Below are 144,179 nucleotides of genomic sequence, written 5' to 3' on the forward strand. Positions count from 1 at the left end.
AAACTGCAGAGGTGTCTCACTGCTGTCCATTGCAGGCAAAATTTTTGCCTGCATCCTCTTGAAAAGACTTGCCACAGTCTTGGAAAGGAATCTCCCAGAGGAACAGTGCATCTTTCAGCCAAAATGGAGTACAGTGGACATTTGCCGTGAGACAAGTTCAAGAAAAGGGCATGGAGCAGAACAAGCCTCTTTACTCTGTCTTCATTGACCTGACAAAGGCATTTGACACTGTAAACAGGGAGGCTCTCTGGATCATCCTGAGTCATTACGGACTCTCAACAAAATTTGTAAAAATGATTCAGATGCTCCATGATTGAATGACAGAACAGATCTGCTGCAGTGGTGATATAGCAGCTGCATTTGCCATTTCTAATGGGGCGAAGCAGGGTTGTGCACTAGTCTCAGTCTTGTTCAATCTGTTCTTCTCTTCACTTGTCACATGGTATGCAAGGTCAGGAGGAGGGAGTGTATATCAGGTACCGATTGGGTGGCTATGTCTTTGATCTTCACCGCTTGAACACATTGAAGAAACCCTTTTTGCTGATGACTGTGCGCTTTTGGCACACAAAGATAGTAATCTACAGTTAATGCTGAACAAATTCTCAGACGCTGCTACGCTCTTTGGCCTGGCCATCAACCTGAACAAGACTGAAGTACTCCGTCAGACACCAACACCATAGAACCAAAAATACTGTTGATGACACCCAGCAGACAAATATAAACAGCTTTCATGTTCTTGGGAAGCATCATCATGAATGAATGGTCTTTGGATAAAGAAATTGACTCCAGGATCAGCAAGGCCAGCCAGACTCTGGGGAGACTGCGTACCAGAGTGCTCAATCAACACAACATCCACATCTCCACAAAGCTGAAAATCTAAGAGCTGTGGTCATCCCTTCTCTCCTATATGGATGTGATACCTGGACTCTGTACCAACATCACATCAAGCAACTGGGGAAATTCCACATGCATGCCATCCATTCCATCCTTGGCATCCATTGGCAAGACTTTGTCTCCAACCTTGAGGTCTTGGGTCACGTGAAGTCCACTGGCATTGAGTCCCTGATCATCAGAGCCCAGTGGGTAGGACATGTTATCAGCATGGATGACCACCTTATTCTTCACCAGCTGCTCTATAGTCAATTGAAGAACAGAAGGAGACCTCAAGGTTGTCCACGCAACTGCTATAAAGATGCTGTGAAGGAAACCCTACGCTCCTGTGGCATCCAGCCAAGAGAATGAGAAGCTATGGCTGCTGAAATATCCCTGATGGCGAGCCCTGTGCATGAAGCCTACACCAGTTTCGAAGACAGGTGCTAGAAAAAAACTGGTGGAAGTCTGTGAAAGGCATCACAGAGCAGCAGCCGCAGTTATTACAACAATGGACTTCCAGTGTCTCCATTGAGTTAGGCTTTGCGCTTCCAGACTGGGACTGAAAAGTCACCTTCGTGTCCACAGATGAACTGCACAACAACGTGCCTTCTTCGAACTGAAAGACTACCAGTACTGGTGATTTTGCATCTGACTTCAATAGTCTCCTTTCCATCCTATTTAAAAAAGAAGTCTCAATTTTTCTAATGCTGGATTCTGAAAATGCTTTCTTGAGTGTGAATTTCTGGAAAATTTATGCTAGATAAAAAGTACAGACTATAAAAGACAAAATTAAAGCAAAATGTATTTGAATTTACCTGGTAATTATACAAATAATTTAAAAATTGCAAAATTTCTTCCTAATGCCACACCTGTTTTTTGAAAAGATAGGTAATCTTTTGAAAATACTCAAGGACAGTAGAGTTAGAGATTGCAGTATTCCTGCAGAACTGTGATGGCTGAAAATGATGTCCAATAGAAAGCAACAAAAAATTTAATGAAATGAAAAGAGAAAATGTTGGAAATGCTCATCAGGTTCAGGCAGCAATTGGAGAAAGAGAACTAGAATTAATGTTTCGGGCTGAAGTGTCTTAGATGTTATATATGGTTATATAAGCATTCATACCCACAACAGAGCAGGAGGGGTCGTTGGTTTAGTCATTGACCAATGGTCACCTGTAATGGTTTACATAGTGCAAGGGTGGCCAAATTTGCTTTACGTAAAAGCCACATGCAATAAACTTCAGACGTTTGAAAGCTGCAAGACATGAAAAACAAATGCATACATGATTTTAGTCTTACATGCATATTTTGTTACAAAACTTTTATACAATATTAAGAAATACATGTACATAATAATATTTATTCATGCATGCAGCTTTTAAACAGCTAATTTGCATTAGTTTCAATAATCAAAAAGTATACATATACATACCAAATATTTTCAAAAACCTTACTGATTTTCTGTGGAAATCTCTGCCCAAGGAAGCAGTAGAGGTTGCCTCATTAAATATATTTAAGATACAGTGAGATAAATTTTGCATCATTGGATAACCCAACTCTGGCATGCACTGCGTACTCTGCTCCTCTGCAGGAGCACTTCCTCCTCCTTGTTAAACAACCCAGGCTATAACCATCCCAGCACTCCCTGGTCCGGCTGCAGGGACTTGAAGTGCTCTAGGGTGGCTTTGGGAGCATTGGTGTCTCCTTCAGCCAACATATTTCCAAGGGCCACACATGGCACGTCAAAGAGTCACATTTGGCTTGCGGGCTGTGGTTTGGCCAGGAGTCGACCAGAGGGGCTTGTGCTCATTGTGTAACTATTTTGCATCCACTAATGTGAAGGTTTAATCTCATGATTTTTCAAATTTATATTCCTAATTCAACATTTTTCTACTGTCTTCTAAAATCAAATAAATCCTCAAATTGTTGTCAAAATATATCTGTAACATTGCTGTTGGGTATGAAATAGTGATCTGTTTCTCTTTCTACAGATGCTACTTGATCTGCTAGGGGTTTCTAGGTTCTCGTTTTTAATCCAGATGTACAGATTGTGCAGTGTTTTGATTTTCAAAGAATTTAAGAGAATTGGGATACTTCCAAATCATATAAATAAAATGAAATCTGACATAATTTGCATTACATGCTAGGTTTCCATCACTCCCTGTGAAGAATGCTGAACTGTATAGTAAAATGAATGCTGATTCATTATCCCAGTGATGCTATTGAAATTGAAAATTTATATGGAGAATATCATGATCTAACCAATGTCTTGATTCTGAGTATTGTGAATGTGCCGCTGTAAAGTTAATATTAAGTCTGGAATGCAAGCTCTGGTGTGAATTTAGAGCCATGGGATTTCAGCAAGTTTTGCTTAAGTGCCAATGTCTAACTTTTAACAGTACTTCATTGACCAGAAGGAGCTTTGGGATTGTCTGAGTTTATGAAAGGAGCTCTGTAACCATAATTCCCTCCTTCCATCTTTTAATTTCATTTCCTTTTCTTCCTGTTGAAAGATGAGTTAAAAATATCAAATCTTAAAAGCCAGCCTATTAATCCTGCAAATGTGATTGAAAGTTTACCTCATGAGAGTCTGTCACAGTAATAATTCATATCACTTACCTTGGCATATCCAGAGTCCTGGGAGAGTTGTCAATCATTATTGGTTAAAAACTAAGCAAAGTGATCATACAGTATTATCATTTAAAATATATCTTTTTTTAAAAATCAACGACTCTTTCCAAACGGCTCCAATGTTTTATGAGGCTCTTGTTATCAGAGTTATTGATTACCATTGAAGTAGAATAACTTAGATTCAAATCATCAGGGAGTCTGTAAGCCTTGATGCTTACATTAACTGAAATTAATGAAAATTACTGCTGAGTGTAAATGCTTACTGGGGTTTCAGGAGAAACTTGCTGACTAAATCAAACTTTCCTTGGTTGGAGGTCAAGTCTTCCCATAGAGAACAATTTCAAACCCTGCAGTTTTTCAGACTCCTTGACAGGACCTACTTATGAAAGACAGTTAATTAGGCAGCAAACCTTCATTAGACTTTCTGCCACAGAGAGAAAAATATAATGGGAGTAGGATGAGCAGATTGAGTTTTGACATTTACTACCATTTTGATTTTCCACACTCTGAAATGGGGGAAAAGGGAAAGTAAAGCATTTGTCCAATAGATTGCACCCCTGAGAAACAACTATTTTCTTGTGAAATTGTGATTATCTTGAGCCTTTGTTTGGGTGATTGCCTTTGTGATTCTTGAAGTTAACTTTGCTTCTATTCATTCCTTACACCAAGGAATCACTAAGTGGTGTTGTTTGATGCTCCAGTGTTGAGAAAGCCAAGCACACATTGTCACTGGATTCAGTATTCAGAGCTCTGTAAATTGGATGCAATTTCTAAACAACAGGAATAAATTTTCTTTGAGGAGAAAGATAATGAGGAACACCAGGAATCCTTAATGATCAGTATAATAAAAGTGGATGCCATCCATTCCAATGAGTTTGTAGACCAAGGAGATTATTCCTTTATTCTACCCCCACCCCCAGCTCCCACCCCACAGTGTTTATGAAGGTTGTAACTTCCTACAGAACCATTAACATAGTTACTGGTGTAGAACATCTTTTTATTGGATGCAAAAGTTTGTCAATGGTGGTAAAAATGACAATAGTCTTGAAAATTTATAGTGTCAAAAAGTGATACAGTGTATAAACAAGCCCTGTGGCCCATTGCTGTGTTTGGGAAAGTATCATGCTTGGTGGGTTTACAGAGAGATGAGTCTGGTCATAAGTGTTGCAATCAAAGGAAACTTTATTGAACACACGAAAGACAAACAGGGGAAGACGTCAAATGATACTTAATTACTCTACTACTAAACAACTATATAGACATTCACATTGGACCCAGGTTGGTCTCTGTTACCACTGGCCACCTATCTTCTACATGGTATGAGACATAAACAATACAGTGCAAGCAGGCACATCGGGCACAAAGGACTTCAATAGTGGTGGCTGCTTTCCCTACCACTTTCCTGCATGTGGACACACTTCACAGACAGGGACTTTCAAATACACTCTCGATTTCCTGTACCAACGGGAGTGCAGCTCTCTACAAGCACTGATCTATTGCAGTACTATGGCTCAACTCAGTGTAGTGCATACATTACCCGCAACTCCTCTAGTGATGCCCACAGGTGTGGTGGGCAATGAGCGATGTCCAGAACTTGGACCAGGAGGCAGAGAGGAAGAAATGTGTCATGCCTCGATGTTTATACTTTTCTGAGCTGGGTGTCTGACCACTGATGACACTGAATCATTTAAAAAAGCCAACAGCGTGGTGCGCACTAATGGGTGGCCAGAGTCCAATCTTGATTGGTAGGTGATGCAACTTCCAAATAGGTTTCAGACAGGGAGATCATGATATCCTCCACAATCCACAGTGTTGCAGACAGAGAGAACATATGTTCCTCCACAGTCCACATATAACATCCCACCCCTCAGAAGTCACATCACTCACCAATCACTATAAACATAATGCAAAATCTAAGTAAAATGTAGAATCATAAAAAAATGTCTAAAACAACACAAATCAAGTAAATTGATACATATACATAAGTGCCTTCCATATGATGGACATGGTACATTATCAAACTCAATGACAACGCCTCACCAGCTCTCCCTCCCCCCCCACCTATCCCCGACCAAACAGGATCGATGGATCCTAATGGAGCAGGGTGCTGTGGGAACTGCTCCCTAGTGTGAAAGGAAAGAGAAAAAAAATTGACTGTTTACTGACTCGCATGCCTGGTTTCTCTGGCTTGGCTGGCATATGTGTGCACCTTTACCACCAATGTCTGTGAGCAGGAAATGCAGGGTCATCCATAAGGTACTAAAGCCTTCTCTTGGCTAGCACATCCCATGCCTTGGCTTCATATTTTGGTGCTCCCTATGGAACAGAACTGAGATGCTCATTGCTGTGCTCTCCCATGGTGAGGCAGGGGACATGCGGCAGGCATTTATCCAGGATGTACCGTATTCTCATGGGAGCACATCATTTTTTTGTGCTGTTGTCTGACACCAAAATGCCATTCCTGCTTGGTTCTCTGTCATGTTAGCCAGGAGGAGTCAGGACTGTAAATTGGCCATATTAGTAGGTTTTATGTCAAGGTTCCTGAAACACCATGCATATCAGAATTAATATCTGCTATGGGAGGGACTGGAGGGACATTGTCATTACCAAGTGGTTTTTCCTCAAAAGACAAAGGAGGAAAAACCCAACACCCAACCCCAACCAACCAATTTTCCCTTGCAACCGCTGCAACCGTGTCTGCCTGTCCCGCATCGGACTTGTCAGCCACAAACGAGCCTGCAGCTGACGTGGACTTTACCCCTCCATAAATCTTCGTCCGCGAAGCCAAGCCAAAGAAGACACAATAATTTGCAGTTATCTATTGCCATACTCTATGTGCTGTTTTTCTTGTGGAATGGTCAGAATGGACTATTGAAGGGGACACAGTGGGTCTGATCACCCCTTCATTGAGGAGAGCTTTAATTGCTTCCAAGCACCCGATTCTGGTGGGGGAAGACTGGTGGTTGGTGGGGATGACAAGGGGCTGCCCTGATGACAATGGTTGCCTGGGTGACCCCAATTGTCAATTTTCCCTTGCTGGTTCGCAGTGACTGCCCCTTGAATGCACTTGGTGGAGGCTGCTATCAGGACTGGGATGGGATGGGGAGGCTTGCCGCTGATGTAGCCCCCTAACCCCTCTATACTAACTACCGTCCTTCTCCACCCTTTGGGATTCCTGGGGATTACTGTGTTCTGCACTGGTGGCGACCAGTGCCATCCAGCATTGCGTGATTCCTTTTTCTCAGCAGGATAAATGGCATCAGGCCACTTGGGTGGGATAGGACCGCTGAGCTGATCTACCTGGTATGCTGGTTTGCATCCTATGGGACAGGAATGGAATTGTTCCACGCAGCATGGTGTGTCTAGGTAATTTTATGTTCTTGTTGATAATTTCCTGTTGCACCAAGGAGATAGCCTCTGCCCTGAGAGCATTGGGGTGTGCCTCAGCTGAGCGAGGAGCAGAAGAGTGCTTGTTGGGTGGAGTGGGGAGTGCGGGTTTTTATGTTTCTTTTTGTCTGCAGTACTCCTTGTGAACACGGTGGGGGTAGAATGCCATGTATGCAGGCATAGACAATGTTGATATGTTTTAGGGAATAGTATATGTCCCTGCAGGACAAGGGGAATGCAATCTAACCATTCTTGCCATCACTGTGTCTTATTTCCACATGGCGAACCTGTGTGGGTACCCCCTGGGTAGGTGCTCCCTGTTTCAAATATTCTAGCCCCTCCAGAAGGGCAATGGCTTCCTGGATGGTATTGCGGTTGCCAGTCCCATCAAGGGTAAGCCCACTGCTCTGAGGTCGGGGCATACAGTGCTGTCCATCAGGTGGGACAGGTAAATACAGTGGAGGGGGGGGCTCATCCTATAGTCAGAGTAGACATGTAGTTAAATGTTTGCCCAACCACTGGCGGTATCTCTCTGCCAGCCCAGCCAACTCCTTGAAGGAGTATTCCTGAGTCTCTATGATTTTGCACCAGCCCCTCGCCCGTCTGTTCAGACTTTCTACATTCTCAGCAATTTCCCCACTGTGGGAGTCCTTGTGGCAGATCTTGGACTACGTGGTTACCCGCCGGCTTATGTAATCAGACTCACCCTCCTCAAAGTCATCATCGTCCAGCCATACATCCCCATCTCCTGATCACACATCACTCTCTTCCTCCCGCATGATGATTTTTCTGATTTTTACAGGATCAAATTGCCATCCAGATCAGTGGGTTGCCTGAGGCTTCATGCTTTGACTAGCTGGCAGGCAGCTTCAGTATACCTGGGCTCCAGCCTGCTGATATGCGCCCTGGCAGTGTCCAGTTCCTCTTGCGGGGACCCACAATGGAGTTTTAGTGATTCAATCAGTTCATCCTTTGGTGCTCTGATTACTTAAATCTGACGTGGTACCCCACTGGCTCTTAAGTAGAGATATCAGTAACCATAGGGCTACCTCATGACTCGCCCTGGCTGTGGGAAACCTTGATTCCTCCAAGAGGGAGACCACATGGTTCTCCATCTTCTCTCCATAGGGGTTCAGTCTGTCGATCCAGTTGACCAGCATGGATGACTTGACAGGCAAGTCACTAAATGGATGAACCACTGGCGGTTGTCGGATCACCCAGGGATTTTATATTTCTACCCCAAGGTTCCCTAACTGGTGGGTCACCTCTGGCTGCCCCTGTTGGTGAGCATGTGCCAGACAAGACACCCACACACACACTTATTAGCACAATTTCCCACGTGGTTAGTTTTCCGCGTGTGTCCAGCTGAAAATCTTTGAACCCTGCTCCCAGTGCCAATTGTGTTTGGGAAATATCAGGTTCGGTGGGTTCATAGACAGATGAGTCTGGACACAAGTGTTGCAATCAAAGGAAACTTTATTGAACACACGGGAGACAAACAGGGGAAAACATCAAATGATAATTACTCTACTACTAAATAACTATATAGATACATCAGACCCAGGAGAGACTCCGATACCAATGGCCGCCTATTTTTTACATGGTACGAGCCACATCAGGCACAAGGGACCCTGATACTGGTGGCTGCTTACCCTAGCACTCTCCTGCACATGTACACCCTTCACAGACAGGGACTTTCAAGCACACTCCTGATTCTCTGCAAACACTGATCTATTGCAGTACTATGGCTCAACTCAGTGTAGTGCACACGTTACCCACTGACTCCTTCAGTGATTTCCACAGTAGTGACCTGGCGTGGAACAATATCTGGGACTTGGACCAAGATGCAGAGGGAAGGAAATTTGCTATGCATTGATGTTTATAGTGTTCTGAGCGGGGCGTCTGGTCAATGATGACAATGAATCAATTAAATGAGCCAATGGTAAGGTGTGCACTAACTGGCAAGTGATTCAACTTCCCAATAGGTTTCAGACATGGTAGTCAAGTGTGGATGTGTGTCTTTAGATATTCAAAAGGAATTTGACAAGTTGCTGTACATGAGACTACTTAACTAGATAAGAGCTCATGGTATAACAGGAAACTTGCTAGCGTGGGTAGAGCATTGACTGAAGCAAAGAGTTGGAATACAAGGATCATATTCTGATTGATTGCCAGTTGTTAGTAGTGTTCCACAGGAGTCAGTGTTGGGGCTGCTTCTTTTTATGTTGTATATTAATGAATTGGATTATAGAATGAATAGCTTTATGGTCGAGCTTGCAGATGAAACAAAGGTAGGTGGAGGGCCAGGAAGCAGGAAGGCAGCAGAAGATCTTAGAGAGTCTAGGACAATGGGCAGAGAAGTGGAAAATGAAATATAATGCCAGAAAGTGTATGGTTATGCACTTTGGTAGAGAGAAAAAAAATGAGCAGACTATTTTCAAAAGGGGAGAAAATTGAAAATTCCCAGATGCAAAGAGACCTGGGAGTCCTTGTGCAGGATAGCCTGAAGGTAAACTTACAGATTGAGATTGTGGTGTGGAAGGCAAATGCAATGGTAGCATTTATGTCTAGAGGAATAGAATATAAGAGTACAGATGTGACGTTGAGGCTTTATAAGCACTGGTGAGACCTCATGTGGAGTATTTTGGGTAGTTTTGGGCTCCTCATTTAAAAAAGGATGTGCTGACATGTGTGAAAGTTCATAGGTTATTCAGTAGGTTGATTTCAGGAATGAAAAGGTTATCAGTTATCAAATGAGGAGGATCTGACAATTCTTGGCTTGTATTCATTGGAATTTAGGAGAATGAGGGGATCTAATTGAAACATTTTGAATGTTGAAAGCCATGGACAGAATAGATGTTGAAAGGTTGTTTCCGATGGTGGGAGAGTTTAGGACAAGAGGGTACAATTTCAGAATTAAAGGGTGCCCACTTAAAACAGAGATGTTTAGGAATTTCTTCTGCCAGAGTGTGGTAAATCTGTGAAATTTGTTGTCACAGTTGTGTAGGTTAGGTCATTGGGTGTACTTAAGACTGAGCTTGATAGGTTCTTATTTATCCAGGGCATCAACATTATGGGGAGAACCCCAGGCAGTGGGCCTGAGTGGGAAAATGGCTCAGATCATGATTGAATGGCAGAGCAGTCTTGATGGGCAGAATAGTCTATTTCTGATCCTATGTCTGATGGTCCTATGGACTGAGTTTTATTGTGTCCTGTGCATCCTGTGAATTTGCATTGTGTCAGGGCAATGTGTTTGGGTGGCTGCTTGGAAAAAATAGTTGACCTTTTTTTCACTTTTGGTCAATAAGTGATGTGCTAATTCATCACAATTATGCAAAATTAGAGCGCTATAATTTCCTGCTTCTCTTGCTCATGTCGTGTGACAATTTTACAGCAAGGGTATCAATAATGACAGTTGTTTGTTGCATTATTATGCAGATTGAAAGGGATTTCATATAAAGTAAATGCCTATCACCAATCCCTCTCAATGATAGTGATGCCCTCAGGTTGATAGTTCAAGACAACCTTAGCCAACAAACTTTGGGTTTGGACAGCAAATTATCAGCAACTTTCTAGTAATGAAAGATGCAGCCAATAAAAAAAATGGCGCCAATGATCATCGGGAATTTTCTGTGGGCTATAGGAACTCCTACTATGTTTCCTTTCAAATATTCACCTTCCATCCTGCTTTCTCTGCAATTGGCAGCATGCAGTCTTCTTCTAGAGGAGAAGCTGCTGAACCTCATTAACCATCTTCAGATCTCCCAGGGGACGGCCGAGTCAGGAATGGGCCAGCTGGAATGAAGAGCCCTTAAAGGGCCATGCCACCACCAAGGTCAAGGCTGGAAACATGGCGTGAGGCCTGGGATCCAAACCAGGCAGAAGCTCAGGGAACGGAGACCTGCCTTATCATCTGTACTATGGTGAGTGTCCAATCATTGGAAACTAGAGTCAACAACCTGAGGGTAAGGCTGCTTTATCAAAGATAGATGAGACAAACTTGAATTGTGAAATCTGGCTAACAGAGAATTAGAGGATAAGAGGGTTTCACCATTTTTAGATGATTGGAATTTGTATTCTGGCAAAGAGAGAGAGGGGTTGGTGTGTGTCAGCTAGTGCATGTGTTATGGGCCCAGAGGACCCCAAAACCCAGCAGCAATAGAAATTCACCAAGACAAATGGTTACTTAAGCAAAAGTTACTTTTAATTTTCTTTAAACAAAAACAAGATCAAACCTTAAATTATTACTATTAATTTAACAACTTATCTTAACCCCCTTCTAATTCTAAGCGCACGTGTATATAATGTGTATATGTTTAGAAAAGTTCTTTGATTCACAGTCCAATTTCACTTCTCACTCCTCCAAGTTCACCATTATCAGGCAATTCTTATACTGTGCATAGAATTTAACATTTAAGAACTTTCACCAAGCTCTGATGCTTAAAGGTAATTGGTTACCACTCAGGAAGATACCTGTTGGTTTCAGAGAGAGATTTGTTGCTCATTGGACAGCCAAGACTGATACCCTCTGATCAGTCACTTCAGTATTTTGCCAAAGAAACTTGCCCCATCAGGGTTTTCCAAATGATAACCTCTTCTTCCAGGTCACCACAGAGTTGCACTTGTTTCCCTTATTTCAGGTGAAATGCTCCAGCCAGCCATTTCCTCTTGTAAGAACCACAAGGGTTTTCAACAGGCTGAACTCAGAACTCACAACCCATCTTCAAAATGGGGTTTAAACAAAGTGTCAGTTTGCCATGAGTGCAGAAACCAGTTCTCTCTCTCTCTCTTTTAGAGAAAACCTCTTTGGTCTCTTTTCTCTCTCTGCTTGCAAAACCACATGACCTTCTCAGAACAGCAAACTGCAACCGGACAGATTGCGGCACCGAACCCAAACGTCTGAGCCCGTTCATCTGTTGCTTTAAAACAATAATCCATTGCTCCACAGCATGTCCAATTAACACCTACTTGGGAAGTCTCTTGATCTCTTGAGATCGGATTCTTTTATTTGCATCTCCTTATGAAAACCTTTAGCAAAGCAGTTTTGATTGTTTTTACACAGGCCCTGGGCCCGGAATGTCTGGTTTGAGCAAAGCTCTTGTATTTTAAAGTGAAGTGTTTGTGTTTGTTGTGACCTACATGAAACCCCTACAATCTATCTCCTCCAAAAACATATCTATACATAATATACCTCCTTCTTCACTTGGCTCTGATAGCTCAGTTGTAGAGCACTGGCCTTATAAACCAGGTGTTGCAAGTTCATTCCTCATTTCTATGAGGGGTACTGGCCAAATTGGTGACTCTATCTTCTTTATGGTAGACAGTTAAAAAATTTCATATGTGTTACATTCCAAATGTAGTATTACGTGACAATAATGGAACTTTTACCTTTAGAGAAAATATTGATCAAATGCAGACCATTATATCTATGCCAAGAGTTCTCATCAGTGATTCTCACTAGAGTTTATATCCCTCCTGATGCTGATTACAAACAGGCACTTGCAGAGCTGCATGATGCAAACAAGAAATGACCCCCAGCACACTACAATTCATAGTTGGGGATTTAAAATCCAGTCAAATAATCACCAGCACATGACATGCTGTTATAGAAGCCCCAGCACATTTGATCACTCCTACACCATGATAAGGAAGGCCTGCCCTTCTTTCCCGCGACAGGATTTTGTAAAGTTGGATCACCTGCTGTGTTCCTTCTGCCTCATACAGATGGAGCCTAAAAAGAGAGGCTCCAGAGATCAGTACAGCCAGAAGGTGATCACAGGAGGCTGGAGAACAGTTACAGAACTGCATTGAATCAGCAGATTAAGCAGTGTCCAAGAACTCATCTGAAGATCTGAATGATTAAACCAGGGTCATTACAGACTGTATCAAAACAGTTGTGGATAAGTGTGTCTCCACCAAATCGTTCAGGGTTTTACCCAGCCAGAAACCCTGAATGAACAATTAAATCTGGAACCTGCTGAGATCCAGTTCACAGGCATTTAATTCTGGAGATCCAGGACAATATACAAGAAGCAGGAATGATCTGCAGAAAACCATTGCCCAGGTGATGTGGAAAACCTGGATGAGAATAGAAACAATGAAGCTGATAGCTGTGGCAGGGCTTAAATAACAGAACCTGCTACAAAACCAAATCTGGTGCAATAGGAGACAACAAAGCTTCACCAAGATGAATCACTCTTTCTACATCTGATTTGACTACTAGAACAAGGAAAACTGCTGCGCACCCCCACATGACCTAATGATCCTCAACTGTCGGTATCTGAAGGTGACGTGCGGGCTGCCTGTAGGAGAGTGAATCCATGGAAAGCATCCAGTCTGGATGAGTACCTGGCCAAGTACTGAAAACCTGCGCTGATTACCTGGCCAATGCTTTCATGGATATCTTCAACATTTCAATCTGACAGGGCGTGGTACCCATCTGTTTCAAACAGGCCTCAATTGTACCAGTGTAGTAACCTGCTCAAATGAATATCAACCAGAGGCACTCACATCCATGTGGTGAAGTGTTTTCAGAGGCTCGTGTTAAAGCATATCAGCTCTTGTCTGAGCAGCGACATGGATCCATTCCAATCTGCAACAGGTGTTCAGCAGATACCATCTCCCTAGCTCTACGCAAAGCTCTGCAACATCTGGACAGCAAAGACGCATAAATAAGGACATTTTTTTATTGTCTACAGTTCAGCATTCAACCCCATCATCCCCTCAAAACTGATCAGCACACTCCAAGATCCTGGACTTCAATAGCCAACTGTGTAATTGGATCCTAGATTTTCTCACCTCCAGACCCAAGCAGTGCTGATTGGCAAGAACATCTCCTCCACCATCTCCATCAGCATTAGGGGACCTCAGGGCTGTATACTTAGCCCCCTGCTCTACTCCCTTTACACCTATGAATGCATGGCTTGGAACAACAACACCATTTACAAATTTGTTGATGATGCCATAGTTGCAGGCTCTATAAAAATGGCGATGAGTCAATGTACAGGAGGAAGATTGAAAACTTGGCTGAATGGTGTACTACCAACAACCTCTCCCTCAATATCACCAGAGAAAAGGAGCTGATTGGAGACTTTAGAAAGGGTAAAATAGAGGTATACAATCTAGAGATCATTGGGGGATTGGAGGTGGAGAAGATGAGCAAATTTAAATTCCATGTAATAACTATTTCAGAGGACCTTTCCTGGACACAACATACTAATGTCATTGCAGGTCAGCGTCTCAACTGCCTCAGGAGTTTGCAGAGATTCAGAAAAGCTTGGCAAACTTCTACAGATGTGTAGTGCAAATTGTGGTGACTGGCTGTGTCATGGCCTTGTATGGGGGGGGGGACACCAATAACTCTGAGTACCTGCAAAAGGTACTGGACAAATCCCAGTACATCACAGGCAGAATTCTACCCACCTTTGTGAAAACCTATATGGAACACTGCTGTTAGAGACCATCAAGGATCTATACCACCCAGGATGTGCTCAGTTTTCACTGTTGCATCAGGAGAGAAGTATAGGTGCCACAAGAGTTCAGGAACTGTTGCTATATTTCAACCATCAGATTCCAAAACAACAGACTTAATCAGAGATTCATTTAAGGACTTGCACTTTGAACATTACTTTTACTGAATATTTATTTTCTGTATTTGCACAGTCAGTTTGTTTGTATTTCTTTCTTTGTTTATATTTCTCTCTCTTGCATATGTATCTTTTCTTGAATACAGTTTTCACCAAAGATAAGTAGAAATTCTGCCTGGCCCATGGAGTAATGTCATGTATGCACTCTGACAATAAATCTGAACTTAATTGCATTGGGAAGTATTTTTTGTTCACATAAATATCCAAAGATCAGATCTGAAATACATCTTTCATCTTTTAGGGAAAGGAGGCTTATAGTCCTTCAAATAAAAAGAGAACCAAATGCCTATTATAATGAAGTCAAGATTTAATCAACAATTCCAAATTTGCTGACTTCCTCTTCATTATTAGCTATTAATTAATTTGTCTTTTCTTCCTATTCAGCCTAAAACATGTGAACCAAACATTTGTGTTGTACAGGGTGCTAGGTTAGTGAAGTTGGAGGTTGGCAGTGGACCGATAAATCATTTACAACCTATTAATTAGGATAGAGTTTCCTTCTTTCCAGCATGGAAGAGGTTGAATGGATGTAGCCACATTGCCACAATGATGAGATAATTTGCAGCCATTTCTTACATGAGACCATTCAATGTGTGCTGAAGTAAAGAATGATACGAGGATCCTCTTTGACCAGTTTTCAGTCTTGAAGGAACAGTAAATCCAACCTTTCTGAACTTTAAAAATGTTCGACTTTGTGATTTACAATTGGACCTCTTAACCAAATGACTTTAAAGATAAAAAGTAAAGGTTCCATTATTGTCTCCATAATACAACATTTAGAATGTAACATACATGAACTTTGTCTACTGTTAGGAAGACAGAGATTGCCACTTTGTCTAGCGCTCCTCACGGAAATGAGGCTGCGGCAAGGAACAAAGTCACGATCCCTGGTTTACAAGACCAGTGCTCTAACCACTGAGCTATCAGAGCCTCTGTTGAAGTTGTGTGCCATTCCATCTGTAAATACCACTCAATATTCTTCCCAATCTTATGATAACTATACTTTAAGTTCATTTATACCATTCCACACAAATATGCCCCCAGATTAGCTGCACATGATGTGTATAAGTATTCCTTTGAATGTCATTCTGGGGATACTTTACATTCCTTACTGAATTGTCCATTGTTGAAACTTGTAGGAAGTATAGTTGACTTTCTTACATAATAACTAGAAAATTTCTTTGTTCAAAATTTTTCATGTCATATAGATCTTTCCCAGATGTGTAAATTTTTCTCATTGATAAATATATGTATGGGTCCAAATTTATTAGTTTAAATTATTCTTCATCATTCAGAAGTTACTGCTTCTTGATATAGCACAAACCCATCCATTATTCTTACCTATTATTTGTCCAAAATTGTATGTTAGTTTGAGAGTCTTTATTTTGCCATTTGTCTTGAGAAGGATAACTCCATAAATTCTCTTTTGTAAAAATCATTTAGATTGCTACATCTGGGTGTTCTTTAATTCTGTTATAGCTCCTATGCTGTTCAAATGGACTTTTTCAATCTTTATCCTGTCTACTGTATAAAAGGCTTCTTTCCTATGTGACTGAGATTTATGTTTGTGAATCATTTATTTTGAATATTGGACCCCTGGGATTTGGATCACTGGACTCTTCGGAGGAGGGTATGTCTTTTCTGCCCCATTCATCATTTCTTCTCAATTAATTCAGCTCAACAATACTCTACTCTGCCTCACTCTCTAATTTAATATTCTATCTCAGTATTTACACACTTCTGATCAGATTTGGGCAGCTGCTTGACTAATAAGCTGGTGGCTGGTGATAATCAATTCTTTTGCAAGCAAAGTAACAAATTAGAGATGTTAGTAAGTAATTCTAAAGTTTAATTCCAAACAGTTGACTGAAGGCATTCCTGTACCACCTCCATCTATGCTAACAACATCATCCTTTTCAAAAACAAAAATTTACATTTACAGTGAGGACATTCAGCTCATTGATTTTATACTAGCTCTCAGGGCAATCCTATTTAGCCAATTTCTCCAATTGTTTTCAGATAGTCAACCCTTTTTCATCTACCACCCCTCTGATGCTACATGCAATTTACAGTAAGCAGTTAACCTACCCATCCACAAGTCTTTGGGATGTAGGAAGTAATGAACATCTTGTGGAAGATCCATATGGTCATAGGGAGAATGTGTGATTGCATGGCCCTTACTCTTATCTGTGCCAGGATTCCATCTGCTGATGTTTTCAGAATCACGGGGAGTTGAAAATTACAGTAACGTCCGATATTGACCGACCATTGCCATTCTTCTCTCACTGTGCTCTTGCTATCCTTTTTGCTGCCTCTGTGTCCTTTATAACTGGCCCTTTTATGGCACTGCATTTTGCTATAGTTACGTTGTGTTTACTTCAAAGTAGCAGAAAATCGACAGGAGGGTTTTGATCTCATACCTTCCACAAATTCAGTAAATAAATTTGATTCTTGGCAACAAGCTTTATCCCGCCACATTTTCTGTAAGTCAAGAAAAGTCACCGGTGAATTTCTGGGGGGGGGGGGTGTGGGGGGAATGGGGGGAAGGAATAATTTCAAAATAGGCATTGTCAATTTATCTGATCAATTAGGAAAGAATCTTCAAACATTTTGCCTTCATTCATATTTCAATGTGAGACTATTTCAGAACTGGTATTCCTAAAATTAAGGATTCAGCATTGGAAACAGAAAGCTTCAGTGATACTTGCAGAGCAAAGAATTCTAAAACTTTTTACCTATCTACTTTACACAAAGGGATAATTGAAACATAATTTTGCATCTGAGCAAGCATCTAATTCAACCAAGGAAATAATCATTTATAATGCAACAGATCAGACAGTGCATGCAGTACTGCCTGCCTCATGCATTCCATACATTTACTGCATGATTATATTTCTTTTGCATTATATTTTATACTTCCAGTTTCAAAATTCATGCATGAATTTTAGTCTTTTATCCAGACTGGCATCCAATGATGAAGTAACCCATGCTAGTCTACAACAGATATACCTTTTAGGATACTGTAGGGGGTGGGGGGGTGGGGTAGGGTAAGCAATGGTGATCAGGTCTCTGGCATGGAGTCTGGTCCTGTGGCTAAGAAGGGAAAGGAGGAGAAGAGGCAAGCTCTAGTGATAGGCAATACCATAGTTATGGGACAGATAAGAGGTTCTGTGGAAGAGACCAAGTCTCCCGGATGGTATGTTCTCTCGCTGGTACCAGGGTCCGATATATCTCGGATTTAATTCACGGCATTCTCAGGAGGGAGGGTGAGCAGCCAGATGTCGTGGTCCATATAGGGACCAATGACATGGGAAAGTGAGGAGGTCTTGCAAGGAGACTTCATGGAGTTATGTGCTAGGTTGAAGGACAGTAGTGATCTCAGAATTGCTACCCATGACACATTCTAGTGAGGTTAGAAATAGGAGGATAATGCAGCCTAATACATGGCTAATGACATTGTGCAGGAGGGAGAGGTTCAAGTTTCTGGATCATTGGGCTCTCTTCCAGGGAAGGTGGGACCTTATCTGACAGGACAATTTGCATCTGAACTGGAAGGGGATTAATATCCTTGCAGGAAGGTTTGCTAGTGCTGCTCCAGTGGGTTTAAACTAGATTTGGGAACCAGAGTGCCAGAGCGTATAGAGGAGTGGAGGATGGAAAAGATGATGTGAAAATTACAGGCACCGTTAAAGTCAATGGGTTTTATGAGGTGAAAATTTTACAAAGTGCATCTATTTCGATGCAAGGGGTATTGTAGGAAAGGCAGATGAGCTTAGAGCGTGGATTGGCATGCGGAATTATGACATTGTGGCCATTAGTGAAACTTGGTTGCAGGAGGGATGGAACTGGCAGGTCAATGTTCTGGGCTTTTGTTGATTTTGACATGATAGAATAGGGAGTTGGGAGGAATTAAAGGGGTAGGAGTGGCATTTCTAATCAGGAAAAATATCACAGCTTGCTCAGGCAGGACAGACCAGTGGGCTCATCTGCTGAGGATATATGGGTGGAGTTGAGGAACGGCAAAGGAATGACCACACTCATGAGGTTGTATTATGTACCACCCAATATTCAATGAGAATTGGAGGAGCAAATCTGTAGAGAGATAGCAGACCACTGCAGGAAATATAAGGTTGTCATTGTAGGGGATTTTAATTTTTTTCACATAATGACTGGGACTCCCATACTGTAAAAGAGCCTCTTGGTTTGGAGTTTGTCAAATATATTCAGGAATGTTTTCTAAAACAATATATGAAGGTACCAACTAGAGAGAGGGCAATACTGCGTCTCCTGTTAGGGAACAAGACTGGACAGGTGACATGAGTATCTATAGGGGAACATTTTTGGTCCAGTGATCATAATGGCATTAGTTTCAAGTTAATTATGGAGAAAGATAGGTCTGGTCCTTGAGTTGAGATTGTAATTGGAGAAAGACCAATTTTGAGGAAATGAGAAAGGATCTAAAATGCATGGATTGGGATAAGTTGTTTTAAGGCAAGGATGTGTGAGGTTAGTGGAGGACCTTCAAAGTTGACATTTTGAGAGTACAGAGTTTGTATCTTCCTGTCAGGATTAAAGGCAAGGTTAGCAGGCATAGGGAGAAATTGGTTTTCAAGGAATATTGTGGGGGATGGGGGGGGGGAATGGATCTGATTCAGAAGAAAAGAGAGGTGTATCACATTTATAGGCAATGCAAGAAAAACCTCAAGAAAGAAATCAGGAAGGCAAAAAAAAAAAGAGATTGGTTTTGCAGACAATGTGAAGGAAAATCCTAGGGACTTAGAGAGGCATATTAAGAGCAAAATAATAGCAAGTGATAAAATTGGTCCCCATGAAGATCAAAGTGGTTGGGTTTGCATGGATCCAAAAGAGATGGGGAGATTTTTTATATTTTTCTTTCATCAGTATTCCCTTAGGAAAAGGGAACAGAGTTGTGGAAAGTAGGGAAAACCAGCAGTGAGGTCATGGAACCTATACAGATTAAAGAGGAGGAGGTGTTTGCTGTCTTAAAGCAAATAAGGGTGGATAAATACCCAGGGCCTGACAAGATATTGCTTGGACCTTGAGGGAGGCTTGTGTAGAAATTGTCGGCATATTGGAAGGTAGCTCATTTTGTTCCATTGTTTCAAAAAGGTTCCAAAAGTAACCCTGGAAATTATAGGCTGATGAGCCTGACATCAGTAGTAGGTAAATTATAGCAAGGTGTTCTAAGAGATCGAATATTAGGGATAGTCAACATGGCTTTATGTGTGGTAGGTCATGTTTTCCAATCTTGTAGAGATTTCTTAGCAGGAAAATTGATGAAGGAAAGTCTGTAGATGTTGTCTACATGGACTTAAATAAATCCTTTAACAAGATCCCACATGGGAGGATAGAAAGGAAGGTTCATACTCTAGGTATTCATGGTGAAGTAGTGAACAGGATTTGACAATGGCTGTACAGGAGAAGCCAGAGAATAGTGGTAGATGATTACTTCTCAGACTGGAGGCCTGTGACCAGTGGTGTGCCTCTGGGATCAGTGCTGGGGCTATTATTGTTTGTCATCTACATCAATGATCTGGATGATAATGTGGTAAATTGGATCAGCAAGTTTGCAGATGACACTAAGATTGGAGGTGCTGTGGACAGTGAAGAACTATTTCAAAGCTTGCAGAAGGATCTGGACTGGATAGAAAAGTAGGATGAAAAATAGCAGATGGAATTTAATGCAGACAAGTGTGAGGTGTTGCATTTTGGAAGGACAAACTAAGAAAGGACATACACGATAAATGGTAGGGCATTGAGGAGAGCGGTAGAACAGAGGGATCTGGGAATACAGATTCATATAATACTCTGAAAGTGGCATCACAGGTGGATAGGGTTGTAAAGAGAGCTTTTGGCATCTCGGCCTTTGTAAATCAAAGTATTGAGTATAGGAGGAGGGATGTTGTGGTCAAGCTGTATTAGGCATGGGTGAAGCCAAATTTGGAGTATTGTGTACAGGTTTGGTCACCTTATGACAGGAAAGATATCAATAAGACAAAAAGAGTGCAAAGAAGATTAACTAGGATGCTGCCCGGACTTCAGGAACTGAGATACAGGAAAAGGTTAAACAGGTTAGGGCTTTATTCCCTGGAGTGTAGAAGAATGAGGGGAAATTTGATAGAGGTATTTAAAATTATGAGGGGGATAGACAGAGTAAATGTAGATAGGCTTTTTCCACTGAGGAAAGGTGAAATACAAACCAGAGGACATGGATTAAGAGTGAAGAGGGGGAACGTAATGGGCAATTTCTTTAGACAGAGAGTGGTGGGAGTGGGGAATGAGCTGCCAGCTGAGGTGGTGAATGTGGGCTCATTTTTAACATTTAATAAGATTTTGGACAGGTACATGGATGGGAAATGTGTGGAGGGGTATGGACTGGGTACAGTTTACTGGGATGAGTAAAAAAAATGGTTTGGCACAGGTTAAAAGGGCCAAAGGAGTCTGTTTCTGTGTTTTAATGTTCTATGGTTCTAACAACATCTGAATTACATCCACAATGAGGATGGCAAGTTGTGCCCTACATTTGTGCTACCTAAATAATGACTTTTTGATGAAGAGAAGGTTTATCCATCTTTTCTTGGATTCCAGTAGTGACTCTAAGATGATTAAACCTGACATCTATGTGGTTAAGAGCTTTTCTTTTTATTTGTCAGTGCAAACATACCTGTATTAAAGCTCTCAACACTGAAATAGATTTTGGGTTACACCACATGTTCCCAAAGCCAGGCATAAAGAACAGAATCCAGCATTATTTATTGGGATCAATTTTGCCAAATATCACAATAAAGGTCCATCTTTGGTCCCATCTGAAAAAATGTTCTGGCTTGAATTGAGCACAGTTAGCATTGCTTTAGCGCAATGCTGTTGTAGTGCCAGTGACCCAGGTTTGAATCCCACGCTGTCTATAAGGAGTTTGTCTGTTCTCCCTGTGTCTGTTTGAGTTTCCCCCAGGTTCTCTGGTTTCCTCCCACCCTCCAAATTGTACAGGATTTGGAGATTAATTGGGGTATTTGGGTGGCACAGGCTTGAGGGTTGAAATGGCCTGTTACCGTGCTGTATACCAAAATAAAACAAAATAATACCAGATGGCTATTCATGCCTCAGCCAATATGACACGATAATTTTGGTGTGAATAATACTAAAATTTTATTCTGAAATGAGCATGATGATATGATGAGCATTTTTTTTGTTGCCTGAGAGCTCTCAGATTAATGTTGCTGTAAAAAATAACATGATTTCTATGACCTCTTCCATTTGATGACATTTCTTTATCTTTGGGTTGGCATGAAACAAGTATTTTTCCATCAAGTGTTTCTTCAGTTATTTCAGGATTACATTCAGCGTTAGACCTTTACCTCAGCATTCTATTTTTTGGTTAGAAGATTTTACCTTTCAAGTATATTCATAGAGTCCCTCATAACATGCAGTTTATTTAACATTTTTTTAGCTAATCTAACTGCTATCCAGTTTCCCAATTTTGTAATTTACCTTATTAGTGCTATTGATATTACCAATATTGGTGCATATTCAACATGGTAGTTGTATGACATGTGAATGTATTTGGACCTAAGAACTTGAGGAGGTGTTAAGCCCATGTTCTGCAAAGACATCATCTCAACTCATCTTTCTTGGATTTTGATATTGAGAAATGCATATAAGTAATCCAATATGACAAGAGATGGAATCAACAATGGGATAAGCATGGTCACCACAATACATTGCCAATGACATATTAAATCCCATTAACGTGTGGGGCTGCATTGATATCTGAAAGTTAATGTGATTTATATAGACATGATATAGAAATGGAAATCATTCTCCAGTTAATCGCGTGTGCAGGTACACAATGTCCTGCCACCTTGTCTTGATAAAGGGTTCCTGTCTGAAAACCCACTGATGCTGCTCAACCCACTGAGTATTTCCAGCAGATTGCGTTTTGCTCCAAATTCCAGCATCTGTGCTCTCTTGTGTATCCAACTGCATTATAAATGGCACATTCAAGGATGCTCATCTTTACAGATACCTATAGATTCTGGGTTGTTATTGATAACAGTTAGAAATGTTGGAGTGCCCTTATAAATAAATGTTATCCTTTGATTATCCCTATATTTTCTTTTCCAAAACTGGGGCTTTATGTTTGGTCTGTTTTGGAGTCAGAATCATTTCAATACATCAAACAGAGGAGGAAATAAACATTCTTCCACTTTAACTTTTAACTTTATTCATTTTTTCTTGCCATTAATTCTTAATTTCTTAATTTTCTTTTTCCAATTGTATTGTTGCAATTTAATTTATTTAAAATATATCAATATGTTTTACTTGATCATAACTATTTCAAAATTTATTAGCTCTGTGTCATTGCCTTGAAGATGCAGGCAGTGTCTCTCTCTCTCTCTCTCTCTCTCTCTCTCTCTCTCTGTCTGTCTCTCTCTCTCTCTCTCTCTGTCTCTGTCTCTGTCTCTCTCTCTCTCTCTCTCTCTCTCTGTCTCTCTCTCTCTCTCTCTCTCTCTCTCTGTCTCTGTCTCTCTCTCTCTCTCTCTCTCCCCCCCCCCACCCTAGCCACATTAACCGTTTTTAGATGAGCTGTTGTTATGTATCTTTAAATGTGTGAGATTTATTTTTCATTGAAAACTCACCAGTCTAGCCAGCTTATGTTCAACCAGAGATTGAGCTGGCTCAACCATACAAACACAGTGCCTTCAAGAGTAAAACCAAAGCTGAGTGGTTTGTGATCTGCTCTTCTGAGTTCGCCACAATTTTTCAATCAGAGTCCAATTGAATTTCTAGGATCTGCTCAGATGAGGCAAGGAGGTAGATACCCGATGGGATGGATTGGAAGTTGGATTGCTCAGTGATGTGCAGTACACAAAGGTGTTGGAGAAACTCTCTCTCTATGACATGCTAAGAACACAATATCACAAAGAATAGGAGCAGAAATACCCTTAAACCTGCCCTCAAACCTGACCATGTATGAATATGCTCATGACATATATGGAGCAAGAAACAACATTTTCACCATTTTAATTTCAAATTTTGAGTGCCTTTACAGAAGTACGGTTACATCAATCTGTGCATGGATGCTCCACATCCAAAAAGAACTTGGCAGTACATATATCACATACTTCTGACCCATCATTGCATGTCAATGTCGGATATTTTGCCTTTTTATTGAACTTTCAGGCCCCAGTTTGAAGGAATTCAGGGATGTGGAATGACTCATTCTTTTCATTCTCTCACTGTGATTCAGCCACTGCTCTGGGCTTGCTGTAACAGTGCCAAAATGAGGGACTTGTTCCCTAAGGGTGATCACAGGCCTCGTGTTATCCTGTGACACATCGCAACATGGCACCGTGCCACTTTAATTTATATTTTTAAATTTTTGTCTGAGTTTCGAAGAGACAATTAGCATACTCTGCAATCCTTGTGTTCCAATTGTTTAATTTCAGACAGTAATTGAACAGCTGCTGATGAACACTTCTTTTTCCTTTGAGATAAGGAAGCTATTATCCTGTCATGAAAGCAACCACTCACTGCCTTATCTGATATGTGTCCTGACACATCAGGTGTAGCACTTAACATTAAACAAGTCCTCATTGCATTCTCTGAACATTTTAACAGTAGTAACGGTAATAGTTCATTAAGACCCCGTGTAAAACTTCATTTCCAAGTATTTTCGAACTGAAACATGAGATCCATAAACCACATGCTCATTAGGAAACATTTAAATGAAAAGGCCTGAATTCCTGTCCCTTGCTTCAAAATGAATAATGATCAAATGTAATATTCTCAAGGTACAGCAGACATATCAATAAAGGGGAAGGCCCAGTAAAGCCACCAAATAGAACAAAAATATGAGGCTACTGTGTAAACTGCAAAACATTGCTTAGCTATTGCTATTTTACAAATATTGAGCTGCTTTTATTTTACTTTTCTTAGTCCTACTTTAAAAGAACCTACCAAGCAGCCAGAGGAGTCGATTTCTTGGACTACTTTCAAATTAAAACCAATCTGTACCATTCAGTATCTGGCAGAAACTTTTGATTATAAAAACATTTACAGCCCTTATCAGAATATCAGCATGGTGGGAGCACTGAAAAGGCAAATTAGCGAATTACTGTATTAAAAAATTAATGAATTTATCATCATATATATTGTACAAGGTACATACAGGTGCTCCCCTATTTACGAAGCTCCGACTTGCGATTTTTCAAAGTTAGGAAGGTACAATAATGTGACTGTCGTTATTTACTTTTATTCTCATTAAAGAAAACGTCGTTGATTTTTCAAATAAACGTTAATAATTCCTCTAAGATGAATTCTTTGTAGTTTCCTTGGTCAATCACTTCTTTTAGTTCCGTCAGAAAATTTGAAGGGACTGATACAGTGCTGACAAGAGAGACTCGGGGAGAGGGATCAGTGTGGGTAGGATATAGCACTCTCGGGGGAGAGCAGGGCAGTGGGATCAGTGTGGGGAAGATACAGCACTGATGGGGGAGAGCAGGGCAGTGGGATCAGTGTGGGGAAGATACAGCGCTGATGGGGGAGAGCAGGGCAGTGGGATCAGTGTGGGGCCTGATATAGCACTGTCGGGAGAGAGCAGGGCAGTGGGATCATTGTGGGGAGGATACAGCGCTGTCGGGAGAGCAGGGGAGTGGGATCAGTGTGGGGCTTCATACAGTGCTGATGGGAGAGGACAGGGCAGTGGGATACAGCACTGTTGGTGTTATATATGGAACACCTGTATTCCTTTTGGACATAATTTTTTTGGACTTATGATGGGTTTGTTGGAACACAGCCCCATTGTAGGTGGAGGAGCACTTGTACATACTAAAACTTGCTGCAGTTGAACATGTGCATTGTAAAAAAAAAACCCAACAAAAACATAACTACAAAATTATACTTAACTTAATTAAAAAGAGACACTAAATACATTAAAAACACAATAGATATTCATATCAAATCGTCTTTTATGCTCTCTATCTGTCTTTGACTTGTTCTTAAAAGGAAATTATGAGAGAAAAGTGACATTTGCTGATTTGGCTGAAATGATGTCAGAGTTTTATGAAATTTGCCAGACAAGATATTAACCTGTCAACTGAATAACTGCATCACACACACTAATGATTTGTGATAGAAGATTATCTATTAACATCGTCTAAACTGTGAAGAGTCAAATGAAGTGGAAAACCAAATACAATAAAAACAGATGAGAAAATTATATAGAGATGCGTATTTATTTAATAATGTGTCAACTATTAACTCTTATTAAATGAACTGCTTCTATTTATTCAATCTTTTTCATGTGTTTATTGCTTTGCATAATAATCCAACTCTATGCAGATGTTCACCTGCAGTTACACCATGCTGCCCAATTTTCTCCCGGAAGGACTGAAATAATCATTGTCTTTTCGACTTCTGGCGGTTTAGCTTGACAGCCGTAAATCACTCTGCTCAGCACTTTGAAGAGCAACATTTTCACTGGAGACCACTGAGTTAGAAAATAGGAGACCTCTTCCCCAATGTATCCTTTCCAATCATTTGGAACCAAGCCATGTGACCCACCTCATTCAATTCGACAGAAAAAAAAACCGAGAAGAGTTAGTTGTAGTTGAATGCAAAAATAGTTTGCATTAATTAAGTTTTGGAGGAATTATGAACTTCAAACATCTTTGATCAAGTCTAGAATAAACTAATTGGTTTGCATCATCATTCACGCTTTCTGAAAAACTGAATAGATCAGATTATTTCTATACAAAATAACCTACATCAAATGTAAGAATATAAATGATTGGTGAATGAGATGAATGCTTATTTTGTCACTAGATTACAATCCATTGTAAATCTTCCACTCTGAAATATGCCTTTTTACTAAAAGAATATTTTCTCTTCCAAACCAAGGGTAATAGGAAGTTAAGGATCAGTGAGAATCTTTGAATGTTGAGAGTACTGATTTATTTTAAGAATAGGCATGTCAACAGCTGCCTTTGCTGTGTTCATCATTGTTAGTTTTGGTGGAGAAACAGAAAACCAGATTGATCCAAGGCCATCCAGGGAACATCGTGGGGGAAGATCTCATCAATCATTCCCTTTTTGGAATGCCTCCATGGAAGAGCCCACACCAGCGATCAAGAAAATTAAATAAAAAAGAAAATTAACCTTGTGTTATGACATAGACTAGCAGCAATAGAAATTCACCAAGACAATGGTATCAACAAAACAATATATTTTACTAATAACTATTAATAATATAAAATCTTATTTAACTCTAAACTTAACCCCCAACTATGTGAAAATGTATGTGTGTGTGAACTAATACAGTTCAGGCATTATTCTAAAAAGCCAGTTTCAAAGTTCATTCTTATAAGTATTTTGTGTTGAAACTCAGAGTCTTTAAACTGTTGTTCAAAAGTAAATATGAAGTAGTTTGAGACACCAAGTCATCAGACTTCTCAAAGCTCACAAATTCTGGACGAGTTGCTTTCAGAGAAATGTTTCTTCATGTGAGGGATTTCACAATTCCCCTCACTTGGGTAGAGGTTATGGAACTTGTGATTTCTGTTTTCACAAACCCAGTTAAGGGTTAAATGAAAATAATAATCAGAATGGTATTGCTCCAGCTGCAAAAATGATCTTGCTTTCTGTTACTCAATATGGGTTATTCAACAGTGACTATTACAATAGCCACAGCAGTACTGCTCTCTCCCTCTCTTGACAAAGAAAAGCAGTCTTAGTGGCCACTCCAATTCTGTGTCCCTCCTCTGACAAGGAGAACACAACAACAGTCCTTCTCATAGAATGTTACTGCAATTCTGACTTCAGATGAAAACTGTTTCACTAATTCAAAGATATTTCTTGAAGTGTAGTAATCACGTGAAATGACATCACCACTGGCTTTTTTTGAAGTTTAATTTCTTCAGAAATCACTTCATTTTCCAAAAGCGCGACTCATGGCAAATGGTTTGCTGCTTGTCTGTACAGGCCATCAAGCAAATGCTGTTTGTTTACACAGGTGTCTATTTGAAACATTCACTGTTTCAAACTTTCAATGGAATAATCAACTCTGCTTTTATGACTGATCCAGCTCCAGCCACAGCGTTTCTTCAAAATGGTGTTTTGTGTGTGTTTTCCCTGTACAAAGTAAGCTTACTAAAAATATAATATTTTATAACCTAAAGATTAATAATAAAAGCCCATAACGCAGGAGTTGACAGCCACTTTAGAGAAAATTCTGAAATGTGAGAAAGTTCCACCTGTAATTTTGCAGTTAAAAGAGGAACCAGTTAGGAGTACAAATCTTCCTCGAGTTTTGAGGAGTAAAAAGCATCAGCAAATATTGGTAACCGGTCATTTCGAATCTTGAGCAAATGCTCTCTGCGCTAAAGTGTAGCAGTTGGTGAGAAGCAGACATCTGAATCGATGTGCTGACATCGCTATGCATCTCTGAGCTTTTACAGTTTCAGCCTTTGCTAAAGAATGAAATGGCGAAGGTTTCCAAGAATCTCTGTAGAACATCTCTTATTAGAAACTCACGTGTTTCAATTTTGCTAGATTTTCCGATTAGTTTTGGTCTATCTAGTAAAACTAAGAAAAAAATAGTAAATGATTGATTTTCCTCTTCAGCACAAGGAGTAAAGCAACCTGCACATGTTATCCATCTTTTAACAGCCATTTTGATCACACTCTGCTGAGACAAATTTATTTTTCTTGAAATTTTCAATGCTTTTTTTGGTGAAATGTTGAATTTAAATAAAGGGATCATCAACCTATCTATCTAGGGACCTACTTGTAACCATTGAGTTTATCTGGAGATACACACAAACATCAGCAAAACTTTTACTTTGTTTAGGAGATAGTTAGTCAAACTAATATTAATTGCTCATCTCTAATTATCCTCAAAATGGTAGCCTTAAATTTTTGCAGTCTGACCTAAAGGTATTAAAGGTTATGGAGAGAAGGCGGGGACAGGGTACTGAACTTTAAGATCAGCCATGATCTTGTTGAATGGCGGAGCAGGCTCGAAGGGTCGAATGACCTACTCCTGCTCCTATCTTCTATGTTTCTATGTTTCTCTATGTACACAGAACCTGCCTTTCCTGACCACTCTGGATATACTCCTCTTCATCCCATCATTAAAGATAGTGGCAATTCCAAGAGGAACATATGAGAAAGTCATTAAGAAATCCACTAAAAAAGAATGTTTTGGTGATGTGTCAACATTGTGGATTGCAATTGATCATCTAGAGAACAATCCTTTCACCTGGATGATGCTACACAAAGCATGTCAAAAGTTAAACATAATAAGTAAAATAGCATCAAAATATATAATGCCTTAACAAGGCAAATTGTCTTAAGCTGATTCACAGGGATGTTGAAAGAAAAAAGTAATGACAGCCTCATTGGGAGTTATTAGAGCAGAGGACCAAATAAAGTCATGCACCACCTAACGTCCGTACGGGCAATGTCCAACCACAGATACTTCTGTGGTCCCATAAGGTTCAGAAATCTCGATTAGAGAACGGGACGTACCGGACATAACTGGACATAAATGAATATATAGCTTCCCACCTACAACAGGTGAATCTTGTATACAAAACGATTGCACTGCCAGGCATATTATGGTACAGCACATATAGATCCTATAATACATGTTTTGATAGTGGTAAGAAACACCTCTGTTACTGGCTTATGTATTTTCTGTCCTGTACTTCCTATCATTTTAATATGAACTTTCCCTCCTTACAAATAAAAAGTTTACTATATTAGAGAGTATGCTTTGACTCACAGGTAGCAGCATTCAGTCTTGTGAATCACATGTCTTGACTGTTGTAGCTTTGCTAAGTATATCAAATGGTGTTCGCACAACGTCCAAATCGCATAACATCCCATTTCACAGACCGTATCATGGACATTAAGCGACACAAATGTATTTAGTCAATGTGACAGATTTTAAAAGCCATTTTAAAAGAGGGAAGAGAGTAGAGAGGGGAACAGATTTAAGGAATGAATTTCTGATTTTAGAGCTTTGGAGCTAAATGTACAGGACACAGGTTGTTACTCTAGAGCCATTAAGCTTGGGTTGTTCACATTTCCAGCATCATTTATCATTGACCCAGTAAGAGCCAGTGAGAGCTTGTAAAGGGAGTAGGTTGTTAAATGCCACACTCCAGTTAATAATTAATATAGACAGTTCATGCATCACATACCTCATTGCCTTGCTTTGATGGAAATAAAAATTGGGAGAGATATCAAAATGGACTGCCTCAATAATATCACTTATTTGAATTACAAATCAATCCAAATTGAAAAAGAGAGCAGCATATTGTTTCTTATTTCAACAATCAGAATCAGAATTTATTGTCATGAAAAAAAATCATGAAATTTGGTGTTTGCGGCGGGATCACAGTGCAAGCATTTATATTATAACCATCTTACAACACAATTAGAAATAAAGATGAAGAGCAGTACTCAAAAAGTAAGGCAGTGTCTTTGGTTCAATGATTATTCAGGAATCTGATGGCAGCAGGGAAGAACCTTCCTTGTGCCATTGAGTACTTGTCTTTAGGCTCCTGTAGCTTTTTCCCGATGATAGTAGAGTGAAGAGGGCATTGCCTGGGTTGTGGGAGTCTTTGAGGATAGAGGCTGCTTTGTTAAGATACCGCCTCATGTAGACATCCTTGATATCATGGTGCCTGTGATGTCGCAGGTCAAGTTAACAACCCTCTGGAATTTATTCTTGTCCTGAGAGATGGTGCCTCCATAGTAGACAGTGATGCAATCAGCCAGAATGTTCTCCACGGTACACCTGTAGAAGTTTTTAAGTCCAATGATTCATTAATATTAGTACATGGAATATGTACGTATATATTATGGCAAGGTAAACTAAGAGTAAGAAGGGGAAAGCTTAAGAGATGGTTCTTTGATAGAGCAGTATGGTTGGTATAGCAGGCTGGCATGGTTGGTGAAGCTGATGGCGCAATGCCATTACAGTGCCAATGATTTGGATGGGGGTTCGAATCCCACGCTCTCTGTGAGGAGTTTGTATGTTCTCCCCTTGTCTGCATGGGTTTTCTCTGGGAGCTCCAGTTTCCTCCCACCACTCAAAGTGTACTGGGGGCTTGTAGATTAATTGGGTGGCACAGGCTCGAGGACCAAAATGGCCTGTAACCATGCTGTATATCTAAATTTAAATTTTAAGAAATTAAAAATTTGTGTCCTTGCTTCTGGAGAAACAGCTACTTTGTATTGAAGCTGAGAGTTGTTTCATTCATGTCTCTGTTGCTAAATGGAATGGCTGCAAAGTTTGATCCAATGCAGTAAGCTTTGACTATTATCATTTGGAAGCTTACAAAATAAAAAAATTTCATGGTGAAGTTATGATACAATGAACCAGGATATCAATTCTTTTAACTAGAACTTTGCATGAAGACACAGGAGAGATGGCGGATGCTGGAATCTGAAGCAACAAACAATTTGCCAGAGAGACTCAGATGCCACAGAGCAACATCTGTGGTGGAAAAGGATTGGTCAATGCTACGCGCCGGGATGTATCTTGATGAAGGGCTATGCCTTGAAGCATTATGAATACTTTTTCTCTCACTGCTGTTGCCAGAATCCACCAAGTTCGTCCAGCAGATTGATTTTTTTTGGACTTATTATGATCCCAGAATTCCCTCTGTTAAATCACAAAAGGAAATATGGGTGTTTCAATGCATTGTTCAGATGTAAAATTGGCAATGAAGAACCTTGACTTCGAATTGATGAAAGGGAAAATAGTACTATTTTCCAAATTGACTGCATTCCATTAATGTCCATGCATTGAATCTTCTCCTTTAGGAAGTTATTTACTTTCTTCAACCCTGGTGAGAGCATAAAGATGAAAGCACAGACCTTGAAGAGATCAACCAAAATTGTGTTTGCCAAAGATCAAGACATGATTAAACCTCAAAGCACCATTTCCCCAGACAAGAGGAGAATAACTATGTATATATTTAAACACACACACACACACACACACACACACACACACACACACACACACACACACACACACACACACACACCTCCATAAAGTTTGTGACATTATTACTTTTTTCCTTCATTTGACCCTGTGCTCCACAGTTCTACATTTGTAATCAATAATTTACATGATTAAAGTGAATATTGCAGATTTTATTCAAGGTTATTTGCATATATTTTGATTTGACCATATAGCAATTACAGCACTTTTTATACTTAGTTCCCCTATTTCAGAGCACCATAATATTTGGGACATTTGGCTTTACAGGGATGTTTGTGATTACTCAGCTATGTTTAATTGTTTCATTGGTGCAGGTATAAGAGATTTAGGCCTGCTTCTAAGCTTTTGATTACCTTTGGCGTCTGTAGTTGCCATTTTTCATTATGAGGATAAGAGTTGTTCTTGTGGCGGCGCACATCCTCATAGCGAACCGGCCCTGCTTGTATCACCACGTGACGGGGCAGCCATGGGGAAATGGCATTGCTAGAGGTTTCTCTCGGACCCCAGCATCCCTTCCAGCGCGCACCCTGGTCAGCGATTATGACATCACACTGCACCAGGTGCCCTTAAAGGGGCGCGCTGAATTTGAATAAAAACAGTCGCTAACGACCTTCGGTGTGGCAGCAATGATTTCTTTCAGCTCCTGCAAGCGCACAGTGGTGACCCCGATGGGCCCAGAAGTCTATATGGACCCAGCAAACGATTGTCGCAGCCAAGGTGCATGCAGTAGCCCTTAAACTTCCCCCCTTCTGGCCCCATCGCCCACTGACGTGGTTTGGGCAGGTGGAGGCACAATTTCACCTCCGCAACATCGAAGCTGACGCCACAAAATTTTACCATGTCATGGGTGTGCTGGACCAGGACACGGCGGTGAGGGTGGACGACATCATTCACCGGCCACCAGCAGTGGACAAGTATACTGCCCTCAAAAATCCACTCCTGGGGAAGTTTGGCCTCACCCCCCGGCAGCGTGCTTCCAGGCTCTTACACCTGGATGGGTTAGGGGATCACCACCCCTCAGCCCTCATGGACGAAATACTGGCCCTGGCAGAGGATCGTGAACTGTATTTCCTCTTCTGCCAGATATTCCTTGAACAGATGCCAGAGATATCTGGCTCCATCTGTCCGAAGAGGACTTTTCTGATCCCCGTAAGCCCGAAGCCTGGGCAGATACAAAACAGGAGAACGAGGCAGTCCCCAGCCAAGTCTTCAAGCCAGGGCCCTGCCATCCACTGGATACCCCCAAGCAAAAGCCAGATGAAACCCAGTTAACATGGTGCTTTTATTACCAGCGCTGGGGAGTGAAAGCCCGCAAGTGCTGCCAGCCCTGTGACTTCCAGGGAAATGCCCAGGCCAAACGCTGTTGATGGCTGTAATGGTTGGCCACATGGGCCGTTGGTTCCTGGTGGACACAGGGTCCAAGCTGAGCGCCCTCCCCCCTACAGCACTGGAAACACTCACCCGGACCCCCGGTCCAACCCTACGGGCTGCCAATGGTTCAGCAATCAAGACCTATGGCACCCGTAGGGCACAGATTGGGGATCTGTGAGGTTTATCCTGGCCTTGGTGGGCACCGCGCTGCATGGGACTGACATCCCAAGGGATCACTGGTGATCACTGCTGGTGGATTTGAGGGCCAGGAGGCTGCTCAACGTCCACACTTTTTGCTTGGTGCACCTGGGCACAGCGGACGATGAGAAACACAAAATCGCCATGGTAGCCACCGCCACAGACCAGTTCGTTGAGATCCTCAGTGAGTTCCTTACCATCCTGGAGCCACGCATCAAAGTCCCCACGCCATGGAGTTTTCCATCACATCTCCACAAAAGGCCCCCCGTCTGCACCCCAGAACTAGGTGGCTGCCACTGGAGAAGCTAAAACAGGCAAAGGAGGAATTCTCCAGGCTCCAGGTGCTGGGCATCGTTTGGCAGTTGGACAACGCTTGGGCGGCACCACTGCACATGGTCCCGAAGTCATCAGGGGGTTGGAGGCCGTGCGGAGACTAAAGATGGCTAAACGACGCCATGACTCCAGACAGGTACCTGGTCCCCCATATCCAGGACTTCATGGCGAACTTCCACGGTGTGTGGTTCTTTTCAAAAGTTGATCTGCTGCGTAGATACCACCAGATCCTGGTCCACTCTGATGACGTTGGAAAGACTGCCATTATCACCCCTTTCGGCTTGTTTGAATTTCTCCAGATGCCATTCAGGTTGAAGAATGCAGCCCAGATGTCCCAGTGCCTCATGGACGCAGTGGGTAGGAATTTTGATTTTGTCTTTATCTACCTAGATGACATCCCAGTAGCCAGCCGCAGCCATGAAGAGCACAAGGCCCATCTCCGTATCCTGTTCGCCCGGCTGGCAGAATTCAGCCTCATGGTTAACAAGGCCAAATACCAGTTTTGGAAAAAATCATTGCAGTTCCTGGGACACACCATCTCAGCGTCTGGGGCAGCTCCGGCACCGGAGAAAGTGGCAGCCGTCCAGCATTTTCCCAAACCCTCCTCCCTCAAGGACCTGCAGGAATTCGTGGGAATGGTAAATTTTTACTAGAGATTTATCCCCAACGCTGCTTGCATTATGCGCCCTCTTTTTGCGCTGATTGTGATGAAAGAGAAGACCCTGGCTTGGTTGGAGGAAGCGGATGAGGCCTTCACTGCAACGAAACAGGCTCTCGCAGAGGCGACTTTATTGGTGCATCCGCTCCCGGAAGCACACATAGGTTCCGTCACGGCGGTCGGGGGAGTACTAGAACAGTGGCTGGATGGGTAGTGGCACCCGCTGGCCTTTTTTGCTAAGCAGTTGCGGTCATCGCAGCTTAAATACAGTGCATTTGACCGGGAGCTCCTGGCGCTATACCTGGCCATCCGCCACTTCCGATACTTCTTGGAGGGCAGGACTTTCACTGTTTTTACCAATCACAAGCCCCTCACCCAAGCACTGGTTATGGCCAAGAACCCATGGTCAGCCAGGCAATAGCGTGCCCAAATTCACAACAGACATCCGACACAAGGCGGGCAAGGACAATGTGATCGCAGATGCACTTTCTTGCCCACCCATCAACACGTTAGCTCCCGGCCTTGACTACGCGCAACTAGCACAGGCCTAGCAGCACGATGCCGAAATGCAAGCTTTCTGGACCGCCATCTCAAGTCTCCAGCTTGAGGATATCCAGCTTCCTGACTCCACCTAGCCTCTGCTCTGTGACACCTGCATCGGATCACCACGCCAGGTAATCCCACAGGAGTGGAGGGCAAGGGTCATCAGCTTTATCCATGATCTCACCCACCCCTCAGTAAAAACTACCCTGCGTATGGTGGCGCAGCGATTTGTCTGGCATGGCCTCAAGAAGGAGGTAGCAGCGCTAATCCGCCACTGCATCAGGTGCCAGATGTCTAAAGTCCACAGCCACACGCAGGCCCCTGTTCAACATTTTGACTCAGCAACGTGGAGGTTCCACCATATCCACATGCATATCGTGGGCCCCTTGCCGGTGTCCAGGGAGTCGCGGTACCTGTTTACCATAGTGGACAGAGCAACCAGGTGGCCAGAAGCCATCCCAGTCCATGAGGCGTCAGCAGAGACGTGTGCTAAAGACCTGGTCAGCCAGTGGATTGCTCGTTTCGGTGTGCCAGCGCACATCATGAGTGTCAGAGGCGCCCAATTTACCTATGTACTATGGTCACACCTGGAAAGGCTTTTAGGTGTAATGCTGCACCACACCATGGCCTACCACCCACAGTCTAAAGGGTTGGTAGATAGGTTCAACCGACACCTTAAGTCCGCTCTAATGGCAAGACTTTCCGACCCCGACTGGGTGGACGAGTTGCCCTGGGTTCTCCTTGGGATTAGGACGGTGCCCAAGGAGGACCTGCAAGCTTTGTCAGCAGAAATGTTTTATGGCGCGCCACTCTCCCTGCCAGGTGAATTCTTCAGCCCGGAATCCAAGACGATGCAAGGTGAGTGGCTCGCGGACCTCCGTAAATGACTGCCCCATTGCACCACAGCACCCGACCATCCCATCGACTGAAAGATCTGGATGTGGTGCTATTTGTGGTTTGACTGGAGAGGACCACAGAGGGCCCTGCTGCAGTGCCCATACAAAGGGCCGTACGAGGTTCCCTGGCGGTCGGTTGGGACTTTTACTTTAGATGTAGGGGGAAGGGAAGGACTGTTTACTGTGGACTGCTTAAAGGCTGCTCATTTGGACCCAAGCACCGAGGTCTGCTGCCAAAGCAACAGGACGTGCAGCTGGTTCTGGGGGTGGGGGTTGTGTGGTGGCGCACATCCTTATGGCGAACCAGCTCCACTTGTATTGCCACATGGTGGGGAAGCCATGGGGAAATGGCGTTGTCAGAGGTTTCTCTCTGATTCCAGCATCCCTTCGAGTGCACTCCCTGGGCAGCGATTAAGACGTCACAATGCACCAGGCGATTGAGCTCATGTTGCCCTTTTTTTCAAACTTTATTTAAAGATAAAAAAACATAACATACAGTATAGTATTAACCAAAATATGATTTTACAAAGATATATGTAAAAAAACCTAAACAAAATAAATAATAAAAAAAAATTAAAATAATAAAAAAAAAACCACCAAAAAAACCCACCCCACCCTCCCATCCCTTCAGCCAGCTCCCTTAAGGGGTGCAAAAAATAAGATTATATATATATATACATAAAAAGAAAATATCAAAAATGTTAATAACATTTCAAAGTATATATAAATGCATATATTTCAAATATGGAGACAATTTACTAACAAAAGAAGAATAATTATCATTAAATTATAGGTAATTTTTTCCATGACAATATATACTTTCAATTCATTGTGGCAGCGTAATATATTAATCTCAGCATCATCTTTCCAAGTACTAGCAATACATTTACGTGCTACTGATAACACCAAATGTACAAAAGCAATTTGAATTTTATCTAATCCCATTCCCCTTAATGAATGCAAATTTCTCAACAAAAAAAAATCATTTAATCTAATGGTAATATAAAATTACATAATTTTTCCAAAACCACTTTAATTCCTTGCCAAAATGATTGAAATTTAACACAAGTCAAAATGGCAAGTAGAAAGGTTCCAATACATAAGCCACATCTAAAACAAGAATCTGAATTACTAAACCCATTTTTTTTTTAGCTTTTCTGGGGTCAAATATAATTTATGTAAAAAATTATAATTAACCATTCCATATCTTACATTAGTCAATTTAATTACTTTATCCTACACATAGGTGCCCAATCATCTTCAGGAAAAATAAATACTAAATCACTCTCCCATTTAAGTTTAGATTTCTCCCAACCTGACTTATCCATACTATCTTGTAACAAATTATCTTCTTCGGCTTGGCTTCGCGGGTGAAGATTTATGGAGGGGTAATGTCCACGTCAGCTGCAGGCTCGTTTGTGGCTGACAAGTCCGATGCGGGACAGGCAGACACAGTTGCAGCGGTTGCAAGGGAAAATTGGTTGGTTGGGGTTGGGTGTTGGGTTTTTCGTCCTTTGTGTTTTGTCAGTGAGATGGGCTCTGCGGTCTTCTTCAAAGGAGGTTGCTGCCTGCCGAACTGTGAGGCGCCAAGATGCACGGTTTGAGATTTCTTTAGGCAGTCCTTGTACCTCTTCTTTGATGCACCTCTGTCATGGTGGCCAGTGGAGAGCTCACCATATAACACGATCTTGGGAAGGCGATGGTCCTCCATTCTGGAGATGTGACCCACCCAGTGCAGTTGGGTCTTCAGCAGCATGGATTCGATGCTTGCGGACTCTGCCATCTCGAGTACTTCGATGTTGGAGATGAAGTCGCTCCAATGAATGTTGAGGATGGAGCGGGGACAAAGCTGGTGGAAGCGTTCTAGGAGCCGTAGGTGATGCCGGTAGAGGACCCATGATTCGGAGCCGAACAGGAGTGTGGGTATGACAACGGCTCTGTATACGCTAATCTTTGTGAGGTTTTTCAGTTGGTTGTTTTTCCAGACTCTTTTGTGTAGTCTTCCAAAGGCCCTATTTGCCTTGGCGAGTCTGTTGTCTATCTCGTTGTCGATCCTTGCATCCGATGAAATGGTGCATCCGAGATAGGTAAACTGGTTGACCGTTTTGAGTTTTGTGTGCCCGATGGAGATATGGGGTGGGGGGGGCTGGTAGTCATGGTGGGGAGCTGGCTGACAATAGACAATAGGAGCTGGAATAGGCAGTTCGGCCTGTAGAGCCAGCACCGCCATTTTACAGATCATGGCTGATCACTACCATCAGTACCCCTTTCCAGCCTTATCCCCATAACCCTTAACTCCTTTGCCCACTAGAGTCTTATCTAACTCTCTTTTGAACATAATCAGCGAATCTGTCTCTACCACCCTCTGTGGCAGAGCATTCCACAGGTTCACACTTCTCTGGGTAAAAAAATGTTTTCTCATCTCCGTCCTAAAGGGCCTACCCTGTATTCTTAAACTATGCCCTCTAGTCCTCGTCTCCCCCATCATTGGGAACAAGTAATCCGACTTCACCCTGTCTATCCCCCTGATGATTTTGTATACCTCAATCATGTCCCCCCTCATCCTTCGAAACTCCATTGGATACAAGTCCAGTTTTTCTAGCCTTTCAGCATATGTCAACCCCGCCATCCCTGGAACTAACCTTGTAAATCTGCGCTGCACACCCTCTATAGCTAGTATGTCCTTCCTCAAAATTGGAGACCAGAACTGGACGCAATACTCCAGGTGGGGTCTCACCAGGGCCCTGTACAACTGCAGAAGGGCGTCTCTGTTCCTATACTCCAATCCCCTCTTTATGAAAGCCAACATGCTATTAGCTTCTTCACAGCTTTATGAACCTGCATGCTAGTCTTCAATGACCGGTGAACAAGTACTCCCAGATCCATTTGCTCCTCCCCACTCCCTAGCTTGTCTCCATTTAAATAATACTCAGCTTTCCTATTATTGCCCCCAAAATGGATAACCTCACATTTGCTTACATTGAACGTCATCTTCCATTCAGCAGCCCACTCCCCCAACCTGTCCAAGTCCCTCTGCATTTTCCTGACATCCTCCTCACACTCCACACCGCCACCCAGTTTCGTGTCATCTGCAAATTTGCTCAAATTTTTAATAATCCCCTCATCCAAATCATTTACATAAATTACAAACAACTGAGGACCCAATACCGATCCCTGCGGCACTCCACTCGTCACATCCTGCCATCCTGAAAAAGACCCACTTACCCCAACCCTTTGTTTCCTATTTCTTAACCAATTTCCTATCCATGTCAGCACCTTACCTCCAATACCATGCTCCCTGATCTTGCCCACTAGTCTCCCGTGTGGTACCTTATCAAAGGCCTTCTGGAAGTCCAAATACACCACATCCACAGGCTCTCCCAAGTCCACCCCCTTTGTCACATCCTCGAAAAATTCCAGAAGGTTAGTCAAGCATGACTTACCCTTAAGGAATCCATGCTGACTAGCCCTTATACTATTATTTCTGCCTAAGTGTTCTGCTATTACTCCTTTTATGATAGATTCCAATATCTTCCCCACCACTGACGTCAGGCTGACCGGTCTATAATTTCCCGTTTTCTCCCTCCCTCCCTTCTTAAAAATCGGCACCACATCACCCACTCTCCAATCCTCAGGGACCTCCCCCGAATCTATGGAACTTTGGAAAATGTCGACCAGTGCTTCCACAATTTCCATAGCAACTTCTTTAAGCACCCTGGGATGCAGCCCATCAGGCCCTGGGGATTTATCAGCCCTCAGTCCCAACAATTTACTCACAACCTCCTGTTTCTGGATCCGGATATCTATTAGATCCCCTACTTCCCCAGGAAAGTTCCCCAAGTCTCTTGACACCGCATGACCATTACCCCCTAACTGACCATAACCTATATCCTCCTTGCTGATGGAGGACCTCAGTTTTCTTCAGGCTGACTTCCAGGCCAAACATTTTGGCAGTTTCCGCAAAACAGGACGTCAAGTGCTGAAGAGTTGGCTCTGAATGGGCAACTAAAGCGGCATTATACATAACTGAAATATAACCCTTTTTCAGTATAAATCAAAGATTCATATCTTGATAAAGTAGGTAAAGTCATCTCTCTACCATAATTATCTTTTTATCAAAGCTCTAATTTGATAATACACAAACAAAGAATTTACAGGTATATCAAATCTTTCTCTCAATTGATTAAAAGAAAGAAATTGCCCCTCTTCAAAACAATCTTGCATTGTCTTTATACCTTTAGAGTCCCAAATTTTTAATGATTATTAAACATTGAAAAAGGAATAAGCTGATTATTATACAATGGAGTTAGAATTGATAATTTATTTTTTGACCCTAACACCCTATTTTTTTATTCTAAATCTTTAACAAATGTTTCAATATCGGCATATCATATTGCTGTAATAAAATCAAATTCCAACGAAATATAAATTAATGTATCTCAACCCTTAGAAATACATGCCATCTTCACTTTAGCCCAGCTAGGAGACTGATCTAAATCCATCAATCTCCTAATAAACTTCAACTGGGCCGCCTCATAATAATTTTGAAAATGTGGTAACTGTAGTCCGCCCAATACATAATTCCATGTAAGTCTATGCAACACCACTCGAGTTAATTTACCTTTCCATAAAAACTCTTACACTGCCTTATTCAAATCTTGAAAATACTCTTTGGAAGTAAACAAGGCATTGACTGAAATAAATATTGAATTTGAGGAAAGATATTCATTTTAATACAATTAACCTGACCAATCAAAGTTAATGGAAGATCTTTCCACTTAATCAAATCTGCTTTAATCCATCTTAATTTATGCACATAATTTAATTGATGTAATGATTGATAATTAGTCTCCATAAACACACCTATATATTTAATTTTATTTGTCCATCTTAATTTTGTAATAGTTTTAAATTCAAAATAATCTTCCACTCCAACTGGTAAAATTTCACTTTTATCCCAATTAACTTTATATCCCAATAATTCTCCAAATTTCAACAAACACTCTTGCAATTGTTTCAACGATCGTTCCAGTTTTGTCAAATATATCAATACATCGTCCGCAAATAAGTTAATTTTATATTCTTCATTCTTAACCCTCATCCCTCTAATTTCTTCATTTTGTTTAATAGCCTGAGCTATCAGTTCAATAACCAAAACAAATAAGGCTGGTGACAATGGGCAGCCCTGCCAAGTTGAATGAGTCAATTTAAATGGTAAATAAATCTGTCCATTTGTCCCCACCCTAGCAATTGTGTTCATATATAAAGCCTTAACCCAACCAATAAAAAAGGGCCGAATTTAAATTTCTCTAACACTTTTAAAAAATCCCACTCAACCCTTTCAAAAGCTTTTTCTGCATCTAATGCAGTTAGGTTAGGTTGCTTTCGGTATGCATTGACCAAAGTAATTAATCAAAATATATTGTCTGATGCGTTTCTATTCTTAATAAAACCTGTTTGATCAATATGTACCAATTTGGGTAAATATTTAGCAAGTCTATTAGCTAACACTTTCGCTATAATTTTATAATCTACATTTAATAAAGAAATAGGTCTATATGAAGACACTTTTAATGGATCGCTATCATTTTTTGGAATAACAGTTATTAAAGTACTTGAACCTGATTCTAGTAACTTCTGATCTTCAGTAACTTGATTCAACACTTCTCCAAATACATTAGAGAAATCATCATAAAAAAATTATAAAATTCCACAGGAATCCATCATTCCCTGGGGACTTTCCATTAGGCATTTCCTGAATAGCAAAATCCGTAAATGGAGATTTCAATTCCTGAACATCATTCCCATCTAATACCGGTAACTTTAATTTAGATAAGTAAGAGTCAATAGAACCATTATCCTGTTTCCCCTCAGAAGTATATAATTTTCTCATTAATTTCCTGAGGTTTATAAGTAACTTAAAATTTTTTATAGGATCGGAACCTTCAATGTCTTCTGGAAGACCAACTATTTTTACATTATTCCTTTGGCTTTGATTTTCCAACAAATCAAAGTGTCGGCGCCATCTTGTGGAGGCAGGATCGGCGTCAAGGTCAAACTCGAATGGGCTGGAGTCCTCTAAGGCTTGGAGGCTCCCAACGACAATTCCGTGGATTCAGCTATGCAAGTAGGCCTCAGTTCTTCCACACTTTTGTATGGTAATTTTTTTCTGAAGTTGAGGTTTAGATTTTTTCACATTAGTTGCTATAATAAATTACTGTTATTTAAACAACTGTAATATTGTTTTTAACCACTTTTAAACTTAAAAAAAAAAACGGGTATTTAGTAATCCAGCTGGGGAAAGGTGGAATACATGTCTTTCTTCTATGCTATCTTGCCACACCCCCTATGCTGCCCTTGAAGGGGCGCACTGAATTTGAATAAAAACAGTAGTTAACGACCTTCGGTGTAGCAGCAGTGATTTCCTTCAGCTCCTGCAAGTGCCACATTCCAATTAAGTTCAAAGAAGCCATTATGAGGCTGGAAAAACAAGAATAAAGCAGCAAGAAAACAGACCCAAACCTTAGGATTTCAACTATTTGGAACACCATTAAGAAGAAAGGGCATAGTGGTGAGCGCAGCAATCACAAAGGGACTGGTAAGCAAAGTAAGACCTCCATTGATGGTGAAAAAGAAATTTAACCCATCTGACAGATCAGAAACACTCTTCAGGAGGCAGTGCGATATTGTCAATGACTAGCGTCCACAGAAGACTTAGTGAACAGAAACACTGCAAGATGGAAATCACAGAAACAGGGTGGCCAGATTAAAGTTGGGCAAGAAGCATTTAAAAGAGCCTGCAGAATTCTGGAGACTGGCCTGTGGACAGATGAGGCCAAAGTAATCTGTATCAGAGTGATGGCAAGAACAAAGTGTGGAGGTATAAAAGAATTGCCCAAAATCCAAAGCACACCACCTCATCTGTGAAACCTAGTGGTGGGGGTGTTATGGCCTTGGAATGTATAACTGCCACAGATACAGGTGGACTTCACTGTTGATGTAACTGCTGATGGTAGTAGAAAAATCAATTCTGAGGTGTACAGAAACATCTTATCTGCTCAATTTTGAGTGAATGCCTTCAAACACATTGGACAACCCTGCATCCTACAGAAAATCAATGATCCCAAACGTACTGCAAAAGCAACAGAGGAATTTTTCAAAGCTAAAAACTGGAAAATTCTTGCATGGCCAAGTCAGTCACCTGATCTAAATGCAATGGAGCATGCCTTCCATATGCTGAAGAGAAAACTTAAGGGGACAAGTTCCTGAAACAAGCAGAAGCTGATGATGGCTGCAGTAGAGGCCAGGCAGAGCATCACTAAAATAAAAATACTCACAGACTTCAAGCAGTCCTTGCATGCAAGGGATATGCAACTAAGTACTGAACATGACTACTTTAATATACATACTATTGCTGCATCCCATATGGTGCCCTGAAATGAGGGGAATTTGGGTAAAAAGTTTTGTAATTTCAATGGTCAAACCAAAATTTATACAAAATAACCTTGAATAAAATCTGGAATGTGCACTTTAATCACTTGTGAATTGTTTGATTACAAATTTAAAACTGTGGAAAAAAATGTCTTTTCCCCAAACATGGAGGGCACTGCATATCTAACTATATAAATTATATACATTGCTAGTTTGTATATAAAGATGATTCAATACACACTATCAGTTTTAAGTGGGTTTAAACTAATACATTAAAGTTGGTATGTGTGAAGCAAGATGTAGATCAGTGGTTCTCACCCTTTTTCTTTCCACTCACATACCACTTTAAGTAATCCCTATGCCATAAGTGCTCAGTGATTAGTAAGGGATTGCTTAAGGTGGTATGTGAGTGGGAAGGGAAGGTTAAGAATCACTGATGTAGATTAAAAAGTTTAAGGGGAAATGTAATCTTCGTTGACATGCATTAAATAATGTCAAGTTTTAAAGAGGTTAGACAATCTAATATATTAAATGGAATGACTGATATGTAATGAAAGCAAATGATCTCATTAAGGGAATCTATTTCAAGATGTGCATGGTGAGAGCAAGAACATAAGAAATAATATTTAGAAATTAATGTCAATAATTAAAATGAAAAACATGATCATAGAAATACATGAAAACTGGCTGCACATTGAGAATTAAATAGTTCTAATGAGAAAATCTTCATGAAGGAGAGTGAAGGACGGACTGGAGTAATGTTATTTATTAGATTGAACATCAGAGTAAAGAGAACAGAAGAATTCCAATGGAGAAATTTTCATAATGGAATCCCTTTCAACATTAATTATATTACTGAGAGCACACTGTATACAGAAAAAAGGAAATAGAAACTTATGGTTTCAATCAAAAGGTATGTACTCATGAGAGTAATAATAGAGAAAATTGAATTATTCAAAACTACAGTATGATAATGGGGAAAGCTTTTGTTCTACAGTGCATTCAAAGACTTTTTTTGTTCTCAGTCCATATGTTGTTGTTCTAAAAGGGAAGGATTTGAGTTTGTTGTGGTTAATGAACTGGAGCAAGGAAGAAATGTACAGTAATGAGAAATATTTAAACAACACATAGAACATGGAAATAAATTACAATCCAATAAAGGAAAGAAGATACATCCACAGCCGAGATTCATTGGACAGAATATTTAGTGGTAGTCTGTTCTTCCTTTCTACAAACCACAAGACATTTGTCTTCCATGTTTGACAACCTTGGCAGACAACTTGGAGACGATCTTTACTCATCTTATCTCATAGATATGTTTTTCTGTGATTAAGTCAGTGGTAATTTTTTAAAAGATAGGCAGGAAGTTTTGGACCAGAGCTTCCTTAAAGAACATACTAAATGCACTTACTGCTGACTCGGAGAACATTTGAAGGAAGTTTTTGTGGATTTCCTAATGAAAACTCACTGAATTAAATCTCTGGGTCTTAAATATTGAAGCCCAAATTGAAATTAGGCTTTAATACAACAAAATGTGTCCTACTGATAGAGAAGAATAAGTTCCAAGAAAGGGTCAAAAAATCCTTGGATTACAATCCCAGGCTTAAGTCAGCTGGTAAAGGCATTACATTTCTTAGAACGATTGTGCTTCTAGGCTTTATGAAGGTTGCAATTGTTGTTCCATTACAGAAGGTATTAGTGAGTATTGGGGGTGATTGGAACTCGTAGTTAAAGCAAGTCCGTATTCAGGCATGGTATGTAAGTTTTCTTTTTTAGAGTTGCAATTTCTTTCAGTGACCTTTCAGTTAAATAGCAAAGTTGTTCTAAAAACTGGTCTTTGCAGTTAAATAGCCAAGTAGCTCTAAGTTGTTCTAAAACAAAGGTTGTTCTAACACTAAGTGATTCTGAGAGTAAGTGATTATGGTATCATTTCACATATACTTTTTACTTCTTTCCTAGTCTGATATGGACAAATTGGTTAATCCTGTTTCTTTTTCTTGTTTTTTTTTCTTTTTCAATGTTATTTTTCAAATTCTATATATTTCTGTCTTTTTTAATGACCAACATCTATCAGTGTGGGTGGTACACTCTCAAGCCATGTTCTTTGCCTCCCATATCTCATAAACAAGTGTAGCTATAGTTGGGATTTCTGCTCATACATTTTTCTTACAGCTTTTTCCCCAAAATATACTTTACTCACAATAAATCATTTGCAAAAGAAAATATTTCAAATTCTTTTTACATCCTTAGCATCACATCAAAGGACCCATAGGGGCTGCTGGAGACTGGCTTAGGGAACCAGGTATTGGAACCGGGATTCAAGAGAATGCTGAGGGCAAGAAGGGTTCCTGAAAGGCCTCGGAATCTCGTTGCTCTTTCCTGCAATCTTCATGCTCCTCAAGAGCCCTTTCTGATTTTAGCCTCCTGATGTTGCCTTTCTCTTTTTGCTTAAGTTCATGACCTCTCTCATCATCCATCCTTGCCATCCCTAACCTTTCTCCTGACTGGGACTTGCCAGCCTGACATTTGAATTAGTGACATCTTACACATGTCAGTTGTGAATGTGCCTGATAACAGTTGGCCCCAATTAACTTCCTTTAGCCCCTGTCTGATGATGTAATCATTTTCCCTCCCCCAATTCAGTACTTTCATATAAGGCCCCAAACCTTTTCTTCTTCAGAACTATCTTGAAGCTAAAGGAATTCCCTTGATCACTATTCCTAAAATGTTCTCACTCTGAAACTCCAATCATTTGGCCAGACCCTTTCCCTGAGCCCTTCTTCAAAGAATAAACACAATGAGCTAGAAGCAGGAAATCTCAGAAAATCTCATAATTCAGACCAACAAAAGATTTTGTTTGGATATAATAAGGGATGAGGTAAGAATTTATCATGTTTGTGTGAAAGGAGATGGAATGGAGAGACAAGAGATAGGGAAAGGTGATGGGGAAGGGGTACGGGGGAAGTTTTAACGAAAGCCAGAGAAGTCAATATTAATGCCATCCAGATGGAGGGTGCCTAGATTGAAGATGAGGTGTTGTTCCTCCAATTTATTGGTGGTCTCTGTCTGGTCATGCATGAGACCATGGACAGAAATGTCAAGAAGGGAATGGGATGGAGAATTGGAATGGGTGGCCACTGGGAGATCCACGTTATTGTGGCCGACAGAGCCAAGGTGCTTGACAAAGCGATCTCCTAGCCTGCGCCTATTCTCTCTGATGTAGAGGAGAGCACAATCAAAGTTCCCTCTAATTTTTAGTAGTCAATGTGTGCAAAAATCTCATATTGTGCAAATTTTTTCCTGTGCAAAAGTATGAATGCACAGAATGCTTCTACAAATGTAATTTTGGCACAGCCTTTCTCTCATGGCTAATAAAACTGTATTGGCATGTTTTAATATGATACGAGTATGATTGCATTCTACGAAGTAATGTTTTAGTTAAGATTTTTTTCTATACTTTGAACTACTTTGATTAACTTACTTTTCCATTAAATAAAACATCAAGTATTATTATGAATTGCTGCATTATTTTAGGTAACTAACTTTTTGTGCACATTAATTTCCTTTGTGCACTGGTTGTGAAACATGTGTGCGTGTGTAAATGCACACAGCTGAGGGCAAACAGTGCCCACAGTTGGAGCACTGGATGCAGTAGATGACCCTTGTAGGTTCACAAGGGAAATGCCTCTTCATTTGGAAGGACTGTTTGGGGCTCCTAATGGTTGTGAGGAAGGAGGTGTGGCCACAAGTAGAGCATCTCCTCTGGTCATAGGGGTAGGTCCTGGGGACGATTGGTGGAGAGGGAGGAGTGGATAAGGGAGTCATGGATGGAGTGGTCCCTGCAGAAGGTGGAGAGGGGAGGAGTTCACCAGCCTCTGCATTCAACACATCCTCCTCCATCATTTCCGCCACCTACTACATGATTCCACCTCTAGACACATATTCCCCTCTCCTCCTCTCTCCACCTTTCTGTCCATGGTCTCATGCATGACCAGACTGAGACCACCCATAAATTGGAGGAACAACACCTCATCTTCCAACTGAGCATCTTCAAACTGATGGCATCAATATCGTTTCTCTGGTTTTCCTTAAACCTTCCCTATCTCTGTCTGGATTTCTCCCGCAGCAAGCATTGTGTGAATTCTGAGACTTTCTGAGATTTCCTGCTTCTGGCTTCTTCTGTTTATTCTTTGAAGAAGGGTTTAGGCCAAAAATACGACAATATATCTTTAGGTACTTTTAAACTTCAGCACCTGGGTAGCCCTCCTGGGACCCAGGGGCGATTACTGGGGCAAGCGTGCTTCCAGCACCTTTTAAGTGCTAGGGATTGACCCATTAAATCACAAACCTGGCGATTTAATTGGGGATCCCACCCCCGCAATGATGCTGTGATGCGTCACGCACTCATGTAAGTCTCACCCCTTCCCCACTGGCCGACAGTCCCCCCCCAGTTAGTCACCACCCCCCATCAGTCACCCTCCCCCCCCATCAGTTGCGACCCCCACCATCAATTGACACCCACCTAATCAATCGTGCCCCCCCAACCTCAGTGAAGTCCCACTGCCGTGAACGTTGAGCTGTCACAACCGGAGTGACGTTCTCAACATTGGCAATTCACAGCACCCCCCTACTCTCCCCCCATAGCTGAAACCCCCTCCCCACCATGGCCTCTCCCCCCTCCCCCCACTGCAGCCTTTCCCCTCATGGCGGTAACCTCACTTCCCCCGATTGTGCTCTTCCCTTCACCCCAGGCCCTGCGGCAGCGACCCCTCTCTCTCCCCCCCCACCATCGATTGCGGCAGGCACTTCAGCCAGGGGTTTCCCTGTGACAGGGGTAGCCAGGTTGGCTATTTTCCTGTTCAAGACGCCTGTGGACGCGATCTAGGTAATTTTAACTGGGCTTCCTGACTACTTCTGAGGTGGGTCAGAGGTCAGAGACCCAGTTGGATTTGGACCACGCTGACTGGGTCAGACTCTTTCAAGCTGCCCCCTGAGTGGGGCACTAACCGGGCAAATTGCCTGGTTAACTCCATTTTACATGGCAGCTTAAAAGGGCCTACTGTCTTTTATAGATGCAGAAAAGACCGGCTGAGTTCCTCCAGCATTTCAGTGTGTTTTTAGTATAAAACTTAAAACCTCCCTATCTAATCAATTTTGTTCCTTTTTTTGTGTCTGGAGTTTTGGTTAATATTACCTTCATAGAGTTCTAAAAGATGCATCACAGGTTATGATAAGATGCAGCAACTTTAACTTCTGGAATATAAAATCTTTCCTTTTCTTTGACTATCATGTTTGAATGTGATATCATTATGCTTCAGAATATGTGGAAAGTGCCAGAAGGAAACTGGGAAGTGACAAAGCCTATTTTCACCTATTGTTTAAAAATAGAAAAGAATACAAAATCTATGGCAAGGACAGGTCTCTCCCTAACAGGGATCACATCAACTGACTGCCCTCTGGTCCTTAGTGTGGGATATTTAGGGCACTTCTCAGCAGTCCCATGCATAGGGCAGAGCCACAGGCTTCTTCATACTTTATTTCCACACGTCAATGAACTGGCATATTGTGCTGACAGTCCACTTCAACAGAAGTGTAGTTAAAGCTATAACCCCTGAAGTGCCTAAGCATTAATTAAAGGTTACATTTTCTTTCAGAAATACTGGTTTTCTGGTTGATCAAGCAAAATTGGGAAGTATATGGAGCAAGAAAGAATAGTCACGGTACAATGAATAGAAAGATAATAAAGGTAAGGCACATTGATATTTCATTGCCATTTTGCTAATTTTTGGAAAAAGTTGTATCAAAATTGTTTTTGGATACTTTTCACAACCTAAAACACCATAAAGTGTGTGTCATTACTAGTGAAACAGTCACAGCATTAGTTAGGGTTGTAAAGAGAACTTTTGGCCTTTTATAAATCAAAGTATTGAGTATAGGAATTGGGATGTCATGGTGAAATTGTATCAGACATTGGTGAGGCCAAATTTAGAGTGTCATGTGCAATTTTGTTTTCCCAACTACAGGAAGGATATCAGAGTGCAAAGGAGATTAACAAGAATGTGCTGGAACTTGAAGAACTAAGTTACAAGGAAATGTTAAACAGGTTAGGATTTTATTCCTTGGCGTATAGAAGAATAAGGGAAGCTTTGATAGATGTATACAAAATTATGATGGGTATAGATGGAATCAATTCAAACAGGCTTTTTCTATTAAGGTTAGGGGAAATAAAAACTAGGGAACATGAGTTGAGGGTGAAAGGGGTAAGGTTTAAAGGGAATATTAGGAGGAATATCTTCATGTAGAGAGTGGTGGGAGTGTGGAACGAGCTGCCAGCTGAAGAGGTAAATGTACATTCAATTTTGACATTTAAGAAAAATTTGGACAGGTACATGGATGAGAGTGGCATGGAGGGATAAGGACAGGGTTCAGGCGAGTGGGGCTTGGCAGAATAATAATTCAGCTCAGACTTGAATGGCTGATAGGCCTGTTTCTGTGTTGTAGAGTTCTATAGTTCTGTGCTTCTATGATTAAGAATCCTCAGAAAGAGTCAGTTCAGAAAAGTCTCAACTACAAGTCAGGAATGATCTCATTTCACAGCTCTGCAAGTCAGCACAAGGACCAGGTGATGAAAGACTCAGTGGTAAGTTTCTCAACTTCTTATGCTTCCAGACTATAAAAGAACAGCAGTTGTGCTGGTCATCTAAAAACCATCTAAGCAGTGAAAAAAATTAAACCGAGGCAGAACAGATTTTAAAGGAAATCAGTTTTTTGTTTGTGGTTGTATATTCTCTGGGGCATGAGTGAACCTGCTGATTCTGTAATTCATAAAGGAACCTCTCATGAAACTTTGTAATTGTTGGGTATCTGGAAAGAATCAGAATCAGGATTTATTGTCGTGAAATTCAGTGTTTTGTGGCAGCATCAAAGTACAAACATTCATATTATAAACATCTTAAAACATTATTATAAATTAAAAAAAAATAATAGTGCATGAAAACTAAGGCAGTGTTTTTGGTTCAATGATTATTCAGGAATCTGATGGTTGTGTGGAGAAGTTGTCCTTGTGCTGTTGAGTGCTCATCTTCAGATTCCTGTACATTTTCCTGATGGTAGCAGAGTGAAGAGAGCGTGGTCTAGGTAGTGGGGGAGTCTTTAAGGATAGAGGCTGCATTTTTAAGACACCACCTCTTGTAGATGTCCTCGATGGAGTGAAGTCTGGTGCCTGTGATGTTGCAGGCTGAGATAACAACCCTCTGGAATTTATTCTTGCCCTAAGGTTTGGCGCCTCCATACCAGTGATGGAACCAGCCAGAATGCTCTCTGCGGTACATCTGTAGAAGTTTTCACGAGTTTTTAGTGATTTTCTGAATCTCCTCAGATGCCTTAAATGCTGCTTTTGCAGTTGAAATTATGAGTGTGTTTATCTTCAGATAAACTATCTGATAAATACTTGAATTGAATCTGTTGAAAGTGCTGCAATTGGTAGCACATTTACTTTAGGATCAGATGGCTTTGAGTTCAAATCCCACCAATGACTTAGGCACAGAAGTCTAGGTTAATGCTCCACATTCAATGTTGAATGTGTTACCTTTCAAATGAGAAGTTAATTTAAGGCACATCCTGCTCTCACAAGTAGATATAAATGATCCTGTGACAATATTTTGAAGAAGAGGGAGAGAGTCTTAGCCAATACTTATTTCTTCATCAACATGGCTAAAAATGGAGTAGCTGATTATTGTCACATGACAATTAGACCGAGCACCACAAGAATTTTCTGACTCATGGTTTTTCACCTCACAACTGCCTCCATGCCCAACTGACTAAGCTTGTCTCTGCGGTAGAGATTATAGATTTTTTTTGTTGTCTTTTATTCCAGCACGCCTCGGGCATCAAGCTTCCATCTGTGGCTTTGAACATTAGTAGATTGCTGATTAATCTCAAAGGCACCCCCGCCATAAAAAATGGTTTGGGCTTCGCATTATACTTACAGCCACTCAATCACTCCATTTGTCAAATGTTCATAATGAGAATTGGCCCAATTGTTTTAGAGCAAACCATTCAATACCAAAAACAAATTTCAATTCAAAGAGTCAAAATGCATGACCTTACTTTGCCAGCAGGGGTGGAGGAAACTGAAAATAGCTTGAGCAAGATATGTGCACTGTCCTGATTGACAGGAAGAGGGAAGGGGGGAGGACAGGTTTTTTTCCTTTTCTCTACTTAAATTATAAAAATCAACTATTCAATTCAGCTTCAAAATTTCAAACTTGGAGATCAATTTAAATATAAAACAATCTGTCCCAATGAAAGATGACAATGCATTGTGACTTCAATTTGCAGAAATGTGAAGCACAATTGACAAAAATTGTCAAGTATATCAATAAGTGTGTGCAGTACAGAACTGTCTGCAGTTGTGAAAATCATACAGCACATAATTTGATGACTTACGTACTTTATAATAATAGAGGAAAAAAAATTGCTATTTTATTGATAAATTCCACATTTGTTCTTCAAATTTAATGAAAACTTTGTGCAAAAACTTCTTTTTGTATTAGTCCCTTTCTCTTTCAAGGTTGCATAGACTTAACAATTTCCCTGATATTGAAAAAAAGATGATTGAGTGCACAGCTGAAGAGCCAGGGATTAATTGAATGTCTTGTCCATGAGAAATTTTTCTTTGCCCGACCTCATTTTGTTCAGATAATTAGTTTAATTTCTCGTTTGTTCCTATCCAACTAGCTCCCACTGGTAATTTGCAGATGTTTGCAATTAGTATCTGCCTTGAGAAATTATTTACGTTAGCTGATGAGTGACCAAGGACTGTAATTATAAATTAACCCGAGAATTATCAACAACCAGATTTGTTATGTCAGTTTCTGACTTGCAATTGGTTTTTTTGACTTGAATGGCAATTAGTGCAAAGAATCTCACTGTGTGCAGCAACTCTCATTGCTGTGCTAAGCACATATTTGTTGTTCCTTCTGCATATTCTTGCATATCCAGAGGTGTCCCTGTAAAGCTGCATCTTCAGCCCCTAACTATGCTCCATATACACTCATGACCACATGGCCAAACACTCCTATAACTTCATTGACATTTGCCCCATTGTAATGATGAGATGGTGTACAGAAAGGAGGTAAAGAATCTAGTGGCATAGTGTCAGGATAACACCCTCGCCTCAATGTCAGCAAAATGAAGGAGCTGGTCATTGACTCAGGAAGTGGGATGGAACAGGTGTCCTGGTTTGTGTCAATGGTGATGAGGCAGAGAAGGTAGAGTGCAAATATCATCATCTGTCCTCGTCCAAACACAATGATGCTATGACCAGGAAAAGGCACCAAATTTGGCATATCTCCAATATCTCTTTTTATTTGTTATAGATGCATCTTGGAAAACATTCTGTTCAGATACATTGCAACATGATACCGGAAATGCTCAGTCGAAGACTGCAAGAAATAACAGAGTCACTTCAAGTTTATTGTCATCTGGTTGCACAAGTACAACCCAATGAAACAGTGTTCTTTGATCCTTGGTGCAAAACATGCAGACACACAATCAGACATAACACACACACAAACAATACACATACAGGACAAGTAAGCATATAGACAAATAAATATTGTTTCAGTGTGAGCAGTTCCTTTTGTCATTCAGCATTCTCACTGTCCATGGGAAGAAGCTGTTTCTCAGCTTGGTGGGGCTGGCTCTGATATTCCATTATCACTACAGGAATGGTAGAGAGTTGTGAATGCAGCTCAGGTCATTCATATGGATCAATCTCCCCTGCCCACACTTTCTGCTTCCTTGGGAAAGCAAACAACATTTTAAAAGACCCATCCCACCCTGGTCATGCTCTCTTCTCATCCCTCCCATTGGGCAGAAGATACATGAGTTGGGAAACACGCACCACCTGATTCAAGGACAATTTCATTCCCACTGTTATCAGACTATTGAATGTATCTTTCATTGGTAAAGTGATGCTGCTGTGGCACTCTTTTAACTTTTTTCTGTAACATGATACTCTGCATTTTTTAAATTTCTACACCATCTGTTGTACTTGAGGAGAAGTTGACTTGCCTGGATCGCACACACACACAAACATTTTTTTGGTATTATCTCAGTGCATATGTCATTCAGTTCATTTCAAGGCATTTACATATAACCATATAACCACATAACCACTTACAGCACAGAACAGGCCAGTTCGGCCCTACTAGTCCATGCGTAGCAAATCCCCACCCTCCTAGTCCCACTGACCAGCACCCGGTCCATACCCCTCTAGTCCCCTCCTATCCATGTAACGATCCAGTCTTTCCTTAAATGTAACCAATGATCCCGCCTCGACCACGTCTGCCGGAAGCTCATTCCACATCCCCTCCACCCTCAGCGTAAAGAAATTTCCCCTCATGTTCCCCTTATAATTTTCCCCCTTCAATCTTAAACCATGTCCTCTAGTTTGAATCTCCCCCTTTCTTAATTGAAAAAGCCTATCCTCATTAACTCTGTCTGTCCCTTTTAAAATCTTAAACACCTTTATCAAGTCCCCTCTCAATCTTCTACGCTCCAGAGAAAAAACCCCCAGTCTGCACAACCTTTCCCTGTAACTCAGACCCTGAAATCCTCTCAACATTCTCGTGAACCTTCTCTGCACTCTCTCTATTTTGTTTATATCTTTCCTATAATTTGGTGACCAAAACTGTACACAGTACTCCAAATTTGGCCTCACCAATGCCTTGTACAATTTCATCATAACCTGCCTACTCTTGAATTCAATACTCCGATTTATGAAGGCCAACATTCCAAATGCCTTCTTCACCACACCATCTACCTGAGTATCAGCCTTGAGGGTACTATTTACCATAACTCCTAAATCCCTTCGTTGCTCTGCACTCCTCAATTGTCTACCATTCAATGTATATGACCTATTTAAATTTGCCTTTCCAAAATGTAGCACCTCACATTTATCTGTATTAAATTCCATCAGCCATTTCTCAGCCCACACCTCCAGCCTTCCTAAATCACCTTTTAATCTATGGTAATCTACCTCACTGTCCACAACACCACCAATCTTTGTGTCATCTGCAAACTTGCTTATCCAATTCTCCACCCCTACATCCAGATCGTTAATATATATAACAAATAATAGTGGACCCAGGACCGAACCCTGAGGAACTCCACTAGTCACCGGCCTCCAATTGGACAAACAATTTTCTACCACTACTCTTTGACACCTCCCATCCAACCACTGCTGAATTCATTTCACTACCTCTTTATTTATATCTAATGCCTCCACCTTTTTTCCTAACCTCCTGAGGGGAACTTTGTCAAAAGCTTTACTAAAGTCCGAATAGACAACATCCACAGCTTTCCCTTCATCAACCTTTTTTGTAACCCCCTCGACGAACTCAATCAGGTTTGTCAAGCATGATCTACCCCTGACAAAACCATGCTGATTACTCCCTCTCAATCCCTGTACCTCCAAAAATTTGTAAATAGCATCCCTCATAACACTTTCCATCAACTTGCCCACCACAGACGTCAGACTTACAGGCCTATAATTCCCAGGTTTGCATTTGGACCCTTTCTTAAACAGAGGAACCACATGCGCCACCCTCCAATCCTTTGGCACCACCCCCGTGGCCAGTGACATCCTAAATATCTCTGTTAATGGCCCCACTAACTGTCCAGTAGCCTCCCTGAATGTCCTAGGGAATATTTTGTCCTGTCCGGGAGATTTATCCACCTTTATCTTTTTTAACACAGCCATCACTACCTCCTCAGTTATCCTTATATGCTTCATGACCTCCCCACTATTTTTCTTTACTTCAACTGGTTCAACATTTTTTTCCCTAGTGAATACCGAGGCAAAGAAATCATTCAAAATTTCCCCCATTTCCTCAGACTTCTCACTCAGCCTACCCTCGCTATCTACAAGGGGTCCAATTTTATCTCTCACTAATCTTTTACTTTTAATGTACTTATAGAAACCCTTTGGATTTATTTTTACTCTGTCTGCCAAAGTCTCTTCATGACTTCATGTTGGGATTCATTTCTACTCTTTGATTTTAGCAAAGTGAATTTTAGTGGTAAAGAACAGAACTATATTGTTTTTCAGTGCATGTAGATGGGATGAATTTCTAACATTACAGAATGCAAAGCTGTTGGAAAAACACTGTATTTGAATTATTATGTTCATTGCCCTTTTTAAAATTGAAAATGCAAACTTTGCGAACTTTAGATGAGAACTTGACCAAATGGTCTAATGGGAAAATATAAGATATAGAGTGGCATTGAGTCACTATCCCATGGATATCTGATGATCTGTGCAGGTATCAAAGATATATTTCTAGAAATCAGAAATGTCAACAGAAAAAGATGGAAATGCTCAACAGGTCAGGCAGAAGGCATTGTTTCAAGTCTGTGATCCTTCATAAGAACTTAAAAAGTGCTGTCAGGCTAACAACATTTCATCAATGCAGAGGCAAGGAAAGAATAACAGAAAGCTCTGTCATGGGTGAAAGGAATGGCAATGTAAAGCAAAACAATAAGCTAATGGAGCAAGTGAAAAGAAAAAACAAATGGTGGACCCAGAGGAGATGTAAATCCAATATTTGTTTGAAAAGCAGTGATTGCAGTTAAGATTTATAAACATTGATCTTAATGTTGAATCTTGAAAGCTTTGAATTGCCTTCAGACTCCATGTTTTAGATAAATGACCTTCAGTTGTCATGTTACTGACCCAGTCCATTAACAATGTTTATTGTCTTCGGTTGCAGTTTCCAGCATTTTCTATTTTTATTTCAAAGTTGTTAGCCTCTGAACCATTTTGCATCACACCAGGGTCTCATGTCTTCAAATTGGATGGGCAACATTTCTGGAGAGCTAAAATGAGTGCATACACAAAATCTGAAACCAACCAATAAAATTCTTACTTTAAGTTTGAGCTCAAGTTTATTATAATTTGACTATATATATAATGAGACAAAACAGTGTTCCACACATTCATATACAATAAACAACACATTTATACATAAATATATAATTTAAATAAATACAGAATATATAAATATTTAGGAATGATTTTCTCAGAATCAGTATCAGGTTTATTTCAGGATCATGTCTCATCACATTTGTTGTTTGGCAGCAACATTAGAGTGGCAAAAATTATTATAAATAGTTAAAAAAATAATAAATTAATGTAAAAGAGAAAAAAAAAGAAAGGTAGTGCCTGTCATTCATTGTCCATTCAGGAATCTGATGGTGGAGGAGAAGAAGCTGTTTTTGTAAAACTGGATGCTCATCTTCAAGATCCTGTACCTCCTTCCTGATGGTAACAGAGAGAAGAGGGCATGGCCTCGCTGGTGAGGGACCTTGATTTAAAACTAATTCATTTTTGTTTTCCATGGATATATCCAGACAATATTTAAACTTTTATACACATTAAATATATTAAATATTTACAAAAAATCCCTCCTCTTCCCTCCCCCTCCCACAAATACAAAAATACAAATTCATGCACCATTAGAGCTCTCATTTTTCAAAATTCTTTTTTGGGGATATCACATCATTACATACATTGAAAGGTCAAATTTATAATTGGACCCCTATATGATCCAAGTATGGATACCATATCTTTATTAATGTATAATATTTATTCTTTAAGTTGTAAGTAATTTTCTCCATGGGTGTACAACTATGTATCTCTGTGGCCAATCGAGCAATAAGACAGGGAGAATCGGATTTCCAACTCATTGCTATACACTTCTCAGCCAGAGCCAGAGCTACTTTAACAAAGCAAATTTGAAATGTAGTCAGTTTGTAGCTCACATCCATAAGGTTATCCAAAATGTACAGCTCTGGGTCGCATGGAAAGGTCACTCCTGTTACTCTTGTTAGTGTTTCAGCGATATCATGCCAGAATGGTCTTACCTTTGCACACAACCAAGTGGAATGTAAAAAGGTTTTTATTTCAATGCCACATCTAAGGCACATTTCAACTGCTTCCGATTTTGATTTATATAGTTTTTGTGGCTTGAGATATAATTGATGTAGAAAATTGTATTGAGCCAGTCCATATCTTGCATTGATTGTTGATGTCATGCTATCCAAACACTCATCAGACTAACACTCCTCTGGTATTATAACATCTAGAGCTGACTTCCACTTCTCTCTTGAAATTCAAGTGCCCAGCCTAGCCCTTTTGCCTTGGAGAACAAAATATGTCCTAGTTATAAATTTGGGTGCATTTCTCAGTCTAAACATCCCTTCCACCTCATTATTTGAGGGCGGGCCATTGTGAGATCCTAATTTTCCTAAGAAAATTAATGTCTTTTCCTAAGAAAGACATTAATTGAAGGTAGCAGTGAAAGTTTCCATTCAACAAATCATATTTCTGTTTTAATTGTTCAAAGGACATAAGTAGTTCTTCCTCACAACAATCTTCAATATGCTTAATTCCTTTCATACCAAGTATTTACATTTTGTTACCAAAATTCATGGGCAATAATTTATTCTGGCACAGTGGTGCTTTTGGTGATATCCCCCCCCCCTTTTTTTTCCAATACATTCATTAATCTCATGTCAAATTTTAATCATATGTATTCAAATGGGGTGATACCATTTTTTTGTTATTAATTTGACATTCCATTTTAAAATAAAATCCATCATTGTCCCCTCCCTCACTTTTTGGATCAATGAAGGATGAAAGGAATCCCACTTTGGCGGCTAGATAATATTTTAAAAAATCCGGCAGTCTCAATCTCCCCAATTTAAATTCCCATGTCAGTTTCTCCATGGAAATTCTAGGCACTTTATTATTCCAAAGAAATTGTCTTATATATCCAATGAGTTCCTTAAAAAATTCTGAGGCAAAGGAGTAAGGTAATGACTGGAAGAATGATTGCAATCTCAGCATCATTTTCATACAATTAACCCTCCCACCTAAAGTAATAGGGGCAAGTTCTTCCATCTTTAAAAATCCTCTTCTATCTTTCCAAGCAAAGGGAGATAATTAAATCTGTACAAATTTTTGTAAGATATTATCTAGCCTTATTCCTAAATATTTAATTCCTTCCAGTGTCCATTTAAACCTACTTCCTTTTTGGTATCTTTCATAATCAAAATTTGTTAGTGGCATAATTTTGCTTTTTCCAAATTAATTTTGCAACAAGAAACTCTTACCTATTTCTCCAGTGTGATCTGTAGTTTGGCCAAAGACTCATCAGGATCTGATAAATACAACAGCACATTATTGCAGATTAATTTTATGCTTTGCCTGGTCAACTCAGAATCCCTTTATATCCAGATCCATTCTTATAATTTCTGCTAATGGTTCAATTGGCAAAACATAGAGAGCTGGAGACAATGGGCACCCCTGCCTACTGGATCTATTCAAAGGAAGCATCGATGACATCTGACCATTAGTTATAATTTTGGCCTATGGCCTATGATAGAGGGTTTTTATCCAATCAATAAATATTCTCCGCATTCCAAACTTTTCTAATACTTCAAATAGAAATGTCCACTCCAACTGATCAAGTGCCTTTTCTGTCTCCATAGATACAGTATAACTCCAATTATCCAAAATCAGATTTTCCAAAATCCTCAGTTACCTGAAAATTAAAAAAAAAAATTCGGATAAACGAGGATATCTGAAATAAATCATAAATCCTCATTTATTTTAAATTTTTTTGGAGCCAAACTGACTGGAGAATTCAGGCTCCTGGCAGCAGCAGCAGACATCTTTATGCGTCCATTTATACTGTTAATATTATAAGTAATAAATTTTACTTAAATTCATATTTACACATATACAGCTCTATCCTATGACCCTTTTTATTATTCATACAATATCACAATTTTTCCTTTTTAAAAAACACATGTAATGCCCTTGCACTTGCAGTGACGTAAACAAGAAACCCCAAAACCCCAAATGCAAAATGCGACCTGGAACTTACATTGGCATATGATGAAATTGCCTACTCCAATTTTACAGCAAGTGGGATTTGCCTGTAAATATGTGGCAACAGTGTAAAAGATTAAATGCAATGTAGTGTTCATGGGTGAAGGAAATGATTTTTCTAACTCATTTTTAAGGCATTACCCTTGCTTATTATGCTGTGAGTTGTAAAGTTTGGATGAGATGTCCTTTATAGTTGAAAGGTTTGCAAACACTCCCAGGTAAAAAGTGAAGCTTGGACACAATACCAAGATAGTACATCTATTAGGAACCAGGAATATCTGTCTGAAGAAAAATGAATGATGGTGGGGGTGGGAAACGAGAGGGAGGCGTTGGTGTGTGAAATGTGGGCGTGTGATAGGCTTGGTGTGGAAAGAATAAAATGAAAAAATATTGATGACGGATGGAGGGAATAATGAAAGTCCATGACTAACTAGATTTGAGATTAGCGCCTAATGTCAAATCGAAGAGAAAGGATAAAACAATTCCTTTGTGGTTGAGTGGTATTTGACTGTGATCCGGGAAGAAGCTACAGGCTAAATCCCACTACAGTATTTACCTCTGAGGAATGATTGATGGTGTTCACAGTCACTGTAAATCTAAGGAAAATTTCATTGAAGATTGAAGACCTGTAAGCAAATTGATGCATTTGGGATATCTCATGACAAATCTGCAGGCTGTAAAGATTTAGTATAAACATAGCAGTCTCAGCTCATGACTGGAACTTAACTATCAAATTAGGTTAAAACTTGACATTATATAACCATATAACAATTACAGAACAGAAACAGGCCTTCTCAGCCCCTCAAATCTGCACCAATTTAAGTGATCTCTTCTAGTTCCACCTATCTGCTCCCTGCTCATAACCCTCCAACCCCCTCATATCCATGTACTTATCCAACCTTCTCTTAAATGACAAAATTGACCCTGCTGCAACCACCTCTTCCGGAAGGTCATTTCACTCAGCCACCAAGAAAAAAGACAGAAACCACAGAGGCCTGGTAATTTCTTATTAATATGAATAGAATCATGAGGTCGATGTGAACTGGTAGTTAAATCCCAGGAAAAGGAAAATATGTGTAAAATCCATTACTGATAGCTTCTTTTTAGGTTAAAACTAGCCTTGAGTTTTTCACATTAACATACACCCAATTTGAAATGAGGTATTAAAAAGAATCCCAGATGGATATTCAATAAGCTCACTTGTGTACTCAACTGCTTTATTTTAGTCAAGAGTATCTGCGGAAATTTGCACAGTAGAGGAAGCAACTGCTAACACATTTCAGAATTTTCCAAAACCACCTTTTTTTCTCTCTGTAGGGGCAAGAAAAATGTCATTGTATGCCCCTTGAAATTAAATGAGAATCTACCTGGACTGATGCTCAATCCACTGCAGAAAGCTGGTTTAATAGGTAATGTAACTGTGAACGTAACTGCATTTAGACAGTGAAGCAGAATGCTGTGCATACAACAAGTGAATGCACTGAAACAATTTGACATTTGAAATAGAACTAAGTAATGTGCAGGCATGATTCAGGGGAATGAGTGACATCAGTGCTTCTAGCTCTCTTTCTACTGTCTTCAGTTTTGATCTGCTCTTCTGATCAGGTGGGAATAGTATCAGTCAAAAGTGGACAGGAACCTCCACCAAATGTGCAGATTGCATTTGGTCTCTTTGTAACTTAAGGCCCAGTTAAGGCCGCATATATCCTGGAGAAACAACATCTTATATTTTGTCTTGATGGACTCCAACCAGATGGCATCAAGATTGACTTCTCTAATTTTCTTTTCACCCCTTGTTCTTTCGCTTGCCTGCATCTTCATGACTCCTTTCCTTCCACTCTGTGCCCTTCACCCTTTCTCCAGCTCCCCACCCCTTTTCCTTCCTTTCTCCTATCAGAGAGATTCTTTCTCAGCCCCATCCCCTTTTCCTTCTTCCCCTTGTATCACCTGCTAGTCTGTGCTTGTCTCCCTTCCTTCCCTTCACCCCCTACCATCCTGCCCCCTCATATTCTTATTAAGGCATTTTCCTGATATTTGGCATTGCTGAAGGAGGACTCAGGCCTAAATAATTGACAGCCTATTGCTTTCCATGGATGCCGCATGACCTTCTGATGTTCCCCTGTTACATTTATGTAATGTAATATTTCCCTAGCATCTGTAGCCTTCTTATTTACTAGTAGGATTCTATATTGAAATGAACTGGCAGCTTGCAATGCAGAGTTATTTGTTTTTGGATCTATATACACTTATTTCCAGTTATAGCATTTGTATAAATTAGCAGCAAACCAGTTTTATATGAAAGAAAACAAATGCATGTTTTGTGAATTAATAAATATTTTTGGTTTAATAAAATTATAATGCTTTTAAGTCTAAATTTAAAAGTGCATGCATCTTACATGTGATTATATTTTACTTAAGTAATCACAACATGGATTTGTTCTGATGTAACTTTTATGCTCTGTTGAAAGAAGAGTAAATCCTTGCCTTGGCAATGTAGCTTCAAATCAATGAATGAAGAGTGGTGGTCTAATTGATTTCTTGTTAAACTCAGTACATCGGGATGGGTGCAAAATTGAGACAAGATTGTTCAAATCTATTTGTAAATAAGCAATGCAATTTAACAAGATTTTAGAGAAAATGAAATCACCCAAGAGTTCCTGAATCTTAATAACCCTGTCAATACATTTTGGGAATGAGACCTTTGGGTACCAGTGAGCTGTCAATGTGATGCTGAATAGTCTGTAAAAGACATAAAATGTATGTCCATAGAACCATAGAACAATTACAACACACAAACAGGCTACTTCAGCCCCTTTAGTCTGTGCTGAACCACTTTATCTTGCCTTGTCCCACTGACCTGCACTCAGTCCCTAGCCCTCCATACCTCTCTCATCCATGTAGCTGTCCAAATTTCCATTAATTGTTAAATGCAAGCCCTCATCTACCACTTCAGCCTGAAGTTCGTTTCACACTCCCATCACTCTTTGAGTGAAGAAGTTCCCCCTCATGTTCCCCCTAAACTTTTCCCCTTTCACTCTTAACATATGTCCTCTTTGATTGAATCACACACACCTTTAATGGAAAAAGCCTATTTACATTTACTCTGTCCCTCTCATAATTTTAAATTCCTCTGTTGTAAACTACTGTTATGCTATAATTGGTGCTGCCAGCTAGATATGCCTCCTATACCCATAGCCCTTTGCGTGGTCCCCATTTCACTCTGCCTTGATCAGTCAATGAGATTGACGGCTGCTGAAGTCTATAGTTAATAAAAACCTATCAGTTTCACAACTTCAATCTTTTGTGACTATTGATGGTGCATCAACCTCTATCAAATCTCCCCTCATTCTTCTATGCTCCAGAGAATAATGTCCTTACCTGTTTAACCTTTCCCAATAACTCAGTTGCTGAAGTTCAGGCAACATCCTAGTAACTCTTCTCTGTACTTTCTCTATCTTATTCATATCCTTCATGTAGTTAGGTGACCAAAATGCCCCACAATATTCCAAAATTGGCTTCACCAATGTCTTATACAACTTTAACATAACATCCCAACTCCTGTATTCAATATTTTGATTTATGAAGGCTAAAATGCTAAAAGGCTTTTTTAACAACTCTATCCGCATGTGACACCGCTTTCAGGGAATTCTGTATCTATATTCCCAGATCCCTCTGTTCTACCTCAGTCCTCAGTGCCCCCAGTTACCATGTATGTCCTTTCTTAGTTTGTCCTTCCAAAATGCAACACCTCACTTGTCTGCATTAAGTTGCATCTGCCATTTTTCAGTCCACTTTACCAGCTGGTCCAGATCCCTTTGCAGGCTTTGAAAATTTTCTTCGCTGTTCACAACACCTCTGATGTTAGTGTAATCTGCAAACTTGCTGATCCAATTTACCACATTACCATCCAAATCGTTGATATAGATGTCAAACAACAATGGTCCTAATACTGATCCCTGAGGCACACCACTAGTTATAGGTGTAATGCATGTCGAAAGAACCAAAGACTTGTTGATCCAAACCAAGGCTTTTATTAACTAAAAGACTGGAGCATATCACAAGTAGGTTGACCAGACCAGAATGACCTGGTCTGGCTAGGAGCAATCCTTTAAGACCTGGCAGTAGGTGTGGCTACACTCTCAGCCAATCACAGTCATCCTACACTACCATTGTACAAATGTACATATACACATTGGTGATAGAATCTGTACTTTCACAATAGGCCTCCGATCTGATAAGCAATCATCCACCACTATTCACTGGCTTCTCCTGTCCAGCCATTGTTGAATCCAGTTCACTACTTCACTATGAACCTTCCTGACTAAATTCCCATGTGGGACCTTGTCAAAGGCCTTATTAAAGTCCATGAAGACAAATTCCACAGCGTTTCCTTCATCAACATTCCTGGTAATCTCCTTGAAAAAACTCTATAAGATTGGTTAAACATGATCTACCACATATAAAGCCATGTGGATGATCCCTAATCAGTTTCTGACTATCCAATTATTTATCCAATTATATCAAATAATTTTATATGGCGAACGACATTTTAAATATTTCTGTTAGAGCTTCTGTGATTTCTACACCAGCCTCCCTCAAGGTCCGAGGGAATATCTTGTCAGGCCCCGGGGATTTATCTACTCTTATTCACTTTAAGAAGCTGGCACTTCTTCCCTTTTAATCTGCAAAGGTTCCATGACCTCACTGCTTGTTTTCCTTACTTTCCTCAACTCTGTGCCCTTTTCCTTAGTGAATACAGGAGGGAACAGTTAATAATCAACTTTTGAAAATATGGGATCAAGAAGGAATTAAAATTGTACAGGATTGTTATGAGGCAGGTTATTTTATTTTTTTCAAAGAATGAAGGAGAAATATGAAATACCATCAAATACTCTTTTCTGTTATTTCAAGTTAGACCTCTGTTATTGGATCATTTTGGGAATACTTTGTTACTTACACAGACTAAATTTGAATTTTTAATTATGGAAGGTAATTATGAAAAAATATTTATATCTGAAATATATGCATTATTGTAGAATAAAATTGTTAAATTAGATTTACAAAAATCCAGGTTAAAATGTGAAAAAAGATTTAGGAATAGAAATTACTCAAGAGGATTGGATAAATTTGAGTAAAGTTAGTATGATAAAAATTGTGAATGTAAAATATAAACTAGTTCATTATAATTTTATACATCAATTATATTTAACTCCTGAGAAATTAAAGAGGTATAATTTACTTTCCACAGATTTATGTTTTAGATGACAGAAAGAAACAGGAACTTTGTTTACATTCTGCATGGCTTTGCGATAAGGTACAAACTTTCTGGACGCGATTTAAGGAACTTTTACAAGATATTCTTACAGTTAAACTTCCAGTGGACCCATCAATATTTCTATTAAGTAAGACTAAAAAAATTTGTTTGGAATTAAGATTAGATAAATTTCAAATAGCATTTTTGATATTAGCATTAGTATTAGCGAGAAATGTATTGCAATTACTTCGAAAAATGATATAGGTTTGAATTGAGATTTTTATACCAATGGAAAAAAAAACCCATAATTTATGAGATAATTATCTTTTTTATCGGAAAGTTTGGAGCCCTTATTTGGATTACATGGGTTTAAAATTTTGAATACTTCAGCATTGTTCAAAAGTGCCTCAGTCCATGATAATTGGCTATGTTTTTGTAGTTTACATTTTCTTCTTTCTCTTTTTCTTTTTTTTTGGGGGGGGTAGTTAGATGGGTGGAATTAGGCAAGGGGTATGTAAGGGGGGAAGGTTACATTGATTAAAGGGTGGGATAGTGGGGTTTTTGTTTCTTTTTGGGATAAATACCATATACATTTAATAGCACTATATATTATGTGTTAATCATTTTATGAATTGTATTTATTATTGTTTTAAAATTAAAAAAAAATACAGGAGAGAAAAATAAAATTTAAGATCACTTTTGGCTCCATATAAAACCGACCACTCTGATCTTCAATGGGACCAATTTTGTCCCTTTCACTCCTATTGTTCTTAATATACCTGTAGAAACCCTTAGAATTTTCATTCACGTTGTCTGACAAAGCAATCTAATGTCTTCTTTTAGCCTATTTGATTTCTTTCTTGAGATTTTTCTTGCATTTTTTTATACTCCTCAAGTACTTAATTTTCTCCATGCTGCCTATACCTGCTATACACCTTCCGAACCAGATCTCCAATATACCTCGAAAACCAAGGTTCCCTATGCCTGCTAACCTTGCCTTTGATCTTGACAGGAACATACAAACTCTGTACTCTCAAAATTTCACCTTTGAAGGTCTTCCACTTACAATGCCAATTCTTGCCTGAGAACAACATATCCCAATCCATACATACTAGATCCTTTGTCATTTCCTCAAATTTAGCCTTTCTCCAATTTAAAATCTCAACCCAAGGCCCAGCCATTCCTTTCTCCATAATTAATTTGAAACTAATGGCATTAAGATCGCTGGACCCAAAATGTTCCCCTACACACACCTTTGTCATCTGTCTTGTCTCGTTCCAACATAGGAGAATCAATATTGCATCCTCTCTAGTTGGTACCTCTATCTATTGGTTTCAAAAACTTCCCTGAACACATTTGATAAACTCCAAGCCATCCATCCTTTTACAGTTTGAGTGTCCAGGTCAATATATGGAAAGTTAAAATCTCCTACTATCACAACCTTATGTTTTGTGCAGCTGTCTGCTATCTCTCACAAATTTGCTCTTCCATTTCTTGCTGACTATTGGGTGGTCTATAAAACAACCCCATGAATATTGTCATAAAATTAAATAAAAATAAATTTACGTTTAAATTTTAAATTAAATTTTTAATTTTCAGGCAGTGCAGGATTCAACCCCAGGCCCTGTCCTGATCACTATGCCAACCATGCCTCTATAAACTTCACCCATATATCCGTTCCTCAGTTCCACCCATATAGCCTCAGTAGATGAGCCCTCTGGTCTGTCCTGCCTGAGCACAGCTGTAATATTTTCCCTGATGAGCAATGTCACTCCTTCCCCTTTCTTCTCCCCCATTCTATCACATCTAAACCAATGGAAGTCAGGAACATTGAGCTGCCAGTCATGCACTTCCTTCAACCAAATTTTACTAATGGCCACAATATTATAATTCCACTTACCAATCCATGCTCTCTCAACTGCCTTTCCTACAATACTCCTTGCATTGAAAAAGATGCACCTGAGAATAACTCATCTTTGTTGCACTCCTTGACATTGCCATTGATGCTGTAGATAGATGCTAGCCCCAAAACACAAGAGCATTGTGCTAATGTTAATCATTCATAGCTCCAGTCATAAGTTCAGAGTAAACCAAAGAAAAATTACTTGACTTCTTGATATCCTGAAAGGGATAGTAAGAAGGTTTCTTTATTGGGTCAGAGTTTCAGAGATTTGGACTGGTGAAGCTGCTTACTGTTTGTAAGTTGGGCCGATCCCTGTAATTGAAACCTATTGAACTGATTGGGACCTATGAACAGTTATATCCCTCTTGACTAATTCTTTGCATACACTGGATTCTTGCTTGTGATTGTACAGTTCTTTAGACGGATGGCAGAAATTAACAGTTTGAAAAAAAGTTCAATAATTTTTAAAAAACAAGAGTCAACAATAAAAAGACTTACTGAACAAAGTACTCCAGATGTTGCAAATTCAAGATAAAAATAGAAAATGCTGAAGGTACTCAGCAGGTCAGAATGCATCATGGGATAAGAAACAGAATGTTTCAGGTGGTGACATTTTTCTCTCTCCTCCTCTGAGATATTATGTCATGTTAATCTCCTCTAAATTTCCCATTTGCACCTTCTCCTTCATTAACCTTCATCACTCTCTTTTAGCCAACGATAACACCACCTGTACTATTCAATGGTTTCTGGTCTCCAGCCTATTACATTGCCTTTCCTTTGTTTTCTTCTTCCTTTCTATTTATCTTTGTTGCAATTTAAGACCTATTTTATTTCTAACTTTTCCCAATCCTGATGAAAGGCAATGTCAACAGACTGACATGAAAAGATTCAAGTTATTTTTTTGGTTTGTGAAATAGCCCTGGATTAAGAAATGGGAAATAATTGTAAGAATCAGGTGGATTACTCTCTACTTTTACACAAAAATGCTAGAGGAACATAACAAATCATGGAGCATTCTTTATTATTTTAACCCAACATAATTCACAAAAAATTCTATACAAAATGACAACAATTCAAAGTCTCCTCTCACCCCTATTTTCGTATCCATACATTCCCATCACTGTACAGTGTTACATTCATGTCAATTTACATCATCACCACCACTATGGCACCTTGTTCCCTCCCCCCCCCCACCCCAATCATTGTTTGAGGGGTTTATCCTCAGTCTCAGCCCTTCAAGGCCCAGAAATGGGAGGACTCTAAACGGTCGTCCTTGTCCACAGTGCCCTCATGTGGGTTGCATCAAGCCTCAGTTCCGCCCCTCTGCACATAGTCCTGAAGTCTGGAATGTGTCAGTCGGCAGTATTACCTGTACTGACATCTCCGTGTGCTGAAAGATGTTAGGTAAAAACATCATGAGCTGGGAATGTAGAGGGAGTCTCCCAGTGCTGGGCCGTAACAAGATGCAGTTGTGACCTTGTACTCTCAAGATAAGAGTGGGGATGACAAATTGATGTGCAGGAGGCTAGCAGAGAGGGACAGCAACAGTTTATTCATTGGACAATGTCATGGTATGATAATTTGCTAAGTACGTATCCTAAGGTATATAAAAAACACCATTTTCTGATAACAGCAGAATGCGCCTTCTCCAACTAACACTGTTAGTTGCAAGTGTTACAATCCGGCAATAAAGAACAAAGAACCTTGATTTCGACTCAGTCTGGTGTTTGACTCACTCATTCATGAACAAAGCAGACCTAACAAAGACCAAATCTTTATGTATCAAAGATGAAGATGCATAATCAATGATTTGGGCCTGAACCCTTCATGAGCAAAAAGCAGACAGGCACCTGAATAAAATGGTGGGGGACAGGTGGTGGGGGGGGAGGGGGGGTTGAGGGGAAAGCACAAAGCCACAGGCAAAAGGGAAAAAAGTTGAGGAGTTAGGGGAGGGGAGAACCTTTTAAATGGAGTGGGAAGAGGGTGTAAAGATAGAGGGGTAGGGAAGAGAGGAAGGCAGGAGAGTGGCCTAACGGAAACTGGAGAAATCAATGTTATTGCCATCCGGTTGGAGACCTCGCATTTGGAATATTAGGTTTTTCTCCTCTAATTTACCAGTGGCCTTGGTTTGGCAGTGCATCAGCATGGAAATAGGACATGGAATAGAAATGGATGGCCACTGGTAGATCTCTGTCATTGATAAGGACAGAGCAAAGGTGTTTAGTGAAATGACCTCCCAGTCTTCATCCAGTTCCTTCAATATAGCGAAGACCACAAAGGGAACAGCAGATGCAATAGATGACCCCTGTAGATTCACAGGTGAAGTGTTGTTTCACTAGAACAGACTGTTTGAGACCCAAAATGGTGGAGATGAAAGAGGTGTGGGTGAAAATATGGCACCTCCAAAGGTCACAGATATAGGTACCAAGTGGACAATTTGTGGGAAGGGATAAGTGGACAAGGGAGACATGGGGTCATGTAGGTGACAAAAATTGCAGAGGATAATATGTTGATTGTGGAGGCTGGTGGGGTAGTAAGTGAGGACAAGGGGGATCCTGTTCTTGATGCATCTAGGAGAAGAGGATGTAAGGACAGATGTGTGGGAAATGGAGGAAATGCAGGTAAGGGGTGAGTTGATCATGCTAGCGGGGAAGCTACATTTTTTGAAGAAGGAGGCCATCTTGGATGTTCTGGAATGGTAGACCTCATCCTGGGAGCAAATGTGCCAATTTGAGGTCAGGGTGGAGGTTAGCAGCAAAGTGGTTAAAGTTGATGAACTCATCATAGGTACATGAAGCAGAACCAATGTAGTCATCAACGTAGCAGAGGAAGAGTTGAGAAGCTTTGCCTATGTGGGCTTGCAGCATGGATTGCTCCACAAAGCTAACACAAAGGCAGGCAAATCTGCGGATACCCAGGGGTACCCCTTTGATTTGGAGAAAGTGGGATGTCAAAGAGAAAATTATTGAGGGTGAGAACAAGTTATGCCAGATGGAGCAGGGTGGTCGTGGTGGTATAGAGGGACTGGTTGTGCCTGATGTTGAGCAAAGGCTTTGAGACCTTTATTATGCGGATAGAGGTGTAGAGAGATTGGACATCTATGGTGATGAGTTCAGGAAAATGGAAATTTAAATGATAGAGGGCAGTTCCATGGCACGGGAGCATACAGAACCAATGGGTCTGCTGGGACAATTGAGTTTGTGGATTTTAGGTAGAAGGTAGAAGTGGGTAGTGTGGGGGAATCAATGATGCTGGAGCCATAAGAGGGAGTTTACTGGATGTGATGAGGTTAGAGATGGTATATGAGATAGTGGCTTGATGTTTTTTGGTGGGGTTCTGTTGAAGAGGTAATTAAGTGAGCTGTTGTCTGGCTTCAGCAAGGTAGTGCAGTGTGCCAGACCACAACAGTATCACCCTTGTCCGTGGGTTTAATAGTGAGGCTGGGATTGGTGTGAAGAGAGTGGAAGACAGGGTGTTGTGAGGTGGTGAGATTAGAATAAGTGAGGGGAGTGGTGAAGTTGAGATGATTGATAGCCACTCTCTACCAACTATCCACTCTTGCAAGCATTTTGGAAAACGTTTTGAGGTAATTGAGGACTACAGAATCAATGCTCTTGTGATATGTAAATTGTGTTTCCTTTAAAATGCAAAGCAAGTGGAAGGCAGGCAAGGTTGGTGCTGTTTTGGTCTTGCACACTGACCTCTACTTTGCCAAGGTCAAATGACAGCTCTCAGACACCTCCTCCTACTTACCCCTTCCAGCTGACTGCACCACAACCACTGTCTCCAACACCATTTCCAACCTCATCACTTCTGGTCACCTCCCTTCCAAAGCCTCCAATCTCATTATTTCCCAACCCCACACTGTCTGGATCTACATTTTACCCAAGGTGCATAGTTAGACTCATTGTTTCTGCTTGCTCTTGCCACATCATCTTACCTCGGCTCCTTTTCTCTCCTGCTCCAATCCCTCCCCACCTACTTCCACAATACCTTACATGTCCTCCACCTCTTCAATGACTTCCAATCCCTTTATACCTCCATCCTCCTACAAAAGGTCTCAAAGCCCTTCATTTCTTTCTTGACAATGTGCTTAACAAAGGGTTAATGAATTGGGTGACATAGGTGAGCCTGCCTTCTAACATGGCCTTGTGGTCAGTGTGCTGTGTAGCAAATGAAAGAAAAAAAAACTACACAGAAGCTATGAGTGAGTTGAAACAACCAACTAACCCACTGGAACTCTCCAAGAGTTTACCAGCACCACTCCCATGATCCTTTGTGGCCCTCCAACTGGGGCCATTGTGATGTCAGCCCAGTGCAAGCTTGCACCTCCATGACCCAGTTTGCTTGTTGATCAGTGCAGCCTGTTACAACCTTCGCTTTGCTGTAGTGAGATAGTAACTAACACCAAGTACAACCTGTTTTGTCAGCTTGTCTGCACAATGGAACATATTGTAAAAACAGGAATTGCCAGCTATGTGAAACTCATGTGAAACTTGTGGGGTCTCACGCAAACCCCTGCTTGAAGGTGTATAAAAATGGGATCAATAGTCTGTATGTTTTGAGTGGGGATCAATGCAGAGAACCACTTACTGAACTCTTTCTTTGTGACTCTCACTTGCATGAGTGTTAACAAGGCTGAATAAAGGAAACTGTTGTACACTTAATTCACTCTACTGTTTATTTTATTACAGCGCAGACTGACTTTCACATTGGCGTAGTTTGCAAGATTCTAACCTACATGGGGAAACCCCATGACTCCCTTGTCCACTCATCCATCCCCACCAATTGCCCCTTCACCCAGTTACTTTCCCCCATGCCCGCAGGAAGTGCTACACTTGTGCCCACACTCCCACCAACACCACCATCCGGGGCCCTAAACAGTCCTTTCAAGTAAGTAACACTTTACTTGTGTATCTGTAGGAGTCATCTACCACATCCAGTGCTCCCTTTGTGGTCTTATCTACATGGAAGAGATCGGGCGCAGACTGGGAGACCACATCAGTGACAGGGATCTCCCAGTGGCCAACCACTTCAATTCCGCACCCCACTCCCATGTTCACATGTTTGTTCATGGCTTCATGTTCTATCCCACCAATACCACCTATAAATTGGAGAAACAACACTTAATTTTCCGTCTGGGCACTCTCCAACTGGATGGTTTTAGCATTCACTACTCCAGTTTCTGCTGCCCTACTCTCCATTCTCCCTGCCTTCCCTTTCCCTTTGTCTTCTTTCCTCCAGATCTCCATCCCCTTCCCTCTCCATACACAGAACAATCACTCTCCCCCCCTGCTTGCTGGTGTGCCCTCCCCTTACCATTTTGTTTGGTGCCTGCCAACATTTTTTCATACTTAATGAAGGGCTCAAGCCTGAAACATTGGTTATGTATCTTTATCTTTGCTTAATATACTGTCTGACCACCTGAGTTTCTCCAGCATTGTGTTTTTACATGTATAAATGTTATTCTTTTTCTCTTTTATATGTTACTTCAAGTGCCTTTTTTGGGGCATTCAGAAATGCATATGAAGTAGGTGTAAAGCTACACATAATAAAAGTTATTATGTGTAGTGTAAATAGTGTAAAGCTTCCTCTCAAAGACAGCCCCAATTCTTGAAATTTCAATTGAGGGACATTTTCTCTCCTGCTCCAATCCCTCCCCACCTACTTCTTTGCAGTATATTTGCTGGGACACCAGGCATGAGAGACACCAGTTCTCCTTTGAAATAGTGTCATGGTCGTTCTTTTTCAGATGCACTTGAAAGGGCATATGTCTTTTGAAATGGTAAAGTCATTGTAGGTATCTTGTTGAATACATAACATCTTCCTTATTGATGAATTCACTACTTCACTGGATCCTCAATGCAGATTTTTGTGTCAAATTCAACAGAATAGGTATTAATTGCAGAACTTCCAGCCTTGAAATCGGAATGGAATAACTGAACCACTGTGGAATTTACCTTTGAGTATGACACACAGGTATATGCAAGTCCAACAGTTTACTGATCTTTTGAGTCATGCATTAGGACTGGAAGAAGGTATCGCTGATGTGTGGGAAGGTCCAATGGATGAGTCAATGTCTTTCCCAGGAAAAAAACATTGAGGACGAAAAAAAATCTCAAATATTCTGGGTGAAGCAAACAATACACTTAATTGCAATTTACGGACTGTATCTAAAAGGTTGGCTTTTCTTTAAACAACTATGCCTTCACAGAATGTGTTTTTTTTGTTTCCGATAATTACCACATGATTATCTCAAAGAAAGACTTGCAGTGTAACAAATCCATTTTACACTAAGGCAATAGAATAGAAATCTGCCTTTGATCATGACTGATAAATAGATACGTAACAGTGGCAGTTGTGACCTCTCTCCTGATGTTTTCTTTCTTTCTTTCTTTGGCTTGGCTTCGTGGACGAAGATTTATGGAGGGGGTAAATGTCCACGTCAGCTGCAGGCTCGTTTGTGACTTACAAGTTCGATGCGGGACAGGCAGACACGGTTGCAGCGGTTGCAGGGGAAAATTGGTTGGTTGGGGTTGGGTGTTGGGTTTTTCCTCCTTTGCCTTTTGACAGTGAGGTGGGCTCTGCAGTCTTCTTCAAAGGAGGTTGCTGCCCGCAAAACTGTGAGGCGCCAAGATGCACGGTTTGAGGCGATATCACCCCACTGGCGGTGGTCAATGTGGCAGACACCAAGAGATTTCTTTAGGCAGTCCTTGTACCTTTTCTTTGGTGCACCTCTGTCACGGTGGCCAGTGGAGAGCTCGCCATATAACACGATCTTGGGAAGGCGATGGTCCTCAATTCTGGAGACGTGACCCACCCAGCACAGCTGGATCTTCAGCAGCGTGGACTCGATGCTGTCGACCTCTGCCATCTTGAGTACTTCAACATTAGGGATGAAAGCGCTCCAATGAATGTTGAGGATGGAGCATAGACAATGCTGGTGGAAGCGTTCTAGGAGCCGTAGGTGATGCCGGTAGAGGACCCATGATTCGGAGCCGAACAGGAGTGTGGGTATGACAATGGCTCTGTATACGCTTATCTTTGTGAGGTTTTTCAGTTGGTTGTTTTTCCAGACTCTTTTGTGTAATCTTCCAAAGGCGCTATTTGTCTTGGCGAGTCTGTTGTCTATCTCGTTGTCGATCCTTGCATCTGATGAAATGGTGCAGCCGAGATAGGTAAACTGGTTGACCGTTTTGAGTTTTGTGTGCCCGATGGAGATGTGGGGGTGCTGGTATTCATGGTGGGGAGCTGGCTGATGGAGGACCTCAGTTTTCTTCAGGCTGACTTCCAGGCCAAACATTTTGGCAGTTTCCGCAAAACAGGACGTCAAGCGCTGAAGAGCTGGCTCTGAATGGGCAACTAAAGCGGCATCGTCTGCAAAGAGTAGTTCACGGACAAATTTCTCTTGTTCTTGGTGTGAGCTTGCAGGCGCCTCAGATTGAAGAGACCGCCATCTGTGCGGTACCGGATGTAAACAGCGTCTTCATTGTTGAGGTCTTTCATGGCTTGGTTCAGTATCATGCTGAAGAAGATTGAAAAGAGGGTTGGTGCGAGAACACAGCCTTGTTTCACGCCATTGTTAATGGAGAAGGGTTCAGAGAGCTCATTGCTGTATCTGACCCGACCTTGTTGGTTTTCGTGCAGTTGGATAATCATGTTGAGGAACTTTGGGGGGCATCCGATGCGCTCTAGTATTTGCCAAAGCCCTTTCCTGCTCACGGTGTCGAAGGCTTTGGTGAGGTCAACAAAGGTGATGTAGAGTCCTTTGTTTTGTTCTCTGCACTTTTCTTGGAGCTGTCTGAGGGCAAAGACCATGTCAGTAGTTCCTCTGACCAGGGTCATGCCCAGCGCGGAATGCCACACTGACCACCGGCTGGTTCGCTGCAAGCTCAACCTTCACTTCAAGCCAAAGCCCAGGAACAGTAAAACCCCCAGAAAGAGGTTCAATGTTGGAAACCTGCAGTCAGACGAAGTGAGAGGAAACTTCCAGGCAAACCTCAAAGCAAAGCTCAACGATGCAATCCGCCTCATGGACCCATCCCCTGAAACCCTCTGGGATCAGTTGAAGACTACAATACTGCAATCCACTGAAGAGGTACTGGGCTTCTCCTCCAGGAAAAACAAGGACTGGTTCGACGAAAACAGCCAGGAAATCCAGGAGCTGCTGGCAAAGAAGCGAGCTGCCCACCAGGCTCACCTTACAAAGCCGTTCTGTCCAGAGAAGAAACAAGCCTTCCGTCGTGCATGCAGCCATCTTCAGCGCAAACTCTGGGAGATCCAAAATGAGTGGTGGACTAGCCTCGCCAAGCGAACCCAGCTCAGCGCGGACATTGGCGACTTCAAGGGTTTTTACGAGGCTCTAAAGGCTGTGTACGGCCCCTCACCCCAAATCCAAAGCCCGCTGCGCAGCTCAGACGGCAAAGTCCTCCTCAGCGACAAGATCTCCATCCTCAACCGATGGTCAGAACACTTCCAATCTCTTTTCAGTGCCAACTGCTCAGTCCAAGATTCCGCCCTGCTCCAGCTCCCTCAACAGCCCCTAAGGCTAGAGCTGGATGAGGTCCTCACCCAGGAAGAGACATATAAGGCAATCGAACAACTGAAAAGTGGCAAAGCAGCAGGTATGGATGGAATCCCCCCAGAGGTCTGGAAGGCTGGCGGCAAAACTCTGCATGTCAAACTGCATGAGTTTTTCAAGCTTTGTTGGGACCAAGGAAAACTGCCTCAGGACCTTCGTGATGCCACCATCATCACCCTGTACAAAAACAAAGGCGAGAAATCAGACTGCTCAAACTACAGTGGAATCACGCTGCTCTCCATTGCAAGCAAAATCTTCGCTAGGATTCTCCTAAATAGAATAATACCTAGTGTCGCCGAGAATATTCTCCTGACGTTTACTTCAATGGAAATAACATGATTTTAAGATCAACTTTAAGATCAGCCATGATCTCATTGAATGGCGGAGCAGGCTCGAAGGGCCAAATGACTTACTCCTGTTCCTATCTTCTATGTTTCTATGATCTGGTCTTAACTATAACAGGATGAGGCAGAGTTAATATGCATTTATGAAAGTAAATTGTGTTTACTAAATTCATGTCTTTGAGGAAGGAAACTGTTGATGATTTGCCAGAGTTATAAAAAGAAAGTACATGGGAAGTAAATAAAAATAAAAATGGGGAAGACCAATATAAAGAGTGACAGGAGATGCTTAAAAAAAATAGGAAGGCAAGATGCAAATAAAATATCGCAAATATAATTTGCCAACATGATTAAGGTCAATCTGAGGATCATTTATAAGAATATTAAAGGCAAAAAGAATGATGAGGGATTCACCTATCACCTGTAAGCCTCTGCTCTTTCTCTCTTCCCCTCCCCCACACATTTTTTTGAACTCAGTATCCCTACAGAAGGGCTCAGGCCTGAAACATCAATTACCTGCTGTTTTCCCTGGATGCTATGTGACCTGCAGAGCTCCTCCAGCACTTTTGTGTATTGGTCTAGTTTCCCAGTATATATGGACCTGGTTTTCCTCATTTGGCCCATTAAGGTCAACAGAGGAAATCTGTATGCGGAGGCAAGAGGTATGAGTGAGGACCTGAGTGGATACTTTTCATTGACATTTATAAAGGAGACAGAAATCCTAATTTGAGGATGCAACAAAGGTTTCAGTTTCAAGTTTAACATATATACGTAGTAGGAGGGCAAGAGCACAATTACAGAATATAAAATTCCAGTGATAAAGATCAAGCAAAGATGGCATGAGAGCTCAGTGGTGGGGTTCATTCAAGAGCCTGATGGCTGCAGGGAAGTAACTGTTTTCACACTCAAACTTCTCCCTGATGGAAGGAAGGAGAAGAAAATGTATCGGGGTAGAAGGGGGTTCTTCAATATGTTGCCACCTTATTCAGTGGAGGTGCAGATGGTGTTGATTGTGACATTCTGAGCTGCAGTCATCATCTTTTGCAGCTTCCTCTCATATTAGTCTGAGCAGTTCCACGCCACACTGTGATAGGTCCAGCTCATATGCTTTCAATGGTGTATCTTTAATAGTTACTGACTGACATGGGAGACATGCTGAACTTCCTTAATCTTCTAAGAAAATAAAAACATCTGTATGTGTTCTTGACTGTTGTATCAACGTAATTTGTCCAGGCTACATTACTGGAAATGTTAACATCCAAGAACTTGAAGCTCTCTATTCAATAACAATGATGTGGATAGGGACATATACACTTCCCTTTCTCCTGAATTCTATGATCAGAGGCTTAGACTTACTGACGTTGAGAGAGAGATTGTTATCTTGACACCAAACCAGCATGCTCTCAATTTCTTTTTTGAATCCTGTCTCATAATTATTTGATATTCACCCTATGATAGTGGTATCATCAGTCAATTTGATGGAGTTGGAATAGTATTTGGCTGTAGCGAGGGTATAGTTGAAGGGCGCTGATCTTGAGTGTGATCGTGGATGAGTTGTTGCTCTCTGTCTTTACTGATTGTGGTCTGTGAGACAAACTTCAAAGGTCTTGTTGTAGAAGTGGGTGCTGAGGCCAAGATCACGAAGTTCGAGGTAAAATATGAAAGTCTTCAGATGTTGTTATTGAAATAAAAACACAATGATGGATAAACTCAGCTGGTCAAACAGCAGACTTTTTATGGCAATGACAAAGATACATAACTACTGTTTTGGGTTTGAGTCCTTCATCAGGGAGAAGGAAAATGTAGGCAGGTGCATAGGAGGAGCACAGGCCCACAGCATAGAGATAATAGGTGATAAGGGAGGGAGAGCACAATAGTAAATGGTGGGGATTTCATTGATAACTCAATGGCCCACATTCCTTTACCTACCTTTCTTCACGATTCTCTTCCAGAGTGATTTTTAAATACTTTTCTTTTTGTGAAGGCATCGTTTTCTTTTCTGTAACAACTTTAAAGTAACTTTAACAATATAAATTTACTCAATGAACACTTTTTTTGATAAAATCACTGGGAGTGCGCTGCGTTCCTTACGGCATAATGTGATGTTCCCTAGTTGATTATTTCTTCAATGTTGTTCTCATCTCAGGCAGCATCTGTTTATCTAAAGAGCAATGATGAACTTTCATTAATAGTTCCACTAATTTTGATTCTTTGGATACTGGGATTTATAACATTGAATTATTAAGTAGAGAAGCTCTCAAATTTTATTTCCATTTATTCCAAGGGAAGAAATATCAGCTGGATCATGGTGCTGGTGTACACACTTTCATGTCATGTCTGCTTTGATCAGTATTTAATAAATGGGTTGTAAAGATAGAAATCTACCCCAGAGAATGTTTGGATGTGTATCTGTTGTTGTTAAAAATAACACATCAAATTTTTCTTCCTCTTTATGGAACCCCACTGTTTTGCTTAATTATCACCATACGTCCCTGTAATAAAGATCCATTGAAATGCAGAGAAGGTGGCAGGGTCAACGTGGATGCTGCCAATGGTTACACAACATGATTCTAAAGCAGTCAGCAAAGAGGAATAAAGGTCAAGAAGGATGCTTCAAGCATGAGTTACTTTTCAAAAGGCACTTGTTCAAACAATACTGAAGAGTGATCTGAGATATGAAACATATTGCAACGTAATATAGGGTGAAATGAAAGGTTAAGGAGCAAATGAGATGATGCATGAAGTAGGGTGAATAATGAGGTACCAAGGGGATACAAGACACAGCTGAGGTGACAATGTCAGCCCAAGTGATTACAAAGGATGTGAAAACGGCAGTCAATGGAGGTGACAGCAATAGTGGGAAAAGGCCACAAATAAACTGAGGTGACAAAAGGCAAAACTCAGAGCAGCAAAGAGTGGTGGATGGAAAAAACGTAACTCCTCTTCAAGTATTATTTCAACTTTGACCCTTGATAGAAAATAATGTTGGTTCAACATAAACATCGAAAAAGAAACAACTGCAGATGCTGGGAAACAAAATGCTTGAGACATTCTGCAGTTCAAACAGTCTCTCGCTTTGCCTTCTCTGAAAGTTTGTCTTAGCCATTGAATATTTCCAGGATTTACAGTTTTTATTTGAGACTCAGTTATTAATTAGTAATAGGTCTTCCAGAAGAATGATATATACAAGATCATAATGGGGTGTAGAGTGGATTGTGGAGGGTCATGTGGTCTCTCCAGCTGGAACAAGGTGGGAGTGTGGATTGCAGTGGGCCATGTGACTTCTCCAGCTGGAGCTGAGTTGGAAGTCAACTCCTGCCAATCAAGGGTTAAATCTGCCCACCTGTGAGGCTGATGCATGATTGGTCCTGGCAGCTGATGTGTGATTGGTCCTCCAAGTGCCAAACAAAGGCTAGATACGCCCTCAGGTGAGGCTAACTTATGATTGGGCCTCGCAGGTCACATGAGCAGGTCCTGCATTGAAAAGCAGCATGTGCTGTCTCTTTTTTTTTCTCTTTATCTATTGCTGGCTTCAAACCATCCCTGAAACTTAGGCTGTAGCCAGTTCTGGAAGGCTGACTAAAATGGGCCAGTCCTGGATCTCGAGCTGTAGTCAATGCTGGAAACCAGGTTTATATGCATATATTTGTTAGTTGTGACCATTACTAAGCTCCAGGCTGCTGGCAGCTCCAGAGGGCTGACTGCAATGGGCCCGTCACCAATGCTGGAAACCAGGTTTATATGTATGTACTCTATTTGTTTTACTGTATACAATGCCTGTAGGTGGTGGGAACTGAACAAGTTAAAGCCTTGTTTCTCAGTATATGATGCCAGTGTGCTGTGTACTTGCATCTCTTCCATTTGCCATTCATCTGGCATGGCCCCTATGCTCCTAGATGAAACAAACAGGATTCCCCTTGTCCTTTTCTATTACCCCACTAGCCTCTGCATCTTTATCTTTCATAATTTTCCCCACCTACAACAGGATCCAACCACTAGATACATTTTCCTCTCTCTCCTCCCCTCTTCAGTCCCTGAGTGCTCCTTCCATGACTCCCTCATCTATTTATCCAGTCCCCCAACAACTTCCCCTGTGGCACCATAAAGTGCCACATTTGTGCCCACACTTCCTCCCTCACCACCATTCAGGGCCCCCAAAGAGTCCTTTCAAGTGAAGTTATCTATTTCATCTGGTGCTCCCTTTGTGGTCTTCTCTACATCGGAGAAACTGGGCACAGACTGGGAGATCGCTTTGCTCAACATCTTCACTCTGTCCTTATCAGTGACTGGGATCTTCAAGTGACCATTCACTTCAATTCCACACCCCACTCCCATGCTGACATGTCTGTCCATGGCCTCGGGTACTATCCCATCAAGACCATCCATAAATTAGAGGATCAACATGATTTTCCATCTGGACATTCTCCAACCAGATTACATTAACTGACTTCTCTGGTTTCTGCTAGCCTACACTCCATTCTCTCTCCCTTCCCTTCCCTTTCTCTTTGTCTTCTTTCCTTCAGCTCTCTCCAACCCTTTCTCTCTTCATTTAGAGTGGCAACCTCCCTGGTTGCTGCTATCCTTTATCTACTTATCTCTTGTCTATTCTCCACCCCATCCTCTTAACCCTTCCTCCATCATTTTATTAAAGCAACTGCCTACATTTTGCTAATACCTTGTTGATGGGCTCAAGCCTGAAATGTTAGTTATATATCTTTAAGTTTGCTACATAACATACACTGTTTGACAGGCTGAGTTTCTCCAGCATTGTGTTTTTACTTCAACCACAGTGTCTGCAGATTTTCATGTTTTACTTCATCCCAATGGTATAGTTACTGTGGCAAGATCTGACAAAAGTATATTGGTAATCATCAAAAACTAGGGGCAATGGTCAGTCAACCTGCATCTCCTGTGATGTGGGAGGAAACTGCAGAATATACAGAGGAAGCCCACTGGCAACAAGGAGAATGTGAAAATTACATTCAGACAGCATCCAAGATCAAGATTGAACCTAGGGCACTGGTGCTGAAAGCTACTGTCTCAATTACCTGCATCACTGTTCTGCCAGAGTGAATACAACCCAAATGAAGCAAATTCCTCTGAGAAGATAAAAGTGATAGAGAATACCTGTAAATGAATTAAATCTTAAATAATGTGAATGCATGACTCTTTCCAAAAATAGTTTGTAAATCTGCAATGTATATTTATAATGTAAAGATCTAAAATAGTTTTAACTGTTGTCCATATCACTTCATATTTCTTTGTTCCCTCCCAATTAAATATTGCAATATGGTTGTCAAATGATGTTCTTGCAGTCAAAGGCATCCTCCAATCAGAGCAACCCATTAGTTCATTCTGAGCACTTGCTCCTTCCATCATCACATTTAAATAGGAACCCAGTGACCTGTTCGACTTAGTGAATTGGAAACTGTCCAATGTTGCAAACATGGAAATCGATTGATCCAGGAGCATTGTGCTTTGCATGCAATTTCAGTTGGAGAACCATACCCTAAACATGCTGCGCAGATACAGGCCATTGTTGAGAATTTTTCCCCCTCGTTTCTGCACTTTCCCTTTTCAGCAGCCATTTTTGTTCTATTTTCTCTGTCTTATTTTAATTAAGCCTTCTGCCTTGGGCAATGCCCACTAATACACTCTGATGTCTACCTTGGCGCAATTCCTTTGATATTTCATCAAACACAAATTTTCTGATATATCCATTGAGAATTTCAATTTCCCAGTTTCCATCCATCTTTGCAAAATACTCTTATTGTTTTTGTTTGAGAATATTTTATGGTTTTTAGTTTGATAAATCCAACTCTAATTTTAAGGTTACATGTCATTAAGGATGGTCACAGAGGAAAAGCTTTGTTTGTATCTGTAGCATAGTATTTGTCTTCCTTGATTAAATCCCATTTAGTCTCCCAAACATAAGAGATCAAAACATATTTTCACAATTTATCTTTCAAACCTAAGTATCATTCTGGAAAATCCACTCTGCACCCATTCTAACGTTAATACATGTTTCCTGAGGTGTAGTTCTCACTGCAGAAAACATTAAGTTACACATCACTATTTGGAACACAGCTTCCTCTAAGCACTGGAATGGCCCATACACATTTGAATGTGATTTTATCTAATGGGCAGCACTCTTAGTCATATTTCTTGATTTTCTTGGCATGGACTAACTCAGTTGATTTTAAAACACATCAAAATGCTGGAGGAACTCAGTTGGTCTTTTCAGAGTCTATAGGAGACAAGGATATAATGCTGAGAGTCCTTCTTCAAAGAATAAGCAGAATGAACCAGAAGCAAGAAATCTCAGTCTCAGAATTCAGACAATGCTGGGTGGGGGAGGAATCCAGACTAACAAAAGGTGTTAATTGGATGAGATAAGAATTTATCATGCTTGTGTGAAAGGAGATGGTGGGGAAGTACTTCCATAAAAATAGGAATTAATAAATATTTAAATTCTGGTATTCTTTATAAAATTCAACAGGAACCCACCCATTACTCTATCATGAGCTCATAGCTTTCCTCAGCTCTACCTGAGTCAAAGGAGTATTCAGTTCAGTTCGCTCTTCCAAACTTAATCTAGGCAAAATTATCTGTGATAAGTATCTATTTTATTTTCATCTTTTAAAGATTCCAATTATATAATATGGAATAAAATTCTTAAATGGTACATTTATTTCTTGAGGTTTATAGGTAACATCATTAATATCCTTTTTAATTACATTAATTGTTCTTGAGACTTGTTCTGCTTTTAATTGCCAAGCAAGTACTATGTGATCTCTAGCCTAATTCAAAGAATATTTTTGTCCATGTAATGACTTTCCTTGTTATGTGTTTGTAATGTTATATTGAAGCTTTTAATTAATTGTCTGTGCTTATCTTCAGAACCCAATTTTTGAAGTCCATTTTCCAAAACTGCTATTCTCTCATATACTCCTTTTTAATTTTAGAAGTAAAGCTTATAATTTGACCTCTTAAATGCACTTTTAAAGCATACAAAATAATAAAATTATTTACCAAATTCAAATTTGTATCACAAAATTTCCAATTTGCATTCTAACAAACTTACAAAAATCTTTTCAATCATAGAATTCTATCCCCATAAAGTGAATTGGGATAAAAGTGAAATACTACCAATTATGTTCCTTTAATGAGAAAGATTAAGGCAGATTTGATTAAATGCAAAGATTTACCTTTGTCATTAATAGGATGAGTAAATTGTATTAAGATGACCTCACCAAAGCCTTCGACACCGTGAGCAGGAAAGGGCTTTGGCAAATACTAGAGCGCATCGGATGTCCCCCAAAGTTCCTCAACATGATTATCCAACTGCACGAAAACCAACAAGGTCGGGTCAGATACAGCAATGAGCTCTCTGAACCCTTCTCCATTAACAATGGCGTGAAGCAAGGCTGTGTTCTCGCACCAACCCTCTTTTCAATCTTCTTCAGCATGATGCTGAACCAAGCCATGAAAGACCCCAACAATGAAGACGCTGTTTATATCCGGTACCGCACGGATGGCAGTCTCTTCAATCTGAGGCGCCTGCAAGCTCACACCAAGACACAAGAGCAACTTGTCCGTGAACTACTCTTTGCAGACGATGCCGCTTTAGTTGTCCATTCAGAGCCAGCTCTTCAGCGCTTGACGTCCTGCTTTGCGGAAACTGCCAAAATGTTTGGCCTGGAAGTCAGCCTGAAGAAAACTGAGGTCCTCCATCAGCCAGCTCCCCACCATGACTACCAGCCCCCCCCACATCTCCATCGGGCACACAAAACTCAAAACGGTCAACCAGTTTATCTATCTCGGCTGCACCATTTCATCAGATGCAAGGATCGACAATGAGATAGACAACAGACTCGCCAAGGCAAATAGCGCCTTTGGAAGACTACACAAAAGAGTCTGGAAAAACAACCAACTGAAAAACCTCACAAAGATAAGCGTATACAGAGTCGTTGTCATACCCACACTCCTGTTCGGCTCCGAATCATGGGTCCTCTACCGGCATCACCTACGGCTCCTAGAACGCTTCCACCAGCGTTGTCTCCGCTCCATCCTCAACATCCATTGGAGCGCTTTCATCCCTAACGTCGAAGTACTCGAGATGGCAGAGGTCGACAGCATCGAGTCCACGCTGCTGAAGATCCAGCTGCGCTGGATGGGTCACGTCTCCAGAATGGAGGACCATCGACTTCCCAAGATCGTGTTATATGGCGAGCTCTCCACTGGCCACCATGACAGAGGTGCACCAAAGAAAAGGTACAAGGACTGCCTAAAGAAATCTCTTGGTGCCTGCCACATTGACCACTGGCAGTGGGCTGATATCGCCTCAAACCGTGCATCTTGGCGCCTCACAGTTTGGCGGGCAGCAACCTCCTTTGAAGAAGACCGCAGAGCCCACCTCACTGACAAAAGGCAAAGGAGGAAAAACCCAACACCCAACCCCAACCAACCAATTTTCCCCTGCAGCCACTGCAACCGTGTCTGCTTGTCCCGCATCGGACTTGTCAGCCACAAACGAGCCTGCAGCTGACGTGGACATTTATCCCCTCCATAAATCTTCGTCCGCGAAGCCAAGCCAAAGAAAAGAAATTGTATTAAGATGAATATTTTTCCATGTACTCAATATCTTTGTCAATTGATTCATTCCACTAGATTACTTCCAAAATCTTTTTTTTCAAGATTTAAATAAGGCTGTACGAGAATTTTTATGGAAGGGAAAATTAGTTAGAATAGCATTGCATAAATTGATCTGGAAATATGCTTTGGGAGGTTTTCAATTACCTAATTTTTCAGAATTATTATGAAGCTGCTCAATTAAAATTTATTAATTGTATGTTAGATGTTTCATATCCTCCCAGTTGGGCTAAAGTTGAATTAGCTAATATTTCAGAGTTTTATCCTCATCAGTTTATATTTAAGTGGAATCCTGTTTTGCTGCAGAAATATAATGTGCCGGTTTTACAGCATTTATTAGAAATTTGAACTAAAAGGAATCTTATTATAGGCGCAAAAGGAAAAATACCAATTCAAACTCCATTATATTAAAATAGACATTCCTTTTTCTTTGAATAATAGATTTTTAAAGGAATGGCAGATTCAAGGTGTAAAAGTGTTGGAGGATTGTTTTGAGAAAGGTAAATTTCTTTTAATCAACCTCGGGAAAAATTTGGAAAATCAGTGAATTCTTTATTTGTGTGCTATCAAGTTAGAGCATTCGTGGAAGATAATTTTGGAAGAGAAATGAAAATTCCCAAGTTAACGAAATTTGAATTTTTGATTTCTCATTGGTCAAATAAGGGTTTTATTTCTGATATGTACACATTGTTGCAGGATACTATGGATAAACCAAATTTAGATAAATCTAAGAGTAAGTGGGAAGGGAATTTAATTTGTGATATTGATCAGGAAAATTGGAAGATTATGATGGAGTGACTAAATTGTTTAATGTAAGATATAGTATGGTTAATTATAATTTTTTTACATCAGTTGTATCTGACCCCTGAGAAATTGAAAAAATGTGGATTTAATGATTCAAAGGTGTGTTTTAGATGTGGACAATGTACAGGAACTTTTTTTTACATTCAGTTTAGTTTTGAGATGAGGTTCAACCATTTTGGGAAAGAATTAGAGATCTAAATTTATTTTTGTTAGTTTATACTGCTTTTTTTTAATGATTTGGGGTTGGATAAGTTTCACATAGCTTTTCCTCATCTAGCATTGACTATTGTCCATAAATGTGTGGCGATATCATGGAAGGATGATGTTGAAGTGAATATAGTTCGTTGGCAATAATGAATTGAGATCCTGTATTTATATGGAAAAAATAACATAGTTTGTATGATCATTATAATTTTTTTGTTCAGCTGTGGTCGCCTTATTTGAAATGTATGTGTTTAGTAATATCTTAAGGTATTGTATGGTTTTTTTTGCACTTTTTTTGCTCCCCTTGTGGGGTTTGCTGAGGGTGGGGGGTGGGTGGTGGGTGGGTTGGACTAAGTTGAAGTTTATTTTGATTTCTATTTTATGTATTGTTTGATAATACTTTGAACATTTTAAATAAAGTTTGAAAAAAAAAATACCATCTCCATCTATAAATTGTTTTCTCCTTATCAGGCATTTCCATAATTATTAATAAAGGCGAATGATCAGTTAAAATTCTCACTTTAAATCAGCTTCAAGAATTCTAGGTTGCATTTGTGCTGAGATTTAAAATAAGTCAATTCTAGAATAAGAATCATACTTAATCAAATAAAATGAATAATCTTTCTCTCTAGGATGAATCCTCCTTCAAATGTCTATTAAATTCAAATCTCTCATTAGAACCAATTAAGATTTTGCTGCTTTTTTCTTGTTGCTACTCAAGTAGACGGAAGGCTTGTTTCTTCTCTGGACAGGACGGCTTTGTAAGGTGAGCCTGGTGGGCAGCTCGCTTCTTTGCCAGCAGCTCCTGGATTTCCTGGCTGTTTTCGTCAAACCAGTCCTTGTTTTTCCTGGAGGAGAAGCCCAGTACCTCTTCAGTGGATTGCAGTATGGTAGCCTTCAACTGATCCCAGAGGGTTTCAGGGGACGGGTCCGTGAGGCGGGTTGCAACGTCGAGCTTTGCTTTGAGGTTTGCCTGGAAGTTTCCTCTCGCTTTGTCTGACTGCAGTTTTCCAACATTGAACCTCTTTCTGGGGGCTTTATTGTTCCTGGGCTTTGGCTTGAAGTGAAGGTTGAGCTTGCAGCGAACCAGCCGGTGGTCAGTGTGGCATTCCGCGCTAGGCATGACCCTGGTGTGGAGCACATCTTGTTTGTCACTTTCTCGCACCAGGATGTAGTCCAGGAGGTGCCAGTGTTTGGATCGGGGATGCATCCAGGTGGTCTTAAGGCTGTCCCTCTGCTGAAAAAGGGTGTTTGTAATGACAAGCCGCTGTTCTGCGCAGAGCTCCAACAGGAGGCGCCCATTGTCGTTGCACTTGCCGACGCCATGCTTGCCCAGGATTCCTGGCCAGGTTTCTGAGTCTTTGCCGACACGAGCGTTGAAGTCGCCCAGGATGACAACCTTGTCGGCTGTAGGGGTACGTTGGATGAGGTTGCGCAGGTCGGTGTAGAACTTGTTCTTTTCTGCTGGTTCCGCCTGGAGGGTTGGAGCATAGACACTGATGAGGGTGATGTGACGCTTGTTTTGAAGTGGGAGTCGCATGGACATGATTCGGTCCGAGAGGCCTGTCGGAAGGTTTTCGAGTTTGGAGGCAATGAAGCTCTTGACCATGAAGCCTACACCAGATGTCCCCCAAAGTTCCTCAACATGATTATCCAACTGCACGAAAACCAACAAGGTCGGGTCAGATACAGCAATGAGCTCTCTGAACCCTTCTCCATTAACAATGGCGTGAAGCAAGGCTGTGTTCTCGCACCAACCCTCTTTTCAATCTTCTTCAGCATGATGCTGAACCAAGCCATGAAAGACCCCAACAATGAAGACGCTGTTTACATCCGGTACCGCACGGATGGCAGTCTCTTCAATCTGAGGCGCCTGCAAGCTCACACCAAGACACAAGAGAAACTTGTCCGTGAACTACTCTTTGCAGATGATGCCGCTTTAGTTGCCCATTCAGAGCCAGCTCTTCAGCGCTTGACGTCCTGCTTTGCGGAAACTGCCAAAATGTTTGGCCTGGAAGTCAGCCTGAAGAAAACTGAGGTCCTCCATCAGCCAGCTCCCCACCATGACTACCAGCCCCCCCACATCTCCATCGGGCACACAAAACTCAAAACGGTCAACCAGTTTACCTATCTCGGCTGCACCATTTCATCAGATGCAAGGATCGACAATGAGATAGACAACAGACTCGCCAAGGCAAATAGCGCCTTTGGAAGACTACACAAAAGAGTCTGGAAAAACAACCAACTGAAAAACCTCACAAAGATAAGCGTATACAGAGCCGTTGTCATACCCACACTCCTGTTCGGCTCCGAATCATGGGTCCTCTACCGGCATCACCTACGGCTCCTAGAACGCTTCCACCAGCGTTGTCTCCGCTCCATCCTCAACATCCATTGGAGCGCTCACACCCCTAACGTCGAGGTACTCGAGATGGCAGAGGTCGACAGCATCGAGTCCACGCTGCTGAAGATCCAGCTGCGCTGGATGGGTCACGTCTCCAGAATGGAGGACCATCGCCTTCCCAAGATCGTATTATATGGCGAGCTCTCCACTGGCCACCGTGACAGAGGTGCACCAAAGAAAAGGTACAAGGACTGCCTAAAGAAATCTCTTGGTGCCTGCCACATTGACCACCGCCAGTGGGCTGATAACGCCTCAAACCGTGCATCTTGGCGCCTCACAGTTTGGCGGGCAGCAGCCTCCTTTGAAGAAGACCGCAGAGCCCACCTCACTGACAAAAGGCAAAGGAGGAAAAACCCAACACCCAACCCCAACCAACCAATTTTCCCTTGCAACCGCTGCAATCGTGTCTGCCTGTCCCGCATCGGACTGGTCAGCCACAAACGAGCCTGCAGCTGACGTGGACTTTTTACCCCCTCCATAAATCTTCGTCCGCGAAGCCAAGCCAAAGAAAGACTCAAGTAGATGTATCTAATAAAAGATCTAAATAAAAATTAAAATATCCTCCCATTAAAATATTATCATGCGCCTCTGCTAAATTAAGAAATGTTTCTTGAATAAATTTCTCATCATGAATATTTACAGCATACAAATTTTAAAAAGTCCTCAATTCAGAGTCTATTTGACTGTCATATCTCCCTTCTAGATCCATCACAACATTTTGAATTTTAATTGGAAGATTCTTTTTGATCAAAATGGCCACACCTCTTGCCTTAGAATTAAACAAGGAAGACACTACATGTCCAACCAATCCCTTTTTAATTTCAAGTATTATTTTCAGTCAAATGTGTTTCTTGATGAAAAGCTACATCAAATCCCATTTTATTAATATATGTTAACATCCTCTTCCTTTTTACTCCTGCTTAACCCATTAACATTAAAATTTACTAACTTCATTACCTTACTCATCTTGATAAAATATAATCAATCCCCTTCTGTTACCTCCCCCCACAAGTCTCCTCCTAATTCCATGCTTTAATATCCTATGTGCCAGTATGTAGCTCCAGCAATCCAAATAGAAGAAAAAAGACAGACATTCAGAAAATATATAATTCCACTCTAATAACTATATTTATATAAAAGAAAACCTCCCTACAAGTGTACAACACACCTTCCCTCCATTTTATGGATTGTGACCAAGGTCACAAAAACACACACCTAATCCTGCAGCAATCAGCCCCTCCCATTCTTCCCGACTCCCTGGGTACATTTGATACTGAAAGTTTTAATTGATTAGTTATCCACAACTAATAGAACTTCCCAGAAATCAAAAAGGAAGAAGCAACAAAAAAAAAATCTTATTTTCATTTCTTTTACCTTACAAACTTCCCCTTTACCAATAATAATGAAACAAGAAAAATAAAGTTAATCCCATCAGAGATCCCATCAGTATCTTCTTGGGGCTTCTCTTGAGGGAGATCCGGACAAATTCAAATTGGAAAATAATCTATTTTGGTCTCCAAGTACAAAAATCTTCAAATTTGCAGGGTAACATAGGACAAATTTATAACCTTTATCGAAAGGAGCTTTATTAACTGTGTTGAATTCTTTCTTTCTCTTCAGTAGATCTTCACTCAGGTTGGGATCGATTAAAATTCTAATTCCATCCCATTGAAGCAGGCCTTGCTGTTCCCCTTGCCCCCTTCACAGTAAGACTTAAAACCTTCTCTCTGTCTTGATAATATTAACATTTAATGAATATAGAATGTGCTCTCTGATTTGGAAGAGATTTTGGTCTCAGAGCTCTGTGAGCTCTTTCAATTTCAATAGGATTTTCAAAATTTTGCTCTCCCAAAACTTCAGGGATCCACTTCTGAAAAAAGTGAATTGCATCTGGACTTTCTTTTCTTTCCTGAAGGCCTACTATTTTAATATTATTCCTTCTGAAGTTTTCTAATACATCCACTTTCTCTAAAAACCTTTTGATTCACTGTAATTAAGCCAATAGATGTATTTTTCCACTGTCATTACTGTCTTTAACATGTTGCATTTCCTCCTATACACTTGCAATTTTCTCATCCATTTTCTCCCCTTTATTCTTCATTTTATTCACAACCTCTAACACTCTATTAGTTTCCCCTTTCATTTCTTCCTTCAATCCTTTCAATTCTTCTTTCATTTCCCCTTTCATTACTTTAAACTGATGCATTATAATTGTGGTTAAATCTACTTTAGCCTGTGAAATCGTTTTAACTTTAATTACCCTCTCTTCCTGTTGTTGTTCTCCTTCATCTTCAGTTACAGAACCTCCTCTGGGGCCTGACCCTTCATCACCGGTGCTGAGGTAGAGGCCCCTGACTTCTTGCCCTACTCCTAGTAGTGCTTTGTGTTTTACTGTTCTGCACATGTGCAGTTCAGTTCCAAGTTCTCCATCTCTCCATTGTTGTGGATGAGTGACATTGGTAGAGAGTTCTTCAAGAGGATCACTCAGCCGGGAAGCAGCCTGAGCGCTCATTCCCTGCTTCATCATCAAGGTAGGCCTCAGATCTCTTCTCACCCTTTCTTCTCTTCGGGCTCCAGATACAGCTGTAGGTAGTTTATCTTTTTTTGAGGCATTTTTAATGTAAAGTAGAAGTATTTAAAATATTCTAAACATATTAATTAATTTAAAACATTTTCTTAACACTTTTTTAAACTAATTTATCAAAGGAGTCCGGTCCTTATGTTTTGCTCCTATGGCATCACATGACGTCCCTGTTATTTGCCACTCTCCAATCCTCCAGAACCTCCCCTCTGGTCAAAGAGGAAAAGATCATAGCTACTGCCCCAGTTATTTTTCCTCTCACTTCCCAGCAGCCTGGGGTATATTGTGTCTGGCCCCAGGGACTTGTCAATCTTGATGCTTTTAAGAAGATCCAATTTTCAGTTTGTCCAGCAAATTATGTCAGAGGCTCGATCCTGTAGGTCACCTGGGCTGAGACGGAGACCCACGTGGGATGTCCAGTCCTGTGGGCTGGTGGGTTCAGGGTGAAAGTTCATGTCGAAGGCTCAATTCTGTAGGTCACCGAGGCCAAGGTGGAGACCCGTATCAGGAGCTTGGTCCTGTAAACCGTCACGGCCAGAGTGGAAAAGTGCATGAGAGGTCATCAAGGCAGCAGTCTCCAGGGATGTGAGCTTTGTTTGCAGCATTGCCTCATTATGCCAGTAACTGCATCTCAGCCATACATTATTTTTGATATTCCAAGATTGAAGCCATGGAATAAAGGGGACTGTAGGACCATGGATAAAACATTAGCTAAGCAACAATAAAAAGGGTAATAATGTTAGATTGTTTATCAAACTGAAGGGAAGAACAAGGTTTCCCAGGGCCAATGCTTTTCCTTATACCAATTGTACTCTGAAGATGTAATGAATTGAGGAAACTGGAGTTTAAAGAGATATCGACAGGCAAGTGGGATTGAAAATAAAATGAAATGGTTAAAATGTAAATAAAATTAAATGTGAAATGTTACATTTTGGTAGGCGGGATAAAAAGGCAGTATTAAATAAAAGATGACATTCCAAAATGCATAGCAGAGCAAGGAGTTGTGGGAGATGTAAGCTTTGTTGAAAATGACAGGATGAGTTGAGATGATGTTTAAACAAAGTACAAAAGTGCATAGAACTTAAGACATTAAGGAATTGGACCAGAAAACATACATGGTCTTGTACTGAAGGTCTGCGCAGAGCAATTGACAGAGGACTTCATGGACATCTTCACACCTCACTGCAGCTGACCATCGTTCCCGCAGATTTCAAGACAGCCATCACCACCCTGTCAGGAAAGAGTTAGCACCACCAAACTGAGGAATGCTTCTTCCCATGGGCAGTGAGAATGCTGAACAACCAAAGGAACTGCTCACACTAACCACCCAAGACTCTCATATTTATGAAACAATTTTTATTTATTTTCCTTCACATCTATTGTTTGTCTGTATGTGTATTTCTCTAGTTGTGTGTCTGCAAGTTTTGCCCCAAGGGCCAGAGAACACTGTTTCGTCAGGTTGTTTTTGTGCAATCAGATAATAATAGACTTGATTTGACAGCAGAGTATAGGCTCTTCAGCTCAAGATGTTATATGGACCAATAGAAACCTACTCAACAAACTAAACTTACCCTACTTTACATCCATAACCCTCTATTTTTCTTGTATCCTTGTGCCTGTCTGAGTCTTTTAAACACCCCTATTGTACCATCCACCACCATACAATGCATTCCAAGCACCCACTACTGTTTATTTTTAAAAAAATCCTCTGATGTTTCCATGAAACATTCCTCCTCTTACTTTGTACAGATGTCCTCGTGTTTTATGTTGCCCTGGAAAAAAGCACTTGCTGTTCACCTTATCGATGTCTCTCTTAATGTTGTAGACCTCTCTTGTCACCTCTCATCCTTCACTCCAAAGAGAAAAGCCTAGTTCTGTTAGCTTTGTCTTACAAGACACGTTCTCCAATCTAGGCATCATCCTGGTAAATCTCCTCTGCTCCCTCTCCATAATTTTCACATCCTTCCTGTAATGAGGAGACAGAACTGAACAATATTCCAAGTGTGGTCTAACCAGAGTTTTATAGAGGTGCAACATTACCTCACAAATCTTGAACCCAATCCATAACTAATGAATATCAGCATACCATAAGGCTTCTTGACTACCATGTCAACCTGCATGACAATCTTGAGAGAGCTATGGATTTGGAAGTTTCCTCTGTTCTTCAGTTAAAAATCCTGCCAATAACTATGTACTCTGCCTTCAAGTTTGACCTTCCAAAATGCATCATTTCACACTTACCTGGATTGAACTCCATCTGCCATTTTCCCACTCAGCTCTGCATCCTATTGTAACCTACAACAACCTATTCACAACACCTCCAACTTTCATGTCATCTGCAAACTTACTGACCCACGCATCTCTGTACTTGTTTGTCCAGGTAATTTATAAAAATCACAGATCTCTGCAGAACTCCACTAGTCATTGATCTCCAGGTAGAATACGTCCCATCGACTACAACCCTCTGGTTTCTGCATCCAAGTTATTTCTGAATCCACACAGCCAAGGTACCATGGATCCTATGCCTCATGACTTTCTCAATGAGTTTACCATGGGGGACTTGTCAAATGCTTTACTAAAATTCATTCACACCACATCTACCACCCTACCTGCGTCAATTTATTTTGTTACTTCCTCAAAAAATTCAATTAGGCTTTTGAGGCATAACCTAGCCTCAAGAATATAAATGCTTGCAAATCCTGTCCCAAGAAAACCTCTCCAAGAGTTTGCCCATCACTGACATAGCATTCACATCTATAATTCCCAAGATTCTCCCTAGTACCTTTTTTAAACAAGGGGATGCTATTTGCCATGCACCAATCCACCAGAACCTCCCCTGTGACTGGGGAGATGCAAAGATCATTGCCAAAGCCCCTCACTCCCTGAAGTAACCTAGGGTACTGCCCGGGGACATATTCATCCTAATGCTTTTAAGAAAATCCAGCACTTCCTCTTTCATAACCTCAACATGCTCCACATCACTTCTCTGCTTTTCTCTTAGATCTGTTCCCTGTTTGCTTTTCCCATTTCTTGCCTTATCCTATTGTAATTAGCCCTTCCCCAATTATTTACCATTTGGTCTCCTCTGATCCTTGTCCATAGCAATGCTAAAGGTCAGGGAGTTGACCTTCAGTACAAGACCATGTATGTTTTCTGGTCCCATTCCTTAATGTCTAAGTTCTATGCACTTTTGTACTTTATTTAAACATCATCTCAACTCGTCCTGTCATTTTCAACAAAGCTTACATCTCCCACAACTCCTTGCTCTGCTATGCATTTTGGAATGTTTCCCTACTGTCACCTGGCCAGTTACATTATCCAGTACTAGATCCAGAATGGCTTCTCCGCTAGTTGGTTTGTCCACATACTATGTGAGGAATCCTTCTTGGAAACAACTGATAGATTCTGCCCCATCTATCGCAGGTATTAAGGAAGTGCCAGTCAATTTGGGAAATTGATGTCTTCCATGACATCATTCCAAAAATCAGCCTATTGATCTATTTTTTTTAAAGATGGGCAGCACGGTTGCAGGCCCTTTTGGCTCATCAGCTTGTGCCTCTCAATTACACCCAACTGACCAACAACACCCGGTATATTTTAAGTATTTTTGGAGGAAACTGGAGCCCCTGGGGATAATCCATGCAGACATGGGGAGAACGTACAAGCTCCTTACAGAATGGGATTCAAACCCCGATCTCAAATGCTGGCAATGTAGCAACACTATGACAATGGCTATGTTAACTGTGCTGTGACTGTATCTGCTCCTCAGTATCCCAAGGGGTATTTGCATCCCTATAAACTACTTCCAATACAGTGATTGCTCCCTTCCTCTTTGACTTCCACCTACACTGACTCAGTGGACAATCCTGCCACGATGTCCTCATTTCTGGAGCTGTAACACCATCTAACCCTGATTATGCTTTTCCCCTCCTCTTTAACTCCCTAACCCATCCTATATCTTTTCAAACATCTAAACCTCAAGACATGCCAATTCTTTCCTTGCATCAGCCAAGTCTCTGTAATGGCCACAACATCTTAATTCCACCTACTGATTCATGCTCTAAGTTCATCTCCTTTATTCTTAATACGCGTTGAAAGATGTTTATTTCAAAGCAACCTCTCCAATTGACTACATTTATGCTTGCTCCACTGTCTATTCTTCCTTACAAACGCCACACATTGCATCAATGTTCCATCATCTATTTCCTGCCTCTCCTTCTGGTTCCATCCCCCTGCCAAGCTAGTTTGAACACCCCAGAGCAGCACTAGCAAACCTTACTGCAAGGATATTAGTTCCCCTCTGATAGCAAATAGTATAACAAAGACTATAGTAAATCGCAAAGGTGAATGAACTCTTGCATGAAACTGGAAAATCGTGACTTTCTAGGCTCCACACTGGAGTGAGGGTGAAGGAAAGGCCAACCAAAATGATATCTGGAATGAAGGACTTTGGAGTAAAATGGAGGCAGATCAATTGTAACATTTTAAAGAGAGTTTGCTAAGAACTTGGAAGGAAAGAAATAGCAGGGTCCAAGGTGGAGGAATAGAATGAGCCTCATTTCTCTTGTGCAGAGACTACAGAGAGTGGGTAGACTGAAAGACTTTTGTTTTGTGCTGTAACTGATTTTAAGTGGTTGCTGAGGTCATCATGGGCACTGTACAAATGCAAATCTTTCTGCTATTCTATTTGCAAGGCATTCTCATAGTGTTTTTATACATCTCTGGAGTGCAAGGTCAGACTTCTGGAGATTTATTTATCTTTTTCTTGATTTATCCTTGTCAGCACAACCTTTGTTAGTAATATAGATCATAGAATACTACAGCTCAGTACAGGCCCTTTGGCCCCCGATGGTATGCTGATCTTTAAAGAAAAATTATGAAATCATCCCTACCCCATAACCCACTTTTTTTCTTTCATTAATGTGTCTGTCAGAGTCTCTTGTATGCCCTCAATGTTTCTGCCTCAGCTACCATCTCCAACAAGGCATTCCAAGTACCCACAACTCTCTGGGTAAAAAAGAGTTGCCCTGATGTCTCCCCTTGTGACAGATTATGTTGTGTTTGCATTATATATAGATATAATTTTGGGAGATAAATTGGGGCAGGTTTTTTTTAATGTCGGTCTCATACAAACACTTTAAAACAGATCTTATTTAAAATATTGGAGCTCTGCTCATGCTGGACAGGCTGGCACCAAGAGCCTTTGCAAAAGCTTTGGAGAGTGTCCAAGAGACTTCACACTGGGATTGGAACAGGGCAAGCTTGTGGGAAAACTCCATTTGGAAGACGGGTTGTGAGTGTTTAGTTCAGCCTGGTCAAAGCCATTGTGGTTCATGCAAGAGGAGAGGACTGGATGCCTAATGTTTCACTTGAAATCAGAGAAACAAAAGAAATTCCGGTGACCTGAAAAAAAGAGGTTATCATCTGAAGAACCTGAGGGAGCAGGTTTCTTTGGCAAGTCATTTAGCTGGTTACAAGGAATCAGTTTGTGTACAGCGAACAACAAATCTCTCTCTGAAAACTGAGAAGAACCTTCCTGAGCGGTAACCCTTTACCTTTCTAGCACCAAAGCCTGGTGAACTTCATAAATTTTAAATTCTGTACACAATATAAGAATTGCCTAGAACCAGTAAACTTGGAGGAATAAGAAGTGAGATTGGACTGTGAATCAAAGAACTTTTCTGAACTTGTGCTTAGAATTAGAAGTTAGGTTAGTTAAGTTAATAGTAATAAGTTGAAGTTTGATCCTGTTTTCATGTTTCTTTTCTTTGGCTTGGCTTCGCAGACGAAGATTTATGGAGGGGTATGTCCAAGTCTGCTGTAGGCTCGTTGGTGACTGACAAGTCAGATGCAGGACAGGCAGGCACGTTTGCAGCAGTTGCAAGGGAAAATTGGTTGGTTGGGGTTGGGTGTTGGGTTTTTCCTCCTTTGTCTTTTGACGGTGAGGTGGGCTCTGTGGTCTTCTTCAAAGGAGGTTGCTGCCCGCCGAACTGAGGTGCCAAGATTCACGGTTGAAGGTGATATCAGCCCACTGGAGGTGGTCAATGTGGCAGGCACCAAGAGATTTCTTTAAGCAGTCCTTGTACCTCTTCTTTGGTGCACCTCTGTCTCGGTGGCCAGTGGAGAGCTCGCCATATAACATGATCTTGGGAAGGTGATGGTCCTCCATTCTGGAGAGGTGACCCACCCAGCACAATTGGGTCTTCAGCAGCGTGGATTCGATGCTTGCGGACTCTGCCAGCTTGAGTACTTCCATGTTGGTGATTAAGTCACTCCAATGAATGTTGAGGATGTTTAAAGATAATTAAAAGCAACCTTTTGTTTAAGTAATCATTTGCCTTGGTGAATATCTATTGCTGCTGGGGTTTGAGGTCCTCTGGGCTTGTAACACCCTAAACTTCCCTCCCTTAATTTTGTACATATGTCCTCTGATGTTTGCTGATCCTGCCCTGGGAAACAAGTGCTGGCTGTGCACCTTATCTATGCCTCTAACCTTGTAGACCTCTATCCAGTCTCCTCTCATTCTTCCATGCTCCAAAGAGAAAAATTCCAGCTCTGCTAACCTTGGATCATGAGACTTGTAACCTCCATTCATGCTTTCCTATAAACCAGTCTGCTCTTTAAACATCAGAACTTTTTTTTTGTCAGCAATGCTTTCATCACACATAAACTGGAAACAGTGTACTGTCCTTGTTTAACCGGAACTTGGATTCCTCCAGGCCTATTTCCTATATAGTTCAATATTTTACTTAATTTAATAATATAGCCCAATTATTCATTATTAGAGAGATCTAAAATATACAAACCTGATGCAGGGTCTTGACTTGAAACATACCCTTACAATTTTAGCCTCCACGGAAGCTGGTTGACTCATTGAGTTCTTCCATTCCAGGGCTTTGAATATTGATGCAGGTTTCAGCATTTTCAGCTACAAACAGGTCCACTTTATTTGCCTTGTGGCAATGTCTGATTGCTAAAAATCAATGCTGGTAAATACCTGAACAAATTTTGAGGGGGAGCATATTTCCAAGGACTGACATACTGTTGCCTGAGGCTTGCATTCAGCTCGAAGAGCAATAGACAGGCATTAGTCAACTTATCAATGGACGATGTGTCAGCCATTTTTCTACAATGCACAGGATGAATGTAAGGCCTTGTCATCAGCACAAGATATTTCTAATATATCAGTTTCCTCAATGAATCTCGCAGATACCTTTGGGAGAATTGAAAATATGATTTATCTGATTTTTGTTTGTATGTAATGAGAAAAGACAGAAAGAGTGCTCATATGGGTTATGAGTGGATGTGAAGAATTCATGAATGTGCAGCTTTTTGAAAAAGGCTCCAAGTTTCCGTATTATTTTGGATGTTGGAGCACGTCAAAAGAATCAAAGGCTTGTTGATCCAAACCAAGGCATTTATTAACTAGAAGACTGGAGCGTATCACATGTAGGTCGACCAGTCCAGAATGATCTGGTCTGGCGAGGAGCAAACCTTTAAGACCTGCCAGTAGGCGTGGCTATGCTCTCAGCCAATCACAATAATCCTACACTACAATCTATACATATACACATTGGTGATAGAATCTGTACTATCACAGGATGTAACACAGCGGAAAGGAAAAAAAAACTCAGTGAAAATCATAACTACCAGGTTGTCCTTTATTGTAAGCTGCTTGCTAGGGTAAGTTACAATTCATTCTGGACATCAGAGAAATGTGGAATATTGATGAGTTAAGCAGCTGGGTGAAATCATCCCAAAACGTGAACAAAATAAAGCAAGTTATTGATGAAGATTAGCTGTACTAACTCTATACACCCTGGTGTTTGTTTTTCTTTTGCTATTCTGAATGAAATAATCAGTCCCACCTTTCCATAAGTTATGCCTATCAGATATAAGTGCTCCTTTCCTTCAAACAGCCCCACTATTACACAGCCAATAACAGTCCAATATTTCACAACCATCTTCATCTCTCCAATACAGACCTAATGACACAGCATCACCAAACAAAACGCAACCATCTCTTCATATCATGGGCTCACGGTTGACAGTCTCCACTGAACAAGCATTGGATTCTTGTAAGTGACAATGTTTCACAACATGGCCAGCACCTCTGCCCATTAAATTCCTCGTGCTAGCAGTTCATGGCAGAAGCAATGATTTCTTTCACATGCTGTTCTTTTTTGGTAGCGCAAACTGAGTTGGCTGCCCACTTCAAATCTCTGCCACTGTGAAATGTTATGTAATGGGTTGCTGAACCAGTTTCATGCATTTTGCCAAAAAAATCAAAATGATCTTTTATAAATTCTGCATTTTCAACATCTAGAAGATTAATTACAAATTTAGCTGGTGGACACGGTAATATTGCATAATGCATCAAATGTTTGTACATTAATATGACATGTGATTTGTGGCCTATTTCCAAATGGAGTAGATGCATAGAGTAATTTTTGAACTTAGTCCAATTGCAGTGAATCTTCTACACTGGCAACTCAAAATCATAAATTTGCGCTTCATTGAGCTTGACCCTGTCTATTCAATTGGAAGTCTGAAAATGTAAATGGTCTGATAATCATATGCATCACACAAATGAAAGAAAATGGTATCTACTCTCAAAAAGTTAACTGTTGTTATCTGGGCTGAATATTCCTGCTATGGAGATGATTATTTCAAAGGGAAATGCCAGAAATCATCCATCTGAATGAAGAAGTCTTGGAGGCACCAGTTTGGAGCCATCCTATCTGGTGAATCAGTCATGGTAACCATGGATGTTCACCAGACCATGGACATTTGTTGTTATTTTGGGGAGGGGCTGGGAGCAGAGCAATTGATAGGAATAAGGGAGTGTTTCTGTTGAGCATAGTGGCCATGATTGCCCCCTGGGCGATTGTTGCTCGGCCCTTCTGTTCTCTTCAGGTTGCAGTAATTCTCCTTTCAAAATGAGACTATTTCTCTTCTCAGCAAATGAATCTTGGTCCCTTGCGTTAGTTGGTTGCTGTGCTTGTTGCTATCTGCACTCGGAGCCTTGAATTTTACCAAAATGTGGATTTGATCTTCACAACTATTGATAACATTGGGCAGGAGGTGAGCTGTGACCTGTAAAATTTCTCAAGACACTTTCTTTTAAATAAAAAATACTTTCCCCCCCTATAAATATATATTTAATATTGCAGTATATTTCTTCTTTGGCTTGGCTTCGCGGACGAAGATTTATGGAGGGGGTAAAAAGTCCACGTCAGCTGCAGGCTCGTTTGTGGCTGACCAGTCCGATGCGGGACAGGCAGTATATTTAATATTATAGAAAAACTCTCCTATGACTTTCTTTACCAAAAAAAACCAAACAACCCCTCCCCCCTCCTTTTTACAGTATAAATCCCCACACCATCAGGGCTCACATTTACATTGATCATCAAAAATTCTGTGGGAAGTCGCTTGCATTTATACTACAGCAGCATTTACTATTATCACTTATTATTGTATTTATAATTACAATTGGCCCCCTAAATGGTCCAAATATGGCTGCCATATCTTAACCACGTAACATGTGAAAATGTTCCTATTCTATCCCACACATAAAACACATTTCAAATATTTGTGATTTTTATTTATGCAACTTCTGTGGTGAGAGGTATAGTTGGTGTAAAAAATTATATTGCACTAATCCATATCTTGCTTTTATAATTGACATCATGCTATCCAAACACCAATCAGACCAAAATCTTTCCATTATTGCAACAACTAGATCCGACTCCCAAATCTCTCTTGATTTCTGTGACCTGGTTTTGCATTTCATTCTGGAGAGCATCCTACATCTTAGTTATAAATGTAGGTGTATTCCTCAGCCAAATCGTTCGTTCCATTGCACTAATTTCAGGTGGGGACAAACTTGGCACCCATCTTTCTCTTAGGAATGATTTTAGCTGGAGAAAATAAAGTCCCATTAGCTACTCCATATTTATTTTTTTAATTTTTTAAAAGACATGAGATCCCTCCCTATAACAATATTAATATATCATTCCTTTATCATACCATGAATTCAATATTTTGTTTCCTAGGTTCATAGGCAGCAGTACATTTTTTACATAATGGTGTCCTTAATGATGTACCTGCTTTTTTCCAATACACATTTATTTCTTGCCATATTCTAATTATATGTATTAATATGGGGTTATCAGTGTTATTTTTGTTATTAACTTGACATTACACTTATAATTAAAGTCCTTCACTATTGCTTCTTCAATTGAGTTTAATCCCATTCGGATCCGAGAAGGGGGACAGTCTTAAAAAAAAAATGATAAAAATCTTACTTGTGCTGATAAATAGTATTTCTTAGTCTGAAAGTCTAAATCTTCCCAATTTATAATCCCTTGTTAGCTTTTCCAACGAATTTCTTGGCACTTGGTTATTCAATAGGAATTGCTTTATGTAATTATTAAATAATTTAAAGAAATTTTTGCAACAATTGCAAAAAATACTGTAATCTTTGCATAATCTGTACTTTAATACAATTTACTGTGATGGAAAATTTGGGAATGTTTTTGGAAGATAAATTGGGAAAAGTAGAGTAGGTTACATACATGCACACACTTTAAAACAGATACAATTTGAAATATTGAAGAATTCATATTCAGTGACTACAGAAATTATGGAGAATGCTATGGAGATTTTGCAAGTGGCTGTTAATTGAAATGAATGAATGGGCTAGTGTCTTTAAAAGCCACAGCAAGAGACAGGCTGTCTCCTAATACCTCCTAACAGAAAGGTCATTGAGAGGTTATTGTTTCCCTAAAACAACACAGACAGACAGAGTGTGTGTCTTGGACTGTGTATGACACAGAAAGCTGTAACAAGCCAGGAGAAGCTTGTTGGAACTGAAACAGAAGTTCCAGAGTGGCGGATGGCTGGAAGTGCTATCTGTTTGATGTTTATCTTGGAATAAGTGGAACAGAAAGGAACTCTGTGGTAGCCTGAAAAAAAGAGGCTACCATCTGGAGAACCCTGATGGGGCAAGTTTCAACAGCAAGACATTGAGGTGACTAATGGTGGTACCTCAGTTGTGGAAATCCTAGAACAACAAATCTCTCTGCAAACCCTACATGAACCTTCTTGAGCGGTAACCATTTACCTTTCGAGCACCAAAGTCTGGTGAACTTTATACATGCTATATTCTGTGCACTGTATAAGAAATGCCTACAACCGGTGAACTTGGAAGAATGAGAAGTGAGATTGGACTGTGAACCAAATAACTTTCTTAAATTTACATACACATGCACTTAGAATTAGAAGGGTGTGAAGTTAGCCTAGTTAAGTTAATAGTGATAAGTTAAAGTTTGATTCTGTTTTCATGTTAAAAGATAATTAAAAACAACTTTTGTTTAAGTGACCATATGTCATGGTGAATATCTATTGCTGCTGGGTTTTGTGGTCCTTTGGGTTCATAACATTACTCTTCCCACTAAAGTAATCGGCAGGTGTCTCCATTTCTGTAAATCTTTCTAAAAAAGAATTCTGATTTTTTTCTAAAAGAGGAGTGCAATTAAATTTATATAAATTCTGTAAATCATTATCTGTCATTATTCCTAAATATTTAATTCCATCTATCTTCCATTTAAATCTATTACCTTTTTGATTTATTTCATAATCAAAAATTTTCAATTGTCTCACTCTTGTCCATATACCTTTATAACTTGATATTCTTCCATACTTTTCTAATGTTTGTAATTTTATCAAGGATTCAACCAGGTGAGACAAATATAATAGCACATCATCTGAAAATAAACTAATTTTGTTCTTTCAGTCCAACTTAGAAGTTCTTAATGTCCAAATCTCTCCTTATAATCTCTGCCAGTGGTTCAATAGCTGGGATAAAAAGTGCCAGAGACAAAGAGGTCATTCCTGTCTACTCGATCTACATCTAATTGTTAGTTATAATTTTAGCTTGTGGTTTATGATATAGTTCTTATCAAGTTTATAAATGTTCTGCCTATACCAAATTTTTCCAATCTTTTAAATAAGAAAGACTATTCTAATCAATCAAATCTGCATCTAGATAGATGGTCATACTTGGATTCAACTTTCATTTTGCCCTACTTAGACTATTTGAAGGATGTCTTCCTTTGACAAATCCCACCTGATCTGTATGTATTAATTTTGGTAGATATTGTCCCAGTCAATTAGTTAATCCCTTTGCCAAATTTTTTATATCAGCATTAAAGAGTGATATCGATCTGTATGAAGTTTTTAATGAGTCTCTACCTTCGGTAGCACTGTAATTATAGCAGCTGAGAAATATTTTGGGAGGATTTGGGTCTCCACTGCCCGGTCCAATACATCCATCATAAGAGGTATCAATAAATCTTTAAATTGTCCGTAGAACTCAGGAGGAAACCCATCTTTGCCTGGAGATTTGTTAGCTTGTAAAGTACCTAAAGCTTTCTCGATTTCTTCTCTTGTGAAAGAGGCATCTAAATCAATTTGTTCTCTATCTTCTCATTTTGGAAGTTCAACATTTGTTAAAAATTTGTCCATGTCATTTTCATCTCTAATAATTCTGATTTGTATAGTGTCATATAATATTGTCTAAAAATTTATTTCTTTTTGATTCTGTTATGATATCAGCCTCTGTTTTTATTGCATTTACCATTCCAAAAGACTTCTCTGCCTTTAACTGCCAAGATAATACCTTTTTCACCCAATCTCCTAATTCATAATACTTTTGTTTGGTTTTTAATACTTTTTTCCATTATAGACATATTATATTTCAATTTTTAAAATTTCCTGCCATGTATATTTTTCTTGTGACCCTGTCCTTTGATATTCCTTTTCATAAGCGTCCATGATTCTGCATAAATTTTATAATGTGCCATTACAAATCTTTTGGCTTGGGCAGTCAGTGGACCTTCTATTATTGTTGGTATATTTTTAATTTAATCACTCCTTTTGCTTTTGAGCCAAATGAAGACGATATTACTTGTCCCACCCATCCTCTTTAATTTAGCATGTTCTGATTTGGTAAGATGTGTTTCTTATAGAAAGACTATATCTGCCTTTTTAGGAGTGCCAAGACCCATCTCCTTTTCACCAGCCCTTTTATCCCTTTAACATTAAGACTAATACATTTTAATGTTCTATCCATATTGATATTTTTAAACAAATATTGTTTAACAATAAAACCCTTTTTGATTGTTTAAATAATAGTGATCTTTCCCCTTTTAAAAAAAATACAAACATTGTCCCTGCCCTGATGGTGAGGTAAACAAGAAACCCTGAAAGCCAGCGATAAAAGCACACAGAATCTCTTGACGAAGAAGAAGCCCTTCCTTTAATGTTATCTTTTATAAGTTGCTTTCATGTGCCCAGAATACCCCAATGGAAAGCCAACTAAAATACCCGAATACAGCTTTTGGAAGGTCACCTGAAAGTGGAGAACCCTGACTTGAGGAGTACCTACTCGGGTAGATGTATTCTCTACTTCTGAGAGCTCCCCCTAGGCACCAGAAAGAGGGCGGGACTACGGCCACAGTTGACAGGAGTCGGTGTTTGCTCCACAGTGCCTCTCCCTGCTGCAGACCTTTCAGGTGCCAGAACAGCACCTTCAGCACTGCCACCTGAATGTCGCTTTGCACACACCTGCAGCTGGCGCCGGAACCACGTTCTCCCAGCTATTCCACCTCAAAGTGGCTATAGATACTCTGGGCACCATTTTCCCCCTTAGAATAGAGTCACCACCTTGCTACAATTTTTATCAAGTTGTCTCTTTTTTTGAGCTCTCGGTGAACATTTCAATAAAATTTACTTTTCAACAATAAATATAAGATTAAAAAAAATGCAACTTTTACTTAGTCCCATTTTAAACATTCTTCACTGTCTTCCTCTTTGCCAACCTTAGCCTTTTCATAAAACTTGCAAGAAGTCTTCCACCTCATTCTTGGTCTAAAAAAATAATCAATTACCTTCTGCTACTTTGACCCTCAGAGTCGAAGGGTATATCATCTAATATTTCAAGTTTTTGGAATGCAATTGTCTTTTGACATCATCAAACTCCTTCCTTTGCTTAAGTAGGACTAAAAATCTTGGAAAAATTGCATTTTTTCATGCTCAATCTTGGGTGGACCATTATTTTACTTAGATCATTCATATGTTGCTCCCAGAAGTGTCCTCAATTGCTGGTAACTCAAAAGTCTTACCAGACCAGTCGTGGTCAGTGATTGCTGGCTCTCTTGGGTCCGAGTGTCCAGTGAGTCCTTTCAATATGCAGTTTTTCTCTGAATTTGTCTTCTCCCAGCACTCACGGGATCCATGTTTCGAAGAACCTCACCAGGGCTCTTCCCTTGATTCCTTCTTTCTTCCCAATAATTCAGACATATTTAATCTGTTAAAGTTCTCCATGTGGTTGATCTTGTTCAGATGACCTTGTCTGTCTGACTCCCATTGCTTTGCATATTTCTCCAAAGCTTTTAGCTCATCTTGTGTTTTAACAACTCTTCTTCTGCTTGGGCCATTCTTTCCATTAAGTCTTCGATGATTTCTTTAATTTCAGTCATGTCTCTCATTACATTTTCAGCACCAACAAATCAGTTGCTCAAGTTTTCCATTTTCTCAAGGATAATATTTAGTTCTTTTCCCAACTCCTCAGCTCTGCCAGGGTCCACCAGTCCTGAGACCACTCTCGTGCCACTCCCTTTTGGGGTTTTGCTTGATGTTCCTGGCTGAGTAGAAACTTCTTCATTTTATGTTCTCTGCTGCCTTGGTTTCTTAGTATTTGCTTTGTCCATTTTTTAGTGAAAAATGCTTAATTAAAAAAAAAACTGTCTTTTTGATAGTCTTCATGGAGCGCTCAATCAAAACACGTCTAAATCCTTCGCATGGCCTTATCCCCTCAAGGCACTCTTTCTTTGACACATTGAACTTTATACATCTTTGAATCTAATTTTGGATGTGGAAGTATTAATGGACTGTCACAGAATCTTTGGCTGAAAGCTGACTTTAGTAGTAAATGTAAGTAGTTTGACATTTTCGGCTGCAGACTTATTATTTAATGTCCCTTAATGACACAATGTTAGATAACAAAGCAAACAAAATGGAAATGGTTCAGAAATGGCTCCCTCAAAATGTCATCCAGACTGATCTAAATCTGCTTCAGTGAAGTGCCCACTCCCTCAGCCCTTCGATATCTATTTTGTAGCACAACTCAGCTCTGAAAGATTGGATTTAGGAAAGAGAAGCAATCAAATGATTTTTTTAAACATTAATTTCCTTCACTAATGAGGCTTGTATAAAATGACTTTAACTGTGGTACGTTCAGAGGGACTGATTGCTGAAAATAAAAAACAGAATAATCTGTGTCTTTGGGAACAGCTGTGCTGACTTCTACTGATCCATCATTACCTCCGCTGCAGCCAATGCCTTTAACAACAACTGCAGAACGAGATCAAACCTTCAGATTGAGAATAAAATGGAGTCTGCACATGTTGGGAAATTATGCAGGAATATTGTTAGTCTGTGGAATTTGGCAAGTTTTTACTAATTCTGTTCATTTAATGGCTTCTGAAGATATACGGAGAGTAATCCTTTTGTTTAAGTGAAGGGAATATTATGCATCTAAAATATTATGAAATATTAAGATAAGTATTTGCTTAAAATGAGTAGTATACATGAATAAAAGAAATTTTGTACAGGGATTTTTAAAGTAATCTAAAATTAGGTCAGACGTGGATGGTGAGTTATTCAGTACTAAAAAAAGTGCTTATTTTTTGATGAACCTATTTTCAGTTGCATTAGCAGGACTGTTACTGTTCTTTAAATACATCAAGGAGTACTTTAAACGGAAGAGAAAATTAGTTAATTACATTTTAAATCATTGCCTCATGATGCTGGTTTATGCTTGCCCTAGTCAAATGAAGGCAGAGCAGAAACTTGAATCGTGACTTCTCTTCAAGAATGTCCCCTAAAATGATAAGACAAAATGACTTGACCCAGTGTGTAAAAGTAGATGACACAATTTTCTTGTTTATTTTCATTGTGTGATGACATTGTTTAATGGTTTTATTGTATTGTATATGTTGAACGTTTAATGGGTTTGGAGGGGGGAGGGAAGGTAGGGGGGAAAAAAGGGGAGAAAATGCCACTGTGTATATTTAAGAGGGAAATGTTTGTATGTATTTTGATTGATATGGTTCACAGTGTGAAAAATAAAAAAAAATGTTTTATTTGAATCTTAATTTGAATTGTGGGTGAAAACTCTAATTCTGCTGGAGAAGAAAGATGGTGCATATTATCTTAAAATTAAACAACATAGGCAAGGATTCAACATCATATGTGGGCTAGAAAAGGGAAAACAGCTTCTAGGGTCCTGTTCCTTTGTAGTTTTGGCACATTCTGTAACTTAAATTTCTAACATCTATTGTCTGAAAAGATACTGTGCGACCTTCAGATAATTCCTGCATTTTGGGCTTTAGTTTCAGATTTGTTTTTTTTAAAAGCAATTTCTGTATTTCAGGATCTTTGTTGATGATCTTGATGATCCCAGGCAATGAGGATTATCTGAATGGCCAGGCAAATAAAATGTGCTTGAAAGTGATGCACTCTACCTTCAGATAGCCTGCCGGCGTTCTCTGGAATTGAAGAATGAATGGAAATTTGAAATGACATTGCAACCTCTGCACAACCAGGTCGAACATTTAATTTGAGAATAAAATTGAACCTGCACTTGATGGGTGACTATGAATGGAAGCTGACTACATTTTGATTGAATCAGCTCACACACAATGAAAGGGGCACTTGTGAGAGCATATTTTCTTGTAGCCCTAAGCCATGATGCTTTTTAATTTAATTGTAACTATACAGTAGGTAGAAGATCCTTCCGGCCCAAGAAACCCATGCCACTTAATTAATGTACCAACTCCACATGTTTTTGGAGGGGAGGAAGAAGCAGGAGCAAACCCATGCAGAGGATGTCCAAGCTCCTTATAGGCAGTGCCAGATTTGAACCTGGGTCATTGGTGATGTCATATGGTAACTGTGCTTCCAATGTTCTGATACTGATTCTGATATGCCATTATAATAGTTTCAGATTAGAGAGACTAAACCTTTCTATTTCTAATTTCTAAAAATCTTCCATCACTATAAATATATGGCAAATTTTCACTTGCGGAAAGATAAGACAAGAATTCCAACTTCCAATGAAATGTTGCATGGCAATGGTCATTCATCAAAAGTCATTTAGGAGTAAAACACAAAAACCTGCAGACACCGTGGCTGAAGTAAAAACACACAAAGCTGAGGAAACTCAGGCCAGCAGTGTCCTTTACATAGCAAAGGTAAAAATACATAACTGACATTTCAGGCTTGAGCCCTTCATCAAGGTATTGGGGAGGTGATTAAGGGGCTGAAGGGGCAATCATCACTCCCTCCATGACTCCCTTGTGCCCTCATCCCTCCCCACCAATCGTGCCTCCCCCCAGCACCTTTCCCTGTGGCTGCAGGAGGTGCAACTCATGCACCCACACCTCCTCCCTTACCCCTAAATCGGCCTTTCATGTGAAGCAACACTTGTGTCTCCACAGGACTGATTTACTGCATCTGGTGCTCCCTCTATGGCCTTCTCGACATTGGAAAGACTAGACACAAATTGGGAGATCACTTCAATGAGCACCTTCGCTCCATCTGATACAGGAAGAGACCTCCCAGTAGTCAACCATTTCAGTTCTGTGTCCAACTCCCACACTCACATGTCTGTCCATGGCCTTGTGCACAGGCCCACAAGATCACCTGAAAACTGGAACAACAACAACACCTTATTTTCTGTCTGGACATTCACATCGATTTTTTCCGGTTTCTCCTAATCAGTTCTCCTCTTCCCCCTCCCTCCTTCCCTTCCCCTTTCTAGTTCTCCTCCTCTCCTTCCCCCTCCCCTCACCCAGCCATCTCTCCTCCCCTTGATCACTGCTGGCCCCTCCCACCCTTCTCCACCTATCACCCCCTACTTTGTGAGCACTCCTTTTCCCCCTACTCTTTTGTTTGGACACCTTTCAACATTTTCTCATGCCTTGATGGAAGGTCTCGATCCCGAGATGTTAGTTATGTATTTTTATGTTTGCTATATAAAGGACACTGCTTGACCTGCTGATTTTCTCCAGCTTTGTGTGTTTTTATAAAAGTGAAGATCAATGATTGTATTTTTGCCAAAGACAAAATTCCACACTGACAGTGCATCACCCAACTCAGTCAGCTAAACCTCAGCATAGGATCATTTTGGGTTTAAACCGGAGAACCTTCTCTTTGCGTATTAAGCACTCAACCATTTAAACCACTGACTACTCTGTTGGTTTTTACTGCATTTACTTTGAGTGATTATGAAGGTCAAGAATCCAAAAATGAATGAAAAATAGCAGTGTCAAAATACCAGATTGAAAAATGGGAGTATGCATGTTTATATTAAAAAAAAATCAAATTCTTCTAAGATAACTGAGAAACAAAAGATGAAGTTAGTGATGCCATGCTACTGAGGATGTTTATGCAGGAGAAGATGGAAAAATAGCTAGGAAGTGAAATATATGCTGTGTGAAACAGGATGAATAATGAAGTACTTAAGGGTGTGAAAGAGACAATACTGAGAGGAGGTGGCAATGACAGGAAGGTGAAAATGTAGATTGAAGAACTTGGCTATCAGTATAAAGGAACAGAAAAAAATGAGAATACGTAGTATTTTTCATGGCCTTTGTGTGGCCTACAGTTCTTTAGGAAGGTCACCTTTTGTAAGGCAGGTCACGGCAACAAGCAAGATTCCATAAATAGCAATGAGATAATTACCAGACGAACTGCTTTCCCTGATGGCGGCACTTGAAGACTGTTCAGCTCATTTCTGTAATAGAGCATGGAATACCTTACCCTCACAACAGAGGGATAGATGAGACTTTATCATATGAGCTGAAGGAAGGCAAATCCAATGAAGGCCGACAGGTGTGGGCCTGCAACATTCTGACTTGGAGCAATTTTATCTCTGTGTCAACCCCCCAAAAAAACATTTATCTGTCTTGAACTAGGAAATTGTTCAATAGACTACAAAATTTGAACTTATTTTTAGTGGGTGGGGATCACGTTGAATGGGAGCAACAATCAAGTTGAATGTAAGCAGAGGATCTTTTTCTGTTGTCACATTGGGGGCCTGAGAGATTTCATTGCTCTGTTCCTTTTCTTTTTAAAAATATTTTTATTTGTTAACATATGTACACATAAAAGATGATTATATAATGAATCATTTGTATACAAGTAAATACAGAAAGGGGAAAATAATGGGTAATAAAATATGCATAACTACATTAATAGTTACTTATAACTCTATCTAATAATAAAAAAATGTATGCAAGTATGTCAGACCTATTTATTCGACAATTAAATTAAAATAATAGATTAAAAAAAAGAAAAAAAATCCAAAAACTAATGGATGAAACTAACCTAATCTAATTCCCTACCTCTCATCAAGGTCAACTTTTTTTATAATGAGAAAAAAAAGAATAATGATGTGGAATCACTGGTGACTCCAGGAGAACAGACAAAGAATTACCAGAATGCGTAATACTTATTGATTCTTCCAATTATAAAAAAAATTCTAAGAATTTAAGCAGGGGATCCTTTCTGTTGTCATAATGGGACCATGAGAAATTTCATCACCCTGTTTCTACACACAGTCATGGAAAACAAGGACCTATTTAGCTCCACCTTCAACATCATCCCAAACAAACTTCTCTTCCAACTACTGGATGGAGGTCTCAGCACCCCCCATTTGTACAATGATGCTACCTTTGCACTGTTCTAATTGATTTTTTTTGTCTGTCACACTACACTTTTATTCTTCTTTATTGTTAATGAAAACACAAAGCATGGAAGTTTCCATCAGATCTTCATCCTTAATTCTTGGATGGATTAAGCTGCATTTGCATGAGCAGGTTCAGTTAGTTAGCTGGCCAATTGGCCAATGTTAAAGGGAATCTATGCATTTTGCTTGTGAAAGCATCATGCAACTTTAAGTAGCTTAATTTGGCATATAATGAAACATTGCAAAGACAAAGATAAAATATAAAGCTCAAACCCCAGTTAAGGAAGAAATAAAATAGTATCAGCTTGGTTGACTGCTGCAGCAGATGAAATTAACCCAGCAAAAGTCAAGCTGAAAGGAGTAAGTCAATAGCAGGTAATCAAGCACTCACAGTCTTATTGGAATCAGCAAATTGGCTTGTTATTGAGGAGTTTGAATAGACTGTTTACAATCTTAATGGCAGGTAAAAGCAGTCAAAATCATTTATCCTGTACATTTTTAAGCAGACATCACAGTTGAGGAGGTGAAATGAAAAATAACTTTGTTATTTTCTGCAGATTCATTCCTATACATTGAAGTTTTCTCTTTCCATTTTGCCTTCCACTTCAAGGGCCATCACTTTTCGACAAAGGTTTCTAATGGATGAAAAAGACTCATGGAATGTTGTCTGGTCATTTAATTATTCCCAATGCACTTTGAACCAATGCAGTTTTTATTTCAAATGATTTCCTTCTTGAATATATCTGAGTCTGCACTTGGAGCTTTAAGTAATCATTGAAATAACGAGATGCTCTAGATGCGGAATTTCAAGTCAAATCACAAGGAGAGTTTGACATCATCATCACACAAGGAATGTGCTGCCTGTCACCTTCATCGTCGGCCCTGATAGAACATGCAGGATCAGTGGAAGGTTGGGGCATGTCAGAGATGCTGCCTTTTCCTCGAGGCCACATAATGTTCTGCAGAAACATTGTTTGGGTGATTGGAGCTATGTTGGAAGTCGATTGGAAGAGTGAATAAAAAAATAACATTTCCCAGAGTGAGAATTATTACAGCATGCACACATCCATGACATCACATACGACCACGAGATTCTTTTAATGCCAACCCGGCAGAATTTCTAATTACGAGTAACTGTGAACTGTAAACAAACTGTGTAAATGCAGACGTCTAAAAATAGAGTAATAAATAATGAGGAAAAGACAAGTTCATAGAAAAGTTTCTGAATGATCCTTTTGTTCAGTAGTCTGTTAGTTGAGGGGTAGTAACTATTCCTGAACCAGATCCTGTGGCCCTTTTACCTTCTTCCTGATGGCAACAACAAGAGCAGAACGTCTTGGGTATTGTGGCTCCTTGATGATTGCTGCTGCTGCTCTCTGCCGAAAATGATCCATGTAGATATTCTATCCGAAAACGCAAGAACTAATCCCCAACCTCACTGCTTTAAAACCAGTGATCAGTGGGGCACGGGAGTGCTCTCCTTCAGATGCCCCTACAATGGAAACATTCTGTTGGTTGAGTTTTCTCAAAACTTGGGGAGGAAAAACGATGAGTAGCAGAGGACTGCTGGCCCAGAATTATTCCTGGAGGCTTCAGACATCCCTCTCCTCTCTGTGGCCTTTCTCTGCCCTACTTGGGGTCCTCCCTTCCTGAAGCCTAGCCTGCTGCCCAGATTCAATTGCTCAGGACCCATTCTTAAAGTTGTTGTGTACAGCCTCAAGCTTTGCAGTTTTTCATCCAATCAGTCCAGCAGCGTCAGATATCAAACAAAACAAATTTTACAGTTGACTACATCTGTGTTCCTGGCCTTGCTGAGTTTTGTGTGCACTAATATACAAGTTCTGCTTTCATGTAAACACCTAGGATCAAAGCATTGATAGAAAATACTTAAAAATGTAGAATAATAGTGGCTGACAAAACATTTCTTCTTTGAATGATTCCATTTAGAAAAGACATATGAAAGTTGTCCCTGAGAGATTTATTTCTCTTAGGACAGTAAGTGAGAGAAAGATTTTAATTCAACATTGGAAAAGCAATACTAGTAGAAGACATAAAAGAAATATGAAGGCATTGGAGATGGATAGGAGGGGAATAATTAATAAACTAGACTCCTGAAAAGTGGATAAAACTTTGGGCTGAAAAAGATTGCTAGCAGGAAAGATAACAGAAGATTTATTAAATAAATTCAATAAAAATAAAGTCTGGAGGGCTGCTCTTTAACTAATATTATTCCTGTGTTCAAAATGGAATTGATAACCAATAAACGGAACTATGACCAATTTGCTTAATCTTGGTGGTGGGCAAGGGAGTGGAACCTCTGCTCAAAAATACAATAAAGAAAATTGGACAACTGAAAATATAAGAAAGTAGAGATGACATGGATTTCAAAAGGAAAGTGTTGCAGTTTCTTCCCACATCTGAAAGGAATTCTGTTTCACCACTCCTATCAAATTCTTTGAAGCCGCAGATGAAAACACAGATAAGGATAATACCAGCGCTATATTTCATCTTGAATCTTCAAAAAAGATTTGATAAAGTACAATATAGTAGCTCCATTACTAAGGTGAGGAGTTGTGTGGTCAGGGGACCATTAGCAAAAGTTTGAAGATTAAAGTTCAGATTTATTGTCAGAGTATGTGTAGTGGGCGCACATCGCGGTATTGCGAACCGCCATCATCAGTTCACAGACTTACCTGACACATCGATCGCGGGCTAGCGGTGCTGGGCACCAAAGTACAGTGAGTGGATCAGATGAAGCCCCTGCCTAAAGGCATGGGGCGCTAATGGCTCATAGCTTTAACCTGTTGGTCTTGTTAACGAGCTCATTAACAGGCAGGGAATAAAAGGTCTGTGTATGTCTGCAATAAACCAGTCTTGAGTTGACTACCTTTGTGTGTGTTTGCCTTTATTTAGTAGCATCTACCATAGTAGCCGCTACAAATTGGTGACCTCGAAGTTAAGATTCAATGAATTTGTATCATTATGGAAAAGGATGAAATTTCAACAGCAGCGACAACTGCCGCCGCCGCCATGACATTTAATGTAGTTGGGCTTCATTTGCCTCCTTTCTGGACACATAAGCCTCGAATTTGGCTTCTTCAAGCTGAAACCCAGTTTTGTCTTTGGGGTATAATGGCAGAATACACAAAATTTTGGCATGTTGTGAGTACATTGGACGCGGCCACTGCATCACAAGTAAGCAAATTTATTGCTCATCCTCCGGCAGAAGAACAGTACACCAGGTTCCGCCAGTTTCTTTTTGACACATTGGAACTAACTAGGCATTAGCGTGGCATGCGTCGTTTGAACATGCAAGACCTTCAGACCTGATGAATGAGATGCTAGCATTGTCAGATGGTCATTCCCATTGTCTGATTTTCGAAACCTCATTTCTGTCAAAACTTCCAGCTCACGTTGCCATACCCATTGGTAACATGGATTTCTGCCGTCTCCATGACATGGCTCGAGAGGCTGACAGGCTCTATCATACTCCGATACAAGAGTCTGCCCGAATACATCCAGTTTTTGCAGCAGAAGCATCTCCCGCATCCTACCAGCCTCCTGTATCTCAGTCCAATCCAAGAAAGAGGAACGTGCTGATGTACATTGAGAGTGGTTTTTTTACCATCGCCGCTGGGGAAAAAATGCCCATAAGTGCATTCAGCCATGTACCTACTATAAAAAGAAGTCAGGAAATGAGAGAGCTGGCTGCCAGTCGTGGCCTCAGCAGCTGGTGTACATACAGGCCTATTGTATCTTCAGGCCGATGTAGGTAAGCGCAATTCCTTGTAGACACAGGTGCTGAACATAGTTTGCTCCCGCTGACCTATTTTGAAAGGACGCATAAAAAACGCCACTTGACCCTGCGAGCGGCGAATGGAGCTGCCATTCTAACTTTCGGCACTAGATGAGTTGCAATCAGAATAGGTGGAACCACGTTCCATTGGAATTGTGTCCTCGCTTCTGTCACTCAACCCATTTTGGGTGCAGATTTTTACGTTCCCAGGATTTATTGGTAGATGTAAAATGCAGAAAATTAGTTCAAGCCACCAACTTCCAGACATATCCACTGGCGTGCATCAAGGGAAGAGTTTCGCACCTCAGAGCATATACTGCTCTACTCAACGAATTTCCCCATATTCTCACCCCTAACTTCAATGCATCAAGAACAGCCCATGGTGTGTATCATTACATAGACAATCAGGCCCACCGGTCCATGCCAGGGCTTGTTGTCTGGCGCCTGATAAATTGCGGCAAGCAAAGGCAGAATTTAAAGCAATGGAAGAATTGGGTATCATCTGACACTCAAACAGCCCTTGGGACTCACCTTTGCATATGGTACCCAAGAAGACAGGCAGATGGAGACCCTGCGGCGACTACTGTAGGCTTTTTTTTTTAAAATTTTTTATTTTTCACACTATAAATCACATTAGCCATGATATACACTTTTTCTTTTTCACACATATACAGTGACTTTTTCTCCGCCCCCCCCTCCTCCCAAGCCACCCCCCACCCCCCCTCTCATCCATTTTAGGTATACAATCTAGGTTGCATTAAACCAGTCAGACAATGTTGTCATTCAACAAAAATACACCAGAAATTCTACTGAGTCCATTCTTTTCTTTCCTTGTCCTTCCATCAACTTAGGTAATGTTTGTCCCTGGTAGGTTTTCGCTATTGTATTTAATGTAAGGCTCCCATATTTGTTCGAATATTTCAATATTATTTCTTAAACTATATGTTATTTTTTCTAATGAATACATTTATTCATTTCTATATACCATTGTTGTATTTTCAAATTATCTTCCAATTTCCAGGTTGACATAATACATTTTTTTGCTACGGCTAGGGCTATCTTAACAAATCTTTTTTGTGCATCCTCCAAATCAATTCCAAATTCTTTGTTTTTTATGTTACTTAGGAGAAAGATCTCTGGATTCTTTGGTATATTGTTTTCTGTTATTTTATTTAATATCTGATTGAGATCTTCCCAAAATTTTTCTACTCTCTCACATGTCCAGATTGCATGAATTGTTGTTCCCATTTCTTTTTTACATCGAAAACATCTATCAGATACTGTTGGGTCCCATTTATTTAACTTTTGAGGTGTAATGTATAGTCCGTGTAACCAATTATATTGTATCATACGTAGCCTCGTATTTATTGTATTTCTCATCGTTCCAGAACATAAATTCTCCCATGTTTCCTTTTTTATCTTTATATTTAAATCTTGTTCCCATTTTTGTTTAGTTTTACCATTTGTTTCCTCATTCTCCTTTTCTTGCAGTTTAATATACATATTTGTTATAAATCTTTTGATTAACATTGTATCTGTAATCACATATTCAAGGTTACTTCCCTCTGGCAAACTCAAATTGCTTCCTAATTTATCCTTCAAGTAGGATCTCAGTTGGTAATATGCCAGCGCTGTATCTCCAGTTATATTGTACTTATCTCTCATTTGTTCAAAGGATAAGAATCTACTTCCTGAAAAACAATTTTCTATTCTTTTAATCCCTTTTTTTTCCCATTCTCTAAAGGAAAGGTTATCTATTGTAAAAGGGAGTAGCTTATTTTGCGTCAATATTAGTTTTGGTAATTGGTAATTTGTTTTATTTCTTTCTACATGAATCTTCTTCCAAATATTGAGGAGATGATGTAATACTGGAGAAGTTCTATGTTGTACCAATTTTTCATCCCATTTATATAATATGTGTTCAGGTATCTTTTCCCCTATTTTATCTAATTCTAATCTCGTCCAGTCTGGTTTTTCCCTTGTTTGGTAAAAATCTGATAGGTATCTTAATTGTGCGGCTCTATAATAATTTTTAAAGTTTGGCAATTGTAAGCCTCCTTGTTTATACCATTCTGTTAATTTATCTAGTGCTATCCTCGGTTTCCCCCCTCTCCATAAAAATTTCCTTATTATTTTCTTTAACTCTTTGAAGAATTTTTCTGTTAGTTGTATTGGCAATGCCTGAAATAAGTACAATATCCTTGGAAAAATGTTCATTTTAATTCAGTTTATCCTTCCTATTAGTGTTAGTGGTAGATCTTTCCAATGCTCTAAATCGTCCTGTAATTTTTTCATTAGTGGATTGTAATTGAGTTTATATAATTGGCCTAGATTTTTGTTTATTTGTACACCTAGGTATCTTATTGCCTGCATTTGCCATCTGAATGGAGATTCCTTCTTAAATTTTGAGAAATCCGCATTATTCATAGGCATTGCTTCACTTTTATTTACGTTTATCTTGTAACCCGACACTTCTCCATATTCCTTCAATTTCTTATATAATTCTTTTATTGATAGTTCTGGTTCTGTTAAGTACACTATAACATCATCCGCAAATAGACTTATTTTATATTCCTTGTCTTTTATTTTTATTCCTTTTATATTATTATCTATTCTTATCAATTCTGCTAGTGGTTCTATAGCTAGCGCAAATAATAAAGGTGATAGTGGGCATCCCTGCCGCGTTGACCTGCTTAAGTTAAATTGCTTTGATACATGTCCATTTACTGTCACTTTCGCTAACGGTCCCTTATATAATGCTTTAATCCAATTAATATACTTCTCCGGTAAACTGAATTTTTGCAATACTTTGAACAAATAATTCCATTCTACTCTGTCGAAGGCCTTCTCTGCGTCTAAAGCAACTGCTACTGCAGGTGCTTTATTTCCTTGTACTGCATGAATTAAGTTAATAAATTTACAAATATTGTCTGTTGTGCGTCTTTTTTTGATAAATCCAATTTGGTCTAGATTTACAATTTTCGGTACCTGTTCTGCTAATCTGTTTGCTAATAGTTTAGCTATTATCTTATAATCTGTGTTTAGCAAAGATATTGGTCTATATGACGCTGGTGAGAGTGGATCTTTCCCTTGTTTTAGTATTACTGTAATTATTGCTGTTTTACATGAATCTGGTAAGCTTTGTGTTTCATCAATCTGGTTGATTACATCCAGGAGGGGCGGAATTAATAAATCTTTAAATGTTTTGTAGAATTCTATTGGAAATCCATCCTCTCCTGGTGTCTTATTATTTGGTAATTTTTTTATTATCTCTTGTATTTCTACTGTTCCAAATGGTTCTGTTAATTTATTTTGTTCCTCTATTTGTAGTTTTGGTAGTTCAATTTTAGTCAAAAATTCATCTATTTTCCCTTCTTTCCCTTCGTTTTCAGTTCGGTATAATTGTTCATAGAATTCTCTAAAGTTTTCCTTAATTTCTTTTGGATTATATGTAATTTGTTTGTCTTTTTTCCTTGATGCCTATACCATTTTCTTAGCTTGTTCTGTCTTAAGCTGCCATGCTAGGATTTTGTGCGTTTTTTCACCTAGTTCATAATATTTCTGTTTTGTCTTCATTATATTCTTCTCTACCTTATATGTTTGTAATGTTTCATATTTTATTTTTTTTATCTGCCAATTCTCTTCTTTTAGTTGTATCTTCCTTCATTGCTAATTTTTTTTCTATGTTTACTATTTCCCTTTCCAACTGCTCTGTTTCCTGATTATAGTCCTTCTTCATCTTGGTTACATAACTTATTATTTGCCCTCTAATGAATGCTTTCATTGCATCCCATAGTATAAACTTATCATCCACTGATTCCGTATTTACTTCAAAATACATTTTTAATTGTTTTTCAATAAATTCTCTAAAATCCTGTCTTTTAAGTAGCATGGGGTTTAATCTCCATCTATACATTCTTGGGGGGATGTCCTCTAGCTTTACTGTCAATATTAAGGGTGAATGGTCTGATAGTATTCTAGCTTTATATTCTGTTTTTCTTACTCTATCCTGCATACTAGCTGATAACAAAAATAGGTATATTCTTGAGTATGTTTTATGTCTAGCCGAGTAATATGAGTATTCCTTTTCTTTTGCGTTTTGTTTCCTCCATATATCCAAAAGTTTCATTTCTTGCATTGATTTAATTATAAATTTGGTTACTTTGTTCTTTCTGTTAATTTTTTTCCCCGTTTTATCCATATTTGAATCCAAATTCAGGTTGAAATCCCCTCCTATTAGTATGTTCCCTTGCGTATTAGCTACCTTCAAAAAGATATCTTGCATAAACTTTTGATCTTCTTCGTTAGGTGAATATACATTAAGTAGATTCCAAAACTCCGAATATATCTGACATTTTATCATAACATATCTCCCTGCTGGATCTATTATTTCCTCTTCTATTTTAAATGGCACATTTTTACTAATTAATATAGCCACTCCTCTTGCTTTTGAATTATACGATGCTGCTGTTACATGTCCTACCCAATCTCTCTTTAATTTCTTGTGCTCCAATTCAGTTAAGTGTGTTTCTTGGATAAATGCTATATCAATTTTTTCCTTTTTCAGTAAATTTAGTAGTTTCTTCCTTTTAATTTGGTTATGTATTCCATTAATATTTAAAGTCATATAGTTCAGCGTAGCCATTTTATACTTTGTTTATCTTCTCTTTCCGTTTTTCCATCATTACCTTTCCTCCTTTTCCATTTCTGTTTTCTTATTTTAAACTCTTTATAAGACAACATTCTTACAACATCCAACATTTTCCTTATTCTCCTATTTATATCTTCTTTATCCCCAATCTCCCCTTCCCCTCCTGAGTTGTCCTTTATCCCTTGTCGGACAACCACATCTCCCCTCTCCATTTGGGTTTGCGAATTCACTCGCAAGCGTCAACTGATTTTGCAGTGACCGCTATTCCCCCCCACCCAGCCCCCCCAGAAAAGATTTCGCTTTTCATATGTAACAAAGGTCACTCTTTTAATTCCCTCCTTATTCTCTCTATTCCATTACCTTCCCTTATTAATTGTTGTCTATACTATCTATATCTTCCTCTAAGTACAGATACATTCACGTATGCACATTTTATCTATTCACTCTTATACCTCTTTACCCACATACATATCAATCGTGATCATTTTTACTCTCATTACCCGTCTTCATCCCTCAGTCTATTTTTGTAATTGTTCTGCAAATTTTCGTGCTTCTTCTGGATCTGAGAATAGTCTGTTTTGTTGTCCTGGAATAAATATTTTCAATACCGCTGGATGCTTTAGTATAAATTTATACCCTTTCTTCCATAAAATCGCCTTTGCTGTATTGAACTCCTTTCTCTTCTTTAGGAGTTCAAAACTTATATCTGGATAAATGAAGATTTTTTGCCCTTTATACTCCAGTGGTTTGTTGCCCTCTCTTACTTTTTCCATTGTCTTCTCCAGTACCTTTTCTCTTGTAGTATATCTTAGGAATTTTACTAAAATAGATCTTGGTTTTTGTTGTGGTTGTGGTTTAGAGGCCAATGCTCTATGTGCCCTTTCTATTTCCATTTCTTGCTGTAGTTCTGGACATCCTAGGGTCTTAGGGATCCAATCTTTTATAAACTCCCTCATATTCTTGCCTTCTTCATCTTCCTTAAGGCCCACTATCTTTATGTTATTTCTTCTGTTATAATTTTCCATTATATCTATTTTTTGAGCTAACAGTTCTTGTGTCTCTATAGCTTTTTTATTAGATTCCTCCAATTTCTTTTTTAAGTCTTCTACCTCCATTTCTGATGCTACTGCCCGCTCTTCCATCTTGTCCATTTTCTTTCCCATTTCTGTTAAGGTCATATCTATTTTGTTCATTTTCTCTTCTGTGCTGTTTATTCTTCTTCTTAAATCATTAAATTCCTGTGTTTGCCATTCTTTAAATGACTCCATGTATCCTCTAACAAGAGAAAGTATATCCTTTATCTTGCCTTTCCCTTCTTCTTCTATTTCACTGTACTCTTCCTCTTCTTCCTCTGGGTTGGCCATCTGTTGTTTCTTTGTTGCCCTTTTCTTCTCTTCTTTCTTGTTTCCATTGTCTTCTGTGTTCTCTTCTTGCTGCAGGTGTTCTGCAGCTGTCGTTGCCGGCTGTGGAGATCGACTCCCCAGCTGGTCCCCCCTCCCGTCGGTGTGTTTTTGTTCATGCGCGGTTGCGCACTTTTACTCGGCTCAGCGAGCCATTTTTGTAGTCCAATTTCTACCGACCTGAGGAAGCGGGCTTCTCTCTCCACAGCGGGCCTCTTCGAACAGGTAAGGCCTTCTCCTTCTTCCTCCGTTGTCTTCTCTTCCTCTCTTTTTACCGTTGATTTTGATTTTTCTTTTTTTGTCGCCATCTTCTTTCCACCTTTATACTCACTTTTCTTTAACTTTTATTTCTGTGCCTTTGTGTTTTCCCTTGTTTTTCCCGACTTTTCTGGAGAGGGCTGGAGTTCACCGTCCGGCCACTACACCATCACGTGACTCCTTGACTACTGTAGGCTTAATGATGTCACTACACCTTTTCTTCTTTTTTCTTTGGCTTGGCTTCGCGGATGAAGATTAATGGAGGGGTAATGTCCACGTCAGCTGCAGGCTCGTTTGTGGCTGACAAGTCCGATGCGGGACAGGCAGACACGGTTGCAGCGGTTGCAAGGGAAAATTGGTTGGTTGAGGTTGGGTTTTGGGTTTTTTTTCCTTTGTCTTTTGTCAGTGAGGTGGGCTCTGCGGTCTTCTTCAAAGGAGGTTGCTGCCTGCCGAACTGTGAGGTGCCAAGATGCACGGTTTGAGGCGATATCAGCCCACTGGCGGTGGTCAATGTGGCATACACAAAGAGATTTCTTTAGGCAGTCCTTGTACCTCTTCTTTGGTGCACCTCTGTCTCGGTGGCCAGTGGAGAGCTCGCCATATAACACGATCTTGGGAAGGCGATGGTCCTCCATTCTGGAGACGTGACCTACCCAGCGCAGTTGGATCTTCAGCAGCGTGGATTCGATGCTGTCGCCCTCTGCCATCTCGAGTACTTCGATGTTGGTGATGAAGTTGCTCCAATGAATGTTGAGGATGGAGTGGAGACAACGCTGGTGGAAGCGTTCTAGGAGCCGTAGGTGATGCCGGTAGAGGACCCATGATTCGTAGCCGAAAAGGAGTGTGGGTATGACAACAGCTCTGTATACGCTAATCTTTGTGAGATTTTTCAGTTGGTTGTTTTTCCAGACTCTTTTGTGTCGTCTTCCAAAGGCCCTATTTGCCTTGGCGAGTCTGTTGTCTATCTCGTTGTCGATCCTTGCATCCGATGAAATGGTGCATCCGAGATAGGTAAACTGGTTGACCGTTTTGAGTTTCATGTGCCCGACGGAGATGTGGGGGGGGCTGGTAGTCATGGTAGGGAGCTGGCTGATGAAGGACCTCAGTTTTCTTCAGGCTGACTTCCAGGCCAAACATTTTGGCAGTTTCTGCAAAACAGGACGTCAAGCACTGAAGAGCTGGCTCTGAATGGGCAACTAAAGCGGCATCATCTGCAAAGAGTAGTTCACGGACAAGTTGCTCTTGTGTCTTGGTGTGAGCTTGCAGGCGCCTCAGATTGAAGAGACTGCCATCCGTGCGGTACCGGATGTAAACAACGTCTTCATTGTTGAGGTCTTTCATGGCTTGTTTCAGCATCATGCTGAAGAAGATTGAAAAGAGGGTTGGTGCGAGAACGCAGGCTTGCTTCACGCCATTGTTAATGGAGAAGGGTTCAGAGAGCTCATTGCTGTATCTGACCCGACCTTGTTGGTTTTCGTGCAGTTGTATAACCATGTTGAGGAACTTTGGGGGGCATCCGAGGCGCTCTAGTATTTGCTAAGGCCCTTTCCTACTCACGGTGTCGAAGGCTTTGGTGAGGTCAACAAATGTGATGTAGAGTCCTTTGTTTTGTTCTCTGCACTTTTCTTGGAGTTGTCTGAGGGCAAAGACCATGTCAGTAGTTCCTCTGTTTGCGCGAAAGCCGCATTGTGATTCTGGGAGAACATTTTCGGTGACACTAGGTATTATTCTATTTAGGAGAATCCTAGTGAAGATTTTGCCTGCAATGGAGAGCAGCGTGATTCCCCTGTAGTTTGAGCAGTCTGATTTCTCGCCTTTGTTTTTGTACAGGGTGATGATGATGGCATCACGAAGGTCCTGAGGCAGCTTTCCTTGGTCCCAGCAGAGCTTGAAAAACTCATGCAGTTTGGCATGCAGAGTTTTGCCATCAGCTTTCCAGACCTCTGGGGGGAATTCCATCCATACCCACTGCTTTGCCACTTTTCAATTGCCTTATATGTCTCTTCCCGGGTGAGGACCTCATCCAGCTCTAGCCTTAAGGGCTGTTGAGGGAGCTGGAGCAGGGCGGATTTTTGGACTGAGCGGTTGGCACTGAAAAGAGATTGGAAGTGTTCTGACCATCGGTTGAGGATGGAGATCTTGTCGCTGAGGAGGATATTGCCGTCTGAGCTGCGCAGCGGGCTTTGGACTTGGGGTGAGGTGCCGTACACAGCCTTTAGAGCCTCGTAGAAACCCCTGAAGTCGCCAATGTCCGTGCTGAGCTGGGTTCGTTTGGTGAGGCTAGTCCACTACTCATTTTGGATCTCCCGGAGTTTGCGCTGAAGATGGCTGCATGCGCGACGGAAGGCTCGTTTCTTCTCTGGCCAGGACGGCTCTGCAAGGTGAGCCTGGTGGGCAGCTCGCTTCTGACAGACACCCAATTCCACACATACAGGGTTTCGCCGCCCATCTGCATCACTGCTGCATATTTTCCAAGATTGATTTGGTTAAGGGATATCATCAGACACCGATTCATGAGAATGATATTCCCAAGACAGCAATTATTACGCGGTTTGGTCTTTTTGAATTCCTCAGAATGCCATTTGGCTTAAAGAATGCCACACCAACTTTTCAGTGGCTTATGGACGCTCTAGGCAGAGATTTAGACTTTGCGTATATTTACTTGGACGACATCCTTGTAGCAAGTCAAAATGAGCAAGATCACCGCCTGCATTAGCACCACCTTTTCCAATGGTTCCAAGACTTTGGTCTGATAATTAACCTTGACAAGTGTCAATTTGGCAAGTCAACCATAGAATTCTTCTGGCATAAAATTACAGCAGACAGCACATCTCCATTATCAAGCAAGGTAGACAACATCTGTACATTTTCTAGACCTGTCACCATCAAAGGGCTACATAAGTTTTTTGGGAATGATAAATTTTTATTACAGATTTATTCCTGGGATTGCTGACATCCTGCGATCCCTGTTTGACATCATCTCTGCTTCAAACAAAAACATTACCTGGACCGCAGAGGCAGAGGCCGTATTTATGTCCACCAAAGAGGCATTAGCCAAAGCAGCAATGCTTGCGCATCCAAATCCTGAAGCTGCTTTGACGCTTAGCACAGATGCCAGTTCTGGAACAATACGTCAATGGCCATTATCAACTCCTTGCCTTCTTTAGTCATCGTCTAAGACCAGCGGAAATGAAGTACAGCGCCTTTGATCGAGAACTATTAGCACTTTATCTGGCTATAAGGCACTTTTGCTATATCTTGGAAGGTTGACATTTCACCTTATTCACAGACCATAAACCGCTCATTTTTGCCTTTAGCAAAGTCACAGATCCTTAGTCGGCAAGACAACAATGGCATTTGTCCTACATTTCGGAGTTTACTACGGACATATGACATATTTCAGGAAAGGACAATCTGGTCGCAGATGTGCTCTCTGGATCAAGTGTGTGCCATATCCAAGGTGGAGTCAACATTGCTGAACTGGCTGCGGCTCAATCCGTGGATCCGGATATACAGTACAGCTATTACTGGACTCGACATTCAACAGGTGGGACCACAACAAGGTAGTCCAGAACTCCTTTGTGATGTATCGTTGGGCTATCCTCGACCATTGGTCCCATTATCTTGGAGACGGCGTCTTTTTGATGACATTCACAATCTATCACACCTATCCATCAGGATTTCAGTCAAAATAATGTCAAATAAGTACATGTGGCATAGGCTGAAAAAAGATATAGTGCAATGGACACGAATGTGTATATCCTGCCAATCTGTAAAAATTCAACACCACACCAAGGCACCCCTGCAGCCTTTCCCGACGATACGCAGAAAATTTGAGCATGTGCACATGGATCTGGTTGGACCATTACCAGTATCACAGGACATGAGGTATATTCTCATGGTAGTAGACTGCTTCACATGCTGGCCAGAGGCCATTCCATTACCAGGCAGTGATACTGAGGCATGTGCTAGAGCATTCATCTTAATTTGGATTGCTAGATTTGGAGTGCTTACACACATAACTTCAGACCGTGGACCACAGTTCACTTCAGCATTATGGGCTTCCTTGGCTCATTTTTTGTGGGTACACAGTTGCACCACTCTACTACATACCATCCGCAGTCCAACGGCCTGGTGGAACATTTCCATCGACAACTTTGTAATGGAGGATTTAAACCATGCTTTTGCTTCTGCAAGGCTGAAAATCAGTAACCTGCTTTGAGACTCAGTAGACATAAGCTAAATTCGACCATGGGGCCCAGAGATGCAGTTATCTGATAAAAAGGCATCTGTGTACCAAGAATGTTTAATCTTCCTGCTTGTTAGTATATTGGTCACAGACTGTCAGACAGCGACCTAACGAAGCAAAATAAACCATTGTATTCAAAGTGATAAGCTAGCAAGTTGTGTTATTCGATAGAAGCCTAGGCGTGCTAGCTTGCTTACTTATCTTTCTTTTTGTGCTGGGGATAGGTAAGCAGTTTTTGGGTAATATAAGCCATGGTCCCGCTGCTGAAGTTTGAGAATTTCTGTGGGGTGGCAATGTCTCTCAGCAAGAAGAAGAACTTCTTGAGTCCAACCAACGTCCTGGTCGGGGGAGGTGGAGAAGCTGCTACCGGTGCCCCGACAACCTACTACAAGTGTGTGGTCATTGCCTCGCTTTGGCAGTTGGGACCAGTCCAGGTGTTGATAAGTATAATTGGGAAGGGCTTGCATATTGTAGTTTGAAATCAGCTTAAGATTTAGTAATAAAGATTTGTATAAACTGAAGTGCCCTCAGCGTGTGTCTCTGTTTTCTTTTGGTAGCTCAAACACTGTGACCAATCTAAAACGAACAAAGTGAGAGGTACAAGTTTACCCAGGACAAACAAATCTTCACTGAAGGCCCTAATCACTGGCCCAAACTGGGTTCTACTAGGAGTATGAACAACTCCAAAAGAAGATCTGTCTGCATCGTCTGCAGAATTGATGTATGGTACCAGGAGATATTCACTTCATAAGCAATTCAGACTTGGAAGTCTTGCGACAACTCCGCAAGGGTATTGCTAACAGCAAACCATCCTCTACCGATTGGTATGGCAAACCTAGGCCACAATTTGGAATTCTCTAACCAGGGAAGTGGTTGAGGCTGCCTCATTAAACATATTTAAAATTCGGTTAGATAAATTTTTACATGATAGAGGAATTAGGGGATGTGGGGAGAAGGCAGGTAGGTGGAATTAGGTCATAAATTATATCAGCCATGGTCGTATTGAATGGCGGAGCAGGCTCGATGGGCCATTTTTGGCCTACTCCTGTTCCTACTTCCTATGTTCCTATGTGACAAGTGCTCCAATCACTATTAAACACTGAATTTGTATTCGTACAAAGACAGGTTCCAGGGGCACCATTACTAAAACCATATGAAGGAACATTTCATGTGATTAAGAGAGATGAAGTAGTATATGCATTAGACATCAGCTATTCAGCGTGGACAGACAAATCCACCCATTCAGACCTTACTTCACCAGTCCAGAGCTCTCAACCCAGGTGACATGGACGTCCGCCTAAGTCAAGCGTATTTGGCATCTTAAGTTACTGTGATGATTCTGGGGGGGGTGGGGGGTAATGTAGTGGGCACACAGTGCAGTTTTGTGAACCGCCACTGTCAGTTCACAGACTTACCTGACACATTGCGGGCTAGCGGTGCTGGCGCGAAAGTACAGCGAGTGGATCAGATGAAGCCCCTGCCTAAAGGCACGGGACACTAATGGCTCATAGCTTTAACCTGTTGGTCTTGTGGACCAGCAGCTGTTCACTAACGAGCTCATTAACAGGCAGGGAATAAAAGGTCTGTGTATATCTGCAATAAACCAGTCTTGAGTTGATTAACTTTGCGTGTGTTTGCCTTTATTTAGTAGCATCTACCGTACTAGGCGCTACAAGAGTACATATATGACATCACATGACTGTGAGATCCTTTTTCCTGTTTTTTACTGATTGGTAATGCAAAAAACCATACACAAAAGAGGGAAATATAAACAAGATTCAAGATTATTTGATTGTCATGTAATAAAAACAGATGTAATATTACACAAAATTGCATTTAGTCTGTTGTAAGGCGGCCAAAGATTTGCCATCAGTAGAAATTTTCTGGCGCCTCTTACAGTCAGAGAATGAAAAGCAAAAGAGAATCCCTTTGGTGTCATTGAGTATCCGTGCCTTCACCTCCAACGCTCCCACAGCTTCTGCAACAACACCTTCAGCAGTCCAAACCATCAGCAACTCGAGCTCCAAATCCACACCATCGATATGCTTAGGAAGCCTTCAGCATCCAATGGCTCTCAGGAGCCCTTCCTGCCCTTGGCACCCTCTCGCATCCTGGTTTACAATACTAGGTGCCCTTTCAGCCAGTCTCCAGCAGAACCTAGCATGGTGTGAGAACATTGACCACAAGTTACCAGCAGCCCACAGTCTTTGTGGGTTCCTTACTTTGAATCTCCAACATCCTTCAGCCGTGGAAACCCTCACTGTGGTTACCATCCCATAGCGTCATCGCCTGTGCTTTACCTTCTCAAACGGGCAGGTGGTCTCGCCAATACTGGTGCTGCACGTCAGTCCTCTGCTTCCCCGAGTCTGCAAACTCTCGAGGCTGCCATCTTGGATCCATACATTGCAGCTGCAGGATTTTAAAATAAACCACCGTCAGCTCCTTTAGCAGACTGTTGAAAGCCTGTATAAAGCTGTCAGTAGTTGGACTGGGTGGTAGAACCCTGTGGAGGAATGCAGTGTCTCCTCTCCTCCCATCTCCAAGGGTTCATACCAGCAGCAACAGAAATTCAAACAAACTGCAATGTGGAAAATAAATATTCAGTAGTCAATAATGTGTAAAGTAAGGGTCATTAAATGAGTCTCTGATTGAGTTTTTGTTTAGGAGTCTGATGGTGGAGGGATAGCAACTGTTCCTGAACATGGTGGTACAAGTCTTGTGGCATTTATTCCTCTTTCCTGAAGGCAGCAGTGAGAACATGTCCTGAGTGGTGCAGATCCTTGATGATTGCTGCTGCTCTCTGACAGCAATATTCCATGCAGATTTTCTCAATGATGGGGAGAATTTTGCTTGTGATGTACTGGGCTGTGTCCACTAAATTTTGCAGGGGTTTCTGCTTAGATGTATCAGTGCCCCCATACAGTCCATGGTGCAGCAAACCAGCACACTTTCTTCTGCACATCTGGAGAAGTTTGATAAGGTTTCTGATATCATACCAAACCTCTCCAAATTCCTAAGAAAGTAGAGGTGCTGATGTGCTTTCTTCATGAAGACATTCGTGTGCTGGGTCCAAGAAAGGTCTTCCAGGAGAATAACTCTTAGGAATTTAAAACTTCTCATCCTTTCTATTTCTGATCTCCCAATGATCATTGGATTGTACAACTCTGCTTTTCCCTTCCTAATGTCCACAATCAGCTCCTTAGTTTTGGTGCCATTGAGTGTTCGGTTGTTGTTATTTCACCATTCAGCTAAGTTTTCAATCTCTCTCCTATGTGCTGATTCATCACCCCTTTTTATGCAACAATAATTGTCAGCAAATTTTTAGATGGTGTTATTTGTTGTACTGAGTTATCGGTGTAAAGTGAGGAGAGCAGGGGGATAAGAACACAGTCCTGTAGTGCTCCGGTACTGTTGGAGATGGTGGAGGAGATGTTCTTACCAATCCTCACTGATTGTGGTCTGGAGGCGAGGAAATCCAAAGAATGGACAGCAAGTAGTTTTTTTAAACAGATAACAGAGGAGAATGGCTGTCGTATTTTTAGTTGAAGATAGAAAATGGCATTTCATCAAATTTGGTGCTGGGAGCATGGATGATTCAATTTGGACAAATATTGTTAATACTGTGGAGGACTGTGACAAGAATTTCAGAACAACATTTTGTCAGCAGGAATAAGTAGGGCCATTCCATTCCTTGGAAATAAGTGTCTAGATAGTGCAGAGCAGCAAAGGGCTTACACATCATTAAAAGTAGCAAAATATGCTCACAATACCATGGAGCAAGGCATTAAGGTTAAATTGATTTTGCGCAGAATTTTGTCTGGATCAAACTTAGACGGTTATGGACACTTGTGATCTCCCTACTACAAAAAGTAGATATATTGGGGGAAAGAAAGCACCAAAAAAATGAAGACACATGCATTACAAAATCATGCATATTGCACATGCAGCTGAGGACAAACTTTTTTAATATTTCCCTGTGTGGAGAAATTAAAATTAGATTTCATAAATATAAAATTGTCATTAATAATTTAATATGTAATTCAGAAACTTATTTGATCCAGGGACTGGTGAAACTATGGAACATGCTTCCACATAGTTTGGTGGAACTAAAGTTAGAGAATTTGATATCGAGTCTAAAAGGCTGCAAAGTGCCCAAACAGATGATGACATGTAGTTCATTAAGCTTGCGTTGGGCTTCGCTGCATCCTGGTTGGCGGCCACAAATAGAAAGCTACCTTTTAAACTGGATGGCCTATTCTGAATATACAGCTCTAAAATATTCTGTAGTCTGTGGTGGGGAACCAATGCCATAGGACTGACTTTGGAATTCTTTTTCTTGGTTAGGACATCTGGATTACCACGTTTGAATCCATATGTAGGATATCATAAGTTTGCTGCCTAATTTACTCCATAATAAAAGTGAGTCCTGTTTGCCAAACCATTGTAATCTATGCAAAATTCTGCTTAATATATTGTTAATAGCAACAACAGCTGCACTTTTTAAATTTAATGTGCCTAAAATTATTCTACTGAATTCTCAGTAGAAATGGTAACTAGTTGGCTATCATTATTTTTTTTTTCTAGAGGGCATCTAAATAAAAGTGAATTTAAATGTTTGGCTCTTTTTTTCCATCATCAGGGACTTTTGCAGAGATTCTTGATTAAAAAAAAGAAATGAATATCATTTTAATCTTTAATTGACCCATCCCTCAACAGAGAGTTCTATACTAAAGTGCTTTTATTTATGTAAGTGCAGCATCAGACAAACACTTTTATTTATCTGTTGACAGCAGTAATAGAAAATTGACAATTCAATTTCCCAGAACTAATCAAAAACCATTCTCTGGTGGGAAGCATCTGAAACATTATTCCAAATTCTTTCCCAGATGATATGCACCCCTCCTCCATGTCATGTGACCCCCTTCACACTATCAGCCATTAAAGAGGCTAATGAATCTTATTAATAAGTGAGGTAAAATTCTCCTTGATATTTCTGTAAATTTTGGATCAGAAGAAGTAAAAACTCAAAGGAATGTGGATCTGAAATCTGGTTGGCTTTGATATGCTTACAATTGTTCTTGCCAACCTAGTGATATGTATTTGATATTTAATGAAATGACAGATTGATAGAAGAGAAATTTGTTTTACTTAAGCATACATTTGGTCCCATTAACTTGCTTGTTCTTCTCAGTTGAATAGCACTTGGAAGAAACAATGAAGGTAGTAAAGGGACAGAATGTATTCAGAATGGGAGAGATCAATGTCTGCCAGTAAAATAGTTGGACGGTATTACCATTGATTAAAATGACCAAGTCCTGAGGACAGACTAGTTTGACACAGGTGCTGAGTGAACAAATCTGATGAATTAACTTACTTGACCTCATTGTAATCAATCTACTTGCAGCAGCTGCATCTGCTCATTGTCAGTATTGTTAGAATTGACCATGGCACAATCCATCTTAAGTCCCAACTTCACACAAACTCTATCTTCCATTGTATTGTGAAGCATGGCAATAGGACAGACTCAGAACAGATCTGACAGTTGATGAAGTACCGTGAACCATGAGCAGAAGCAGAAAATGTACCCTGCTACAAACTGTAAGCTCAATATTTCTCTCATTGTGCTCTGAATATTGTCAGGAGAAGGGCATGCCTGGAGTGGCATCATATAATGAAGTGGCAGTCTAATAAAGCTACAATACAGCACTACATGCATGGCAACAGAAAAAACAGCTTGCAATAGAGACAGAGGCAAACGATCACACAACCACTTGATCATATCAAAGACTTGAAATAATTGGACAGCGAGTTGTGAATTGTAGTGGACAACTAAATCACCAACAGGAAGAGGAGCCCTGATCCCAACCTTCAGTGATAGCAAGTTCCAGCGTGTGGGTGCTGTAAATAAGACAATTATTCACAGTCTTGCTCACCCACAGATATTAGATTGATGATCCATTTTGACTTTATGCTAAAATTCTCATAATCACAGAGCCAATTTGATTCACTCCACATACCATCTGGAAATGGCTAAGTGCAATGAAAACACCAGAGAACCTGCAGCTGTGATATAGAAGTTCTGTGTTCCAAACATAGCTGTGGCTCTGGCCAAATTGTTCCAGTAAAATTACAATATTGGCATCTACCTGACAATTTAGGAAATTGTCTCAATAGATCCCATTCACAAAAAGCAGGACACATCCAGTCTGGCTAATTACCATCTTATCATTCTCTTCTGTTCTGTGCCATGTTATGAATATATCATTGGTACAGGCATAGATCAAAGAGCTGAATTCCAGATCTGACATGATATGACATCCATTTGACATCAAGGCAGCATTTGATCAAGTGTGACATTAAGAATCTTTGGTAAAACTGAAATCAAGGGATTGTACTTCGATGGTTGGAGACATACTTTGGGAAAAGGATAATGGTTGTTGAGAGCAATCATCCCAGCCTAAACATTGTATTATGAGTTATTCTTTATGTAATGTTCTTGACCACTTTCAGTTGCTTTCTCAATGACCTTCCTTCCATCATAAGGTCAGAAGTAGGAATTTTCCCTAATGATTGAATAATAACCATATACCCATATAACATAGCACAGAAATAGGCCAATTTGGCCCTTCTAGTCTGCACTGATCCAAGTACCCTCCTCTAATCCCACTTACCAGCACTCTGCCCATATCCCTCCATCCCCCTCCCATCCATATACTTATCCAACTCTTTCTTAAATGACAAAATTGACCCTGCCTCCACCACCTTTCCCAGAAGCCCATTCCACACAGTAACCACTCTCTGAGTAAAGAAGTTCCCCCTCATGTTACTCCTAAACCTTTGCCTGTCAACTCTCAACCCATGACCTCTTGTATCCATCTCTTCTACTCTCAATGGGAAAAGCCTTTCCACATCAACTCTATCTATCCCTCTCATTATCTTAAACACCTCTATCAAATCACCTCTCAGCCTTCTACGTTCCAAGGAATAAAGACCTAATTTGCTCAATCTTTCCCTGTATTCCAGATGCTGAAACCCAGGCAACATTTTTGTAAATCTTCTCTGCATTCTCTCTACCTTGTTAATATTCTTCCCATAAATCGGTGACCAGAACTGCACATAGTACTCTAAATTTGGCCTTACCAATGCCTTGTACAGTTTCATCATTACTTCCCAACTCCTATATTCTATGTATTGATTTATATAGGCAAGCATACTAAAGGCCTTCTTCACCACCCTATCCACATGCCCTCCTACCTTCAGGGAACAATGCACCATTATTTCAAGATCTTTCTGCTCCAGTATATTCTTCAATGCCCTCCCATTTACCACATATGTCTTGCTTTGATTATTCTTTCCAAAATGAAGCACCTCACACTTATCAGCATTAAATTCCATCTGCCATCTTTCTGCCCACTCCTCTAAGCAGTTTAAATCCCTCTGCAATCTTTGAAAACCCTCTTCATTATCCACAATTCCCCCTATTTTAGTATCATCTGCATATTTACTAATCCAATTTCCTGCCCAATCCTACAGATCATTAATATATATGACAAACAGCTGTGGTCCCAATACCAAACCCTGAGGTACACCGCTTGTTACCGGCCTCCATCCTGACAAACAATTATCTACTACTACTCTCTGGCACCTTCCTTCCATCTACCGTTGAATCTATTTGACTATCTCCAAATTAATACCCAAAGACTTAACCTTCCTAACTAACCTCCCATGTGGAACCTTATAGAAGGCCTTACTGAAGTCCATATAGACAGCATCCACTGCTCTACCCTCATCAACATTCCTAGTCACCTCTTCAAAAAATTCAATAAGATTGGTCAATCACCACCTTCCATGCACATCTCCGTGTTGAGTGTCCCTGATCAGATCCTGTCCCTGCATATATTTATATATACTATCTCTAAGAATGTTTTCCATCAATTTACCTACCACAGATGTCAAACTTACAGGCCGATAATTGCTAGGCTTGCTCCTCGAACCCTTTTTAAACAAAGGAAACATGTGCAACACGCCAATCCTCTGGCACTATACCCGTCTCTAATGACATTTGAAAAATCACTGCCAGAGCCTTCGCTATTTCCTCACTATCTTCTCTCAAGGTTCAATTTAATTTGCAATGAAGCAATGGAGCAGTGAAGCAGTCCAGGGCAGCATACAGCAAGATATAGACAATATTCAGGCATGGCTGAAAAGTGGTAGGTAATATTCACACCACAAGATTTCAAGGCAACACTCATCTCCAGCCAGAATGAGTGTAATTGGTAATCCTTCATCCCTTTATTTTCAAAGGCATTCTCCTTGCAGGTTGGAGACACAAAGGAGACAGCAGATGCTTGAATCTGAAGCCAACATACATTCTGTTGGAAGAACTCTGAGGGTCAAACAGTGTCAGTGGGTGAAAAATAATGGGCGATGTTTTGAGATGAAACACCTATGAAGATTGTTTTGCTTAAATCTTTCTGGTCTCTGCAGTTTTTTGCTTGAAATGTTCATTCATCTCATTGCTTTCTGTGGGACTTGGCTATATGAAGTTTTGGAGATGCATTTACTTACCTTGTCCCTGTGAGCATAATTCAATATTTCATGTGAATAGCTTTAAGGCATCAAGAGGTCTTGAGCGAAGCTAATGAAAATTTATTCACTTAAGATCTTTAATGATTTAGTGACATTTACATTTTTGAATGACTCAGTAAGCACTTTTCTCTATTATTCTGTGTCTTATGTTACATGATGATCTAATCTGGCACATTTTACTGAGTGACTCCATAAATCTACACAGAGATAGGTAATTTTTCCACTGATCACACACTTACATTTGAACACAAAATTAATGAGCACAGATATATAGGTTACAGCTTGAGACAATTCTGATTTTAATATACCAGTAATCCTACTTTATCTCACTCTCTTTGCTATTACTAAGCAAGCCTTTCTCATAATCTAGGTAGCAAAATGGTTCAGCAGGTGGCATTGCTACCTCTCAGCTCGAGTGACCAACTTCCATTCTAATCTCAGCTGCACTCTGTGGAGTTTGCATGTTTTCCCTGTCAATAACACGGGTTTCCCCTGCTATTGCAGTTTACTCCTATATGTCAGAGACATGGAAGTTTAAAGGTTAATTGGTACTGTAAACTATCCCAAGTGTGTTGGGTTAGGAGTTAATGAGCAAGCAAGAACAAATACGTTAGGGAGTGAAATAAGTAAACAATGGGATTGATGGGATTGCTCCCGTGCTGACATGTGCAGTGTATGATAGACGACATGACTCCTTTCTATGTTTGAAGAAAATATGATATATAAAATCAATTCTGTTCTATAAAGAACTCTATGAATTGTCAAGTGTCATACATTCAATACTTTTGAAATATCTTTTCTTGGAAAATGAAGAACTAGAAAATGATCCATTAGGAAATTTGGAAGCATGTGGAAATGGAACATGGAAATTAAGATTGGGTTAAGGACAACAAATGCTGCATTTTCCATTGATTCTACAAACATGTTCGGCTCCGAATCATGGGTCCTCTACCGGCACCACCTACGGCTCCTAGAACGCTTCCACCAGCGTTGTCTCCGCTCCATCCTCAACATCCATTGGAGCGCTTACATCCCTAACGTCGAAGTACTCGAGATGGCAGAGGTCGACAGCATCGAGTCCACACTGCTGAAGATCCAGCTGCGCTGGATGGGTCACGTCTCCAGAATGGAGGACCATCGCCTTCCCAAGATCATGTTATATGGCGAGCTCTCCACTGGCCACCGTGACAGAGGTGCACCAAAGAAAAGGTACAAGGACTGCCTAAAGAAATCTCTTGGTGCCTGCCACATTGACCACCGCCAGTGGGCTGATAACGCCTCAAACCGTGCATCTTGGCGCCTCACAGTTTGGCGGGCAGCAACCTCCTTTGAAGAAGACCGCAGAGCCCACCTCACTGACAAAAGGCAAAGGAGGAAAAACCCAACACTCAACCCCAACCAACCAATTTTCCCCTGCAACTGCTGCAATCGTGTCTGCCTGTCCCGCATCGGACTTGTCAGCCACAAACGAGCCTGCAGCTGACGTGGACTTTTTACCCCCTCCATAAATCTTCGTCCGCGAAGCCAAGCCAAAGAACAAACAAGAAATCTTCACAAGGGGCTGGATGCTTGGCTGAGGACTGAAAGTGGTTTAAGTTCATCGACACACTTGTCATACATCAAAATTAATTTGAGGTTTTGCTTGAAGTTTGGCAGAATTTAGTATTGGGTTTTTTCCAGCAATTATTTGGCCAAAAGACAGTCCAGCTGGTTCCAAGAAAGCCTCCTGATTCTTTCCATTTTGTACTTACAAAAGATTAAACCATTGAAGAAGATGAGGTGAAGGTCTGTTAGTAAATATAATATTATCAACATGGTGGGAGATTAAAAGTGAAACATATATTGTGCCGAGGTAATGGAAATACTTCACTTAAAATGTCAAAGAACCATTTTCACATTATGTATAATTAGTACCAGTGGGAAGCCTCATAAATTAACAAAAGTTATAGACTTGTGAAATATATTAGTGGTGTAATATATCTGGAGTTTCTCAGGAACAGCATGGAGTGCAAATTCTTGCTCCTCTGTTCCTGGCTTAACCACCTTCAAATTGTAGTTCTGCTAAAGACAATTCTGTAAATCTTATTCACTGAATTTTGGATTCCTTAATCTTGTATGTATAAATATGTCATGTTTAAATCTTAAGGTATTGGTGCCACAGTTATGCTACTGCTCTACAACTCCAGAGGCTTGGACTAATAATCTAGTAAACACAAGTTCAAATACTCTCTATACTGGTTGTTTGAGAATTTAAATTCAATTAAGAAAATCTATTTGGAAGTAATATAAAAGGTTAACAAGGGTTCTGGAATGTTAATTCAGTGTTTTTGATGCTGAAAGGAATTGATGAAGTAGCTGGAGAGAAATATCTTCCGCTGGATGGTTAGAAGCAGGTTGATGTTGGAACACACTTTATGAAGGATTTGATGAAGTAGCTGGAGAGTAATATCTTCCTCTGGATGGTTAGAAACAGGTTGATGTTGGAACACACTACATGAAGGAATTGATGAAGTAGCTGGAGAGAAATATCTTCCTCTGGATGGTTAGAAGCAGGTTGATGTTGGAACACACTGTATGAAGGAATTGATGAAGTAGCTGGAGAGAAATATCTTCCTCTGGATGGTTAGAATCAGGCTGATGTTGGAAAACACTTTATGAAGGAATTGATGAAGTAGCGGGAGAGAAATATCTTCCTCTGGATGGTTAGAAGCAGGTTGATGTTGGAACACACTTTATGAAGGAATTGATGGAGTAGCTGGAGAGAAATATCTTCCTCTGGATGGTTAGAAGCAGGTTGATGTTGGAACACACTTTATGAAGCATTTGATGAAATAGCTGGAGAGAAATATCTTCCTCTGGATGGTTAGAAGCAGGTTGATGTTGGAACACACTTTATGAAGCAATTAATGAAGTAGCTGGAGAGAAATATCTTCCTCTGGGTGGTTAGAAGCAGGTTGATGTTGGAACACACTGTATGAAGGAATTGATGAAGTAGCTGGAGAGAAATATCTTCCTCTGGATGGTTAGAAGCAGGTTGATGTTGGAACACACTTTATGAAGCAATTGATGAAATAGCTGGAGAGAAATATCTTCCTCTGGATGGTTAGAAGCAGGTTGATGTTGGAACACACTTTATGAAGCAATTAATGACGTAGCTGGAGAGCAATATCTTCCTCTGGGTGTTTAGAAGCAGGTTGATGTTGGAACACATTTTATGAAGGAATTGATGAAGTAGCTGGAGAGAAATATCTTCCTCTGGATGGTTAGAAGCAGGTTGATGTTGGAACACACTTTATGAAGCAATTGATGAAATAGCTGGAGAGAAATATCTTCCTCTGGATGGTTAGAACAAGGTTGATGTTGGAACACACTTTATGAAGCAATTAATGAAGTAGCTGGAGAGAACTATATTCCTCTGGGTGGTTAGAAGCAGGTTGATGTTGGAACACATTTTATGAAGGAATTGATGAAGTAGTGGGAGAGAAATATCTTCCTCTGGGTGGTTAGAAGCAGGTTGATGTTGGAACACACTATATGAAGGAATTGATGAAGTAGCTGGAGAGAAATATCTTCCTCTGGATGGTTAGAAGCAGGTTGATGTTGGAACACACTTTATGAAGCAATTAATGAAGTAGCTGGAGAGAAATATCTTCCTCTGGGTGGTTAGAAGCAGGTTGATGTTGGAACACATTTTATGAAGGAATTGATGAAGTAGCTGGAGAGAAATATCTTCCTCTGGGTGGTTAGAAGCAGGTTGATGTTGGAACACATTTTATGAAGGAATTGATGAAGTAGTGGGAGAGAAATATCTTCCTCTGGGTGGTTAGAAGCAGGTTGATGTTGGAACACATTTTATGAAGGAATTGATGAAGTAGCTGGAGAGAAATATCTTCCTCTGGGTGGTTAGAAGCAGGTTGATGTTGGAACACATTTTATGAAGGAATTGATGAAGTAGTGGGAGAGAAATATCTTCCTCTGGGTGGTTAGAAGCAGGTTGATGTTGGAACACATTTTATGAAGGAATTGATGAAGTAGTGGGAGAGAAATATCTTCCTCTGGGTGGTTAGAAGCAGGTTGATGTTGGAACACATTTTATGAAGGAATTGATGAAGTAGCTGGAGAGAAATATCTTCCTCTGGGTGGTTAGAAGCAGGTTGATGTTGGAACACATTTTATGAAGGAATTGATGAAGTAGTGGGAGAGAAATATCTTCCTCTGGGTGGTTAGAAGCAGGTTGATGTTGGAACACATTTTATGAAGGAATTGATGAAGTAGCTGGAGAGAAATATCTTCCTCTGGGTGGTTAGAAGCAGGTTGATGTTGGAACACATTTTATGAAGGAATTGATGAAGTAGTGGGAGAGAAATATCTTCCTCTGGGTGGTTAGAAGCAGGTTGATGTTGGAACACATTTTATGAAGGAATTGATGAAGTAGCTGGAGAGAAATATCATCCTCTGGGTGGTTAGAAGCAGGTTGATGTTGGAACACACTTTATGAAGCAATTGATGAAATAGCTGGAGAGAAATATCTTCCTCTGGATGGTTAGAAGCAGGTTGATGTTGGAACACATTTTATGAAGGTATTGATGAAGTAGTGGGAGAGAAATATCTTCCTCTGGGTGGTTAGAAGCAGGTTGATGTTGGAACACATTTTATGAAGGAATTGATGAAGTAGTGGGAGAGAAATATCTTCCTCTGGGTGGTTAGAAGCAGGTTGATGTTGGAACACATTTTATGAAGGAATTGATGAAGTAGCTGGAGAGAAATATCTTCCTCTGGGTGGTTAGAAGCAGGTTGATGTTGGAACACATTTTATGAAGGAATTGATGAAGTAGTGGGAGAGAAATATCTTCCTCTGGGTGGTTAGAAGCAGGTTGATGTTGGAACACATTTTATGAAGGAATTGTTGAAGTAGTGGGAGAGAAATATCTTCCTCTGGGTGGTTAGAAGCAGGTTGATGTTGGAACACACTGTATGAAGCAAAAGTGCAGTCAATCTTTTTTTAAAGGTAGGTCAATTGAAAATTTGATAACTGGGAGAGATTTTTGTTAAGTTTTAAATCCAAGTTAGATATTTTATGGGCCCAGAAAACCCCCAAACCCAGGAGCAATAGAAATTCACCAAGACAAATAGTTACTTAAAAAAAAATTATATTTAATTTTCTTTAAACATAAAGCAGGATCAAACTTCAACTATTAACTTAACCTAACTTAACTCCTTCCTAATTCCAAGCGCACGTGTATGTAATATGTATAAATTCAGAAAAGTTCTTTGATTTATAGTCCAATCTCACTTCTCACTCCTCCAAGTTCACCAGTATCAGCCAATTCTTATACTGAATTTTCACCAGGCTCTGGTGGTTAAATGGTTCCTGCTCAGGAAGGTTCTTGTTGGTTTCAGAGATGCTCGTTGGACACACACAAACTGATTCCCTCCGATCAGCCTCTTCATTGTCTTGTTGAAGAAACCTGCCCCATCAGGGTTTTCCAAATGAGAACCTTTTCTTCTGCAGGTCACCGCAGTGTTCCTTTTGTTTCCCTTATTTCAGGTGAAACACTTTAGCCAGCCATTTCTTCTTGAATGGTTCAAAACAAGGGTTTTGAACAGGCTAAACTCAGAAGTTACAACCCGTCTTCAAAATGGGGTTTCTAAAAAGCTGCAGAAATGAGTTCTCTCTCTCTCTTTTAGAGAAAGCCTATTTGGTCTCCTCTCTCTCTTTGCTTGCAAAACCACTTGACCTTCTCAGAACAGCAAACTGCACCCAGACAGATTGCGGCACCAGACCAAAACTTTTGAGTCCATTCATCTATTGTTTTCAAAACACTAATTCATTTACACCTGCTTTTAAAATTCTTTAGCAAAGCAGTGTCTTTGTTTTATTGTCTTTGCAAAAGCTCTTGGTGCCTGCATGACCCACTTTCAGTAAAGCTCTTGCATTTTAAGTGAGATCTGTTTTGTGAAGTGTTTGTTTGTGACCTACACTACCCCCACAGTCTATCTCCTTCAACAATATATCTATATACATTATAAAATATGATATAATCTGTCACAGCTGGAATTAAGAAGACCAGCTACAATATATAAAACTTTAAAGGATTGACAGGGCTATGCCTTTTTTAAAGTTGTGTAAAATGTCTACCATTGCTAACTTCCTTAAGGAAGAAAACCTATTGACATTATTGGACCTGGGTCAGATGGTTGATTCTTGATGGTCCTTTAAAACAAGTGAGCAGGCTATTTAAGGGCAACCTGGTGAAGGCAATAAATGATGGCAATATGAGTGATTTTTGCAGAATAAATTAGAGAATGAATTCAGAGTGATTGCTCTGCCACTCAACAGGATCAATTCTGTTATGATCTTAATCCAAAGTACCATGCTGTATGTCTAAAAAATATAAAAGTAACCTTTCATTCCCTTGATTATCAGGAATCAATCTATATCACTAAATAAAATGCCAAATTAATGAAATAACTTAAATGGAAAAAAAATTGCCATGATGCAGTAATTATTGACAGAAGGAGGATATGAAAACTCCACACAGACAGCATCCAAGATCAGAAATGCACCTGAGTCTACACACTATTGCTGTCCAAATTTGTTCATATACTTAGAATCTTCAGGATTTTGAAGTTTAATTTGGAGTTTAAGGCTTCTATATTTTATTGCATTCTGTTGGGTTCAGGTAGATGACATGACTTTGTGAAAGCTGGTCAGAAAATATTCTTCAGTGGATATTGAAATGCATACATTTTAATTTATGTGTTGCTTAAACTCAGAAAATTCCTTGCCAAGGATACATTTAACAGAAATTTAGATTTGAGTTTGTTTCTATGAATTAGTCTAATATCTTTGCTTATGGATAAAATACCCAAAATGGCTTCATAGATTGTAATTGAGATTACTTAATTTTATCGCTGTTGAATGATGCCAAATCAACCCAGAATTTATATTGACAGTTATTACCTATTCCTTTCCACACAAGTATTCCAGACCCACCATAATTTAAGAGGACTGATTGATGATCAGTGGTGGATTTGATTCATGCATATCTCTATAAAAGTTCATCTGGAGAAATAACATAGAAACATAGAAGATAGGAGCAGGAGTAGGTCATTCGACCCTTCGAGCCTGCTCCGCCATTCAACGAGATCATGGCTGATCTTAAAGTTCAGTACCCCGTCCCTGCCTTCTCTCCGTAACCTTTAATACCCTTATACTGAGGAAATAGATCTAATTCCCTCTTAAATATATTTAATGAACCTGCCTCTACTGCCCTCTGTGGCAATGAATTCCACAGATTCACCACCCCCTGGGTAAAGAAATTCCTCCTCATCTCGGTCCTAAATGGTTTGCCTATTATCCTCAAACCATGGCCCCGGGTTCTGGATTTTCCCATCATTGGAAACATCCCATCTGCATCCATTCTGTCCAGTCCTGCCAGAATTTTATGTCTCTATGAGATCCCCTCTCAATCTTCTAAACTCCAGCGAGTACAATCCCAATTTGTGCAATCTTTCCTCATAAGTCATTCCTGCCATTCCAGGTATCAGCCTGGTGAATCACCTCTGCACTCCCTCCATTGCAAGAACATCCTTCCTTAGATAAGGTGACCAAAACTGCACACAATACTCCAGGTGTGGTCTCACCAAGGCCCTGTACAGCTGCAGTAAGGTATCCTTGTTCCTATACTCAAACCCTCTTGATATGATATGAAGGCCTTTTTAACCGCCTGCTGTACCTGCATGCTCGCCTTCAGAGACTGATGTACAAGTACCCCTAGGTCTCTCTGCACTTCCCCATCTCTTAATCTATTGCCATTCAAATAGTAATCTGCCCTCCGGTTTGTATTACCAAAGTGGATAACCTCACATTTATCCACATTGTAGTGCATTTGCCATGTATCTGCCCAGTCCCTCAATTTATCCAAATCACACTGGAGCTTCCTGACCCCCTCTTCCGTGCACACAACCCCTCCTAGCTTAGTGTCATCTGCAAATTTGGAGATATTACATCCAATCCCCTCATCCAGATCATTAATGTAAATTGTGAACAGCTGTGGCACCCCACTGGTCACCGCCTGCCACTCAGAAAAGGAGCCATTTATCCCAACTCTGTGTCTTCTACCTGCCAGCCAGTTCTCAATCCATATCAATACTTTGCCCCCAATCCCATGAGCCTTGATTTTGGAAGCCAGTCGTTTATGCGGGACCTTATCGAAGGCCTTTTGGAAGTCCAGGTACACCACATCCACTGGCTCTCCCCCATCTATTTTACCTGTCACCATCCCAAAGAATTCCAATAGATTTGTCAAGCACGATTTACCTTTTGTAAATCCATGTTGACTCCGCCCGATCCCTTCTCTGCTAGTCATATGCTCCGCTATTGCATCCTTAATAATGGATTCCATCATTTTTCCCACTACTGATGTAAGGCTCACCGGCCGATAATTCCCCGCTTTTTCTCTACCCTCCTTTTTAAATAGTGGGGTAACATTAGCTACCCTCCAATCCATGGGTACTGATCCTGAGTCTATCGAGTTCTGGAAAATAATTCTTAAAGCATCTGCTCTCTGAATGGCCACTTCCTTGAGTACCCTAGGATGTAGATTATCAGGTCCTTGGGATTTATCTGCCTTCAATCCCATCAATTTCCCCAAGACCATGTCCTTAGAGATACTGATTTCTTTCAGTTCCTCCCTTGCATTAGTCTCTATGTTTCCCAACATCCTTGGGAGGTTGTTTGTATCCTCTCTTGTAAAAACAGAACTAAAGTAAGAATTTAATTGGTCTGCCATTTCCTTATTCCCCATTATATATTCCCCTGATTCCGACTGCAAAGGACCTACTCTGGATTTCACCAATCTTTTCCTCTTGACATATTTATGAAAGTTTTTGCAGTCGGTTTTTATATTTGCCGCAAGCTTACTTTCGTAATTTATTTTTGCTCTCTTGATTAATCCCTTTGTCCTCCTTTGCTGCATCTTGAACTGCTCCCAGTCTTCGGTTGCGGTACTTTTTTTGGCCAATTGATATGCTCTCTCTTTGGACCCAATGCTGTCTCTAATTTCCCTTGTTATCCAAGGTTGAGTCACCTTTATTGGTTTATTTTTATGCCAAACCAGTATAAACAATTTTTGCAATTTCTCCATTAGATCTGTGAATGCTTTCCATTGTCTATCCACAGTCAACTCCCCCATTATCACCACCCAATCAATCTTACTCAACTCCCGTCTCATACCATCATAATTCCCTTTATTTAAATTCAGGACCTTAGTCTCGGTTTTAATTTCATCACTCTCCATGTCGAGTGAGAATTCGATCATATTGTGATCGCTCCTACCCAAAGGACCTCGCATAACAAGATTGCTGATTAGCCCCTTATCATTGCATAATACCCAATCTAAAATGGCCTGCTCCCGAGTTGGTTCCTCGACATATTGGTCTAGATAACCGTCCCATAAACATTCAAGGAATTCCTCCTCCTCAGTATTTTTACCAATTTGACTAGTCCAGTCTCCCATGATGACAGCTGTTCCCTTATTGTACGCTTTTCTAATTTCTCTTTTAATGCCTTCCCTCACCTCTACACTACTATTTGGAGGCCTATATACCACCCACACTAACGTTTTCCGCCCCTTGCTATTCCTCAGTTCTACCCATATAGATTCCGCATCTTCTGAGTTAATATCCTTCCTGTCAATCGTGTCGGTCCCTTCTCTCACCATCAATACTACCCCACCCCCTTTTCTTTCTTGCCGATCCCTCCTAAATATCGTATACCCCGGGATGTTAAGTTCCCAGGCTTGCCCACCCTGCAGCCATGTTTCTGTAATCCCAATCAAATCATATTTGTTTATCTCAATTTCCACAGCTAATTCATCTACCTTGTTCCGAATGCTTCTTGCATTAAGATATAAAGCCTTCAGATTTGCTTTTTTCACCCTCCTTGCTCTTTCTGATTTTTTACTTTCGCTGCCTAACCTAACTTTTCCTGCTTTATCTTTTATGTCCTTTGCCCTATCATACAGGTTCCCACCCCCCTGCCGAATTAGTTTAAACCGCACCTGACGGCAGTACCAAACCTAGCTGCCAATATATTGACCCTTTTTGGGTTTAGGTGTAACCCATCCTTCTTGTAGAGGTCATGCCTTCCCCAAAAGAGATCCCAATGATCCAAGAAGCCAAAACCCTGTCCTTTATACCAGCCCCTCAGCCACACATTCATTTTTCTTAACCTTCTATTTTTGTCCTCAGTTGCACTTGGCACAGGTAGCAAACCAGAGATCACCACCCTGGCTGTCCTATTTCTTAGTTTCTGTCCTAGCTCTCTGTAATCCTTTTTTAGTACTTCCTCCTTTTTATCTATGTCATTGATCAGGCTGTTCGCCTTCCCCTTTTAGAATACCCTGGACCCGATTTGACTACCTTCTCCTTCCATAAGCAGAGAGAAATCAAGTTTCCAGATGTCACAACCACAGTTGGCCTTATCAGTAACAACGTGAGTCTCACTACAGAGAAGAGGTGAAAAATCTCACATTATGGATGTGAGAATAACAACCTGAACCTCAAGGTGGATAAGACAAAGTAGATGATCATGGGCTTCAGGAGGATCAGGAACGACCACCCTCCATTACACATTAATAGCTGGGTAGTGGAGAGAGTGTGTTGTGGTTGCATGCTTACCTTTGCCAGGAGTGATGGCAGTCACTGTTGACGTAATAGCGCATATGTGCGGGTGTGTTATGCTTTGTAGATGGGTGATGGATCTCAGATGGAGGAGGAGAGTGAGAGTGTCAGGATCACCCGTGTGGCAGTGAGCCCATGAGAAGGAAAGAAGAGTTTGGCTGGCTGATGTTTGGGGAGTTCAAGAATGCAAAGCTGTGTCTAACAAATAATAAAAGAAAGTTGACTTCATGGTGTGCTGAGTGTATTCTTTATTTGTTTGGAAGCTGTGGTAAATCAGTGCTGTTACAAGTGGCGACCCCGTGAGTTCACAGGACCTTCTAATTTAAAATGGATGGTGATGAGGATTAACCCCTTACAGGAGCAGTTGGGGAGGTCAAACTAAAGACCCCCCACCTTTATATTAATAATGCACCAGCATGGTTTTCAATCCTTGAAGCATGTATCTCTGCCCTCAGTGTGATGAGACAGAAGATGAAGTATGGTTTACTTGTGGAGCATCTTCCAAAAAAGATTGCCTGTGAAGTGGAGATGTCTTAGTGGATATGAATTGTAATCTTCCATATGACATGCTTAAGGCAGCTATTAAGTGACGTACTCAGCCAACCAGGAAGACTCGTATTGCCAAACTACTAGCTGATGACAGTGTAGGTGATGGGCAACTGTCACAGATGTTGAGGAGGTGGTGCAGGCTGGCTGGAATAGACCCTGTTGAAGGTGATGTTTGGAAACAAAGGTTCCTCCGCTGTTTCCCTCATGTTCAGGAACATTTAGTGAGGGTCTTTCAAATGTCCATCCTTGATCAGTTGGCGGATCATAATCATGACACCTGCATTGAAGATTGAAGGATAGAAGGATTGGCTTCTTCCCCTAGTCAACAGGACCAAATGGAACTGGAACAACCTTATGAAGTGCAGGAACCTTATCAATCAAAGGTAGCGCCTTCACCTTCTCAAATGAAGACAGCACCAGCTCCATATCAATCAAAATAACTGAGTTGGAGCAGCAAATGGCAGCACTGATTATGCAGGTCCTGGCTTTGGGAAT

At 40.4% G+C, this 144,179-nt stretch overlaps 1 protein-coding gene and 1 long non-coding RNA gene across 11 annotated transcripts; one reads left to right on the forward strand and one right to left on the reverse strand.

The window, feature by feature from the left end:
- The first annotated feature begins 6,563 nt into the window (after positions 1 to 6,563).
- LOC138757679 (uncharacterized) lies at positions 6,564 to 110,515 on the forward strand. 8 transcript variants are annotated; one of them, XR_011353806.1, is made up of 10 exons: positions 6,564 to 6,870; positions 10,598 to 10,814; positions 41,509 to 41,701; positions 48,660 to 48,751; positions 49,029 to 49,108; positions 49,603 to 49,645; positions 60,284 to 60,375; positions 64,215 to 64,368; positions 106,189 to 106,360; positions 110,117 to 110,515. XR_011353806.1 is itself a non-coding variant. In XM_069925385.1 (9 exons), exons 2-8 carry the CDS (start codon positions 10,713 to 10,715, stop codon positions 56,331 to 56,333), a joined length of 705 nt encoding a protein of 234 aa, XP_069781486.1. In that variant the 5' UTR covers positions 6,564 to 6,870; positions 10,598 to 10,712; the 3' UTR covers positions 56,334 to 56,366; positions 60,284 to 60,370. The 8 variants fall into 8 exon arrangements, 6 of the variants coding, with proteins under 6 accessions (XP_069781486.1, XP_069781482.1, XP_069781484.1 ...); XR_011353805.1 differs by lacking the exon at positions 110,117 to 110,515 and having other exon boundaries at positions 106,189 to 106,411; XM_069925385.1 differs by lacking the exons at positions 64,215 to 64,368; positions 106,189 to 106,360; positions 110,117 to 110,515 and adding exons at positions 52,386 to 52,502; positions 56,256 to 56,366 and having other exon boundaries at positions 60,284 to 60,370.
- Positions 55,708 to 70,329, reverse strand: LOC138757680 (uncharacterized). 3 transcript variants are annotated; one of them, XR_011353807.1, is made up of 4 exons: positions 70,117 to 70,329; positions 59,523 to 59,592; positions 58,186 to 58,232; positions 55,708 to 55,887 (listed from the first exon to the last, which is right to left on the reverse strand). It is a non-coding gene; the product is annotated as an uncharacterized lncRNA (long non-coding RNA). The 3 variants fall into 3 exon arrangements; XR_011353809.1 differs by having other exon boundaries at positions 55,708 to 55,911; XR_011353808.1 differs by lacking the exon at positions 70,117 to 70,329 and adding an exon at positions 66,622 to 67,038.
- Positions 110,516 to 144,179: the final 33,664 nt, after the last annotated feature.

This window comes from Narcine bancroftii, chromosome 3 (genome assembly GCF_036971445.1).
Source record: "Narcine bancroftii isolate sNarBan1 chromosome 3, sNarBan1.hap1, whole genome shotgun sequence".
NCBI lineage: Eukaryota > Metazoa > Chordata > Chondrichthyes > Torpediniformes > Narcinidae > Narcine > Narcine bancroftii.

Coding starts and splice junctions, on each gene's coding strand:
- LOC138757679 (XM_069925381.1), top strand. CDS start 10,713: ATGCCACCACCAAGGTCAAGGCTGGAAACATGGCGTGAGGCCTGGGAT. Junction 48,752..49,028: donor TGAATAGAAAGATAATAAAG/GTAAGGCACATT, acceptor TCCCAACTACAG/GAAGGATATCAGAGTGCAAA. Junction 49,646..52,385: donor AGGTGATGAAAGACTCAGTG/GTAAGTTTCTCA, acceptor TATTTGTTATAG/ATGCATCTTGGAAAACATTC.